Source organism: Chaetodon auriga, chromosome 11, assembly GCF_051107435.1.
Source record: "Chaetodon auriga isolate fChaAug3 chromosome 11, fChaAug3.hap1, whole genome shotgun sequence".
In the NCBI taxonomy this organism is placed as follows: domain Eukaryota; kingdom Metazoa; phylum Chordata; class Actinopteri; order Chaetodontiformes; family Chaetodontidae; genus Chaetodon; species Chaetodon auriga.
Window position 1 is genome coordinate 22,087,125 of NC_135084.1, and position 144,179 is coordinate 22,231,303.

Below are 144,179 nucleotides of genomic sequence, written 5' to 3' on the forward strand. Positions count from 1 at the left end.
TGCTGAGTAACGCTGATGCAGACTGAAGAGCACAGGAAGACCAGAAACACAGGGGATAAACTGGAGGCACGGCCGTAACCGTGACAAGGATTAAGTGTGTGTTAGCTTTGCCTTCACAAGTGGTGCTGAGGACAAAACAGCTTGAGTCCCCACGACTCACAAAGACACTAGTGTTTAAGCCTGGACAAGGAGGACATGGCTAATCTTTTCACCTAATCTGTGCCTACACACACGCACACAGTGTTCTTGGACATTCACATGAACTAATGCCTCAGCTGCTAAGCTATAGTGGTAGCTGCTCATCTTATCCACCCTCTGCTCAGCACAATATTTGATTTGCCGTTAAATGTCAGCATATTAACCACAGCAGTGTTATAAGTCAGCATAACAGCGTAGACACAAATTATCCAGAGGATCCTCTCGCCTCTTAACAACAACCCCCCCACAACCAAACACACCTGCACGTGTGAATTTACTCTTTATACGTTGGACTCCAAATTAAATAAAACCCTGAGTTTGAGGTACTGCCCCATTACAAGTGTTTTGACCACTGAGAGATGAGTTTTCTTCTAGTTTCACTTGGTTGACGTCTTGTTTTATCGCAGATATGAAATAAGAGTACAAACTAATTAGAAGCTTACACTCGAGGATCATGAAAGGGTATTTTAATGTGAGCACTTGAGGGAAACTCTCTTCCTTTCTCTATGGCAGCCCGGCTGTAAGGTCCAGACTTTGTGGACTCTGCAGAGTTTGCATGATATCAACAGCAGGCGCCTGAGCTGAACACATTAAGTGTATCTATAAAGCACTGTTAGCAAAATAAATCTGTCACAAAATGCTTTACAGGCTTGATTTGCAAATACTTCACACCCTCATCTCCTTTATTTTTCTTTTATTTCTAGCTTTAAGTTCTGTCCAAATTGTCGAACTCAAACATCAAACCAGTTTTCTGTTCAACCTTTCGTCTCCGGCTGATGCTTCATCTTTCTCAGATGCTCAGCGGACCGTAAACCCCTCGTCCCGGGCCGCGCTCCTCCAGCCCGTGTGTTTTAGAGAGCCTCCTTGTCCATAATGCCATATAACATAAACACATTGCGTTTGATTGGTAGACATAAACATTGACTGTGGCTGGAGCACAGTTTAACGCCAGGCCACAACTCACAGCCGCTGTTAACGGGCTCGCTGCCATAACGGAGGGAAGCCAAGGCGGCCGCTGCCCTACGCACTCAGGGTCACAGAGGAAGACGAAAGAGGACAAGAATGCTTAGATAGTTAGACACTGTAGATAGACAGACAGACAGATGGAAAGATTCCCACGAGTACTTCTGATTCTGCACCCTGCGCATGATAACGCTCATGATGGAGGTCACTGTGTTATAGTTAATGTGGTGCACTTTACTTCACGTCCTGACACACTGATCCAGCTGCTTGATTCTATCTTATAGACTCTGATTTTCTGATCGAACGCAAGAACACTTGGAGAAGCCATCATGTGCACATAAATGAGCAGTTAAGAATACAAATATCAGTGTCGTACAATGCAAAACACATCAACATTTGTGATAAAATTGCTGCTTTTCTCCCAGTTGGCATGCTTTATAATACTGTCTGTATTCAGACCGGCGCAGAAAACAATGTGTGCTGGTGTGTTGACGTGTCATGTGCTACAGGCATGTGTTTCCTTTAATTTAACACATGCTGGTGGCCTTCAGTTAATGGGCAGTTGCATGAATAATGCATCACGTTCAAATATGAACGAATCATTTCGTCACTGACACGCTGGATCAGTTTTTACTGGATCATTGAGGATGATTTGGTGGTATTTGGTGAGTTACTCATGTCCTGTAAATACAAGCTAACGGGCACAGGATAATATGAAGCTTGAGTTAGTGGTGGCTGGTCATTGCGCGTTAATACGTCTTTGGCGTAGTCTGATTTGAAGCCTGTGTTTTGTATCAGTTACTTATACTAAAGCCATTACTGTACAGATGTAATGCCAGTCTCCACGCTTACTCTGAACGGCTTCAAGGCTCCACCCTGACGGTTGTAGACTATATTTAGCCGCCTGCACCTCCACAATGGCGCCCACTGACTTGCTAAGTGATCTACGACACACGTACGAGCTAATTACTGAATCATGACAGTACGAAGCATTTTGTGATTGAACTCCTCACTTGCTTTGGATCGAGCAGCCTGTGATGTTAAGTGTCTGTTCAGCACCAGATGTGATGATACGTTGGAATATACAGTGAAGGGCTTGTTTACGAAGTCTTGCCTGTTGAGATTTCTTCAGCCTGATGAAAGTGTCACGCTGGCACTGATGCCATCAGACCATGCGATCTCTTTGGTGAGAACAGATGATGCTGTTAGCTTTGGTTTTTTTGTCCAGAAAAAGAACCAACTCGTGCTTTCTGAATATGGCGATTGATTGGACGTCAACAATGCTTCTTGCCATTTGTGTTAGTTTCTTTTGGTTTGATTGCATAGAAACACTTTTACGCACAAAAATGGAGAAATATATGCCTTCTTTTATTCATAAAACAAATGATTTTATGTTACACATAACCACATCATCACACGTATCTAATAAAGGAAACCACAACATTTTAGCCTCCTATTCTTTCATTTAGTGTTTGTTTGATGTTTCACTGTAACATACAGTATATTCCATCGTCTTTGACTTCTTCAGTTATTGCCAGAGCTTCTTCAGTGCTGCTATAAACAGGAGATGTGTTGTGTTTATCACCGGTTTTATTAAAAATCCTCCAGCATCCATCATCTTCAATGATTCTGTCCTCAAAGAATTTATTATTTTACAGGCATGTAAGATGACCCGACACTTCCCAGTCACACTAAACCGTAATGTACTTCATGTTCATGCCAGCGATCAATATGTGAGAGTGGTCGTTTTTTAATAGTACACATCGTATTTGGAAACTTTAAAATGAGCCTAACTTCATGTGCGCGCTCACACGTGGACACGCTTTCAGGTTGTACTGCTTCTTATTTACCTTGAAATTGCATTTGGCTCATTGGCGTTCCATCTGGAGGTGATGACCCTGCTTATCTGGAGCCGAAGAAATTCAGCTGCGTTTTAGTCGGCTAACACTAACATACCTCGACTTCATCCATCATGGAGCTTAACAATAGCCATGTCTTCAGCTGCTTCTGCGCTGCTAAAAGCTTTTCATGTGAAACCTAGAGATCTGCTGAGGTTAGTGGGTGTGTGTGTGTGTGTGTGTGTGTGTGTGTGTGTGTGTGTGTGTGTGTGTGTGTGACCTGGGGCCTGCAGCTCTCTCTCAAGCCTCTTATCAGATGGATGTGTTTGATATCTCCGCTGCCAAGGATTTCCCACATATACATAAACAGCCCCCGAACCACTGGCAGGTTGCGCTGACGGAGGCTCATCGCTGAAACTCTTACATGTTTAGGAGTTCTGTTTCAGTGCTCTTGTGTCACCCACTTTCCAGCTCAATCTTTCGCCTAAGCTACATTAAACAACGTAAACCCAGCTGATGAAAAATGGCCGCACATTCGATTTTTCTCCCTCCCTGACACCGGAGCTGGTTTATTTAAAACGCCACATGACGGTTAAAGGAAGGAGTGTGCGAGCAGCGACGCGCCGCCCAGCTAGAGGACTGACGTCTTCATTGATGTCAGGCTAGCTAGCACTTTGGCCTGTCAGCGTCTCACGGGGCCGCATCGTCCATTTGCATAACAAGCCGTCCTCGTGAGACCGCTGCCTCGACAGATGTCAGCCTTGTGAGGGAGGTCGCTCCTTCCATCATTTCTGGGCTTCTTTCACGTTTTGTTCTGGCTCTTTCTCCGCTTTCGCAGTAAACGTTAATTTGAGGTGAGTCACGTCTCGTCAAGGCCTTGCTGGAGTCGTCACAGTGTTTGAGGAGTCGCCTGACAGTCATAAACATCATGTGAGGACATAATAAAAGTGGATCATTTTTCAGGGGGAACATATAAAGTTTCACACTAGATTTTATTGGAATGAAAGGACTTTTATTTTGGTTTCAGCTAACAAGTCATTGGGGGTATTATAAATTATATATTATGAACTGTAATAACTATTTTCCTTTTATCATCTGTAAAGTTCACTGTAAACTTGTTCTTGGACTATTATTAGTTGTACAATGCTGACAATCTCCATCTTAAGTCATTTCTGACAAAAATCTACAAAATTCTAACCTGTTTCGAGAAAAAAAAAAATCAACTTTCTTTAAGAATTTTAGAAAAATTGGTCTTTATCAGGAAACACAGGTAGCTCCACTAGAAAAGCAGAAGAATTCAACTTAATTTTAGAAAATCCAAGTTTGCATTGGAAACTGGACTCAACTACAGACGAGCAGGGCTCACTTTGGACGTTCTTTTGCAGTACTAATAAATGCACTTGTGCTATATTATTATAAATGCTGCAGTTAAACCTGTAGCAGTGTTGTCTAATAGTGGCAGGCAGCAGTACTAGTAGATTTTTTTTCCTTGTGGGGCTAAATTGGCAGCAGACAGTCCATAAACAGTGACTACCCCATGATAACTACACTGTCTGTGCCCAGCTCTTTTCAATAGTTCTCCTTTACAGCATGCAGTGCTCAAATGCCACCAGAAATTGTTCCTGGAAGCTGAACTGAGGGATAAAGCAGCCACAGTCTCACCATCTCAACATTTCACAGAAGGCTCACATGAGAAAAAACGCACGGCGGCTCAACGACTCTCCTTCATATTTGGTTGGAATAGCAAGTGGCCGTTGGTGCTCCCTGCTGTTTTACGTCACAGGGGAAACATCTTTATCATGGCGTATATTATTCCAAAACACAGCTTCCTGCATGGAAACGATCCCCCCCGTCCTCAACTCGCCTGCCTCTCTGATAGACTACATTGCCTCTTATAAACTGTCCATGGTCCATAAATTGTGCAGCGGCGAGCATAACACAGCACAGTGTCGGCCTGCAGGGACACAAACGCTCAGAGCCCCCACCTCTTCTCTCTCAGCCCTGGCTGAGATTTGCTTAGTAAATTGTGCGATGAGATCCCCGGGTTTAGAGAAGAGACAGGGAAAAACTGGTGTGGAGAAACGTTTTAATGCCGCTTCTCTGTGAGCGAGCGAGTGTGCTTATCATTCAACTCTGCAGATGTGACGTTTATTTACTTTCTATATGAAAAACACGGAGGCGCCTCAGACCCTGTAGACAGTGTAAGCCTCATGCCTTCTCACTACTGTGCAGTAGTACTTTCAAGCCTTAAATCCAACTATCAGGTGTGCGGATCCTTATTTTCAGTTCCAGATGTTTTGAATAAACAACACTCATAATTATAAATGAGTTACATCCTCTCTGCATACTCAGTTTACTGTGTTAATATTAAATAAAACATTTTCCACCGCTTTAATGTGACAAGTCGCTCGTGACTTAAATTGAAATGCAACATGGCCGCCGTCTCCCCAGTCTGGGAATTTGCTCGTTCACAGTCTGTCAGACTATGGAATAAAATACATAAAATAAAAATATATATAGGATTTAAATATTTTATCTTGAAAAAAATCCTTCCTACTTGAATCCAACCCCTCAGACACAGAATGACGTTAAAAGCAGCACACAAAGGTCACCAGGATTGTTGCATTTTTCGACAAAACAACATTAAAGATGCCATAAATGCATAAAGATTCTGCACAGGGGCTTTAAAAAACATGGATTTTTAGTATGACATAATGTGCACTTTGCAAATCAATATCTATCCGTACAAACTGTGCTACATGATTATTTTTTGGAAGCAAGGAAAGAAATATCTAGAAGAGGAATTCTAGCCCTTTAAGACTGTAATTCCAAGAATGACCACTAGGTTTTATGTTCAAACGTCCCTTTAAAGGAGAAAAACAGAACGCACACACAGCAATAAACAACAAACGTGATACCAAAAATAACATCTGTGTTTAAGTAGATGGCAGAGCTGCAGCAAAGAGGCAAAGTCCTGCGATGCACAAAGTTCAACGTACAGACAGAACTGTCAAAGCTGGGTTTAAACACGTGGTAGAGAAGAGAGCTGAGTGAACAGAGATTAATCACAATCAATCAAATCAACACTCACATTAACATCTAAAACTAAACAGAAGTTTGAGAGACACTGAATAAAAAACAGCCAGGCTGTAGGAGGAAGAGAGCAACATATGTCTGTAAACTGCAGCGCAAGAGTCTGAACTTTCTGAGACACCCGCAGTAATCAAACTTTTACTTAATTAGAGAAAAGTGTAAAGAAAGTTGAATCACAAGGGATGGACAGAAAATAGCCTGCTGGAGAACACGGCATGTGTTTTTATTACCGAGTACATCGCTCAGTATTACGGCAGTATTACTCTGTCCAGCTCCACGAATTAAATCTGAACTGAGGCTACATTTAGATGACTGGAGGTCAAAGCTGCTTTCATTGTTACAGTTGCCCCTGCTGCACACACACACACACACACACACACACACACACACACACACGCACACACACATCCGAGGCTGCATCTCTAGCAGGCGTAGAGAACCAGAGACAAAACAGCAGCAGAGATGAAGACGCACATTGTCACAGTTGGAGGGTGGAAACCCACTGACAGGGCGAGAGCGCGTGGAGCTGACATTTTTCTTTACCCATCACTGATGTGAGGCTGATGAATATGCGAGAGGGTGTAGCACATTCACAGCCTCGGTCCTATCAATTACTGCAGTGAGAGTGTGGAAGAGAGATTTTACACAAGCTGCTACTCTCTCCAGCTTTGTTTAGACTAAATCCCACATATAAATGTACGTCTGTCTATAAAAATATGACTCCAGTATAAAGATAAGAGCTCTTTTTTTTGAATGAAAAGCACCTCTTGTACCTCTTTTGGAATTGTGACAAATATGCATGTTATGAGAGGTCGCTGCCAGCTTTGACTGAGGTAGAAACATTTCAACAATGTCAGATATTTCTGTCTCTTATTCATCCCTTTACCTTCTTATTTTATGATGTTTGTGTTACACTTTCAAGCTGCTGCTACAATAACTTCAACCCTCAACTGTCCCTTTTTGTAATTAATAAGGCTTACTATTCTACTGCACAGCCCAACAAGTCTCTAAAAAACAGTCCCAATCACCACCATCCCCCAAAACACATTTCTGAGATTAGAGCATAGATTGGATCCTATGATGAATGGTGAAGTAGCCTCAGCGCATAAATAAACTAATGAGCGACGTGGCTGGGGGCCAGTACTTTATCAGCATTGTGTTGTGGCTGGAATTCAGCCCCTCTGTCCTGTCTCGACTTGCCTGCTCACTGTTTACTCTCGGAGGCCAAGCAGTCAGTCCCCGCAGCCGCTCAAAGGCGCGACTGTGCGGAGGGAGAAGGCGGCAGAATTAAAACTCACCCATATGCAGCAGCTAATGAGGGCGGCTGCTCATCAAGACGCACGTCGCTTTGACGCACAGGCTGACATCAAGCGTGGTTCATTTAAATCATGTCGCATGCTTAAAACATGCCTGATAATATTATTGATAATAATAACGAAATGTTTATTTCTTTATTTCTTTTCTTTTCTTTTTTTTTTAACTTCCAATCGCTTGGCAGAACAATTGTTTAAACGTATTAATATCAGGGGAAATATATTAATCTCAATGTTTGTTAGATTTTTAAATTAAATGCTGGGTTTTGCTTTTTCACACGCGAACAATAGCACCATTCTGCTGTCATCCCATCTCACATCCTGGCAGCCAGGCTGAAGGTTATTACTGCGTCCAGAGCTCTTCTACGGGGACTCGAACCGCCGACTCCGAACAGCTGAGTCACTGTTTCAGGCTTCAGAGCATCAAAGCTCTGGGAGAGATTGTGAATTGCGCGATTCAGATATTTGGAGAAGGAAGAGAGGAAGGAGGGAATGGCGGTTGTGCCTGAGTGTTGACTCTAAAGTAGAAATATAACACTTCATAAGCAAAGTGTGGAGAGGCTGCGAGATTATTCTCCTCTGTGCCAAAACTGTCGTTGTTGTTATATCTACTAGCAGGTGGGGGCGGGAGGGGAAGGGGGCTGTGGCGCGTGTGTTTGGGAGGAGGGGGAGGTCGCTATTATTGGATCCGGCCTCACCAGGTGAGCTGAGAAGCCGACATCCCCCCCTGCTCCTCTGGCTCTCCTGTCCTGCCCGGCGCTGCCAAGGTGACCTTCCAGGGAGAGAGAGAGGAAGGTGCTGACAGAAACATCTCTGCTTATGAACCGCGGTTTGCTTCTCTCCTCTGGAAAGGTGCGCTGCCAGGGGAGTCTCCCTCCCGCAGCAGCTACCAGGGAAAACACCGAGGCCAGAAACATGTTATCCCAAGCACCGGATGCCTCTGGTTAAAGCATGACGAGTAGAGAAACAGAATAAGCTGTGCGTAATTTCTCCACAAAGCAGTTGCCAAGGTGTTTACCTGTTACCCGCTTGTGTGTCTCTCTCACTGGCACGCACTAGTACGCATGTCTCCAGTCCCTGCCCACCATGCCCACCCTCCTACCTGCTGACAGGCCCCCCCCCCCCTTGTGCGCCACGACGCGCAGCATGTTCATGGCACGATTGCAGAACGTCACCCAGCAGCCGCAGCCGTCGCCAGAAACTAAATAAGAAGGTTTACATCGCGCCAGAAAAATGTTTTTTTTATTTTATTTTATTTATTTATCACCGCAGCGTTTGATGCTGTAAATGAGTTGTTGAAATATTCCAAAGCAAAAAACCTTTAAATCTACGCTTGAGTCATTTTTAATTTTCTCCAGATAACTTTTTATTTGATTAATTTTGTTGTCCAAGCAACTAAAATTATGGAAAAACTTGAAGAACCGCTGAAGAGTCACGCTTAACTCCAGTGGAGAAAAAATGTTACTTTGATGCTCCTTTTTTTGGCAAGTCCTTCATGTACCATTTTTTCTGAGAAAATGATTCATTTTCAGGCTGAAACCTCTAAATGTGGCCTGTGCGTCAAATAAAAAAAAGCTGTTTATTTCACATAAATGCCTTTTTTTTAATATTAAAATGAAGTATGGCAGAGCAATAGTTGTAATACAGGATTTGTTTGGTGTGTGTGTGTGTGTGTGTGTGGAGGTGTGTGTGTGTGTGTGTGGAGGTGTGTGTTTGTGTGTGTGTGTGTTTGCGGGGGGGGGGGGGGGGCACTTGAAGTAACTCACGTCACAGTAATTACGTCGGTGATCCTTATGGTCGCTCGGAAAGGGAGAGTATCGCATTATGTTTGACGCAGGGGCCTCAGTCGGGCTCTGAAACCGGATCTCAAGACTTCATCTCCCCCAACACGAGCCTCCACAAGCAGCATCATCTGGCCCCGATGCTCCATATCTCAGAACTCAAAACTTTAAAATCCCCAACTCGCTGCTTTTGTCCACGGAGCAAAGAAAAACAGACCTGAATCACAGTTTGAGATAGTTTCTGTTATTTCTTTCTCTTCATGCGCGTGAGGTCAATTTGAACGCTTTAAGCACGAGGGCATATTGTTATAGATATGTTTAATCATCACAAGTTATACGACCACTACAAGACGGATGCCCAAGAGCCTGAAGCTGTGCGCTTTAATTCAGAATCTCGTTTTTCAGACTTAATGGAACTAATAACATAACACTTAATCACGTTACTTTCACTCTCCTCTCTCTCCTTTGCATTTCAAATTTTTTTATCTGCTGTGTCTTGGGGTTAAACAAATGAAACGAGCCGTTCCCCTCCTCCTCCTCCTCCTCTTCTTCCTCTCCTCTCTGTGAAACCTCAGAGGAGAGCAGACCAAACGTTACTTAGCCTGAACGCAGAGAGGCTGCAGATAATGAGAGCCTGGTTGCATTAAATGGACAAACAGCAATCCGACATCTTTTGACCCCTCGATGCTCCTCTCGGCTCCATTGATCATCCCCCCTTATGAGATAATGCAATTACAAACATCAATAAGGAGCTGCGAGGGGAATCATTATGTGGTGACAGTGATAAATGATGCTGCAGAAAATAGCGGGCTCCTCTCAAACAATCCGTGCGCCCAAGGGGCTTTTGAGGGCCGGGGCCCCGTCGCCAAGGAGACAGATGACATCCAAAATGGCCCCCGCTCAACAGTCCTCCTCTCTTCTCTTTCTCTCTCTCTCTCTTTCTCCCCACCAACAGATTTTTGTTTTTTTTCTGCCTCTTTCCCCCCCTTCCTTCTTTTGTTTCGCAACCAGCTGCCGTGCGACCTTTGAAGGTGGAGTTTTGGGGGGTTTGGAAAGTTGGTCCTTTTTAGGGCTACTGTTTAATTCCTATTTGTGTGGATATTGACTTCATACTGTAGCTCAAATGCAGACATGTCATCTCGGCCATATGTGTATTTCCTTTGTAATGATTTTCTCCTCGGAAACTATGGAAATTGATTGGTTGAATATTGTTTTGTTGCGCGCTCATGTCAAATATTTAGAATTTCTTCCACCTTTTTCTCCTCAGGTTGCATCTTGTAGTTATGAAGCCTGAAGGTGCAGGCCGAGTGGAGGCCGGTTTAGTTCATCTACATAATCTGCACATTTTATGGCCTACATTTAACTCCTAGCTCTCTGGAGAAGAATAAAAGAAAATAAAAAAATATATATAGCGCTTCGATTTGTGTTCAGTCAGTTTTACGCATGGCCTACCCTGCCACCTTAATTTGATTAGATTTTTTTTAAAAGCTAATCAACTCTGAACTGAAACCTGCAGTGCGCCAAGTGTTAGAAATAAAATATCAGCATTAATACAAGACAAAAAAAAATAATGGAGTATATGTATATATGTCAATATTTAAAGTGCCGAAATCCTGAAATAAAGACGATCAGTTTCACCTCAAATTTCCACTCAGCACACATTCAGAGGAACACTTTCACTCCAACTAAACGGCCCCGGCGTTCTGCAACCACTGACAAACCGGTGATTTTAATTAATAAGCCTACACACGTTATTGCCGCAAAAATCTGTCACGGCTTGTAGTGTCACAGAGAACATGAGGCGCACGGTTGCTCGTCCAAGTTCCTGCTTCAGCCATAAAGGCGCATAAATATCTGCGTTGTTGTGGGAGGAAGACAGGCCTGTCCGGGCACCTCCACTGCTCTGGAACACATTTCTGCTCCATTCATTACTCTGACAGTTCACTCCGCGGTCAGTGTGTGTGTGTGTGTGTGTGTGTGTGTGTGTGTGTGTGTGTGTCAGACAGAGAGGGGTGGGTAGGCCGACCAACATCATGAACTTCAAATTACGTTTTGACTTTTAGCTTTTGAAATTAGCACAAGTCAAACCTCAAACTTTCTCGTGTAAAAAAGAAACTTTTAAGCTGCAGAAGACACAAACAGTCAACAGTCACATTCACACCTCAGCAGAAGTAGATCAGCTGTGACAAAAAAAAAAGGTCCATAAACACGCAACATCACGTCAAATTTTATACATCTGATAAAACAGATAAGTTGCACCAGCTGCTCTTAAATATCAATAAATGCTTAATCAATTATTATTATTTAACCACGAACTTATTTGTCTTTTAAAAGACTTTTAAAATGTGACTGAGGTGACTCAAGTTCGATCAAGTTATTTCAAGAATCTACCTGAATCAAATCTCTTCCTTGATCTGACAAAAACTTGTTTTCTTTTAACACAATGGCATTTTTTTAAAGAAATAAAGTGAAAACAAGAATTGTGTCACCTGACGGGCACATTTGTTGAAAATTATTTAAAGACAAATGAGGGTTTTTGTATTAAATATAGGAGAAAAGACGACAGAAAAATCCCTTTCTTTTGAATTTATTTCTGCAGAGCGCTGTTTTGTTGCAGCTACACTCTCTTTGTATCTCCTCAAAGCTTTCTCACTTTTCTCAAACTTCCAAACGCGCTGTTGTGTAGTTTATGTCCGTGCGTAAAAGGAGAGGTGGTGCTGTGCGCCATCTCCAAACGTCCCTGGCCCGGACAGTTACCAGGCCTCCCTAAAGAGGGCAGTCAAGCATGGGCTTTCTCCTCTGTCTCCACAGATCCCAGCGGCCACAGGCTCAGGAATTCACATTTCACAGCCTCGGATTTTCCAGCCATGGTGGAGAGGCGAAGCAATTAAAACGTCGCCTGGGTTTTTTAAGAGCGCGTCTTTTTTTCCTTCTTCTTCTTTAGTGTAAATAGCATTCACCTCGGCAAAGGCAGTAAAAACACAATAGTTGCGCGCAGGAGCGATAGAGAGGGAGAAGGGGAGAGTATTGATTTACACGCGCATATTGTTATGGATAAAACAGACCTTCTCTTGTTCGCTGGTTGGAAAAAGCAAGACACTGACTTTGGGATTCAGGGCTGCTCTCCGAAATGTATCAATTAGACAAAACTCGCTCGGCTCCTCTCCTCTCGCCTCCTCAGTCGGCTCAGTCTCTGCCTCCTGAAGTGCAGTGTATCCCGGAGACAACATCGGCTGCAGCGCGCCGGGCTTCAAGCGGAGCCCTTTGACTGCGGGCAACAAGGCGTGAGGGAGAACTAATCTTCCCATTTACATGTTTGTAGCAATTTTACCTAAATGAATTTTAATGCTAAATGACGGATAATTCGCTTTCTTGCGGAGCCCCTCTTCCCTCGCTTCCCCTCTCATGTGTGAGAAAATTACAGCATAACGCATGCATTAGCTGCACATTATCCACAGCAACGGGAGGACGGTTGACTTAAGTGCATGTTTCTTTAAGAATAAATGGGCCTCTGCTGTCTTCAATGGGCATTTGTCGACATGAAAACATGTTTGTGCCCAATTTATCTTCACAAAATCACTTGTAGGGTTATTCGCTTTTTGTTCCAATTGTTATGAATATGTGTGTTTACATGTATCACATCTGCATGTAGGAAGATAATGTGAGACTAGTTATGAGTTCTGTTATTTGAACAAAAAGTATTTATTTACAACACAGATGTACATATATACCCTTCAAAGTAAAAGCATAAGAAACATGACTCGTCTTCAAAGGAATCTTAAAGATGTGCGTAATACATGTTCGAAGCAATGGATAATGGATGCATTGATAACCCACACAAGCACGTATGCACACACACTCGCACACACACGTTCCCCTTCACAGGCATACTGCCACACACACAGTGACGTTTACATTCTCTCCTGTCTGTTGATCAGCATTACATCATCTGGTTAAATCAAAATGAATGGACTGTGGCATAAATGGTGTTTTCCCACAGCCTCTGCCTCTCCCTGTTATCAGGCCACATCAAACGCTGAGGGGAAGAGAACCCATTGACCATACCAGCGCTCGGCCTTGTGACATAAAACACATCAATAGGACACTGGAATAGACTTTCGGAGGCCCTCAGTCACAGACACACATGGAGAAAAACAGAAAACAACATGTTTGTGGGACACACACACTTGTAGTTTCCCATCCACAGTGAATTTTTTTTTAGATTGTTTGTGAGCATTAACTGACGCTCTGCACCATGTTTGTTAGCCTGTCAGGATGTTAGCCATGTTGACACCTACATTATGTGTCTGTCGTCGTGTGAACAGAGTATAAAGTGAAAAATTGGACAATCGGATTAAAAACTTGTACATCCAAAATGTTAGCTTCTCAGAAACGGCGTTTAGCTCGATGTCATCGTGTTTGGAGTTAATCCAATGAGTTATAAGAGAGTTTCATGACCCCAGATAGCCCGAGAATTTTTTAAACCAACAAAAACTTTGCACCAGTAAAGGAAAATATAATCAACTGATATGAAAATGTAAATAAAAACCACCAAAATTGGAGTTACAAGGTGTAGACACAGCAACACTAAAACAAATTAGTTGCACCCTGCATGTTCGTGGATGGGATGTGTGTACTGCATGTCAAAAAAACAGGACATCTGAATCGCCATCAAACTCTTACCATCCAAAAAAAGGCCTGCGAGAAATGACAGACTGATCGAATTATCCGTGTATTCCCTTTTTCTTTTTCTTTCAAAAATTCATTTTGATCCAATGGAGGGAGGGGGCAGGAGGTCAAATTTGATGGAGAGACGGCACACACATAGTGTGGAAAGAAATCAGAAAAAAAGAGAAAAAAGTTCACATCCTTTTTTTAAAAAAATCTATTAGAAACAACATAATATGCAGAACAATACAATAGCATTTACAATACTTAAATTCCCAGTTCATGTGAGAGTCCAGCATAATTTTACAACAGTATACAGTATATTTTCTTTCTCCACTCGCTTCCCAAACTAGGGGTTGATATAGTTATACTTTTAATTTCTTTTCTCTTGCTTTCCCTCCTTCCATGTTTCAATCCACTATATTTTTTTAAAGGGCACCTCTTTTGCTTTGTTAGTGTCCTGTCAGATACAGACATTGGCTTCTCCTCGGTCCAATTCCATCGTCCCAAAGAGTGGAGTGCTCTTCACAGGAAGTCTCTTTTGTTTGCCAAAGAGTCTAATATATATCACCAGGTGCTGCATTCGCCAAAGGTACAGGCAAAGGACACAGTGTGTCTCTCGTGTGTCATCTACGCTCGCAATCGCAATCACTTTTAATGGAGGAATCCATATGAACCTAGTGGGCAGTGGCAAGAGGGCAAAGTCTAGTGCCCACCGGAGAAGAATCAGGGGTCTGCCAGGAGAGAGGGTCATCTGGGTCGGACGAGGTTTGATCTTCTGTGCGTCACCGTCGCTGGATACGTAGACGAGGATTGTAGGCAGTCACGGAAGGTTTCCATGTCGCGGATGTCAGTCGAATAAAATGTAGCTGGGTCTTGGTGGAGGACAGAGGGGTTTGCTGTTGGTTGGTGTCATCTGGAAGTCGAGGAGTCCCGTTCCCAAGCTCCGTAGCCCTCTGTGAGACAGGTGATCCCCTGGTTTGCCCTGCAGTTCTGAGGAAAGAGGACATGAAAATGGTTAATCACTGATCGGATCTGCGCAGATAAATGAGACAGTTTGTTTGGAAAGCTGGTTGGAGTCTGCTGTGAGGATTTAAAGTGTCTACTCAGAAGCTATCACTGCTGTTACGTGGAAGCCCTTAACTTCAATCCAGGAATTACACAGTCCCCTGAAACCCACTCAGAGTCAACTGATGTAGAGACAACAAGGTTCCACCTGGCAGCAGTGATATGTCAGTTTGGTCACTGCATAAAGTGGAGCAATTAAAAAACTTGTGTCTGTGCAGAGTCATGACAAATATTATTAAGCTCTGAGCAAGTTGCATATTGTCTCCACCACCGGGGCAGAAAGCATTTAACAAAAAAAAAAAAAAACTGTTGAATGAGTTAGATGTCATTAATCATTCATTAAATACGACAATAGATCACACTAGACTTCAGAAAGCAGACTCTCGTGTTACATTTTCTGGCCGATAGCACATGAACATGGCTGATAAGACCCTGCAGGAGCAGTATAGTATGTTGCAACTGCTGCAAACCCAACACAGAGCTAATCTGGGTCAAAATACAGACCCAAGCCTGCCCCTCACTAAGACTGTGTGGATGTATGAGAGAGAGAGAGCATTGGAGGGTTTAGTGAGTTAATCCTACACCCTCAGTAATGCTACTTTAACAGTAGGAGAAGACTTAGAGACCAAACACACACGATCGACTTGAAGTGATACCGAGGTCCAGGACTTAACATTTCCAGGATAATCTGTTTAACTGGACTACAAGGAAACTTAAAATTAGCCTTTGATTTATCTTTTGATCATTTACAGTCAGCATTTTAAACTATTTCAGGTCAGTATTAAAGTGACGTACAATTCATTCTCGTCGTGCAATTGCCTCCTTTCAGCTAAAACCCCTTAAACTGATGCCGCCTGCTGCATCAAACCTCCTCATACAATGAAAAGTGATGCAAAGAAATCCATCTTCGCCCTCCTCTCTCCCTTACGTTCCCCTCTTTAAAGCCAACAATAGCCGCCATCCATCTCCGCAGGTGGAAAGTCACCGCCGAGGAACCACGGCCATTGTTGTCAGTAGCAAAGAGGAGAGGTGAGGCTCGCGGCCGCCCGTCACCTGAGAGCGCCCGGTGCCCGTCCACGCGTTCGCCACACACACAAGAGGGCCACTACAGGCGACACAAAGGCAGGCAGGGAAAAGGACAAAGAGGTGCAGCGGGAGGACAGCAGGAGGAGTGACTCATTTGTCATTCGCCTCATCCATCAGTTTTCAGCAGACCACTGAGGAGAATAGGTGCGACTTGCACAAGAGAAGGGTGAAGTATTATGTGAGCTACGCAAGCTTCAATTACCTTCCTTTCAATGAGTGAGGTGGTGGGGTTACATATCGTTCTGGACCTAATGGCATCAAACCTGTGACCTTTCTATTGTGGGACGTAACCTGTGGCACTATAACAAGCCGAGTCATTAGCGATGCTAGCTTCAATGCAGTGCAGACCGTGTTCTTGCTTATAGCAAAGACCCAGTGAATTTCCATAGAAGAAGCTAAGTTTTCTGCAGCTGAAGTTACAGAAACAAAACTTCAGCAGACAGCCCGAGAAGCAGAAGTCACTATTTGACTGACAAGTGACGTAACAGCAGATAGAAAAGCCGTTTACGACTGAAAATGACCCAAAATGAAGACAAAACAATCAGGAATCTGTTGGATTGTTACTTTAAGTTGTTTGCTTTTGCGTTTGTAAGCGTGTTTAACGAGAGCATCCTGACCGCTGAACTAAATCCACGTCGAGCTCCTCATAAACGCTGTGCGTGCTTGAAAGAGCGCACATCGCTAATAAGGTTTTTCACTTAATAAGCCAATCAATACATTGAGCCGTGGGCCTCCTTTCTTAGACTCCAAGGGGGATTCCAGAGGGGCCAAATCAACAGGGACACACATTCACATGGACAATACGAGGGGGCACGAAATCCCCATCGGGACCCGTTTTTTTTCCAATGTTCGTTAATAGTAAAAGTTCATCCACCAGAAAGAGAAGTTGAGGGTGGGGGTGACGGTGGGAGGGTGCGTGGTAGTGGGGGGGCGAGGGGAGGGATCTTGACCCCTCAGCAGAAGGTTAACAAATTTGTGCTTAATGATTGGAGCGGTGAATCCCGGGACAAAGGGTCTCCAGCCGAGACTGGCAGCAAAGGGGTTACAGGCAGCGCTCACTCAAGCGTTCCACCCGACATTTTGGGAAAAGCTGAGAGCGGCGGCGGCGGCGGCCAGAAAAAATTCCATACGCTCTGCGCCATAATTAATTCCTCCACCCTGTGATAACTATTGTCCTGAAGCTGAAAATTACAGTTTTCAGGGGCCACCCCCGGCTAATTTCGTGGAAGAGGGAGAGCAGGAGAGAGGAAGAAGGGAAAGGGGGTAAGGGTCATCCGAGAGTCATTCTCGCCGCTATCAAAGGCTCGGCTCGCTTCTGCTTCACTTGCTGGGCTTCATCTCTGCTGACAGGTGTATTGTTTCACAAGGGGATATAAGCTCTGTAATCATCATTGGGTGGAAAGCATAACGCTTTTCACTAAGCAGGACTAATTGGCTTTAGTTTTAACTAATGTTGCAGTGTGACTGCTAGGCACACCTTCTGTATGGAGCCTCAGCAGTCCTCAGCACAATAACCGCTCAATTTAGCCCCGCGGTAACAAAACCTCAACTCTGCTAATGAAAATTGCTTATAAAATATAATGAACTTGTGCTCTCTTAATCAAATAAGATAACCGTTTCCCCCCCTCCCGTAATAACCTATTAATTTAATTGGTCATGAAAGAATATAACACATCACTTACATTTAATTGACCTAGAAAGGAAAGTAGCAGTATATGACAGAGACAAGCTAGCAGCTAGCCGTGGCTAGCTAATGAAGCTGTAAAGAAACGACTAGTCTTGAGGAAGAGGAGACATATTTCTGTCACCATCTCTCTCCCGGCTTCTTCCCTCCCTCCTCCCCCTTTCCCCCCTTTACCCCTCCCTCTTGTCGTTTACGCTCTCTCGTTCGCCATCTCTTCATCCGCCCCTCCCTCTTTCTGTCTACCCCTCTCTCTCTCTCTCTCTCTCTCTGTCTTTTTTCTTCCGCTGTCTACTCGTCTTCTCTGTGCTTTGCCCGTCTCGCAGAGGATTCCTCTGGTGGCCCAATTACGAGATTCAGCAGGCAAATTGAGGCTGTTTAAAGCAAGGTCTGCTGGGAAGGCTAGCAGCTGCTGGAAAGAGGCAGCTTGGACACAGAGAACCAGCCCTCATGTTTACACACTCGCACACATAAACACCCACACCCACACACACACACACACACACACACACACACACACACACACACACACCTCATTCTGAAGGCACGGGCTTTCTATTACCATGTCTCCCTGCATTTCAGACCTGAAAGATGCCATTCCGTGTGAGACTTTCTGTCTTTGCTTTGGTCGTGGACATTTGTGACTGAAATAAGGGCGGCATATTTTCATCGCGGCACGCACACACACGCACGCACATTCTGTGGAGGGTTAATGGTCTCTATTTTTGTAAACTGAATAAGTCAAATCCATTGGTCACACCTCTGGTGATGGCATATTTAATTTGGATCTAGTCAATTAGGCCCAGCTAAGCTCCATACCCTGCTGGCTACCTCCTCCATTTTGCACTAGTTTGTGTCCCCTCCCTGTGCCAGGAGTAATCCTATTACCATACACACACATGCACATACATACACACACACACATTTGTATGCACCCACACATGGGCAAATGCATGTATTTCACATATGAATGTACATGGTACACACACAGCCTCAAAGGTATACACACACACACACACACACACACACACGTGTACATGTACAAACACAAACAGACATTAATTCTCACACACATACTAAACAATGATGGTTCACCACGGTTGGACCCATAGCCACTTTATACACACTGTGCACTGTGACAACACCAAGCCTGTATACATCCAGAATTATGTGGGAGTCTATTTGGCCCTGGGGCGAGGGGGAGGGAGGGGGGAGAGGAGGTGAGAGAAAGAGAGAGAGGCAGAGAATTAAAGAAAAACAGAAAAAAAAGGTGTTTGTGTGAAAGAGATAGAGGAGGAGAATTGACAGTGAGAAAAACCACAAAGAGGGGGTGAGACAGAGCGAGCATTAGTATGACAGAGAGAGAGAGAGAGTGTTGGGGGGGGGGGGCTCTAGCTGGTTAGAGTGTGTATTAATGTATTAATGTGTGTATTAATGTGGCTCATGCATCAACAGCAACCCGGCAGATTTATGACACTTAAGGGGCGCTCACTTCTCTCTCTCTCTCTCTCCCTCTCCTTGCACCAGCGACGACTGCTTACATTTTTGCCAATCAGTCTGTTGCCATGGTAACGTCCTACCTGCCCCCCCCACCCCCCCAGTCCCCCACCCCGCACACCCGCCCCCCTGTCCCGACCCATCTCCGCCTTCTTTCCCTCTCATCACCCGACTCCTTCTTTCTCCCCTCTTTGCCCCGTTCGCCTTCCTTCTCCTATATATCTGTCTGACACACACACACACACACACACACACACACACACACAATAGAAATACGTGCACCAAACCCGCACACACAATGCTTGATTTTCAATAATTTAATTTCTTGACGATTCTCAAGTCATCCCCACTCAAACATTCATAACTTGTTCCTTTCATTGATTATCATCAATAACTGCTATTTGTATATTTTCAGAACGTGTGAGCATGAATATGTTCAAACTGTCCGTTCCTATCATCCCTGTTTGACTTTCTTTCTTCCTGAAAACCTTCTCATCTTTCCTCTCCTCCCTCGTATGAAGGATGTTTAGTCCTGTAGCTGTTAGATACGCAAGCGAGCGCAACAGCTACACACACACACACACACGCGCGCGCGCACACACACACACATTACATACACAAAGAGTTACAAGGTTGTGATCAAAGGCTCTTATCACCAGGCCGAGGGTGGGACAGTGAGAGAGAGTAACAGAGAAAAATGAGCCTGAGAAAAGAGAAACTAATGAATCCCCAAAAATCGGAGTTTGGAGAGGAGCCATTTGCAACATCTAAAACTTCCAAAAGTGAAAATTTCCCAATTAATTTGTCGTACAAACTGCCACAGATCTCATTATATGAACGCTTTAGAGTGCAACCCAGGTGCAGATCCACACCTCCTGGTCTGCAGCAAACGTAAGCATGAATAATTCACATCCGAGACCTTCCTTCAGAATATTGTTGACACGCCTCTGCTGATCGGGAAGTGAATGAAATCTGTCAGGCCGTGCGTGTCCGCGTGTACTTACATCCCCCTTTGTGTTGCGATTGGTCGAACTGAGGCTGGGCTACATGTAGTGCCACTGACCTTCCATGCCCATGTTCATGCCCATTCCACCCATTGGTCCTGAGAAACACAGAGGGAGTGAATTTAAATGTAAAGCCACGATAAAGAAAGACTGAAGTTATTTCAATGAGAGTTTATTCAAATGATTTTATTGTTATTACGAACTACAAAATGTTTGCAAACTGAGGTAAACACCAGAGATGGCTTTCCTGCTGAACTGACTTGACAGACAGCATAGCAGAGGAGAGTCGTGGCTTAAATCTGGAAGGGTGAGGTGTGGTGAAGGGGGGGGGGGTTAAGTAGCCTGGCAGTTTATCCAAACCTGCTGACTTTGAGTGGAGGGTGAGATAGGGTTAGAGACTTGAGAGAATCCCAGAAAACAGGGGATAGAGGAGGAGGAGAGGAGCTTAAGGACAAACTCTGGGATTAGACCTGATGGCGTGAGAGAGAGGGACTGAGAGCGAGGGAGTGGGAGTGAGGAAGGAGGAGGTTGTGTAATGTGATTGACCACACCTGTTCTGGTTTGTGTGTGGAGGGAGGGGGGGGGGAGGGGGTAGCAGTGTATCTGTGCAGTGTGTGTCTTTATGTCAGTGTTTGAGGGCGCACGTACTGCCCAGCTTACACCCCAACCACCACGCCGCGACCATATAGCTTCTACTAAGTGCTTGTGTGCGAGAAATGACAGGAGGCGCGCCGGTAGAATAAACCACCAACATGGCGGATACTGTATGAAACGCGGCGACACCTCGAGATGCTGTCGGAAGATGAGAGGGGAGAGCAAAAGGGGTGAAGAGGAGGGAAAAATGGAGGGCAAAGGCAGGAAATGGGCTAACAAGGAGCAAGGAAGGAAAGGAGAAAGAGCGAGGGAGGAAAGAAAGGAACAGACACGCAGAGAAAGCCTTACCAGGTGGTCTGATTCCCATGTGCTGCTGGCCGTCCATGACGAAGCCCCCCATCGGCTGGCCATCTGGATTGTAGGGAGCTCCTTGACTTACTGTGGATGGAGGAGGAGACAGAGGGAGGGAGGGATGGAGGGATCGGAGGGAGGGGACGGAGTGGTCAATTAGTGCTTTTAATTAAGGCTCAGTGGCCGAAGCGGGATCATCTGCTGGCCGGTGCACGCACAGGGAGCCGCCGTTGTCTTTCAACGTCACTCTGCTCCGTGTCTGTCCAGCCGGCTCTGCACTGTAAGCCCCTGGTAGACTTTAATGCGTCTAAATGCTCTAATAGGGATCGGACTGAGAGAGTTCAACACACACTGCAGTACACTTTAGACACACGAGGACTTTTGTTTTAAAATGAGATCGGAGCCATCTGGAAGAGGTGGCAACTGCCTTTACAGAAGGACTGATAGGAAACCAATAAAACACACGACTGGGGTCCTCACGCGGATAAAATCCTTTTTATTTCACTCCTCAGACTGCGGCCTTTTCTCTTTTTAAGTAGCTTTAAAGTTGTTAAAATCATCTTGTATAGCAACACTGCTGCTATGTAATGCAAAAGTGGGAAAGAACTTGCTACTTAAATAAAACATCATGACTTGTTCTGAAGGAAAAACGGCACTTTGGCACTTAACGCCGCCATGTTTATGACTTTTAACATAATTACTGCTCCTATAAATGTGTGATTATACATAATCCAGAGAATGAAATGAGCTGCAGGCTGACGCTCTGATCCTTTTTCCTCTGTGTCAACATTAAGTCATTGTTGCTGAGAGGCCTCAGAATCTGCTCCTACCTAAATGCTTTATCTAATAAATACTGCCTATGACCGAGCAGCGATGATAAGTGAAACCTGATAGGGTTCCTGTGCTTTGCTCGCCTCCATTGTTCTGCTCTCATAGAAATCCACTTACCTTCGATTCAGGCTGTTTGGGGGTCAGTCAAGCAAAAGCAAGAACTCAGCCCCACTGAATGCCTTTGAACTTTACTGCGCCCCTAATGCCACCCTGACCTCTGACCCCTATTACAGGTAATAAAGTTTACGGCAGTCCAAACCAAGCCATGCACCAGGGGGACCGCTCACTTGCTCCCCTCGCTCCCCTCGCTCCCTAAAACAGCCGCAAATAGGATTGAGGGGGGAGTTTAAAAGGAGTAGGGGGGGTAAAAACAGGTCTGGAGCCAAAAAGCCAAACAACGGTCACCCAAAAAAAGAAACGGGTGTAGCTCTCTTTATGTTTTGGTTTGAGCCGGGGAGGAAGGGTCGAGTGTTTTTTCTCCTTTGCCTGGTTGGCAAAGGGGGGGAGGAAGGGGTTAAGAGCAGACTTTACTGGGAACACAGCTAGTGTTGTTTACGGGCTAAGAAAAATAAATCCACTCATCGTTAACTCATTTTCAGCCAAATCATATCTATCGGATAATTAATAAATAGTTTCTCACCCCAAATAGCACGTCAAAGTTGATTAATGGTTGCTGTTAATGTTGTAACATTTTGGATCTTGATTTTAGTGGTCAGTCACTGAGGGGGAAGCCCCTGGAGGTTTGGGGCATTCCTGTATTTACCAGCTGAGGGGCCTCCGGGTGCATGTGTGGACAGCTTTCGCCTGCGCGACTTGAATACAGTAACTATAGGAGACTTGCCTGCACGGTTTGACTGGTCGATCATGGGCTGGACTATTCTCCTCCTGGCGTTAATGAACCTGGAGAAAGAGGAAGAGGATGGATGGAAAGAGGGAGGAGGTGGAGGAAGGAGACACAGAAACAACGTCAGTGTGTTTCTCAAAACAAGATCAGGCAAAAATTGCTGACTAAGACCATGAAAATCTTGGCACACAGCACGAAAACAAACACATTGCCAAACCCGCCTCTTTTTAGCTAACCATAACAGTGATATGGAGAAATTATTCTCCTCTAAGCAACCCTGAGCCCCCGTAAAGCCACAGCAAAAGTCACATCTTAACAGCCTTAACAACCGAGGCGGTTGTCTCTCAAAACGCAGAAGTCCACGACTTGTACAAACTTGCACCGCCGCAGCTTATACACAGTCCCATCGGCCCGAACACTGGGGTCTTTGTGGGGCGAGGCTTAACCGGGATTTTCTCTCTGCCTGTTTGAAACATGTCGACCCATCTCGCTTTGTTGGAGGCATTCCACCTCGCGACGAGCTGAGAGTGCTGACTGTTTAACACACTTGGCTCGGAGCGCGGCAGTGTGGGAAGTGTTGCTGACAGAAACATGTCACGTTGCCACTGGTGAGAGGCATTGTTTTGGGTGATACTCCGCGAAGACAGGTGACCACGTGTTACCGCGAGCTTTTTTTAGTGCGTGTGTTTTCACAGGAGCTGGATTTGGTACATGCAGCCGTGGACAAACCCCTTTACCCTGTGACCTCCTATAAAAGCACACGGTCAGACCATGTATTGTGCGCACACACACACACACACACACACACACACACACACCGTTACTCATATTCAAATCTGCTACTCATTTTCAGCTACACACACACTTAATCTCTCTCCTTCTCCTACGTCCATTCACACACATCGGCGCCCTCGCACACCCACCCAGGCGGCGCTCTGGCCTTGCTCAGCCTAACCCCTTGCGAAATGACCCTTTGACCTGTAATGACCCCAAAGAGAGAGGGCTCTTGGGATTTCTGACTTGATTTATGTGTTCCTGCTGTTGCCCCACCGGACACTTCTATTTCATCTCTAAAAGGAGGCGCATTAGCCGAACTTTAAGGAAACAATAGTCGTGCAGCGCCTCTGAAGCTGGAAAAAGGAGCGTTTAGGAGATCTAAGAAAGGAGAGGAGGAGGAGCAGAAACAAAGGGACACTAGCTGGTGCATCTGTTTGACCCATGATTAGTGAATGGAACCCTCTTGCTTTATATCTCTTTAATATTCCCTCCCAAACTGCTTTATGGTGCGCCTCCTTTTTTTTCTGCCCGCTATCTCTCCTGTATCACCTTCTAAAGACAGAGCTGCAGGGAAGTGAGGAGACAAAGAGTGGCAGAGATAGATAGCAGGAGAAGGGAGAATGATTAGCAGCCTGACTGTTTCCCTGCATTGTTTTTGTATAATTGCCCTGTTATATCTTGTAAGCCGCTTTAGGAAAATTGTTAATTTTTGACAGGGGTGCCGGCGGTGCTCTCTGTGAGGTGAAACGATCTGAGAAACAAAAAAAAAAACAACAAAAAAAAGAGAGCCGGGGATCTTGTCAGCCTTTGAGATTGATGCTTTGGCGTCTTTATTCTCAATTTGTTAAAGACATAAAGTAACATAAAGTATGTTGAAGTGGAATTTGGGGCGCGAGAGAGAAACAGGGAGAGCTGGGGAGGAATGCAAGAATGCACTGACATGGCAGAGCACCATCAAATGAGGGAACGTCTGGAGTTTTATCACCAACACCCCCTCCCTCCCTTCCTCCCTTGCTACCCTGTTTTGCTGGGGGAGATATGAGAGGAGGACTGAGGGAGCGAGGAGGGTTGAGGAGGCCGGAGCATTCCTCTAACTCTCCTCTCCTATCTTCTCCTCTCCTCTCCTCTTCAGGCTCTTTATAGAAGGACGAGGTCAACTCGAGGCCAGCGCCGGCTAACTGTTGACCTCTCCTTCTCTTCACCTCCTTCCCTCCTTGCCTTTCGTTGCAGTCTCCTCGCCTTCCTCTCTCTCACTTCACTCCTCTGGTGCAAAACGTGGCTCCTTCTGTCTCCCTCAGAAAAACACTGATGCAACAAAGGAGATTGTTTTGGCAATAGGTGTGTGCTACTAAGAAAGCCAGGCATTTGTTCCTGGTATAATGCGGATCAGGGAGGAATGTAATGGACTTGTAACTCGACGTGACCTCCCAGAAATATGGCACCAGTGCTTATTTACTCTAAGGATTAAATAGACTATGTATCAGTCAAGTAATAATCCTACTATCACTGCTGCTGCTGCTACCAGACCTACAAGTGCTGCTAATGTTGCTACAAGAACAGCTACAGTGACTCTGCCTCTCTGTATCTGTTTCCTTCTCCTGCTCGCTCCCTCCTTATCATTCCTTCCCTGTATGGTGGAAACTGACGGTCCACCTCCCAGCAACAAACCCACCAAGCCCCCTCCTCCTCGCAAAAACTCTCGCCGGTTTCCTGTCCCCGTCGTCCCCATATCTGAGGCCAGATGCACCATGGGGGCTGGAACAAAGGATAAAATGCCTCTCATAATAGCGGCCAGGGGAACGGAGCGATGGAGAGCGGGAGAATGGGAGTGAAGGAGGAGTGAGAGAGCGGGGGGGGGGGGGGAGAAAAAGGCAAGGGGCTCTGGTCTGCAAACCAGACACTCTTGCTGTGACCGTTAATAAGCTGACGGAGAGAACGGCTGTGCGAGAGGGAGAGGCAGGAGTGAGGGAGAGAAAACGGAGGGAATCCAGAGGGAGGAAATAAGGAAGGGAAAGACTCCGAAAGAGATAAAGAGCGATGGAGAGACGGGGAGGAAAGAGAGAAAGGGAGGGAAGAAAAAAAGCGGAGGTCCTCTATTAGGGGGAGTGAGGCTTCACCTTTGCACGACCCCTGGGTGCTATAGGGCCAGTGTTTATGGCCTGTTCATTCCCCTGCCTGCCATCACAACACAATGAGCTGCACTATTCAGCTCCGCTCAGTGCAACAATAGCTGAGCTATTTTGGCGTGACACACCACTGGTGGTACGCCTAAAGTTGGGCAAAAACACCAAAAGAAAAGCAGGAGGAAGGAAAGTGACTTGAAATAAAATTTGGCCTTGTGCAGCTCAGCGGATCCAGCATGGTGCAAACACTGCCAGGGGTTTGAGCCTGACTCCCACCGTGGGAACACATGCTTGACATATGCATGCACCCGTGGTACAGTGGATCAAAAATGTCCGCCACATGTTATGCCACAACTGAAGGCTCTTAAACGTCACATGAGGAAACTGGGTGAATTTTATTCTTTGTTGTTCTGCCTCCAATCTATTTCTCCTTCTGAGATTGCTAATGTCTGGATTAATCCTCCCGCCCCTCTCCCTCCTTCTCTGGAAAGAGTGGAACTGATTGCGACGGCGTCTGCCAAGCCCTTGCTAATGTCCTATTCTCATTACACCCGAGACGCGTACACACACACACACACACACACACATGCACACACACTCTGAGCTGAGGCAGCCGCACACAGGTGTACACGAAGCACACGTGAAATGCCCAATTAAAAGCAAGAAATTGTCTTTTTCATCAGCTGCCTTTGTTGCGTGACCAATTAGGGGATAATTTAATAACGAGCAGTGGAAAGATGCAGATTGGATATACAAAAGGTTACTCTGCAAGCTCGTTGATTTAAATTCATGTGGAGTTCTCAGTTTCTGTGGCACACATACTCACACGCACGCACATCTCCTGAGCCTCCTACCAATATTATATTAGTAACATGAGACACACTGAAACACACACATGTGCGCATATACACACGTCCTCTGCACTCACTACAAATATTACATTAGTAATCTGAGAGAATGTGCGCACACACGCACAGGCCTGCACGCACCTCACGTATAGACACGGCTGGATATTCCAGCATCACACACACACGTGTCAGGATCCAGCAGTGGGTTTCAGCGCGCGTCGACATGGGTTTGCATGCATATTCAAATCCGAGAGCCTCTTAAAATAACTGTATAACCACACAGTCCTCCTGACTGCCAATCAGTGTGATTTAAAAGCACTAAAAAGAAAGCGAGCCCTGACGGGTAGAATCATATAGCTTATCATCAGGTTGTCACTACGCGGCTGGCATCGATCGTCTGCTGCAACCACAATTAATGCCGTGCCCATACATCCTTCCTACTCGCACACACACACACACACACACACATATTCGTGCAAACTAAACCACTATTCTGTTATTTTAACTGAATTAATTCTGTTAATTCTCTCTCATGATTATTACTAACAAAAACTATACACAAGCAGCTGGTTCACACTTGTGCGCCCACACAAGATACAGTCACCAGTCATAAACCACAAGATCATACAGCATGTTGAAGCTAACGCTTAAACCAAACACCCCATTTCAATTCTTACATCTCATCTTGTATCCCTGCAGAACTTTATTATCCCATCCTCTGTCCCAGCACATCTCCATCTTCTTAAGTAAGTAGTTATTTTATTACAGGCTCACACATGATCTCATGAGCAGCAGGGGGTGGCAGTGCATTTGTGCACATGTAGCCGCATACTGTACGTGTGTATATGTATGTGAGCGTACTGCACGTGGGCGTGTGAGGGAATTACAGTTATGAGTTTCTCCCCTTGTTCTCCTCCGTTGACGAGTTAACTCATAAATCTCCTCCTTCTCTTATCCTCACATATCTCCCTCCCTCCCTCCCTTTCTCTCCTCCTCAGTGTCGTTCATAGGTCAGATGCTTGGATTAGATGCTCCAGATTAGTTTAAATAAACTAACTCAGCTGCTGGCAGAACTCTATTTGCAACACACACACACAAATCCAGCCAAGAGAGGGGAACATTGGGGGATGGATTGTGCACAAAAAAGGGGCTGACACTGTCTATAAGAAAGCCATACCTGACTGGATTGTGCAAAAAAAAAAAAGACTGTATAGTCCTTAATTTGCCTATGCAGCTTTCAACACGTACAAACACCTTCATGCACACACAGAGTTACAAACGTACTCAAGGCACTCATCCTGCTACATGTGCTCACTTGTCAACGAGTAGCATCCATCTGACTGTTTTCCCTCAAAGCTGCCCAGACCAAACGGCTGCAAAGAGCTACATGCCGTTGGTCCTTAACACTCACACAAACACACACCCTGCTCAGTCCCATGATCCTCTCTGTCTCTCAACCTCATTCTATAGGAAAAGCTCTGTGGAAAAGGTGTGGTGCCTTACCTATCACAGAGGGGTTCGCTGTGACACTGAGCGCACGTGCATGTTCACACACGCAGACAGAGGAAAACACACATGCACGCACACACATTGGATGGTAAGGTAAGGTTGGAGTGAGGTCATGCAGGAGTCACATGACCGAGTCTGAGTGCTGCAGCTAGGCTGTTATTAGACAGGAGGCCTGTGTTTTTGAGTCAGCAATGCATATGCGTCTTTATTGGCAGGCAAATAGTTTGTGAACCATCTCCAGTTGCATGCATAGCTATGCACAGACACACAGACACTCAGAGCACGCTGGTCCGCTCCAGCTCCTAATGACATGAGGTGGATTAGTCGGATTCAGTGCCTCATATGGAGGGAAACATAAGAAAAACAGTGTGAAATTTAAAAGGAGCTTTAGACTGAGAGCAGCCATGGGGTCACTTAATCCCCATTACTGCACACACATAAAATACAAGTATGTAAGCACACACATACGGAGGCACACACACACACTGTTGCTCCACTACCCAAGAGCCCAGTGTCCATTAAGAGAGCCATGAATCCACCACTAAAGCTGGTTTTACAGAGTGGAGCAACAGGCTGGGTAGCCACACACACACAAACTGGAGAAGAGCTCAGTGTGTGCGTGTGTTTAGTGTGTGTGTGTGTGTGTGTCCATGACAACCAGGTGCCTCCCAGAGTTATAGAGAGGAAACGTTGGCCACTTGAAAAACATACATGAACTCATTGGCTCTGACCGGGCTGGCTTTGCAACACTCACTGACTTCTAAACAAGACTCGTCTAAAGGCAAAAATATAAACAGAGGGTGGGAGAGAGAGAGGGGTGAGAGAGAGAGGGGGAGAGAGAGAGAGAGAGAGGGAGAAAAGGAAGCTCTCAGTGCAAGAAACAAGAAAACAAAACTACAGGCAGAGAATAAGACATCAGAGGGGAGGTGTCACATGCGACCTCCTTCACTCTCTTTATCTCTGTTCCTGCTTCCCTTCACACACATTCAGACAGCCTTGGACTCACTTAGCCACTCATCCATCAATGCCAGGCACAGGGTATGGCTTGAAGCCTGGCTTTACCCAGAAACAACATGGCTGCCCTGTGCTTCCCACTCCACAGACACAGCATTGGACAGAGTCTGTGTCCTTTAGCCTTCAGGCTCAGATCAAAACGTGTGTGTGTGTGTGTGCGTGCATGAGATACTGTGCGTTGCTCTGTGTGCGTGTGCTCGTGATGAAGCTCTGTGCTCTCCTTGTGGGGTTTCTGTGGGGTCTTGCAAATGTATGTGCATGTAAATACTTGCAGGATGTATGTTTCCATTTACCGTATACACAAACAAACACTGAAACTTCGCCACCAAGAACAAAATCTCAGTTTATATACACACACGCACAAGCAGAGTCATGTTTCCATCACTTTTGGGGATATTACATAGACTTCCATTCACTTCCTGGAGACTGACAATAACCTTAACCACTGACCCAAACATCAGCTGTTTTCCAACTGGGGACACGGCTGTTGTCCTTGAACAAGCAGTCCCCAGTCAACTGGTCTTTAGCCTGAAATTTGTCCCAGAAAGAAGCCCATGTCAGAAACGCACACACACACACACACACACACACACACACACACACACACACACACACACACACACACACACACACATACAAGATGACCAGTGTCACACAGAGCGAGTATTGCTGACAGGGCTTGCAGTGGCGACTGCTGCAAACACACAGTGGTTGACCTAAATCCCCCCATACTGCCCGTGTCATATCCTGCCTCTGCGCGTGTCACTTCTCCCCACTGGCTCACAGCAGCGTTCGCTACGGGGATCCCTCTGACTGCCCAGAAACGAGCGAAGGCAGCTTCAGGCGGCTGACATCCGCAGTCAGCAAACACCAAAGGAGTGGAAGTGAGGGAGAGAGGGTCATTCTGAAGGAAACCTGATGGGATAATATCTGTTCTCCTCTTCAGATAGTGACTATGTGCTCAGGACTTCAGAACAATCCCTGGTTTGGTTTGTTTCACCAGTGGAGGCTAACAGTCGCAACATGTGCCACCTGAAGCGGTTTGTTAGCCTCATTATTTTATGCTTTGTCTACAAATCCTTTGCACAGAACCATCACTTATCTTAATTGCATGAAATCAATCCAGTCGTCTGCCTGTTAATTGTGGGAGTAGGTGTCCTATTTTTCCTAGATATTTAATTTTGGCACAAAACGCTTGCGCCGCGTCCCCGCTGATTCACTTCCCCACAGCTTTTGATCAACACAAGAAAACATCAGCGTGAGAACAACAACTGAGTGATGGCGGGCGAGTACGACAGCGACCATGTGTGCTTCCACAGGCCCTGGCATTCACGTTCTGCCGCCTTTCATGTTTTGGACCCCCCCCCCCCCCCCCCCTCCACGACTACAAAAGAAGGTTGAAAAGCAAGGGAGAGGAGTGAGGAGAAAAGAGGAGGGAATAAAAAAGACTGAGAGAGGCGAATGAAGAGAAATGCAGGTTTGGCCTCGGGCGGCGTGCTGTGATGTAAGAGAAACAGAGAGAGAGAGGGGAAGAAAGAGGGAGGACGGGGGGAGGAGCGATGGTGTTGAGTTCACAGTGTGTCTTTGCACATGGACACCTATATGTGTATGAGCACACACGCACGTCGACACACACTTCTGTTGACATAATACGGCAAAGACAGGGTCGTGTCTGCACAGATTCCTGTAAAAGCCTATTGGTAGCAACAGACTTCAAACTGAGAGATGAAAATATTGCTTTTGAAATGGTTTTCACATTTTAACTCTAAAAGTGTTGAAATCTGAGGGTGAGGTCATATCGAGGGAAACGTGTGTGTTCATGTGTGTGTGCGGTATTTGCTGTAATGTCAGGCAGTTTCAGGCTGAAGCAACTTGACAGAACTGCAGTGTATGAAACAGGCTCTAGGGCATTGACTGAAACTGGGCCTGCTAATTCCAAAACACACACGCACACACACACGCACACACGCACGCACACACGCACACACACACACACACCTCAGAAGGCTTTCTGCGAACAAGTTCCAGCACCTCTCTCTCTGGCCTGTCAACATACTGAACCATGCAACTCATCTCACTCTACGTGTTTGTGTCTCTCGTGTCTTTTAAAGGGTAATTCTGATCTTTTACCATATTACAACAGTGAAAACACTGTATTCACTAAAATAATATCAAAGACCTGCAAGTATTTTCTTTCTTATGCTTTTTTTTTGTCTTAGTAGCTGTGCCAGATGCAATCAAAGGATCACATTGGTTGCTAAGCTAACAGTTTAGCCAGATTTTGTGATTTCTCCCTGTACAGGATAACTGTGCCAGCACAGCCATAACAAGTACAATAGGTCAAAGTTGAAGCAGGGTTTTGTTATGGAGACCAATTATTTCATAGTTAACCAAGGAGGCCCTTTAAAACCTGTGTTCCCAGAACAATATAATGCTATCATAACTGCCAAACAACAATGGCCAAACCTAAGAAAACTGATTAAAAAAAGGGAATTGTGCTTTCATTTTCTTCACAAAAACAGTGAGTTCTTCTTCTCCATCCATGTTTCCATGTTCTCTTTCTGTCACCCCACCCCACGTCTCATTCCTCCCCCTCCCCTCAACTCTTCCTCTCCTCGTTCTCCCTCTGCTCGTCCTTTCTGAAACCCGATAAGCGGCGTATATGTACACGCCACGCCGCTCCTTCCTAAGTAGCCTTCCTCAACGTCCGTCCATTCTGCCCTCTTAAATACTGCCTCACTCGCTCTCCTTCTCCCTCCCTTGCTCTCTCCCTGTCTATGCTTTTAAGACGTTCGTAAAAGGAGGTCTTATTGACAAAACAATCGCTCGGCGAGGCTTAAACACTGCCTTTAAAGGGGCATTATTAAATTGCAGGCAGGAAGGGGAGGGGCAGCCAACAAGGGAAACCTGATGACCTCGCCATCGATTTTTACATCACCGGAGCGTTAGGAGAACTTAGCAGAGAGATACTGACTGTAGCCAGAGAAAGAGAAAGTAGAGAGAGACATTTTATATGTTACGCTTTGAGCTTTTAGCTGATGCACGACTCAGAGTGGTTTACAATGTGTGAGCAGGTAAAGGGTTGTATTCAAGGACATCTAGATAATGTGGCTGTTGATAGACCTCAATCTGGAACAAACTGGTTACGTTTCTGATTCGATCACTGCTCGACTCCTTTCTTTACTGATCTACATATTTCCTAACATCACTTCATGCATATTTATTTCAGGACATGTCATAATGACAAGCGACAACGTCTAAGAATGAGCAGCAGCGAACACAGAGCCATCATCTGCTCATGTGGAAGGCAGAGAGGTGCACTTCTGGTCCGGGGGTATATTTACTTAAGATAACAAATGAATGTTTTAAAGGGCTTGTTTTTTGGGGGGGGGGGAGAAATGATTTGAAGTTTTAATTGGCATAATTGCACTACAAACATGCCTCAAAGATTTGTTTGATTTGAAGCAGAGATGATATATTTTGCTTCAGGCTGCGTAATTTTGTCGTCAGTCAGCGCTCCTACAGGGGCCTGTGAGGGACAGCAGGTCATGTGAGAAAGTTTCACCGCTCCGTGAAAGTTGATAAAACCAAAATGTTTCACTAGTTCTGTTGGAATAAATTATAAACTTCTGGCTTCGTGTATTTAACTTATTACTGAGGATTTTACAGAGTTATTTTGCTGATATATCAATATCCTTAATGAGCATGAATCGACCAAGATAGCGTTGGCACGTTTGTTGTATATGTAACTGAAAAACAGTTGAGCATTTAATTGTGTGAGCATAAGTGTTTGAGTACGTGTGTGTGTGTGTTTGTGTCATGCGCTGACTCGTTTTCTGAGTGTGTGTGGAAACAATACACTCATTCACTGTGTGCACGTCTCACCTGTCTAAGAAGTCTGAGGCCTTGTTTCCATGTGACTGTCAAGTGAATTTGAAGCGAGCTTTGAAATGTCATGAAGAAGAAGAAGAAGAAGAAGAAGAAGAAGAAGAAGAAGAAGAAGAAGAAGAAGAAGAAGAAGAAGGAGGAGGAGGAGGAGGAGGAGGAGCTGCTATGAAGGGATGTGTCCAAGTATTTGTATTTAGGTGTGTACAGTATGTGTGTACATTCCCAACATATAATTCTGCTGTGTAAATGTGCACATGCATTACCCCACACCCATATGCGCACACACCCACACCCACACACACACACACACACACACACACACACGTTCTCCATTCAAATTGAGATTCCCTGGTGCAGCGTATTTCTGCCAATAATTCATGAGTGATCTGCGCCCCTTGCCGGCCTTTAGCATTTTTATTTAATCTGCTGAGCCCAACCGCGTGCTCACTCATCAATAATACACACCGACATGTGTGTTAACACATCTATGGTGTGTGTAAGTGCATGAGAGAGAGAGAGAGAGAGAGAGAGAGAGAGAGAGAGAGAGAGAGTATGTGGGTGTATGAGACATAGTGTGTGAGCTGTGTGTATTAGCCAGAAGAAGGGAGAGTGTGTGTTCCATGCCGGATCATGTGACAGGGTTGCACCGTGCGTTTTATTTGTCAGCTGCACGTTTGTCATCGCGAGGTCCTTCCCTGTTGGGACAACAAGCACGGATGACCTGCAGTTCATCTGCGGCCATTCGACGTGAATCCAGTGGCGATGGTGTGAGCGCCGGGGTACGACCGTGAAACACACGCCCGCTAAGTGTTTTATGCTTCCTGAAGTCCTCTTTGGCTTGATGTCACAGTTGTAGACCTGATTTGGTTCAAGTGAATTGCATGAGAGGATGTGTGTGCGCGCATGTGTGTGTGCGCGCGCGTGCGGAAGAATTTACACAAGCGCGCATTTATGTGTGTGAGTTCACGAACAGCGCCGACAAACACGCTCACAGCTTGGGAAAATGACTTCACCAAATCAGTGGGTCAGGAGGTAACATCACCGGGGGTTGCTATGGAGACACCCAATGACGGGGCTTCCCAACCAGCACAACAACACGCCTGCGAAATGGCAGTTCCCCTAACGTAACCTCTCTCTCTGCCTGTCTGAGGTTGTCTCTCCATCTATCTGTCTGTCATCTTTTTTTCTCCACCTCTCTTCACTCTCCTTTCCCCCTCGTTTCGTTGTCTTTATATCTCCGTCAGTCCGTCCTTTCACTTTATTGTTTTCCTTCTCAATCACGCTACAATGTAATGCTCGCTCTCTCAAACAGCCGTGCATGGAAATATGCCTCTGGACAAGCACGCACACACACACACAAACACACACACACACTTGTATACAATGAAATGTGAGGGGGCAGCGAGATCCCAGCATGGAGGGTTTAACAGCTAATACCCCTTAGATTAACCACCCCCGGTTCCCCTCTCTTACACGCACACACACACACACAACATCTTCCACAAACCAAGATTAACCTCCCACGATTTACACAGTGTGTGTTGGTCATGCACAAATACACACACACACACACACACACACACACACACACACACACACACACACACACACACACACACCTTAAGGGTGTGTTGCTATCCCCCTACCAATAAAAACAACAAACAGAATGAGAGCACACAGTCAGCCTTAAGTGACCAAGCTACTGTTCATGTGACTCCCTCTCTCTCTCTCTTTCCCTCACTCACACACACACACACACACACACACACGCACACACACACAGAGCTTGGCTTTATCTCAGCTGTAAGAATTGATCCCCCATGGATTTCAGAGGGGTCACGTGATTTGATAACCTCTACAGGATTCCCCCTGGTCAGGAGGCCTTTTTCTGCCTGTGTGTGTGTGTGTGTTTTTTGTGTTTGTGTGTGTGTTTGTAGGGGTGTGTGCGTGCATTATTTTTGGCCCGGTATAAAATGAATTCTCCATAGACTGATACACCATACCCTAATCTAACGTCTGTCTGTCTCTGAGGTCTGAGATTGAACAATGGCTGGGAATAATGTTAACATCATTAGACTGCTGGTAATGGGGATTTATCATGTCTCATCTCTTTCTCTCCCTCTCTCCTTATCTTTCTCTCTTTCTCTTCATCTATTTTTCACTCCCGTCTGGCTCTTTAACTCTCTCTCTCCTTCTGCAGCTTCAGCCTTCCTGCAGTCTCCACTTTCATGCCCGTACCTAGCAACTGACTGATACTTTCAAGGATTATTTTAAGGGCTGCTCAGATCAAACACCCTCTGCCTGGACCCTGCCTCAATTACCCAGACTCCAGCCCCTTTAATTAGACATGGCTAATAACACTAAGCATGTGCTGATAGCCATCTCTCTGATAAGACTAGCCGCGCAAGGACACAGGGCCCCTTTCTACCTTTTACAGAGCAACCTAAGGTTAAAACGGCTAGTTAGCAACTTATTTTATGGCGTGGGCCAGTCACGCTTGTGCCCAATTAACAGGCCAGTTGGCACTTACAGAGCATTAATTTGCAAAGGCCAGATAGCAATGGGGCTGCACACTTCTAAGCTAGGCTCCTTGCTAACAAGGACAACTTAAAATGCTAAATGCATTATGAAGAAGTACTAAATAATAATGTAAAAAGGGATAAATGGTCAGTGGACAGCCAACAAAATGATTTCTAACTGGATAATCAGCAGCTGCTGCTATCAATCAATCAATCAATTATTTCGTTTCTTAGTTAAGTTTACAGCGTTGCTCGTACACTCTGACACTGTCCACATGGCTAACTGTCTCTGGCTAGTTTCAAGGATAATTCAGTGCATGAAGTGGGAATAAATGTTTAAATTGTTAGCAAGAGAGAATAAATGTTAAATGAGATGTTCACTGCCTAATTAAAACAAATGTTAATCACAGTAAAAGGTGCTACAAAAAGCCACAAACCCCAAAATAAGTTAGCCAAAGTAAAACCCTATAATTAGTCTCAGAGCTACCACTTTTTCAGCAATCATTCTTGTATAACTGGGAAAACATCCAATAAAATCATCCAACTTGCATGTTGGATGATTTTATTGGATGTTTTCAGATGGTAGTTTGACTCTTAATTAACATGGATGCTCATGTTTGAGCTGAGTTGGGCTGTTGGTTTGGAAAATCACTCCAGGCCATATCTCTTTAGATGGATTGATCTAGGTGAGGATGACTCGGTAAGTGGTGTGTGTGTTTCTGTGTGTGTGTGTAGGATGAAAATAGGGGTGGAGTGGAGGCATTAATTCCGATCATTAAGAACTTGGATTGCCTGGAGGCACAAACCCCTCAAATCGACTGCATGTAAACTCTGAGATGACTTACCAGTTGTTCACTTGTAGGATGGTGAGGCCTGTGTCTTGCGCCAGCTGTTTCTTCTGTTCTTCTGACGGGTAGGGATGCTGCGGGAGGGAGAAGAAGGAAAACATCTATGAGAAAAGGCTGACCGTAAATTGTTTAATGAAGCTTCTTGTTGTTGGAAAAAAAAGCGTTTGATTTGCCTTTTAGTCAAGAAAGAGTTGTTGCAGGGCGCAGGTTACACACACAGAACCATACGGCGTAATGAGAGGTAGAAAATGAGATGTGTGCTCATGCCCATTGGCGCGTAGGTGTCAGTATGTGCCTGCGTGTATCTGGATGTATACTGTGAGTATGTGTGAGCATGTGCACGACAACGTGCCGATCTCCCCCCGATCATTAATGGAATATGAAATCTTGTAATTAATGGCAGCCAAAAAGGCAAGCCAATTAGAAAGTTAAGTGAAGTGGAGAACCAGCGCTGGTAATTAGGCAGCCTCTTACACAAATATATTCGCGTCGACGGCCCCCCTTTCACCCCGCTGCATATGTAATCAGCGAGCGGGGAATATGTAACGTTAACCCGACGGAATAGAGACAAGAGAATGTAAAACCTTATGTCTTCACTGCTGCTGTTTGCTTTTATATGTTTTGCCGGTGGTACAATAACGTGGCTCTTTTAAGTTTGCTGTAATCATTTTTGCAGTTTAACCGCGCTGATTGTAAGAAACAGGAAGTACAGAAAGACTTACGGGCTTCATCCTGTTGAGTACCAGCGCAACACAGGAACAGGAACTTCTTCCAAACACTACGTATTTAATCGAATTTTCAATCTTTTAAATCTTAGATATCAAAATATCTGCCAGTAAGAGAAGAAGAAATATTCCACTTTGGTTTATATCTTGTCTTCACTCACATCTTCTTCGGCCTCATCACCTTGACAGAGCAGACTGACACTTTTTGAGGGAATCGCACTGATACATGATAAATGACCTTACTGCCTCACTTATTTTATATTTTTCTGAAGACTCAAGATCGATGCACGACAAGCAACGGTTGGACTGTTGGAAACAACCCAAACTGACTTCAAGCCTGGTGATTAAATCTGAACTACTGACTGCAGCCTGTCCCCGAGAAGCCAGCTGAGAACAGTTAAAGTCGAGCCACCTGTTTAAATATATAGAATGAATAAATTGGATAAATGTGAACTCGGGGAGTGTGTTGATTTATATTAGAGTGTGTGTGGGGGGATCACAGTTGCATGGAGGCTTGTTCGTGGAGGACAATGTGCCGTTCATGACGGAGACAAGACATGGACTGTGCTGAACACCATAGGCAGGCCATAAAAGAGGAGCAGAGGAGGGAGGCGCAGGGAAGCGGAGGAGAGAATAGATTGTTGAAGCATGAAGTGGAAACTACATAATTTCCAAAATGCTATGTTTACATTTAGGTAAGAAATAACTCATGAAAGAGGACTGGATGGTCCAACCAGGTGTGTGAACGAGCACCCACTGATTTTCTATCACATTACAGCGAAACTGAAAGACGTACTTTGTTAGCCGATGTGCTGTTTGTCCGTTTAGGCCTCAGCAAAGAGCTCTGCTTACAGCGCAGCAGTTGCCTCACACAAAAATTTAACCAGTAATGAAATCAATACCAAAAATTCCCCTACATGGTTTTTTTCTTGGCAAATTCACAACAAACTGAGAGAGCGGCGGCATGTGTGTCCTCACTGTTCAGCACCAGCACGTCGTTCCAGCGGCACGACCAGGTCGCCCTGACAGAAAGACCCCCGACATTTATTCAGTTACTCTCCCGTCTTATGGCGAGCAACAGTAGGCGCCACAGACATGGCTACTGTATGATATAAAGAGTATGTCTAACAAGAACACACGCACAGACACACACACACACACACAGACAAACACACAAACACACACAGAGACACTTAATAGTCAATCAGACGTGCAAAATCAGTGCGGCGCCAGCGTTTTCATTTTTTCATTACAGTTTTTTCAGTGCATAATGAACAGGATTGTGTTTAATGCTGGGACGACCCAGCAGAGAGAGAGAGGAGACTGATTTTTTCCCAGCCTTCCCTCGTCCATGTGATTGGTTGTGGGGAATGGGAACACAAGGAGGCTAATTTCATGCGCCAAGTTATAATTGCATTGTCGCCTCTGGCCAAATTTGTGTCCACTTCTTTTCTGCAACCATTTTTGAGCGCCTTTATGCGTGTGTGCGTGTGTGCACGCGTGTGCACCAATGCATGTGAACTGTCTGTCCATTCATATACTGTGAGTGTGTGTATGTGTGTGTGTGTGTGTGTGTGAGTATCCACCCCCATACTCTAGACTGATCAGATAGTATCAGAATTAAAATAGCTTGTAAATCTGGGGCGCCGCTCGCCTGCCCACGTGTGTGGAAAGTGAGAAAACATTATTCTTTAGGGCTTGTGTCATCTGATGTCTTGACGCATTGAGCGCTTCACATATAGACGCCTCTCACACACACACACACACACACACACACACACACACACACACACACACACACACACACTCACCGCCGACATATTAAAGCTAATCATGTGAACAATATGTCTTTTAAGGCTTTCTTCTCCACAAACAAAGCTGATAGAAGTTGAAAAGATCAGTGTGTCCATTCTATGTGCTGAAGATCTGTGGAAGCAGGAGTGTTTGCCTCGTGATTTTGAGGTGGGGGGGTGGAGTGGAGGGGGGGCCATGCCAGGGGCCACAATATAGCACAAATACACCCTGTTTCAGTGCTTCCCTCCCTTTAGCTTCCCAGCGCACACACGCACGCGCACGCACACACACACACACACACACACACACACACACACACACACACACACACACAGAGACACGCACACAATCTCAATCACAGAAGGCAGCACTGGGAGAAAAATGTGGTTGGTGGCCTGAGTGTGCTCTGTTCAACACACACTCTGCCAGCACTGGAATGTCAGTACATTCACTCAAGTATGGAAAAAAGGATAATTCTGAGGCTCTTGTACTTATAATATGATTAAAGGTTACAGAACAAACTGCCCAACAGTAGAATGAGCTCCATCAGCTACGATATGAGAATGCTGTTTACACATTAATGCATCAGTGATAATAATATGATTACACAACACTGGCAGGGATGATTTCGTGGCATCGTGAGTACTTCAACTTTTCATACTTTAAGCACATTTTTGCTGATCGTACAACTTTTACTGAGGAAACTTGTGAATGCAGGACTTCTGCTACTTCTACCTTAAGTAAAGGATCTGAAACCGTCTTCCACCGCCGCTTCCTGCTTCTAATACTACCTCCAAAGTGCCAGAGATTTCAAGTACAGAATAAGACACTCTTAATGGAAGCGTTACCAGGCAAAGATGGCCCGAAAGCCAAAACATCAAAACAGTTTTTGTCCTCCTTTTTTCTAAACCGCCAAATTAGCTCCTATCTGTCAAAACACTGTGATTTAGTTTCTCGCTGAGCAACAAGTCGCCCAGTTTTAATATTGTCTGTGAGTGATTCTGGTGTCTTAACGGCCTTTGGCTGTGGTTCAGCGGGTTGAGAGAGAGAGAGAGAGAGAAAGGCCTTTAGTGAGAAAAGCAATAACATGTTCTTTAAAAGAGCAGATGGAAAGTTTCTGCGCATCCTTCCCTCCCTTCCCTCTTCCCTCCGCCTATCTTAATGATATGTCTTCTCCAAATATACAACTCCTTTCATGAGAATTTCCACCCTGCTCGCCGCTCTCTGCTGGGCTCTGAGCATGTGGGTGCCAGGAGGGGTGTGTGTTTTCGCTTCTCTCCTCTGTGTGTCTTATCAATCCTTGTGTGTGTGTGTGTGTGTGTGTGTGTGTGTGTGTTTGTGTGTGTGTGTGTGTGTGTGCAAGCGTGGGTGTGTGCGTGTGTGTGTGTGTGTGTGTGTGTCCATTTGAGTCAAAGCTTTTTGCTCCAGTGTGTTCATATTAGTAATCTCTGACATTAGAGTGTGTGTGTTTATGTGTGTGTGTTTGAGCCACTGAGCTTGCTGGGCCTACCAGTAAGTTCAGCTGTGCGTGGTCGTGTGGTCGTGTGTGTGTGTGTGTGTGTGTGTGTGTGTGTGTGTGTGTGTGTGTGTGTTTGCATGCAGATGTCTGTGTGGGTGAGTAACAGAGCATCAGTAACATCCCCTCCCTGTCTGACCGTCTTCCTCTCTGACCCCCTCAGACAAGAACAAGAGGGGGATAGACAGACAGAGAGAAGAAAGAAAGAAAGGACGAGGGAAGAAGGAGGCAGGGGAGGAGACATGGAAATTGATATCTGGAGCCCCAGGGGTTTAACGAAGAGATAAGAGCATAAATATTCCTCAAGACCCTGCTTTACTCCCTTTGTCCCACGCCTAACCCTGGAGAAAACTATTCTAGGCAGAGCAGCCGAAAAAATGTCAGTTACCAGAGCCACAAAAACCGTCATCGGTAATCAGATTACAGCTGCATATAAAAATTGTATACTCAATAAAATTTGAATTTTGGAAGTTATACCGCACACTCGCTGCACTGTTATGATTCCGATTTCCTGTTCTGCTTTTCCATTTACGTTTGAGAAACCCGACGCTCCAAGTTCGCTCGGCGCCGCCCTCAAGGTCACTTTGACAAGACACACGGCGATTGTGCAGACAGATCCATTAACCTTTAGAGGACAAAGTGCGCAAACAAAATCTGAATCTCATCAGCGGGACCAATAAGGCACCAAAACTTTGACAGAAGTGAAAAAGTACCAACTTCTTAAAGGTCGTGCCTGCCTTCCGACTTGTAAGCCGTGCAAAGCCTCACCTTAGTCTACGGGCAGCAATGAGCGAAGGGAGGAAAAAGAGAAGAACAAGAGTCTGAGTCACTCTTTTGTCGGGGATGCTCCAATTCACCACGAGGGGAGGGCTATTTCAGAAACGTCTTTTATCTTGCTGCAGTTCTCCCTTCTCTTCATCTCGCCTTCTCAGCAAAGCCAGTTGTCTCTGCCGCTCTGCCTCTCGCCGCCTTCCCCTCACTGCTCCAGACACGTTGGGTTTTTACTTTTAATTTGGTGTTGACTCAAAAATAAGCTCTCCACCCTTTAAAACCAATACAAACATTGACAAAACTGACTGACTGAATATGATAGCAAAATTCAACCTTTACATGTTTCTGTTTCGGCTTAGTTTACTTTGTTATCTAAGAGATACAAAAACAAAAATCAGCATATTAAAGCACACGTACTGCATTCTACTATTACATCTATTAATCTTAATGTGGGTGATTCCACCCTTGTTAACCAATTCAGCGCAGCCACAGTCCTCCCAGTCCTTCTTTAGGCATTAGCACGATGGCGTTATCGCTGCATATATTTCTATTTAAAGCTGTGCTTCCAAAGCCTCTGTGCATCCCATTAAAAAGGCTCGACACGCCACATTAGCTTTATAAAAGTGCTACGATGAAACAGGATGGAGGGAGGCATAAGAGAGAGGAGAATCATATGTTGTCGCAGTCATGTGATGTCTCTCAAAAAGAGGCCGTGACACTGCACAATCTGTGGATAACAGACATGGGTCAGTGGTGTTTTGAGATAGCTTACTTTACCACCAGATGGTTGGGGTTTGCCACAGGGCATAAGGATGCCAGTAAACGCAATGAATCACAGTAAACAACTTCTTAATACGCAACAATTTATTTTTGTGTAGCTTTCTGTTCAAAATCATTTCCGTTGAGTCACTTATAGAGGACGTTTAACGGTCCGGACACAGTAAACCCCCACGACCCGAAACAGCGGGCAGGTCACGGCAGCATTGTGCGTGGTTACTGACTTGCGTGTACCAGCTGAGGTACAAGTGAAAAGCCTTGACTCGGCCAGGTCCGTTCCCCTCACTGTTCCCAGGTCAAATCTCTGTGGAAACCGAGCTGCCCATCAGGAATGCCTGACGGCTAATCCGGGGGCCTTTTTGGCTAGAAGGGCATCAGAGTATCATACCAAACTGTCTCACACACACACACGAACACACGAACACACGAACACACAGTTTACTGGAAGTGTAGCCTTGCTGCTGCCAGACATATGAGATTACCTTAAATATTTGGGGAGGCAAGCACATTGTTATGCTAACAACAAATGCCCAGAACCGTGAGCACAAGCAGACTTTAAAACAAGCGTTCCAAACTATAAGTCTGTTGCATCTCATACAACAAGCTTCCAATTTCAAAAATTTCTTGCTCATTCAGTGGAAGTTTCATCCTCTGTGTGTGCGCTCACGCTGCGCTGTGAACGCCACGCCATTTCAAATTCCTTTCTGTGTAGGTGGCATCGACTGACATCCCTTTGACTTCATTAGGGAGCAGGGACCCAGCAACAAAGCTGGCTCTGGGAGAAAGGGGGGATTAAAGAAAAAAAGAAAAGAGAGTGAGAGCGAACAAAACAACAACAGAAAAAAAACAAAGCACCCCTAACCTAATTTCCTCTGATTCGGGCTGCTCCGATGCAAAATAACAAAACAGAGCAAAAACAGATCTTTTGAGAGACTCAAAATGAACCAACTACAGGATGAGAGTTTCAGAGAGCCCCCTCTAATGTCAACACCCCCCCGTCTCAGTGCTGTAGCCTAATACGCAAAAAAAAGCAGAAACAGCCTCGTTTATGGCGTCGGACTACGGTAAACCGACTCAAAGCTTGTAGCATGAATAATTCACCACCGTTTTTTTTTTTTTTTGGTTTGAAACCTCGATATATGCACCAGAAATGAAGAACCCCCCCCCCTGCAAACTGTTTTTGTCATCAAATCTCTCCATCTCTTCTGGAGATAAAGAAAAAAACAGATGTTCTTGGGCTTTTCGTTCATTAATGAGCATTTTCTCTCCCAAAAAAACAGCTTTTGTTGATTTAGGGAAATCTCGCAGCGCTCTTGCCTATGGGAATGAGATAAATCTAGTTGGCTGGTGAAGCAAAGGGTGAAAAGTATGTCATTAAAGCTCTTGAACAAAGTGGATTAGACAATGTACAGCATTACCAGCTTCTCCACTAAGATAATTGATGATTAGCATCATTCATCCCTTTTCTAAGGGCACACAACATAATGCAGTCAGTGCTGTAGCTGTTCCTGCCACGCTGAAGGGTGTGAATAATGATCCGTGTGCTTTACAGTTGGGTGGGTCTCTAGCCTTATGTGTATACTGGAGCTTATGGCGTGTATGCACATGACCGAGTCTCAGGTCTTAACAAAGTGCTGTATTGTGCTTAACACAGAACGTAAAGGGTGAGGTCTGTTGATACTGAAGGAGAGCATCTTATATTGTGTGCTGTCTGTACTCTCCTTTCACTAAGAGTGAGGGCGTGCTTCATTAGTCCTCCCTATTCCAGCTCAGGGGAGGCTAAATTTATTAAGGGGGCCGGATGTTGCACAACACCTGCTGCTGTGCTTCCCTCTGTGCAATAAAGGGAAGGGGGTGCAGCATGCTAGCTAGTGCTAGTGGTAAGCGCTGCTCGTTGGACTGAGGCTGATGAGCTGGGGCTAATTCAGGGGGTGATTATGTAGTTTGCTGGACCACTAAACCTCTTTAAGCCCGTAATTACTGCCTATTTGAGCGAGGGGAGGCACTCCAAAGCAATCGGTACTTGCACCAAGCGGCGCAGTGAACGGCAGCCACAGCTGGAGGTGGGCTGCCTCAGGGCTGCCTGGGATGGAGGGGTGTGTAAATGGGGAGTAGGAGGGATCCACAAAGCCTCAACCCAGTCAGGTACCACTGAAAGCTGAGAGAAAACAGCGGGATGCCCCTAAGAGCACCAGCATGCTAGCTCCGAGCCACAGTGCTCGGAGCTAGCATTCTAGCAGTGATCTCTAAGCTGAAAAACAAATGTTCTCTTGTTACGCACAGCTACAATACACATTACAGAGGGCTGCAGAGAAACAAAGCGCCGGAGAGTCGAAAGCAACAAACGCAGAGCTATTAAATAAACGCGTACACTCGCTAACCACACAGACCGGTCTGATTAAATTGAGCCTGGAAGTGAGGGGGGTGGTTGGATATATGTCACTGTGGTTAGAAACTAAAGAGCTTTTTTTAGACTCAGTGTCTGTGACATACAAGAGGGAATCAGATTCTCAGATTGCACCTCCACCATGGGGGAATCAATTTCATTTCACCTGACTTTCAAGGAAATTTGACTTTACGTAATGCCGCTGAAATCTGATCTCTCCGAGGAAGCAATTTGGGGACCACAGAACATTCTAATAACCCTGGCGATATTATTATGTTATTATCATAATTACCCTTTTGCCCCCGACGTTTTAATTAGAAACTCACCGTTGGCCCCTGGGGGGGGTGAAAAGAACCTGGGTTGGGGGAATGCTGAAACTAGGTAAGGGTAATTCACAATTGCTCCCTTATGCTCGTTGGAGCTGCAGGTATACGAGGAGAAGGAGGACGCAGCCATTGCTATTGAAAGATGAAGCTCCCTCACTCTTCCTCCTCTGACTTTCTCTGACATCTCTGTCATTCAAAGTACAGCTACATCCCTCCTCCTTCCTCTCATTCTTCTATCTCCATATCTCTCTCACCCGTCTCCACCCCCTCCATCCCTCTGTTCTATATTTAGCATTTCGCTTAACTATCTCATGCTGCCTCCTTTCCCACCTCCCCTTTTCTTCCACCTCCACTTAACTGCTTTCTTTACCTCTCATCTTCGATTTTAATATCCTCACTTCTTTTCTCGCATCCCTCCATCTCCCCCCTCTGCATTCTCTCCCCCTCCTCGTCTTCAGCAGCGGAGGGCCTTCTCCATCAGTGCACCGCTTTTACAAATCAATGACTTAATCTGTCGTAACAAACAAGTGAGCAGCACCCTCGGTCCTGTTCACTTCCCCCCTGCCATCGCTGGAATAGCGCGCCTCAGAGAGTGAGGGGAGAGGAAAAGGAAGAAAGTTGACAAATATGCAACGTGAAATTTACAGTTACAGTGTTGGAAGACAGAGGAATGAAGAGAAGGACAGAGGCGAGGATGGGAGGAAGACGCACATGTCTGAAAGAGGGGGGGGAGAAGCAAAGGAAGATGAGATGGTGAAAAGTGAGAAAAATGAGAAGTGTGTGTGCGTTGGCGTGGGTTTTCCCACCACATCTCCTCTCCAAGCCCTCAGCTCTGTCCAGCTCCTCTACCATGAGTTATTGCCTGTCTGCATTCACCACCTGGTTCACTAGCTATGATTTCTCTCACTCCACTGGACACACACACACACATCCCGACACAGGCATGTACACAGCACAGACAAACACACACACCACCACATGCATGCGTATGTGTGTGTGTCACAGATGAACTGACATCGCCATGCACACAAACACCTGACTGCCCCACTCCACAGGGGCACCTTGGGTCAGCTGGACAAGTGTAAGCACGCTGCCGGCCTATGGCCATACCCTCCACGCCACCTGCCTCGAGCGCATCATGAGCCTCGCAGCGTTTAATGCAGAAAACTTCAATCATAACATGAGACGAGTCGGTGTAAAATGATGAGTTATGGATAGACATCACAAGACATCTCATCTATAAATCATAGCTCTCTCCCGAATGCCTTTCAAACAGCGCAAGAGCACCAATATTGCTATGATATCATAGTTCAAGGCTATTAACATATAAGGCAACACAGCTGTACATTACAGTGAGAGGGAGTCATGGAAGAAAAGAGAGAGGAGTCAGAGAGGCAGAAGGCATGCATAAAAGATAGGAAACCCTTATGGTTTGTCAGAAAGAAGTGTTTTGTCTGAGAGGGAGACAGAGGCAGAGTGTAGGGGAAAGAGAGCGGGTTCACGCATGGAAGAGAATACAAGTGGGAGGAACTGAATTGATAAATTAGTTCAGCCAACGCGCAAACTGATTACCACGACGGCAAAGCCACAGGATCCATGGAGCGCACGCATGGAATGAGGCACAAAGACGAGCACACACTCATGCACGGCGCTCACAAAAGAGACATGAAGCTGACACATACAAATAATGGCACGAGTGCATATGCAATCACACAGACGCACACGCACGCAGACACACACACACACACACACACACACACACACACACACACACACACACACACACACACACACACACACACACACACACCAAATGTATCTAGGCCAGGCTGCTGCAGTTGCTGTAAGTAAAAGGTATTGAGCTGCTGACTCCAGCCAGAAAAGATCCCACAATCCTCTGGATCACCAAACACAGCCTAATGGATAATGGCTAACAGCTAGCGCTAATGTGATTTCACACTTAGCAGATTTAATATATCACTGGCTGAACAAAATCACGCTACACAAAGAATGTATGCTAAACTCTGTTTCTTGAAAGGTGGTCGACACTTGACTGCCAAAGAGTTTTACACAGAGACAGGGAGTGTAGTCAAGGTGAGGTAGTTGCTTACAGTGAGAATGAGAGGCTAAACCGCTAACATTGCTAATCTTTAAGCGTTGGATAGAATCATTCCATCAAGCTAACCACAGACGTATGACAATATTTTTCCCTGACTCTTCCATATGACAACTTGCCACTCACTCTCCAATAAATACCACAGTGATGGTGGGGAACTCCACACCCCACCCAGGCACTGACGTCACCGCTGTGGGCCTGTGCAGGAATGTGTGTGTATGTATGTTTACATCTGAGTGTGTGTGTGTGTGTGTGTGTGTGTGTGTCTGAGGGTTGAGACTAGGCCTCTTCTTCGGATTTACACATCATCGTAAACTGATTAGTGGGTACCAAACCAAAAATGATTTCACACATCCGAGTTATTGGGCCTTTGGCCACGTTAAAGACACACATACACACACGCACGCACGCACACACACACACACATCACATACAGCTGATAATGAAAAATAGAACTAGTGTGAAACACAGCTTCAGCATGAAGCCATCAATCACTCAGACGTACAACAATGAAACCACACGCTGAACTGTTTCATAGTTTCCCAACTATGAAATTGTATGAGGGGTGGGGGGAGGGGAGAGGGAAGGATGGCAAAGCACAAAAAAAAAAAGAGGGAGATGGTAATAATGGTGACAAGATAATTGAGAAATTAAGAGAGATTAAATATCCTCTCACTTTGATGTTTAATCATTTAAGAATGGCCCATTTTAAAACTTAAAAAACAACCACTGAGGAAAAGAAGCGTTTCTCACTGGACCAACGTCTGACAAAGATTTGTACATATAGAAACTGTAAAAAGAGAAATTAAAAAGAAGCTTGTTTGCCTGGGTGTGTGTGTGTGTGTGTGTGTGTGTGTGTGTGTGTGAGTGTGTGTGTGTGTGTGTGTGTGTGTGTGTGTGTGTGTGTGTGTGTGTATTCTTGGGAGCCATGTCAGATCTTTTGTGCCTGGTGATCCCCTCCAGTGCTACTGACCGACCTTGAGGGTCTGTAAAGTTCTCACGTTCTCAAGGAAACACACCGACCGCCCCTTGACTAAGGCCAGATCAACACACACACGCACGCACACACACACATACACGCTTGCTTTTGGTCTAGATCTATGGCAGACATTTTGGAAAAGTTCAAAGGTGACATGAATTAAAAGTTAACTGCCCTTGAGGGCTTTTAAAAAGAGGAGTAAAACGATACGAGAAGCAGAGAGGAGAGAAAAGCAGAAAAGGCTGAAATGAAGCTTTCACAGACATCTTAAGAGACTTTTATATATACACATACATACAGTGTGTGATTAATGGGAATATCCTCACGCACTAACCAAGCACACAGGCCTTAAAGTGTCTGCAGACTGTTTCTTTGGTATAAAATGTTCACTGAAATGTCAAACAACTTACAAGAATCATTTTCATGCTGCATGTGACCAAAATTCAACCAATAGGATCTCCATGTTCCAATACCTAATTTGATATTTACACAAAAGCCACTTTAAAAAATGTAAAGTATGTAGTGTTTCTCCCAGAATCAGCTTCTTGGCAAGATGGAAGCGCGGTCGCTGAACCCCTAAACTCTTAGAAACCCAAACTTATGAAACGCATTACGGTGCATTAAATGCATCTGCCAGGTCTCAGGTGGGGTACGTAAACTACATCTGAACCAAAGCAGGGGAACCGCAGAGGAAGAAAAGAAATCACAAAGCCAGTGAAGGGCTTTGTTCTTCTAAACAACAGCAGTGACTCTTCAACCAACGTCACGAAACAACAGAACATCAGTGTTCAGCCCCAATATTTCTGCAAACCAATAGATATCTTCCAAACTGCCAACATCTGCCATGTGTCAGTCTTTCTCCCATCTACTGTATCCCTCTATCCATCTACTCATCCATCCATCATTCCATCCATCCATCAACCATGAAACAGATGGCCTTTCAGGAGTCCTTGTCAGGACTGATGGCTTCCCTCTGCCCCCCCAGAGGCACACATACAGACACCTCCACCACATGGACCTGTCCTACTATCTGCTATCAGCTCCCATAGACCGCTATTCAAAAAGACGAGTCATGTGCCTATCAGCTTTTAATAGTAAAAAAAAAAAAAAAAAAAAAAAAAACGCTCGCACCCCCTCATGAAATTGTTGCAGAGAGTAAGTCTGTTTATCTGTGAGGGTCAGTCTACAAAGAGAAGCCCCCAAAGAGAGCTGTCTGCCTTTAGTCCCTGGGGCCTGTCAAGAGGGATAATTGATGATGTTTTCATTACAAGGTGTGGGGTAATGTGGGGGTTGGTGCACAGTATGAGTGTGCGCGCGCATGTGTGTGTGTGTGTGTGTGTGTGTGTGTGTGTGTGTGTGTATTGTGGGGGTGGGCAGGTTGACTCAGCTGCCTCCTCTTTGACACCAACCACTCCTGCGATTGGTACAGACAAGTCTTTGCCTCCAAATGCCCTCGTGCAAACATCCACACATGCGCCAAAGGAATCAAACACACACACATTTACACAAACAAAAGTCCTCAAAGACAGATGCGTGCGCACACACACACACACACACACAAACACACAAACACACAGCCCAAAGCCAAATCTATTCCCAGAGATAAACTCTCCGAAACGAAATGAAAGTCTTAAGAATAAGACTAACTTGTTCCCTTGTTTTGCGCTCTGTCATGCCAGGCCTTTGGCAAATATGTCCGTCTGTCTGTCACTTAGGACCTCTTTGAAATCCTAATGCAGTGGCGCCTAAGATTCTGCCTGCCCCTCAGATTTAATTAAGACCTAATCGGACACACCAGGCCACACAGGCCACTGTATTACTTTACAGTATCAGGATGGACATGGCGCCTTCGTTGTCATTTATGAATAAATGAATGACAACACATAAAAAGTCTGCAGATGTTTTCCTATCACGCTCGCTTCCTGACGTCTCCTCAGAGTTATTACCGAGGCGTCTGAGCAGCTCGGACGGTCGACTGAAATTACTTGAGAAACCTTCATTTGTGCATCGTATAACTAAGACAAACAAGTCTAACAGCAATCACAGGACCACCAGAAATAATACACACAACATCTCCGCCTTCTGGACTCAATTCAGCCATTGTATCTTCGCCACACTGTATGTCATCTCCCTTTTCCCTCCACACTTTCCTCTTATCACCGTAACTGTGGAATGGAGGCGAAAATGGCAACAAGTACGCCTCAGACAAATGGCTGTTGTTCGAATGAAGAGCAGGGACAATTTTGCATGTAAAAAATTGGTCGGGCCAGTCGGAAAACACCCTCCTAGATGTGGTTTTGCCGTGACGGGTCGGGGTTGTTGCGGGTGACCAGGGCGCTGACACGTCGAGGCTCTGGCAATAAACAGCCGAAGACTAATGGCATCTGAGGCAATGGTGAACTCTGACCTCGAAAGCTTTTTTTCCTTCCTCCCTTCTGTTGTTTACATGAGGCCTAACATATCTGGCCTGCGTCCTCTTAGCTGAGAAGAGGTGATAAGTCTTCAGTTTACATCACGCTGTTAAATACTGATTATATTCACTCCATCAGGAACAGATTACACACAATACTGAGTCACTCCAAAAAAAAGCTTCACATGACTATTTAATTCCTGGTGCGCACTTCCTTGGAGGTTCCTTGTATTTGCACAGCAACAACAATGTGCTACTAAAATCACAAAAAAATGAATATTGTCCATCGCAGACACCGTCATGGTGGAGAGCAACTTTGTGTCTGCTGCCCTTCTCTGTTCTGCTCAATCCAACCTCAGACATGAAGATACAAGGTGAAAGTATCTATCATCCATGCATGCATGCATCCATCCATCACCTCCTCTCACCCTCCTCCCACCCCGCTCACCCAGCCTGGATTCCTCCACCACTCAGGGCCCACGACAGCGAGGCTCCCGGCCTCCTCTGCCAGCGCAGAAATGAATTATATTGCTTTTCACACCTGTTTCTGCTCAAAACCCTGCTGCACGCTGCTGTGTTGGGGAAAAAAAAAAAGAAAAAGAAAAAGAAAAAACATTTCCAAGGGGGGTAAAAGCGCTCCCCCAGCTCGGCTACATCTGCGTACACGAGCGGTTAAATTAGACTCTAATTGTATTAACGGTGGATTATGCCTTCCAGTTGGATTTTTTATACTCTCTCTCTGTGCGTTTTACACGTTTTAAGGGGAGAAAGGGGAAGGGGGTGGGGGGTGGGGGGAGCAGCTCATTGAAGGTTTGCGGGTTGGCTTCTTTTATGAGCTGCGATCGCGGCTGCCCCTCGTTACACTGAGTCTGTGTACAAATAGGAGGGGAGGAGAGCCAGAATGAGAGAGTGTTAGTGATAATGTGTATGAGAGTGTGTGTCCCAGTCTGCCAGGCTAATATACCGATGCTAACACTCCGAATGCCAAACCCCCCCTCTCCCCCTGCCCGTCCTTTCTGCGCGCACACACACACACACACACACACACACACACACACACGCACACCTACTTCAGTTTAGCAAGGCAACAATCTAAACGGGGATACGGGTGGTGTGTGTAGTGGAGAGGCGGGGGTGAATTCCATCTAATTACTCTATCACATAATTTCACAAATTGCCTTTTCATAGGGGAGTGGAGAGCAGAGCACAGGGCGCGTTGGGGATTTGAGGCCTGAGCTTTCATTTACTACTCATTTCTTGTTAAATTAAACAAGAAAATACCATTTGTGAGGAGGGAGGGGCACGGGGTGGGGGGTGGGTGGATTCCAACTGCACAATAGGAGGGAAGGAGGAAACAGAGGTTGGGTATTACTTCTTACTCTCAAGGCTTGTCTCTTTGGTTGCTGCACAATGCAGAGACTCAGACTGTTATGCAATCAGATTAGAATTGTTTCTATGGCTTAAATCATTTTGTTCAACATAATTTTTTTTTAGTTATTTCAAAAAAATCAAGTATCCACACGATTAAACACATCCTCACTGCTGTTATAAAAGCTGTTTCCAAGGCGTTTTTACAGATTTCTCCGATCAAATGTCCCATCGAGTCAGTCAATAAAACCAAACGACTGCTGGTTGTCACAACATATGTTTAATTAAGAATGTCAATGGAAAACAAACATCAAAATGAGATGAGGACACAAGTGGAAAAGCCCCCCCCCCCCCATTATTTTGGTTCCCCATCAAGTTTACAGCTGCATGTCAAGCTGGCAGCGAGCTGTGTGGTTCGCCCATCAGTGACAGGCGGTAAACGCTAATGTTTTGTAGTCAGTCCAAGTCGGGGCAGCCAAATTCTTCCGATGAACTTGTCCCACAAGCGCTGTCGACAACACATGAGCTCATTGGGCGTGTTGGAGAGAACTCAGCGAGCTGCGACTGTCGTCATCGTCGCAAATTCAATACCGCTGCTCTATCAGTCACTCTACCCACCACACGAGAGCTCGGACACCAATAATACCAGCAATCAAGGGAAATACTGTCAAACAAACATGGCGCTCTGCTTCACAATCTTTCCCTTCTCCTGTTAGAACTAGACAATGGAAATTAGCATTCTTGATGGATATGCAATCAGAGATGCAGTAATGTCTTCAAAACAAGCTTTAAAAACACAGCCATGTGAATGCCACCTACCACCCACCCTGCTGCTGCACTCGCAGCCTCAGTTTGCCACCCACCTTCCCCTTCCGCTTCGGTACAATGGAGCTCCCCTGAGGGTCCAAGTGTGAGGGCGAATAACAGAAAATACACTAAGGTGGGTATCCAAACTTCTACCCTATTCTCTTCCACTGTATTCTCCTCTTTTATGTCCCGCTGTCTCTCCACTGCATGTTTATTATGACTGACAGATCCTGACTCTCTTATTCAGGTCTGTGTAGGGCCACAGCACTGTGCCATGATGCTGTGTGTACACATGTATGCATGCATGCATCTGTGTGTGCCTAATTGGCATTGTGTCTATCTCTAAGAGGCCAGACTCGCATCCTCCATCCCCTGTGAAACAAAGGCAGGCCAGCTGATGATGCTGTGGATGAGCCTGGATCAGCTGTCCATGTTTACGAGAGACATACTGCCAGTGTAAGAGATACTGTAAATGTTTTTCCATTAGAGGTGCTACGCGTAGCATTTAAAAACACGGACATATGCTGATTAAATTAATGGTGACACTGAAGAATGATTAGTGTAAACAAATGGGACCACGGCGAGCATTTATCTGACACCAGTGGTATTGTTAATGCCAGTGTTTCTCAAAATTAAGACCACATTTCCCGTAAACAAAGATGGTGCTCCTCCGTGCCTGGGTTTCATTTCTATTTGGCTTTACTGAGCAGTGCAAACGTATTGGATGTGATTTTTCCATCAACCTTTCAGTTTACTTCACAGTTCTGAAAGCGTTAGGTCTGTTTGCGCTCTGAAAGCTGCAGCTTCTTTCTGTTTTCTGCCATAAAGCTACATGGCCTATGTGCCATTGTGTGCCTGTATGTGTGCATGTCTCAGTTCCTCCTTCTCCGGTGCCTGGGAGATGGAAAAAAGGTTGATGGATCCTCCTTATCCCCCTCTTCACCTCCTCGCCTTCTCCTCTTCTTCTCTTCTCCCTCGCTCCCTTGACACTCACTTATATCCTTCCCACTGTTTGAGATCTAACAGAGCAGAAGCCTCCCATAAGCCCAACTCATGGTGTAATATGACACAGTAGGTGTGTGTTGCTGTGTGTGTGTGTGTGTGTGTGTGTGTGTGTGTGTGTGTGTGTTTCACAAGGCGGTTGTGTGCTGAGCTGTATTTCCACAGACAGGATGTGTGTATGTTTCAAACACCTTTCCCCTGTAGCCCCGAAGGTTTCAGGGGGTGTATGGGTTGAGGTCAGGGAGTTGGAGGAGAGGTTAGTGTGTATGTGTGATGATGATGATGTGTGTGTGTGTGTGTGTGTGTGCGTGCAGGGTGATGGAGAGCCGGTGGTTTCTGAAAGAGGTGGTGAGGGTCAGATGGAAAGAGGAGAGCAAGAAGAGAAACAAAAAGTATAAGAAGCCTTGTGAGATGTGTGTGTGTGTGTGTGTGTGTGCATGTTCTGTGTACACTACACATCTGTGCCTACACGCCTCACTGCAGTGCACGCAATGAAAGACGTCCCTCTTGTTCGCCATTAACAGCGCTGGAAACAGAAGGAGACACTGCACAATGCATCAACATCAACGACAAGCTGCAAATAAAAAAAAAAAAAAAAAAAAAAAAATGGAGCCTGTGCAATATCCATAATCCAACAGCAAAATTACTTTCCCCAGCATCCTCCCTGTTGGCTTGTGCAATTCAAACCAACACCCACTCAGTCAAACTGTATCATGTTCTCCACAAACTCCTGACACAGGCAGAAATGTGTGTGACGCAAGGCGGGCTGAAGTTAGGTTTGAAACATATTTCCTCAACACAGCTCCGGATTCAAAGTGCAATCAGGAATCTGACTCAACGGTGAGGATGAAGTCGGTGAAGATGTCGCTGCTTCCAGCCTTCCGACACGTGAGCTCCATCGACGCTGCAGCTCTACTTCTACGAGTTTAAGTCTTCATTTTAGATTTGTTTTAAATCATTTTAAACTTTCTGACATCAGACCCGGCTCAGCCTGCACTGCCATTTGATGTTTCAATTGGTTCAATGAGAAAAATCAGATGTGAGCGGAGACTCAGATGTCTGAAACCTGCTCGAAACATGTCAGGCACTTCTCCAGTCTCTGGAATATGTTTGTCACACTAATCAAAGCCAAGGAGACACAGTTTAAGTTTTCAGTTTGGTTATTTCTCAATCTCAGCGGTTAAAGATTTTATCCGCCTTTACAGCTTTAATTTTAATAACCATCCTCGACAATGACTGTGAGCCAGAGGATTTGTATTATATGCTGCACAGGTTAGCGCTACCAACGAGCACACACAGGATAGTGCGAACGGATCACTTTCTCAGATGATTTCTCAGTGATGAACTGTGCACACTCTTCACCAGCGTTAAGCTGAAACTGGGCACGAGTGACACCTTAATGGAGCCACTGGTGCAAATTCTGCATTCAGTGACTATAAGAGGCCCTAAAAATTTCAGCAGAGTTGCTATTTATCTAAACAAAGGAACAAGTTTCTAGTTATTCTCCTCCTTTGGTGAGTATTAAAAGATGTCGGCTGTGGCTGATGAACTCGTGTTTGAAACGATAGAAACTTGTGTTGAATAAGACAGCGTTTAATTTACTGTTGGCTCGTTTATCTTCCAGTGTCAAAATACATTTTTTCCCACACTATTTCCACCCCAACAATTTGTGACGCTGTCAGCTGGTGCTAACAGCATTGGTATTCCCTGCTATAATTGAGGAAAAATAAAGCCAAACCACAGGCGTTCGCAGCATCCCAGGCATCTGCTAAATAATGACAGATTTGTTCTTAATAAGGTTCATCTATGTATCTGCAGTCATGGCCAGGGGCGTCTCTCCTTGGCTTCAACCTTATTCAGTTTCAGCAGATGAGGAGCGAGAGCGCAGGCTGCCGAGATCGCCGGCAGATTACACGGGCCCGTGTCTTTGAAGTGTTCACCGTACGAAGCGGGATACACTGTGGAGGAGAGGGGGGCTCTGGTGGTGTGTGCGTCTGCGAGTGTCAATGAGCGTTTCAGTGTCTGAGGGGGTGTGCGTATGTATGTGTTCCTTTGTGCGCGAGTGTATGTGTGTCAACTAAGACAGAAGCAGGGCTCAAAAGAGAGAAAATGTGCGTGTCTGTGTGTGTGTGTGCATAAGAGTAAGAAAGCCCGTGGCTGTGAAGCGAAGTTCAGTGTGCACACGTGATGTGAAACTGAGAGCGACTGAGAACGAGTGCTGCTTCATTCAACTCACTGTTAGGTGCTGGAAGAGCCATGCTCTCATGATGTTGGTGGCCACCTTCGGGAAGATCCCTCTCTTCTTGTTGCGTTTCTTTTCTTTATCCGGGTCATCGTCGTCCCCCGTGCTCGGTGAAGCGACGCTGTTGTCCAGGCCGTCACCTGTCACATGACAAGAAACAGGAAGAGACAGCGGAGATCAGACACACAGTTTGTTTACTTCCTGCATTCGCTGCGCCTCCGCGTTCAAAGGGAATAAATACGATTTCGAAGGAATTCTGGAGGGCTTTGTATGCACAGACGGAGGGTTATGGAGACACAACAATGGCAAGCAGAGAATGGCTGGAAAACAGCACCTCATAAATGCATTCATTTTTAATACATTTATAAATAACCCTGCCTTTCATTTTTCTCCCCCCCGTCACTTGAAAACACAGCAAGCGCTCGCATCTTCCTGCGAGAAAGAGAGGAAGAACGGGAGCACAAAGGACTTGTAAGGTCGCATTTCCCCACTCTCCCATCCAAGCTTGCGCAGAATTGAAAATGACAGAGAGATTTAGTCTTTATTATCCTGAGGGGAAAATAGTTATTGAAGCGTCGCCCCGGCGCATTCTGCCATTTTACCTGAGGTGGAAAGAGTAACACGGCACTACAAAAGGGGAGGTTGCGAGGGGGGGGGGAGGCAGAAAATAAAAGGAAAATAGGTGGAAAAAAGGAAGTCAGAGGCACAAACAGCACTAACAAAGCTAGCTGCTTTTCATAACAATGGCGTCATGGCTGCTTACAGCAACCTGTAGGGCTTCGATAAGGCTCTATTAAGGCCAGTTAACCTCACCTAAGGGGAACACTGAGACAGCTTAGAGTATTTGAGCACTGAGAGGAAAAGTGAAAGGATGGTGCTCCACGGGCCTTTTCTCTGCATTCAGACTCAACAACATGAACCCACACACACACACGCACACAAACACACACGCGCACACACACACACACACACAGCACATATTCAAAACTACCCAATTACTGTACGTATTCTATACAGCTCCAGTGGAGAGAAAGAGGCTCTTCCCATCTGTGGCTGTGAAAAGCCTAATTGTTATTATCATTATTCAAAAATGCGAGCCACCCTCAATGAAGACGATAATCATAAAAGAAACATGAGGCGAGGTAAACAAGCGGCACCCTCACCGCTTGAAATTTCAGCGGCTGATAACTGACTTTTGTCCTGCGCCGCCTCTCTCGACTGGAAGTGAGGGGAAGGAAAAAATGTAAAAAAAAAAAAAAGAAAACGCTGAGGCAGTGCTCAGAATTGGATCCAGTTATTTATTGATTACACACAAAGCACTTCTAAAGCTTCTAGGTCTGTTCACAGTGGCGGGAGTAGATAACTGCGTTCGAGCGGGCCCGTACTCCACTAACTTGCAGAGGGCGACACCCAGCACCTAGCTAAACCCTAAGCCCTCGATTCATCGATAATTAATGGGGATGTTGGCGCTAATCCGGTTGGAGATGACTTTTTTCCAGCCTGCCACATCAATGGAATAATCAAGGGCATAAAACCCAGGCCTTTGCTCCCCATTACCTCAGGCAAAAGAATTCCTGAAAGCATGCCTGGAGGGCACCTGAATTATATACACCATTAGGAGAGAGAGGCTCTCAATGATCCATACGAAACAACACTCTTGGCTAGCTCTCACTCTCGCTCTCGCTCTCTCTCCAACTGTTCTGGCAGAAGGAGATACATATGCACACATATTGAAGGCTTTCTAATGAAGCTCGTGTGGAAGTGGAGGTGACGCGGCTGGAGGGTGGGGGAGGGATAAGACAAGAGCTTGCTTTTCATAGATGCTGATGCAGACGCCACCTTTTGCGCATTAATAATGCACTTATGCGGTTGAAGCCGGTGGTGGGGTTGGGCCACTGGAGCACCACCAGAAAGGTCAGAAGTTGGATTCAGACAAAGGCCGCCTGGCAGGTTGAAGTGCCTTTGAGCAAGCCGCCAGTTAGCTGTAAGTAAATGTATATGCACACCACATGCAGACACACCTTCACTTCTTTATTGATTATCGTTCTGATTAGTGAATGGCAGAATGTTCCATTTACCAGACGGAAAACAAAGAAAAGCACACATCTCAGAGTGGGAACTAGTTGGATGTCTGATACTTTTTCTTGATAAACGATTAACTAATTGTTGTCGCCGATCCATTAATTGATTAATCGACTAACCGTTTCAGCCTGACGCTCATAAAACCCCCCACCCACACTCAGACAATATACGCCCGGCTCTTCGACCGCCCTCTGTCTAAAAACGCACTCATGTTGCAAGCTTCAGTTACATCATTAGCCCCGGACAAATGCAGCCTGAGCTTAACAAGTGACTTTTTCTGCCTACTGTTTCAGGGCTAAAATACACCCACCCCTCTGTTCCTCTCTTTCTCTTTTCCTCCCTACGACTCCCTGCCTACTGGAAAAGACGGGGTGAGCCGAGCCGAGGCCCTGTAATCTAAGACCAGATTTTCATTGGAAGCAAATGCTTTCAATCCGTTGTAAAGACCGGCTCATGTTCAGCAAAGCCTACAATAACAAACCTAGGGGCTTGTCCCATGCGAGTTGGGAAAACAGAAGCAAACGGCCAGAGTACCAGCTCGGATTGTGAGCGAATGAGAGAGCGAGTGAGTGAGTGAGTCAGTGAGTGAGTGAGTGAGTGAGTGAGTGAGTGAGTGAGTGAGTATGCATGCAAGAGGAGGCGAGTGGGCGAGCAGGCACGCTCAGGAAGAGGTGAGAAATCGTGAGAAGCATGGGGAGAAAGGGAAGGAGAGAAGGGGAAACAGGAAAAAACAGGAAGGGGACAGAGAAAGAACAGAATGAGTAATGAAGGTGTGGATGCTCAGAAACGCCTGATTCCTCTACACCCTTTGATCATAAGGCTTCGTATCATGCAGTACTTCATCGTATACTACTGTATACGTTTTTTCTTTAACCTTTACTTAACAGGGATCACTGAGTACAATGCTCTCTTTTTCAGGTGCTCTTTCCAGTCTGGTAATCGAACCGGTCACGAGCCGTCTCCCTAACCTTTATGCTGCCACTGCCCCATATAGTACAAAATCATACTGCACTAGATCAGCCATATTTAACCGAACTGCTTTGTATCTATGGATATATGGTGAATAAGACGGTTTGCAGGCAACAGCTACAACCTTTAAGACTCTCAATTGTTGCCCTGCAGAATATCCAAAGACCTCCAGCTAATCATTAATTAATCACACACCCCAGAATGGTGCATAATGTGGGAGATACACCCTCTACCCATCTCATATCATTGAACTGAGTCAAAAGAGCACAGAAACACTGCTGATCTCCTCAAAGCATTTACACAAAACGAACGATGAGGAAACAGAAATTGAACTGACCCGTATTTTACAGATTTCAGGCAAAGTTTGACCACTTTTGTCACTCATAACTCAAGCCCCAAACCAGAGGGAAACCCGAACCCCTCCCAAAAGTCCTTTCTTTCCTCTCCTTTCTCAATACTTCTAAGTCTGACCTATAGACACTTATTTTACCAAGAGGGGGGGGAAGGAAGGAGGAGGGCTGGAGAAAGGCCGTCAATTTTATTGGCATTTCCATTTTCACTGCAATTTGATACCAATCACCTCTGCAAGGTCTGGGGCTAATTTCTGCTTTGCTTTAGCCCCAGCAAGCAAGGGAAGAGCGGGAGGTGGGAGGAGAGAAAAGAGAGAGGCTGTGGGAGCAAGGAAGGGTGAAGCAGGAAAGGTGTTGAAGCTGTGTCTGGCAGCCATGTTGGGGAAATGTCAATAGTGTCACCTCAGCTTGAGAGGTAGAGAGAGAGAAGTAGGTTAAAACAGGGAAAGAACGGGGATGAGAGATGGTGAAGGAGAGTAAGGAGAGAGGGAGAGGATGTGGAATATTCAGTGAGAGCGGCAAAGAGAGAACGGAAAGACTCGAGCCGCTGACGGGAGCGATGAAGGAGGAGAAAATAATGGATAGGAGAGCGAAGAGATGGAGTTAATCAGTTGAAAAAATCAGACACAGGACAGTCAGGCCATGTCCGCTGTAATGCAGATAATTCCTTCCTCTATTTTGGCCTTTGAAGCTGACATTTTCTAGACCGGAAAACAGAACTTTTACGCAAAGGTCTTCCAAAATGCATACATCTGAAAACATGCTAACATGTGTAGCATTGATTATACGCTTATCAACTGATGCCTCTGGCACACGATGGATGCGCCATACAGACAGAGGAAGTAGTGAAGTAGCTGAGATGAAACAATCAGGGGAGGAAATAGTATGTTAGTGTTGATTCTTGGGTGTATTGCCCTTAAAGCTGATGACTAAGGCATCCAGATTTATACTTTTTTTTTTTTTACTTTTGTCTATTAATCTGCATAAGCAGCCAATAAGCCCTTTAGCCGGTCAGTGAAGGGAAGTTGTCCCTTAAGCCAGTAAGCTAGCCAGTCTATAAAGCCACCAAGTCCGTCAACCAGTCAAGAAGCAACCGTGTCAGTCAGCCGGTTAGCCAGTCAGTAATCAGCCACTCAGTCAGTCAGTCAGAAAGCTAGCCGGGCAGCTAGTTAGCCAGTCAGCCAGAGAACCAGTCGGTCACTCTCCATACAGAGGCTCATTAAGAGCATCAGCAGGCTGTAACCCTTGGCTGCATGCATACAGCATGGGGCAGCTAGGCTAGTAAGCTCCAGTCCCCCCACGAAGAAAAGCCACGGGCACAACTCTGGGCCTGGCTCACTGATCGGCCATGACAACATCTTTGCAACTAGTTAGAGGAGGGGGCTGGGGGGGGGGGTGAATCAATGCAGGACGGTGGGGGTGCATGTTCGTGTGTGGAGAATGCATGCATGCATGCATGGATGTGCATTCGTCTGTACGTGTGTGTCTATCTCTGCTTTCTTTATGTATGTGTGTTTCCATCCAGAAGCTCAGAATGCTGTGTGTGTGTGTGTGTGTGTGTGTGTGTGTGTGTGTGTGTGTGTGTGTGTGTGTGTGTGTGGCAATTAGGGAGCAGGCCAGTGACTGGAAGGAGCCAGGGGCAGTTGAAATGCCCCGGGGCCAACCAAGGGAAGGAATATTTTATCAGTCCCCTCACACGCTGTATACACAAATACACACTCGCACACAAACACACACACATACACAGTGTGCAAACAGATAATGACGTAAAAACTAGGTTAGCTTTCTTCATGCATTTTCACTAGCTTCGTTAGCATTAGCTAAACAGACAGTTTCTTCGATGCTCATTCAGCTTCGATGGCTTTTATTTAAGCCTTTCCGCCACTTCATGTTTCATTCCTGCCTTCCCCTCCTTCCTACTTCATTACTTTCCTCTCCTCTTTCTCTCTGTGTGCTGGAGTGTGTGGTTGGAATGGGGGATATTTGCACAGTGCTGCACATGAGGCATTGTTATCATTCTTCGCTGTAGGTTTGAAGTTTTCTTTCTTTGTAAATCAAACAGTGGCACATTATATTTCACTAATTACATATGGTTAAAAACTGGGGTAACATTGTTCAATATCCTTGATGTCTTCAACTAGCGAGTGCTAACGATGCTTCCTCCCTTCTGTCTCTTCGTCTCCCTCTCCTGCGTCTTCATCACTTCTCTGCATCTCTCTGTCTCAAGGCGTACCCTGACATTATCAAGCAATATCTAGGCTAATCTGTTATGATCTGATTATGAACCATCTCTCAGCATAAGACAGAGATTGGTACTACCTGCCCCCTCCGAGCGGGCGCACGTGCCATTCCGAGGTGTCAGCCATTTTTCTGCTGCCTGGCAAATTAACAGCCGCGGCTTCACCAGTCAGTCATCTGCGAACAGCGATCTTGTCAGACATGTCGCTTCTAGCGCAACGCAAGAGAATAATGACATTTAGCTTTCTAATAATTTCTTCACAGAAGCACTGCTGCGTTGAGGAATAAGGGTTATGAATATTAGCTTTGCGCCAGATGTCACGAGTGGGATCCTGTGGCAGGAATCATTCACAGATGGCTAAACGTTTTTGGAGGATACTGTGAGATGTTTTTGCAAGGTTTTATACGCCACGGACGGACTCAGAGGGAGAGGGAATGGAGACAGGTCTTCAGAGTTTATGACAGTGCATTTATTCTATGAGCTATTTGTTGCAAGAAGGAGAAAGAGAGTGTCTTTCAGCGTGAGTGCGAGTGACCTGGAGCTGATCTCTCATGGGCCACTCCTTGAGTTTCACACCCCAGAAAGCTCACATGACCCTGGGTTGGCTGCCCAGGCAAGGCCCAGGCCTGAGGGACCGGCTATCCTGTTCCACATGGGATACACACATCTCATATTGGCAGGCGAGAAATCCATACATGGACACGCACACACCAAAAACATGATACACACACGCTGATGTACATTCACTAAAGTGCCCTCCTCCTCACTCGTTTTCTCTCTGACGCTGACACACAAACACACACTCCCCACACACATACACATACATCACATTCCCAGAAATCCTCAGAGAGGTAAAGAAGGGCTCGCAAGAGGGAGGGAGGAGAGAAAAAAGTGGCGTTTATTGTATTCAGGCCATTCATAAGCTCTAGACTCGGGGAGGGGGAGCACGGGGGGGTGGGTTGCAGGCAGTGGGGGGTTCCCTTTGCATGGCCCTGGAGGCCCCTCCCACCTGCAAATATTCTGAACATGCAGGAATTCTTTGCAACACAATTCCCAACTCGGGCCACATTTTCAAAAGCGTCTCTCCTTGCGCCAGAAGGAGCCACACACACTTCAGCACACTCACATGCACCCGTTCGTCCGGATTCTTCCACGAGGCAACTTTCCAATAATGACGAGCAAAGTATTCTAAACCAACACACACACACACGCACTCACTTCAACACAAAACGCTCTCTGTGACCAATGCTGCTTCGCCTCCCTTTCATTCCCGAGTAGGAGGAGAGACAGAGAGAAATCCCCTCGACTATTCTGCGGATAATGACATGCGCTGTCGACAAAACAATATGGCTAGTCTAGACTTCCCTTCCTGCCTTTGCCAGAGAGACACTCCACTATTTTCAGATCTTTGTTCAAAACTTCAGCCAACGCTTTTGGATCGTATCGCTGCGAAGCATAGATTAATCTTTGCAGAACAGACGCTGGAAACAATATAATGAAGAAATAGATGAGGTGGATGGAGAAAGTTGTCATTATTACAAAAGAGAAAAAGTGGGGCTTGCCAGGTAAACAATCAGGGGAGAGCTAAGTAATTGCTTCCTGTAATCAAAGACAATTCCATTCAAGTAATTACAGTAAATAACGAGTGCTTTGCAATAACAAAGCCGGTTACTTTGAATGATAACAGTTTTGTGGATCAGCGCTGACAGATTCAATAATGACAGTAACTGGTGAGTCATTTACAAGGGTTATTTGTGATTAAAGCACACTGGAGACTTCTTGTTGTGAGAATCCGAGCAAAGTTTGGAGTAATTATTTCATTTGCGGTGATCTGGTGAGGAGGAGATCAGGAAGCCAGAGACAGAGAACGTGTTTAGCTAACAACAGAAGAAGAAAAAAAAAAGCGCAGGCAAGTTATCGCATTTAGGAGTTAATTAAAAGCGTTTGTCAAAGCCTCGGGTCTGTCAGATTATGTGGCTTTTGCTGAGGCGGTTTGAGTGTGTTGCTGTTGGATGTATCTGTGCACACTTTTCCATGTGTTTCCTATGAGCAGATACGTATAGAGGAGTTATGCAAATCTACAGAAAACAAACTGACACCCTTCAGTCTAAAGCTACTCCAACGTGCTGCTTCGCCTCAGTTTTATCAACCGTATGATTTATCTTTAATAGAATACTGAATATTAGACTTGTGTTAATGGTCACTGTCTCTGCGAGAGTGTCCCTGTGTGCTCTGGCTGAGACCGTCCACTGTTGTCTGTGGGAGAGGCGGAGGGGGTGAGGGGGTGAGGGGGGAGATCAGGCCTGTTGACATAGCCATAGGTGATGGCAAAAATGTCAGTGTAAATGTGACTGCTCTCTCTGTGCCATTTTCCCGTAAAGGGTCATCACCACAGGCTGCCTGACACGCTGGAAACTGCCTCAAGCGTGGGGCACCGACACGACATTAAACTGCAGTACGCCTCCACGCACAGAAACACACACACACACACACACACACACACACACACACACACACAGCGACTGCCTTTTATTCCCACTTCCAGATCAGTCGACAGAGAAAGAGCGAGGGAGAAAGAGACAGACGGTACAAGCTAAAATGAAAGTGTAGGGCGATGAATTCACCCTTTCATGTTGAGCACTTTTGCTGTGTAACTATTGATTTTTCCCCTCTTGCCTTTGTGTTGCCGTTTTCTTTTTTTCTAACCTGAAGATAGAAGGCCAGACTCGGTTCAAATGGGAGCACTTGTGAGAGGGGGGCCCGCAGACTCTTCGCCTCAGTGAAGGGAAGCCCTCTCACACACAAACACACACACACACACACACACACACACACACACACACACACACACACACACACACAAAAAGGAAAGATTCCTGAAATCGTGCCTCTTTCGCTGCTTTCTCACTCTTAACTCTCACTCTCTCAATTGTTTCGCTGCCTCTCTGATGGCTTTTGACACCTTCGACTCACCGAGCTCGGTCAAACTCACACAACGAGCGAACAGAGAGAGAGAGAGAGAGAGAGAGAGAGGGAGGGAGGGAGAGAGAGGGTCAAATGGACTATGGAAGACGAGGGGAAGGGGGGAAGGGAGGGTAGAGAGGACAAGGACTATAACAAAAGCTAAGAGCACTTAACAGCACAATGGCACGGCGGTCCTTTCCAAAAGTCAGCTGATGTGCTGAAGGGCGTTCAAAAGTCCTTCAGCACAGACGTGGGACAAAGAGAGGGAGCCTTCAGCTAAACCAAAGGAAAAACACCCTATTGAAACTTTGTTATGGGCTCACAACACATTCGAACAACTAACATTCAGCTAAATAAATACGTGCGGAAGAAGAAAGCTAAATGCACTCAGGGCAGCCCTTTAATAAGCTGTCAAAATGTTCCTTTTCTGAGCACAAAGACACTTCTTTAACTTCCAGGAGCCCTCTACTGAGCTGTGGTGTCATTTTTAACCAACGTGAATTTACCGAAAACACATCCTTTCAAATGATCTCATCTTTCCAGATGAGCCAAATGTTGTGAAATTATATCCTGCAGCACAACCTTGTTTAACTACATCCAACCTATCAAAGACACCAGTTTAATGAACTAAAATTAAGTGGAAATATATCATCCCAGCACCAACATTTAGTCTGTTCTGTCTGTAATCATGCCTCCATGTTTGGAGCGTATAGTTCCATTAGCCAAACTGAAGTTTCCAGGTTTATTTTTCAGAGCTAGCGTGTGCAGCTCTCGCCTGCGTGTGCATTTTTCCGCATGTTGTCTGACTGAATGACAAAACCCCTGATAAACACTTTTAATACACGAGGATTTTCCCACTCATGCTAACCTATCAGCGCCAGCCAAACTGCAGTATGTAGTTAGATAATACAGGCACGCTAACCCTGCGGTGGCAGTGGCTAATAATAGCGCATTAGCTTCCAGTGAGTTTTTTTGGAATAACAGACGGTTTTAGGACTGTGAAGGAGTGAAATACGGTCTGCACCCACAAGCTCAGGTTACTGAAGGGGTGGTTAGGAAAACAGGATAAGTCATTATCGGACCAACAACCTACTACCTTTAAATGCTTTTGCTTGTTGCATTTACATTTCAGGGTTTAGCTGTTTTTTAATGAGTAAACAGGCACCTGGCTGTTGTGGAGATCAAGTGTGTGACATGTTTATTGTAGGATGCTTCTTGCAGACTCTATCCACGCCTCTGATATCACTAAAACTCCTCTGTTTCACAGGCTCAAGTATTAAATTTACCTCATAGATTCTCCCTCCAAACTAATGCTGCGTCTTTACTTCCTTGTCCGTGTCAATGTGTCCTTGATAGACACAGGATGTGCTGTTGTGGGGATGCGGGGGATATGTAGTCCTATCAGCCTCCACATACAGCTCTGATAAGGCTTTCGGGACATAGGCAGAGGAAGAGGAAGTGAGTGGGTTTACAGCAGGTCTACTTCCTGTGGCGCATGAGCCCATGTGGACGGGGGTGATATGCCCCCTGTGGACACCGGCGCTCTCGCCACAGGGTCCCACCGAGTCACTTCCTGAAGGAGGCAGACCTCTCTGGGGGGTGACTTCCTGTAAAAGTATGACCTCTCTGCCACTAAAGAGGATCTCAGTGGAACAAAGACCTGGGACGGCCTATAGGAGCCAATGTGTACGATATCTATATGCAGTGTGTGTGTATGTATGTGTGTGTGTGTGTGTGTGTGTGTATGTGTGTGTGTGTATTTAACATCTCCATTCAGGCCTTCACTCCAAAGGTTATCACCAGTGAGAATCTCAGCCCCCAGTCGCTGCTCATCTCTTTGAGTTTCACTGGCTCGGAGCGAGAACAGCCGATCAGGTTACATCCAAATGAGTGTGTTCATGAGTGTGTGTGTGTGCGCGGCAAGTGGCATGCCTCTTGTTGCTCTGCAAACACACAAAGTAAACGGCAGTGCCGCCCTCCAGCCCACCCTGCTGCTCTTGTGTTTACCTGCAGGTATTTGTTATCTGGCCCTCTCTTTCCTCTTTCTCTCCCTCTAAACTCTTAGCTGAGGTCTTTATCTCTCAGTAAAATCCCTATAGCAGGTATCCATGTCAAAAGGACCGGGGGGGGGGCCTCAGGGGGCAGCGTGTTTGGTCTGGGTCAGCCTGGGGTCAAGCTTTGGCCCAGTTGACACACATTAAATCCACCTTTTGCCTTCAGCCTCCTGCGTCACAGGTTACTGAGGGCTCCGAACACGCCCAGTCACCTCAAATGTGATATTTCACATCTTTACTCTTTTAACTCATTATCACCTCAACTGAGACAGAGTATTGAACAAGGGATCAAACCTGTCACCAAACCATACGGGAAACGGCTGCGGGTGCAAAAGGTCTGATGCCATTCACACTTTCACTTTCAAATGAGCGAACACCTGTGCAGACGTCAGAGGCAAAGGGAGTTGCACGAGTCACATGAGGGCTTTAAATAACCCCCAACAAAAATGAAAGCAGCATCGACCCATATTCAAAGATAAAAAAAAAATCCACAGGGATGCTGGTTTTGACCAAAAATGGCGCTTCTGCCGGTGTTTTCCTGGCATGAAATTGGCTTTGTGTGGGTGTCGTTTGGAGAGCCGGCTGGTAAATTCTCCCGTTCTTTTGTTAGAGGAGGGGGGGGCTCCATGCATAATGGTCTTAGCCAGGGAGGTCTGGAACTGTGTCCATAAATTGAATTATTTCAATTTGAGGGAGAGAGAGTGAGAGAGTGAGAGAATAATGGAGAGTGGCTGTGTGAGTGTGTGTTACATTTACATGTGAAACATATGCATGTGTGTTGATGGAGAGAGAGAAAGAGAGACTCATTTTTATTCTTCTACAGGGCTCGCATTTACAAGTGGGAATATAAACCAAGTTGCCGGAGATTACAGAGGGGGCCAAGTGTTACCTTGCAGCTGGAAGCTATAGTGGATAAAGAGGCCGCCATTGCCACAACAGCAACTTCCTGTCTGAAAATGACTGTTTCAGTGTGACACATCTTCCTATTCTTACAAATAGATTAACAGCACAGAATAAAACAAATCCTGTGACTGTTTAGGGGTCAGTGAAACACCTTCACAGGCCCGATCATACCGCCTTTTACAAATGAACCCCTCGATCAGACCCACGTGTTGAGATAAATCCACCTCCTGCTTAAAAAAAATAAAGAAATAAGCGCTGAAACAACAGATATGTGAGTGTGTTTGGGTGTATATGTGCATCTGTTTGTGTGCTGGGGTTGGGGGGGGGGGGTGAAAATATTCCTGACACAATATAATCGGCAGGGGACCATATGGCAAACTGGCAGCAAGCTATTTATCCTTATCCTCTTTGGAGGCTAAAATTAGCGCTTCGCTGTTTGTAGCTTTAAGCTGGACTCCAACCACTGTGATAGGGCTAATAATAAAGAAAAAACAGCCCAGCTGGCACAGCTACTCCGCCTCCTTGTTCTGTTTCAGTCTCTTCCTCTCTCTGACTAACTTTCTGTCCACCTCCCTCTGCCTCTCCCCCCTTTACCTCCTTCAAACCCTCCACTGAAATACCAGACTGGCCTCAATTCTGAGAGCAAATCACGCTAATCTGACCATTAGGAATTGTATTAATATCATATAAGTGTTGCTTGAGCCAGGTCTCCCTATAAGCCCATGTGTCAGGAAAGCCAGGATTTCCTGAACACGGACCCCCTCGGCTAGCTTAAGAGCGTAGGATGATGGGGCTAATCTCTTTATCAAAAGCTTAAATAAACGTTGGTGCTCGGTGCATGTGTGTGTGTGTGTGTGTGTGTGTGTGTGAGTGAGTGAGTGTGTGAGTTGCTTGTTTGTGTGTGTGTTCTTGTGTGTGCCAAGGGGCCAAACAATGCTTCTCCACTGAACAAAGTGCTAATACCCTGTCTCTTTGCTCTCCCCCTCCCTCCTCCATTCCTCCTCTTCCCTCTCATTCTCCCTCCATGCAAGCGAATGCCCAAACTACAGTCTTTCATATCCATCTGAAATAAATACTCTGATTAAAGTATTAATTGCAGCTTTTTCCCGTACAGCAGGAAAGCTCATCTGGTCACTCCTGTTATCCGCTGTCAGAGGTCTGAATTCTGCAGCCTGCTATCAGGAAGTTAACATCTATCTGATCAGAGGCCTCCTGGGCCCTGAGCTCAGCTCCTCTTCAAGGGAGGAGAAGGGAGGAGGAGGGAGGGAGGCACAGTCAGCAGTGAGAGACATGGAAAGACAGAATGAGGAGAGAGAGTTTAAGGTTGTTTTATCGGCCAGATGTAATGCGTTGTGACACATCAGTGATGAGTCGCTGTGATTCCCTATGAACCTGTTCAGGCCATGATGAAGAAGCGGGGCACTGAGCTTGTGTGTGTGTGCGTGCATGTGTGTGTGTGTGTGTGTGTGTGCGTGTGTGTGTGTGTGTGCGTGTGTGTGCGTGTGTGTGATTCCAGGCAATTTGGAGCTGAACTGAAAACAAACAAAATAAGGAGCGCAAACTGGTGACATCTTCCAAATTCGCCGCCCCTCCGCGCTTTCCCGTGCCAAGAAGAAGAACACAAACAGGCGCAGAAACGATTCCACGAGTGAACTTCTTACGCTTTTCGTCTGGATGACGAGTGCAGCGCCACTTCTCTGCTTGTTTACATTTGCAAATCAAAGCTGGAGAATTTTCCTCCAAAAGGAGATATCCAGTAATTTGACAAAAGTGGCATCTTCTTTCAGGACATGATTACACGACAATGGTGCAAATTATGGTGCTTCATACAGAAATAAACCTGAATGGAGTCCTCAGTTGACACTTCTCAAACAAGATCTTGGATTTAGAGGCACTCATGAGAGTCTTCATGTTTAAATGTACAAATCACGTGCAGAAAGGAACTCTTCTCCTAATTTTCACTTCCCGCACGCAGACAGAAACAAATTTTGCAGATAGAATTGAAAAAAAGACAAAACAAACTAGTCTTTACCACGTTTACACATTTAACTTTTCTTGTCATAATCTCCCCACCCTGACACACAAGAGACCTCTACAAGGCAAAAAGTGTGTGTAAATAGTATCTTTTAGCAAACACCAGTAATTAGATATAGGCATCTGGCATTCACGCCAGTCGCAAATTAAAGAAGAGCGCTTCCTGTAAACAGACAGTGAGAATGTGTCTACATCATTAGCGTGCCACAATTATAACATGGGAGCTAAAGATACATTTCCCTCCCGCTTGCTCTCCCTCGCCGAAGCAAATGAAGTAGAACCTCTTCTTTTTTTCAAATGAAAGGCTGCTGCACTCTTTCTTGGAGCGGCAGCAAACTACATGCTGTAATCCAAGTGCATTTATGAGCAAAATAAGGCAGACAAAGGACAATACAGGCAATTATGTAAGAAATAAGAGACATTAATGACACCAGTGTTTCCATTTGAAAGACTTCCTGAGCGAGCACGTTGACTGAGTGAAGGCATGAGGGGGACAGGGGAGGAAGGAGAGAGAAGCTATTTCGTGTGCTTGCATGTCATGAATGAATATGTATTTCATGTAAATTGTGCACGAGGCATATTGTAATGGCCTGGGCTACACTTTGCATTTCTTCGGTCATGCAAACATGCCCACATGTAACCAACGGACGGGGAGAGACTGAGTGAATGAATGCAGGGGGATTTGAAGGAACAGAGAGGCAGGGGGAAACATTTATTCACCTTCAAAATGTGCGCAGCGTTCCTCTGAAAGTCATTACAGAAAGTAAAAAACAGGGACGCGGCGAGAGCAGAAGAGGCCGAGGCTACGAGAGGAAATAAAGACGTGACAATGTGCAGAAATATGAGGCTCTCATGATGATGTGTACACACACTGAGCAACAAACAGCACATAAATCCCACAGTCAAACAGTCAAATAACCTCTGACACCTTATCAAAAAGGTTTATGACTATTACATTCTCACAGACGAGACGTTCGCTCCAGCCAATAAAACACAAGTTACGGAAGTGAACCTGAACACCTCGTGTGAGAGGAGAGGAGGGGAGAGGAGAGGAGAGGAGAGGAGAGGAGAGGAGAGGAGAGGAGAGGAGAGGAGAGGAGGTGGTCGCAGAGGGTGGAGGAAGTCACTTTGTTTACTCGTATTTCTGACTCTTTCTTCCACACGACCCCAGCGGCCTGGTGACACCGGCCTTAATCCTAAAAGCAAACTGGCCCCTCGCTGTGGGAACCTGATACAATTTCCTCTTTTTCAAGAGGGGCAAACTCAGGCCACTCCGAGTTTGCTCATTGCCTGCGAGGCCATAAAAAGTCATTGAGGGCTATCATTTTCTGCGAGGCGAGCCACTACACGCTGGTTGACGCGTCTGCCGCCGCGATAGAGCGAGGTCGTAAAGCTCTCAGTGAATCTGAGAGAGGGAGGTCGTGATTGGACGCTGAGAGGCCAAACATCTCTTTTCCCAGGTAACCGCAGATAATAATGTTTGAGATGCTTTAAACCCAGCTGAGGCTGAATAAACATTCCTACCGGCAGCACTGAGTTGTCGTGGGATGTTTTCTCAAGGTGTTTTGAGACGCAATTACCCTTTATGCCTTCAAATATTGATTTTTATAAACAGCATGTGAACTAGAAGTCATGCTTATGCTCCTGTGACCCAGCTGATGTTAAACAGTTCCAACACGGACGCATGCTCACGCGCACGTTAGTTTAACCCGCTGAGGGACTCGTAGTGAGCTTCAGGTGGCCCGGCCACAGCTCCTTCACCTCCGAACCGGCGGAGACGATACTGCTGTTTGCTAGCAGCGGTGCATACGCCTCAATAGGCTCCAAAACAACACTCAGCAGCACTTAACACACTCATCGGGGATAACTGCTCGCTCTCGCTCAGTCACTACAGGATTTTCACACACACAGACACACTGCTCCAGTCAGCATCACAGTGTTTTCACAGCATTCGCTCCCAGATTCCCTTCCTTCCTCCTTATCTCCCCCTGCTCTCGTTTTGCCGTCTCTTTATGTCTTTTTCTTTCACTTTCGTCTTCGTCCTCTCTCTTCCTCCCCGTGTTCAGGCTCTGAGGAAATCAAAGAGAGCTTCATGTTTGTGTCTGCCAGCTACTGTACTTACACACACACCTCCAGTAATATAGACTGCAGACTATTCAAGGGAACCACATACCTTTTATCTACCCACAAAGCCTCACATTTAAACAGATTACCAGGAAAGCTGGACACCAGTAAGACAATTACTGGGCCGAGGATCTTCCTTGGTAAAGTCTAGACGACGTCTAGACAACCTGTACACAAAACCAAGTTTCTCTTTCCATATTTCCACTTGCAGATTTAAATAATTAACACTTCAAGTTTTGATATGTGCACAAATTAGTGCTTTTCACAAATTCAACATTACGGCACAGCTGTGTTTAAGCAGGAATTTTGAAAGCTGTCAAATTTCACTTAAAATTGTCACTGAATGTGTGCCAATGCAAACAAAACGCATTTCACTGTGTCTACAGAACGTACCCATTAACGTGCATCTAAGTCTCTTAATAATAAGTCTTTAACTCATTGTTCAAGAGCAGCTAAAGGCTACAGGGAGAAAAACCATTCAGAGGGGGAATACACACACACACACACACACACACACACACACACACACACACACACACACACACACACACACACACACACTCACAGTTCTCTCTTCCAGTCTGCTGGACAATCGGACCAATTAATCGGTGACTTTGAGGGGGCCACGTGAAGCCGAGTGATTGGTTGGGCCGAATCTGGCTGCTGATCGCCTGGCACCCCTGTCCATGTCCCCGTTTGCTCGCCCCGGCCCTGGAGCCTGGCCAATGAGGAGACAGAAAGCAACAGCTCCTCTGTGGCCTGACCTTGTTGGAGGGCTCAGAGGTCGGAGGGTGAATGGATGGATGACGACATCAGGAATATTCCGGCCTGATCGATGGGGATTCACAGCCAGTAGAGGTTATGCACAGCGATTCAGAGCGAATGGAGCAGAGCGGACTCTCCAAATGTTTTTAGAGCCACATCCTGAAGGGGGGGGGGGGGCAAGTGCCACATCCTCCACCCAAATGACCCCAGCTGGAATTCAAACCACCAACTGATCAGGCAGGGTCTTCAGCCATTAGAGCACCATGGGTCCTTTCATTTAAATGATACTTTACAGTACATTCCTGAGCTTATTTGATTCCTTTCATATGTTACAGGCCTCTATTCATTCCGTCATTCACTCCTACATCAAAGATGAATTCGCTCTAATCATCAAGTACAATAAATATGCAGGAATTTCATTGTACAGACTGGAGCAATTAGCTCGAGTCCAGCAGGACCTTATGTGCAGCAGACACGAAACTATATTCGACTATGATCTACACACATTGGACTTAGACATGTGTTCACACACAGTTTAGGTCAGTCAAACAGCAAATATCAGCATAAATTTCATGTTGAGCATTCCTCCAACTACACCACACAAAGGAAAAAACCAGAGCTAGATATCAGACCAACAAGCAGAACTCTCAGGCCACTACTCAGACACTAGAAATGTATGCAGACACTAACACACAGCCTTACAGGGAGCTATTTGCCTTGGCGCGCCACACTGTACTCTTTACAAACGGTCTGGGTAATTGGTGATACATATCTAATATCGCCAGTCATCGCCTCACTCCCTGGATGTTTCTGACAAGCGGAGAGGGAAACCCTGTAGCTTTCAAAAACAGAGCAAACACTCTGCTCCGCTCCTCTGCTCGACTCGCATCCACATCTCTGCAGCTGCCCGATTCAGTGCCTGAATGTTATTCTGTTTCCCTCGCACGCCAGGCCCTTGGAGAAGCCAAGGGGTGTCCTTACAAATTCACACAGGCAAAGAGGAGTACTTTATACTGGGAGAAAAAGAGAGGGCCCGCTCATGTCCGTGAGGGACCCCCCCCCCCCATCGCAAGCATATATGATCTGTTGGCTTTTCCTCTCCCCTTCGAGCATTACCCTTCACAGAAAAGCATGATCCAAGGCAACAACAGCTACAATGAGGTTTCTCCAGAGGGCTTCTGGGTATTAAACAAAGGGGCCTGTTGGTAGGAACTAGCTAGCAAACAGCTGGGCTAATAGAGTGGGACTAATTAACTGCAGGGCCGCTCTCCGACTCTCCCTGTCGAAGCTTGTGGATGTTTACAAAGACGTCCCAGAGAAAGGGAGGAGAAAAATAAGAGGCTTTCTTCTTTGTCTGCTCTTTTAGTGAGAGAGGAGACACCCAGGACTGATTATAATGACATGTGTGAAGCAAATGTGATCCTCCCTCCATTTTTTTTGGCTGCCAATGGAATTCGGTGCTAAAAAATACCACCAGCATTGTGGTCAGAGCATAAACACCCATAACTAAGAACTCAGCATGTGAGCATTGTCACCACATGCAAAAAATAAAACAAGTACGTTTTTTTTTTTTTTTTTTTTAATTGCTCACATCCAGATCACAGTCAAACCACTGCCAAACACCTGCCGATGAATAAAAGGACCAAGAGTTATCGTCAAATATCTCATTTAGAAAGAATCACATTATTGACTGCTCTGCATCACCAGAGCATCTTCTCCTGATATCTCATCCAGCAACATGCGCGTGGAGACCTCTGATCTTACATAATGCAAAGTCCTCCTCACCATTCCTGCAGCTCTTGGATTTGAGAGAGTGAACGCTGCGTTTCCGGGTAGAGATGGAGATTTTTATACCAGTGGGCAGTGAACCGTTCAGAGGAGAGGGCAGAGCGGAGCATGTGTTTGTCTCAGGAATAGCCTCAGAAAAAAAGGCTGAGAGAGGAGACTGGAGTTCACTAGTTAAAGGCCCTCGACCATCCAGCATCCTTCCTCTGAGCTGTTTCGCTCTGCTGGAGGGGGAGGATGGAGGGGAGAAGGGGGCAAAAGATAGAGAGACAAACAGGGAGGAATTAGAGAGATACTGAGTGCAAGATGAAGGGTAGAAAGAGGGTAAGAGGGTCGCTTGATAGACTGAGGAGGAGTAAAGGGGGTGTGTAGAAGGATGGATTTGATAAAGAAGGAGAGAATGAGTAAAGGAGAGAAAGATGGCCATTAGCTGTGCAGCTCTACAGGCAGAGAGGAGGAAAATGAAGAAAGTGGAAGAGAGAGACAGAGAGGGAAAGGTCAGTGAGAAAGCAATCTGTAAAAGGTAGAAGAGAGAAAGAGGTGGGGGGGGAAATACAAGAATGAAACATGAAGGAATGGGAGGAGGAAATAAGGAAAGAGGAAAGAGAAAGAAAGGGTGCAGGAAGAGGAGGAGGGAAGGAAGGAAGTGAGCCTGAGAAATAAAGATGAGGTGGAAGAGAAAAAAATTAAATGAATGAGGAAGATAAACAAGACAGAGAAGGAGAGTGAAAGATGGATGAAGAGAGAGGAAGAGCAAAAAAGCACGAGAAGGAAAGATGAGGGAAAAAGATGACAAAACGAAAACAAAGGAAGAAACAGATGTCAAAAAACGCAAGACAGAAAGATGGGGGAGAAAGAGAGCGCAAAAGGAACAAAGAGAGGTGAGAGAAAGGGAAAAGAAGAAGGATAAACAAAGGTGTTTTAGAGTGAGTGGGAGGCATGGAAGAAAAAAGGGGGAGGAGAGAGAGAAAAGCACGGGGGTTCACAAGGAGAGAGAAACCGACTGAGAGCAAAATGAAAGAGGGAGACGCGAGAGTAGGTGGGAGACAAGGGAAAACCGGAGAAGAGAGGGAGGATGCAAAGATGAAAGAGAGAGAAAGAGGGAGGAGAGACAGCGGGGTGAAACTGTCGGGGAGAGAGCGAGCAAAGTGCCAAACAGATAAATAACCAGCTTACCGGGATTACCGAGTGACTGACACACAATTTGCCAGAGCCAATATGACGTGGCAGTGATAGCTCTTAACCCATATAAACCTGAAACCCGTCCAAGATGTCCTCCGGTATTTACTGCTGTCACTGCGTCCTCATGCTCTGCACTCTGTGTGTGTGTGTGTGTGTGTGTGTGTGTGTGTGTGTGTGTGTGTCCCACATCAAAACCACACAAACAAAGCTATCACACACACACATATGCAGAAGTCGGGCAGATCTGAAAGATGCTGAAAGAGCTGTTTAATGCTACCTCAGTTTAAAAGCCTAAATTAAGAAAAATGCAGCACAGGGACAAAAGTATGTGGACATTTGAACTTTATACCCATGTGATTTTTTTAAAGGCTCATTTCAAAACTCTGGATGTCAACATGCTGCTATAAAAACCTTCATTTTACCACATTTTGGAACCTAAACCTTGAAAGTTGTGCAATTGTAAAGAGAAATGATGACAAGAGGAAATTAATAAAGTGGTGATAAATACATCTGTGCTTACGGATAAAAGAGTGTTTTACATTTTAACAAGAAGATATGTATAAATTGGACTCTTCTGGTAATGAAACTGAAATAAAACATGGCTGAAATAAACTAATTTTAGGGGTTTTTTTACGACTCTCAGTTTATCCAATTTAGCAAACATGTTTCAGGACCCGCAGATACCCTGATACCTACATAGATGCATGTTTAGCTCCCAACTCTCCTGTATCACTTCAAAGCACCTCATTCATCGAGCTGACACACACACACACACACACACACACACACACACACACACACACTACATATGCAGAACATGCACATGTATACACACACTACCCCACATTTTACCCTCTAATGAACTTCAACAACAAACAAAAACCTACAATAGCCGGGGAGAGTGGAGGGGGAGGAGATGTGAGGAGTGAGAGAGATGATGATGATGATGATGATGAGGGAGAGAGACAGAGAGTGAGAGGAGGCGGGCCGGCATAAGGAGTGGACCTATAATTGGAAAGATGTGAAAAATGAAGTGTCAGTTTGGTCAATAAAGGGCAAAGGTCGCAGAAGCAGGAGCCCAAACTCGACACAGAGCACGCTCATTAGAGCGACCAATCAGATGTTGTCTGGCTGCCCCAGACCATTAGTCATCAGAGGTAGAGGCTTGCACACGCACACACAGACACACACACACAGACAACATTGCTTTGTCTTCCCCTGTTTCATTGTAATTTCACTCTTTTTTTTTATCAGTCTGTTCCTCTCCCACATCATCTGTCCATCTTTTATTTTTATCCCCACTCGTGTCTCACCTCTCTGTCCCTCGGCTCCTCTGCAGAGCATTAATGACAAGTGAGAAGGAAAGACAAACAGTCTGTGTGTGTGTGTGTGTGAGAGAGAGAGAGAGAGAGAGAGAGAGAGACAGAGAAAGAGAGAGGATGAGACAGAGTGTGAGACAGACAGAGAGACAAAGAGAGACAGAGAGTGTGTGTGTTGACTATATAAATGGCTGCTCACTGGAGTGGAAGGCATGGCGGCGCTCTCTGCTCCCACCCAGGCTCTGCCTCCTGGCACTGGCAACCCTGCAAACTGCTCGCCTTGACATCGCCTTCAATAATATATGAAGTTGCTTTTTTGCCTACAGTTTGTTTGCAACGCCGCCCCACCACCACCCCCCCATTCTCCCACTGCTGCCTCTCCCTCTCTCTCTCTCTCTCTCTCTCTCTCTCTCTCTCTCTCTCTCTCACACACACACACACACACACACACACACACACACACACACACACATTCTTAGAAGGCACACACATCCAGCCCCAGCAGAGTTACAGTGGATATACTGTGTCGGACCCTTTAAATCTGAGACTAACCATAATATGAATGGAAATAAATCAAGTGAATCGTAATTAAATCCGATGCACATTTTATATTTTGCACATGTTTGTTAACAATTCCTACCCAGAGAGGTTCAAGTGCATAGACTTTAAAGATGTAAGCAACCCGTATTAACGACTGCAAGCTTCAAAGCCTTTACTTCTTGACAGGAGATATGACTAATCATTAATGTGAGAAAAACCCCTCAAACATGTCCCTTGTTCTTAGCTCTGTCTTTAAATGATATCCACTGGGGAATGTGTAATGGTTTTATCTGAATTTCCTCAAACAGCTGCATGCAATCCTTCAAACAATACTAAAGAGGTTCGTGTGACAGCAGAAAAAAAAATGAATCCGCAGAGTAATCAGAGATGATAGAAAACTGAGGAGAGCCACCTCAGACAGAGCGCTCAACATGAACTGTGCAGTCTGGGATGTGAGAAAAGCAGCAGCACGCAAACACAACCAAACATGCTCGGCTGTAAAGAACGCTGCATGCTGAAGGATCGACGCACGAGACGAACAATTCCCTGGAAGCAGAGGACGGAAACCACTCTCTAGACTCGGGTACGAGCCATCTGGCGCGCCATGTCTGCTCCGCCAAAGCGCCTCTGAGCAAGGCAGCGAACGCCAACCAGGACCAGAGGTGCTCGCATACAGCTGGCCGCGACCTCTGACCTCTCTGTAAGCTGTTGCAGTAACTGAACCACCTCTTCAAACAGCCTGAATAAGCCTGTCAAACCCAGCCTGGACACATCCTAAAGCTCCTATCATGAGCTTGATGTCGCAGACCGTCAGTCTGCATGTAAGCCGCGTCCTCCCTCTTCTCCTCCACCTGATTGATCAGAAAAACACGCAGACAGAGAAACTCTTACCCTGTTCGCTGCTGTTGTCGCCGCTGTGTGATGTGTGTCCCCCGCTGGATGGCCCCGGCGTTCCTCCAGAGCGTGTGGACGCCGTGTCATCGTGATCTCTGTTCCAGGACGTCTGTCGTAGAGACGGAGACAGAGAGCGATCGGCCGGTTAATCGATGTCAGCTTTTATTTACCCCCATCATCAGTCCTGTTGATTTTATGTGTAACTGGGATTTTTTTAAGCGTGCACATTCTATTATCGTCTTAATGGATACACAAAAACACAAACTCTCAGCCCAGTCACGCAGTGTGTGTGTGTGTGTGTGTGTGTGTGTGAGTGTGTGTGTGAAGCCCTGCAACAACCTCATGGAATGAGAATTATTGGGGCTCGATGAAGAGAAAGGCCCAGACGAATAGCGAGCAAACATGTTGTATTAGTTCCCAGCTTTCTGAGGCATGCAATCCACGGCTGCCTCCATTTGGCTCAAACCACTAGCAGATGAAAATACAAAACAGCTACAACTTAAGATAGGCCGCAGCGAGCGCCAGGGAGTGATGTCATCCAAGCAGAGCAGAGCAGAGAGCGAGCGGGAGAGAGAGGTAAATAACTCAAAGTATTGCTACATAAGTATAAATACTAGTTTTGTCCAAATAAGAACCAAAAAAAAAAAATGACCAATCCCACTAATGTAGATTTAAATTTCATTCTGGGAAGCAGAGCCAGAACAGAGCCATAACCAAATAAGCTGAAGTTCTCCCACAGTCTTTTCTCAAACACAAAATGGAACAAAAATGCTGCATGACCGACCGAAATGAAGCCGACTTCAAACTTTATATAGACAAACGAAAAAGTTGAGGTATTACCGCACAGTGGAAGTCCATTCCTTCCTCTACGCCTTCAAGAAAAATAACACATGAACACAAGCAGCTGACTAGATAAAAGAGGGACTCCGGAGACCTGGGTTTATATATAGTAAGCTGTGTGTGTGTGTGTGTGTGTGTGTGTGTGTGTGTGTGTGTGTGTGTGTGTAAAGGACAGTCTTAGGCCAGATGAGTGTCAGCTGCAAACCGGATGGTAGAGAGCAAATGGTCCAGACAGGAGGACAAAGGGAAGACACACACACACACAACAAGTGGTGTCAGGCACACACACACACACACACACACACACACACACACACAGGTAAGTGAATACAAACACACACAGAGAGACATAATAAGTTCCCTCACAGACATAGACACACACACACACACACACACACACACGCACACACACACACACACACACACACACACAGACACAGACACACACACACACACACACACACACTCAGCTCACACACACACACACACACACACACACACACACACACTCAGCTCACACCCTGCCCCATACGAAGCTGCTACATATTATTGAAACTCAACCAGATGTAACCTCTTATCTCTCAATGCCTCTGAAAGGCAACATTAGCGCCGAGGACAGGAGAGAAAAGAGAGTTGAAAATAGAAGGAAATGGAATCTAATGTCTCATCACACACAGCTAGCCATCACAAACAAACACGCAACACAACCAAACACACGCGCGCGCGCACATAAACACTCACTGGAGCCCACTCTGCCGCCCATGCGAGCCTATCTCTGCTCCGTCAAATCAAATGAAGCAGATGTCAAGGGGCAATGTGGTGTTTGCATCACGCTTTTAGGGCTACGTGACGAAATGAGTGATAGAAACCCACGCGGGGGAGGAGAGGGGGGAGAGGAGAGGAACACAGTGGGGAACAACTGGTTTCAATTGGGATACGACAGGCAGCGCAGAGGAGGATCTGGAGCTCAGCTCAGAATTATGAAAAAAAAAAGTAGACATTAATTCATGACACAGGGTTTGTTTTAAACAAAATGTAAATGGAATAAAATAACTGAAAAGAATATACAAGTCAGCAAATTCAACACATTTGGGGTCCATTAGAGCCCGTTTGATGTTCTTGGGCTATGAAATTATAATCCAGTGCTTACATGGACGATAAAATCGTTGTTTTCTAAATTAGGCTTTGAGGCATTGCAATAAAGAGGAAAGTCACTGCACAAAGGCATGACTGGGATGGTGATTGGGGAGATAAACATTGATTTTAACAGGGATAAGATACCAAAAAGTTCTTTTTTTTCTCCACCTCTTACAAATTCTTTTTTGCTGACCGTAGAAGTCTGAAAAATGAAACACCCGTGCATGACCGAGTAACTCCAGAGAACATCAGACGTGAGGTAATCCAGACCACATGCTCAGCACGCAAACAGTTAACACGGGCTTTTGCCAGCTCCTCCAAAAGTGCAGCTTTTAAAAATGAGCAGAACTTGTTTATTCAGAGCTCCGTGAAAAAGAATAGCGCAGTACCCCGGGGACGTCGAACTGCAAGTATTAAAAAAACCCAAGAGCCTCAGCTCGCAGAAGGATGTGTTTTTCTTTTTTCATTTTCTTTTTGTTTTAATTCTGTAACAAATTCCACTTGAAAATATAATTAGAAAGTGGAGGGGGAGATGGCAAACTACCGCATTAGCTGTAATTGAACAAAAGAGCGCTTTGCCTGCTGGGAGCTGGCCGCTGAGGCCCCATGGGAAAGGGGGCGGGGCTGAGACAGGACCTGGTGGCATCTCCGCGGGGACGGGGAGTTTATTTATAATCACAGGCCGCCCTTGGACGGAACAGGCCCGGCACTGATCTAACACGCAATTAATACACACACGGCTGAGATCACACAACCCCCACACACACATACCAGTACACACAGGTCGCGCAGCATGCGTGCACACACCCATACACAAATAAAACATTTTTTATGGTCACTTAGCTCGTACACACACACACACACACGAATACTTTTCATCTACCTTTTGCAAACACATCACAGAAGCGCCATGCTCGCAGTCCCTCTTTAACAAAAGCACACACCTTGACCACAAGACACACAGCGAGAAAACACACACACACACACACACACACACACACACACTCACACACCCTGTGCTAACAAGACTATGGCACACAATGTAGAGGTCCACCTTCACAATATGGGATATGTAAATTCACAGGATGAATAGACGCATAAACAGAAAGCTGGAGGAAACAGGGAGCTGGAGAGAGCCGTCCCTCTGCACACACAGCTACACACTTGATTTATTCTATGTCCCCTTAATGAGCCACCATGGTCTCTCTCTCTCTCTCTCTCTCTCTCTCTCTCTCTCTCTATGCCCCTCTCTTTAACTCTTTCCCTCTCTCGCTCGCTCGCTCTCCCCTGTGCAGGATGTAGATTAATTCAATGCCTAATTGTTTAGTAAATTCAATTTTCCACATTCTATTCTGCCTAGCTTTAGCTAAAGTTCTTAAATCTGCCGCGCCAAGCCGAGGGAACCCCGTTTGTGAGCCGTGCATACCTTTTTTTTTTCTTCTTTTTTCTTTTTTTTCATTACCATTTTTCTTCCCTCCACCACCCTAATTCGCCATGAAAAGATTTTCCTTGCTGGAAATTCTGATTCCGCTATGATCGGTGAGGCATTCCAATCCAATGCATTCTCATTGTGCCGCGTCTAAGATGCGAGGGGGGCTTCCCTTTCTCGCTGTGCCAGGCCCCATATCATACAAGCGCTCATGCAAGAAATGTTGCCTTGCCAATTCATTTGCAATAATAAAGAAAATGGTTAAGGTTGTTGTGCTTTGCCCCCCAACCTCCCCTCTTTCCTCACTCTGAAATATCTTTTGTGATGATATGGATATTTACTTTTCACTCTGTGCCAGCGAGCGTGCGGGAATAATCATATGTGCATACTTAACGGCGCAGACATAAATATCCAAATAACCCCCCACGTATACACTCCTCAGCGGTGGTACATCTGAATCAGAGATGACAGTCGGGCTACTCCATCCCCCAGAATGCTTTGGTGCATCTGTTCTCTGCGGTTGTTTTCTTTAACACCATTTTTGACCTTTGCAACAGCGCTGCTTCCTCCAGTTGAAATCCACGAGAATGCCATGTGTTGCAGCAGCGAGATGGCCTGCAATAACTCCGGACACATTCTCCCACTCAGCCCGGCGCTGGTGGGGAGGCTGTTAGTGAAAGGGGCTGAAAGGCCAGCTATTGTAAACTCTTGTTTACTTTGCTTTCCACTGTGACTAGATAAAGCAGGATCTGCCTCTCTGATAACCGGCCAGGCAAGTGCTCTGCTCTCTCCACCCCTCTCCTCCCCTCGCTGCAATATTAGTGCTTCCAAAATGAAAAGAGGGGCTGATAATGGTATGCGTGGTGCAAAGGAAAAAAAAAAAAGGAGTGAGAGAGCAAAAGACACCCCCCTCCCTCCCATTCTGTTCTGCACTCCCCTTCCTCCCTAACTCTTCACAATAGACAAAGAGAAAAGAAATAACCTTATAATTGCTGAAGGGGGTGAGGGAGAAAACTGGATTTGGTCTCTTGAGTAAGTAAAGTATGCTACACTGAATAGCCGTCAGGTACTCTTCAATCGGCTTTTTAAAACCGGTGGGTTAACCTCATAGAGACAACCAAAGATAATTACATGTTTGAGATAATTACCAGAGCTTTCAAAGTCCATTTAGATGACACTCGCGGAAACTGACAAACTGATTTTCTTTCTCTGTGGCCTCTTCCACTTCAGCTCTCGCTACAGGCTCCTTGTTTACTCTCTGTGAGCTGAAATCCAAACAAAAACATTAACTCGAGTGCTCTCCCCTCCACGCTATCTAACCCCAAACAAAGCATATTTCTTTTTTTTTTTGCAGCTGTGAATGAAAAAGCAGGCGTAATTTCTTAATGACATGTTCTGCTGTGGTTTCTTCGTTAGCCTAGCCTAGCTTCACTCGCAGCCGCCGCGCTGGGATGTTCTTGGTGGATCCCTTGGAGACGGGCTGTTTGTGACGGCGGCCATTGTCGGAGGCTCGCGGGGGGTTAAGGGGGAGAGGAACTTTCCATTAGCTAAGTACACATGTGTTAAGCCAGGTTATTGTTTACTTAGCCAAAGAAACCGCAGCAGGCCTTGGGGACAGACATGGCCGCCCATCATAAGTAACACGAGACACAAGCCAAGAACTTTATTTGCAATTGGGATTTTGTGGCAATCACAACAGAGTATCTGTGACACAGTGCGGCTTCACCGAGCACTAGTTTCCAGCAATACTGCACGATTTAAAAACAACTAATAAATCAACGGAGAAAACACACTGACGTCTGAAACTATATGAAGGTACACATGAAGCCGTGGACGTCCCCGTTCTTTGAAGTCACACTGGCCTTGATTTGCTAAATCAGAATCACCCCTACTTGCTATTCCGCCACAATAATGAAGAGGCTAAGAAACACACAAGTCACGTGGTCGCCTCTTTGTATCACTTGTTGAATCCTTAACAGCCGCCCCGCATTCACTCCCTGATGGAAAAAAAAGGGGAGTTCAGGGGAGGGAAGGAAGGAGGAGGAGTAGAGGAGGGAGGGGGGGGTGCGAGTGGGGGTCAAACCTCTCCTCTATTCAACTACAAAAGCTGCTATTACCAACAATCGCCGCCATGATTCAAAAGTTTGTATTAAGATCAGCAGCGTGCCACTGTAGGAGAGAGAGGGGAGGGAAAAGAGAGTGTGTGCGCCTGTTAAGTCGGGTGTAACTCGATCCATACTTCAACGAGAAGCGGATAGATTAGCGATAGCGGTGTACTGATTAGGAAAATAGTGGCTGACCCCAGCGGTCAGGGTTTCCATTGAGTTTGAGGGGGGTGGGGGGGTGACCGCCAGAGTTACCTAAACCAACACTGCTGGGTCTCACTGACCTGGAAACCAGCACTTGTATGGCATAACAGTGCCAATTGTTGGAAAAAGATACGGCGATAGCGCTATCAAGAGTAAATTCTTACACAGTGACCACAACACCGCGCTCACAGGGGCAGTTTGTTTAGGAAAGATTGTGTGGGACATAAGGAAAACAGCAACAGTTCCCAAACGTATAGATGTTATTTCAGATTGTTGGCGATTTCACATTCTTTTCATGTGATTTCACCAGCAAAAAAAAAAGAAATAAAGCACACTCTGAAAACATCAGTGCCACAAAACCTCCGTAATGTGAAAACACCTCTCCACTAAATTAAGTCAACAAATTAACTGCTGAGCATTCATAATCATTTACGACTCTCCCACAAAAAGGCAGGCAGAGAACATTTTTAAGGGAAATTTCAATTATTTCCAGCCCCACTTCAGCCTGCATGGCTCAATCAAGTAGAGGAGCTCTTGAGACTTGGAGTGAGTCCTCAGCACTATTAGTAGTGTTCTGCTCTACAGCGGAGAGCCCCGGCCCTCCGAGTTCATTAGCAAATTGCTGTGCCCCTCCCCGCGCTCTCTGCGCAATTAAAGGCAACTGTGCAAATGACGTACGGCGGCGTGGAAATACCTCCCCGCTTCTTCAGGCCGAGGTGAACATGTGTGGCAGGCAAATAGGGACGCAATCAGCAGAGCGACTGCTGCCACATTTCAACAACAACAAGACAACTGAGACGAACGCAGACACATTCAGCGTGGACATTAAAGGCCTCTGGAAAACCCGCTCGATAATTTTATCTCGTCTTTTATGTTTGTGTACAGCTGAGCTCAAAGCAGGACGCGTGTGTGTAATGGGGCAACTGCCAATGTGCTGCTCAAGTGGAGAAATTAGGCAAACGTGGTGGGAAGCTCTCCAGGGAGCGGCACGGAAAGGGTTAAGAAAGTCCAACTGGTGCTAACCAGTCACTCCACTCACATAGCACCTGAGGGGGGTGCTGCATTTATCAGGCCAGTCTGAGCACACAGCAGCGCACACACAAACACACATATATGCATACACATGTAGACAGATGCATGCACACAGCCTGTGCACGCACGCACGCACACACACACACACACACACACACACACACACACACACACACACACACCTCCAGAAAAAGACACACAAACACAGGAGGGTGAGCCCAAACTGGCTGGGCTGCATTCACAAGCCAGCACAGAGCCTCTCTGACTTTTTCACCTCTCAGCTATGCTCTGCTTTCTTTTGAAAGGGGCGCTCGGCGTCCCTCCATACGCGCCTGCATAGGCACACTAACAAAACAATGTAAAGACATGTAAAGAATATTCAGAAAATTACTCTTATGACGCAAGGGCGCATAATGCAGCAAGAAGTCAGCGTCGTTGGATTGTTGAGTTTAATAAATTCAAAGTATTTTTTTTTTTCCTCTGACATTTTTTTTCTCCTCTGCTACAGTCGCCTCACTGGAATAAATTGGTTTATGAATAAATGAGCCTGCTTTCTCCGTCTTGTTAACATTGTTCTTTTGTGCAAATTCTCAGCATTTTTTTCCAGTCCACTTCAACTTTATGCCCGAGGGCATATATTAAAAATACATATGGAAAGAGATAATGCACACACAACGCAAATTCGTTAAGGATGTCACTGCCTAACAACTGCAGATAAGATGTCACACAAAAATAGCCCTCAAAACTCAAAAAAATATATATTCAGCCACAAGTAAGTTATGAAGTGCTCTGTCCTTAGATTGACAATGTAAGTATTCAGCAGTGAGAGGCATGCACCCTCTGCCTGTTTGGATATGCCCATTTACACACAGCCTGCTGCTGTGGACAGTCTCCATGTTATCCTACTGGAACATCAGCCCATCCCTCAATATTACACATCTGTCAGAAAGTTTTCCCTCCGTTGTAATGCAAGCTGTGTCTGTGGGTCATTTATATAGTTCTGTCACATCAGCGTAAACACAAGCTTATGTGGTTTTGCCCTAAATTGACTATATGTAGGGACCGTCATTATAATAAAATAGGCCATGTCTTCATCTTATAGTCAATTAAAGATCTGCATCAGTGCCCCGAGCACAACATAATTTTCTTCATATACCTAGAAACCCAGGGGTTTTAACAGACTCTATTTCCATATACCATAAAGCTTCATTCCATGTTCTGACCTATCTAAAAAAAAAAAAAAAACTTTTGACAACTGAATCCCCGAGAGAACACAACAAGCCCTTCAAAGACCACACTTAAATGCACAAGTGGCGTCTGTGTTATTTAATTCTGCTTCTGGATTAAATGAAGTATTATCTTCCGGGTGATCTTTCTCATTTCCATAATCAGCCATAAGGGCCACGGGATGGAGGAGTGCATGCGCGGCGGGGTGGGGGTCTTCCCTGTCGGGCCCCAGTCCGCTCCCAGTCCTGCCATTCAGCGCAGAACATAAAAGCCGGTGGCTGTCTCTCTCTCTGCTCAGACCAGCCACTCAACCATATGGAAGTCCGCGGATTTAAATTATTTAGCCTAATCGCTTCATTACTTTTTATGTCGGACTATCCAACTAATCCCTTTAATTTGGACACTTGATTTCTTTTCCCTCATCGGCGTCCATAGGATCCAGCCGCTGCTCGGCTAAAACTCTGGGACAGTTTAACTTATTGAGACATGGTCTCATAGCCTGCAACGCTGTCTCCTGCACACATGACTCGAGCTATTAATGGCCGAAAATCCAGATTTGCATAATTCTAATCATCGGTCGCTGTTATCATTATTTAACGGCAGTGTATGGACCATTAGGGTCATGCCTGCGCGCACACTACAATGTCCCCGGAGTGCCAACAGTCAGTGGAGCACATAATGAAGGCTGTGGTTATCTCTGATATCGGCACAAAAGGAAACACTCCCTAATCTACCTTTAATACCCGCTGCTTCTATAGCTCTCAAAAAAAATCAGCCTTATTGGTGCTGAATCTGTGCGCCCTGAGCGAAATAAAGGCGGAGGAGAGGAGGGGTCTCGATAAGCAATGTGCACTCATGTCTAAGGAAAAATACTGACAAGACGCGTAATGAACCGTGAACTCCACAGTGGAGAAACCAAGGCACCTAAGCCACAGTGTGCAGCCCATGGTGCTGCTGCTCTCTCCTGGGCTGCACAGCACAGACGAGCTGATAACGTTTGCTTTTGCTTCAAAAAGACACAGAGGGGAGAGAAAAACGGAGGGAGGCTCTAAATTAAAATCGACATGAAGCAGGTCAAGTTTATGGCGATGCTTTTTCGAGCTAATCTTCCCAGGTCGGTTCCGGGTTCAAGTCTTAATGGGCCAATAATAGCAACATTATTCAGAAATTTTTTCATTCCGATGGATGGAATGTAAAACGGCCTTAATCATATGCAAATAACAGCGCAGCGGAGTAGTGACCCAGAATAGCTGAATAGCCAGCAGGGAGAGAACGTGCACGCACGCACGCACGCGCACACACACACGCACACACACACAGAGGGAGATGGGGGGCTACCTGATCAAGGGCCACCGATGATCTTGTGATTTCCTCGCTGTCTGATTTGGACCCGCCCTCTCTGTCGTCTATGACCAAGTCGATGGGCATCTTGCCTTTCAAGCAGCTGATGTACCGGTGACAGAAATTATCACACAGCTCGTGTACCTTCAGAGAGAGAGAGAGAGAGAGAGAGAGAGAGAGAGAGAGAGAGAGAGAGAGAGAGAGAAGGCAGAGGCGTCACACACACTCACCCGAAAGAGACAATCATCACAACAGTGGCACAACATCGGCCCAACACACACACACACACACACACACACACACACACACACACACACACACACACACACACACACAGCACGGAGATCACAGCACAGTTCCAGCATCTAAAGTATTCATAGTTTAAAAGTTAACATGATCTCTGGCACCGCATGGTTCTTCTGGCACCGTGATAACTCAGCAAGCAAAATGTGCTTAAAACTCTGTTTCTCTTTAATTCTTTTGCATTCAAAAAGTTTTTAATATTGCTTCATATTTGCCTTAAATTATAAAAACTTTAAATAAGATCACTTTGGGCTGCTTCTGCCTAATTTCTGTCCAGTCCCCGTGCCGCGCCGCGGTGGCGGTGCGCTCCATGCGCGCTGTGATAGTAACTTTATTTTTTTTCCTCCCCTCAAAATAGAGATATCGTCGAAAATTGACAGTGACAAGAGGGCTCAGGGGCTACAACGCACTCAACACCCGTGTTAAATTCATCATCGGTGCCCCGGGTAGTGGCCATTAGAGGAGGGTGACCCGCTTGACTGACATTTAAGGTAAACTGTTTAATTTCGGCTACTTATTACATTATCGCTGCCAATGCGGCGCATCCCATCGCCCCAGAAACAAAAACGTCAGATGGGTGGAGAAATACCGAGCTGCAAGCCACCTTTAACTTCAATTTTCTTTATAGCTGCACAGAATATCCCACAGTTCACAACCTCATATTTACAGCATGCGTTACAGGCTGCATGATCTGAGAGAAGGCAGTGCGCAAGAGCAAGTTTTGAAAACTAAAACTTTTAACAGCTCTGAGGATGTTTCATAGCGTTAAAGTTGAGGTTAAAGTTGGCAGCACAGGCTACTGCAGTCCATCTGATACGGAGACAAATCAGAGTTTTACACCCACTCCTGCCTCTATCCACAGATGGCTGCCTGGGGCCTTTTGCCCTCCACAAAGAATCACTTCTAAAACCCGCAAAGTTCGCCTGTATGTTTCACCTTGCACGCAGCTCCTGCCAGCATTAAACTTCATTAAAACATGCGGGGAGATTTGGGCACAGAGATATCCGTTCCAGTCGTAACAGCTTGCGTCGTGATTAAACGCGGAAGAGAAATGGCCCCATGATTGATTTTGACGCTAATTATAACCGACTAGCAAAAATACTTTTTTTTTTTCTTTTTTTGCAAATACAGCCCAAAGGTCTGAAGTGGCACACTGGACGAAAATGGTGAAAGAATATTACCTTCTCCAGCTCCAGAAGATGAAATCGTAAAACTTGAATGGCTTGAATCATCTGAAAAATTAAAATAACAATAAAAAATGAGCTGCTCACATCTCTTGATATTAAACAGGCACGTTTTTCTCAATACAAGTAACTGCAGACGAGGAAAATATTCATATGAATGGATTTTATGTGGAACTGATATTAAACTTGGACGTTATTGCAATATGGAGAGCAGGCATACAGTACAGCCTGGCGCTGCAATAAGCCTCAGAGTCAGAGATCTATTAGCCACCAACTAGTCGTGAGGAAATCGTTACTCTCACATCACATTCAAACTGTGCAAAGTGAAAAGCGTGAATAGAATAACTTTCCAGGCGGAGTTCAAAGGTTGGTGACAGCTGTCTAACAGCGGCCCTTCATCTGCAGATACAACCGGGGGCCATCGTGATATCAAACGGCCCAAAAAGAGGAACATCACCTCCAATCCGGCTTTAACTTCTCAGCTCCACTGTCTGACACGCATGTACAGCCCGTCAGTAAACATGCAGTAAACACCCAAAAAATGCTCAGAGAAAATATAATGTCTTACCAGATTATCCAACTCTGGATTCGATGAAAATAAAGGCTTTTCTGCCCGAATCTAAAAGCAAAAACATTTTCATAAAATATGTGAATGTGAAATATAATCAAGCTCTACACGTTGTATAAAGTTGGATTAAATGTAACATGCTGGTGCTGACATACGGGCGGATTAACTGCTACTTTACGCACAGCAAACACACTGTGGGAAATAAGCACATTCTGAAATCTTTCTTATTAGTGAGAGCCGTCTGATTTTCTGTCACTGCAGAATTAACTTGACGCACAAAAGTCAGACTTCACACTTAATGCGTGCAGGAGAAGAGCTCAACCAGCCCGAGCATGCAGTTTTTAAAAAAAAGAAGTCAAACTTTCCTGACCTGTTTTGCAAACACTGCTATGTCTTCATTGAAAGATTCCGATGAACAGACGTCTCCTCCTGCCACCCCGGGCTCTCTGGGGGTGCAAGTCGCTAATTCACATTTCTCAAAAATCAGTGCAAGCAAGGGGAACAGGGGGTGCCTGGGAACACACACAATAGCAAATGTCACCAGAGAGAACAGCGCCGGGGTCAAGACTACTCCAGGCTAGATTTAGCCAGCCATGCTACTCTTCAACAACTCGCCCATGGGGACTGCTGCTGCAGCCCATGCTATTATATTATGCAGAGGCTCGGAGAAAGGCTGCAAACAGCGGGCAGACTCTGTGATTAAATCTAGGTGCGCCTAATAGCATAAAAGCTTTAGAGTCAGTCAAACATTTTTTTTTTTTTTTTTTTTTTTTTTTGCACAGGTCTCCGTTTGGATCCCAGACGCGCGCGCGTGTGTGTGTTTGGCCAAAACCTCTGAAGCTTCAGGCGACTAAATGTGCGCACATTTGATGAGTATTTATTGTTGAAGTCATCAGAGTAAATATGTGCAGACTGGCAATGTGCTGAAAGTTGTCAGTGTGGCGTAGGATGGTGAAACTGGCATGTTTGGCCACCGTGGAAGTATCATGCTTCGATTTTTTTAATTAACTGCTGTAAATTAATAAATGGCATGCATATGTGGGATTTCCTTTAAACATGATATATTTTTAATTTGCTGAAGCCTGGCACGTTACCCACAATTAATTAAAACGGTTAAAAAGAGAGAAGGTAATTATTTTTCTCTTAATAAACGATTAAACTTAAATAGAAATCAACTCAAATTTAAAAAGTAGAAATACTAATTAAAGTGGACTTCGTCTCATTATTATCGTAAAGAGTCTAATTAAAATTTTCAGTGAAATACTAAACAGCAGGACATTCGTGAGGCAGCCTCACTGAGTAAACTGTGCATTTGTTTTTGCTCCTCTGTTTGTTCAATTGTTCACCAGCAGGAACACGTGATAAATATGACTGACTTTAGAAGCACAAAAATCCAAAGTGTGGAAAAAATAAATAAAGGAAGGACAAAAAGGCTGCGGCCGCTCTCCTTCCCTGCGCCTCTGCAGCAGTTTGGGCTCCAGTGTTTTGCTGAGAGGCTTCACCGAGAAGCACGGCCGTCCCGGGCACTGAGCTGCTGTTTTCCTGCTACGACACCGAGTTTGCACCCACTAGCCCACCCGGCTGCCCCCTCCAGGCCTGGATGCACGCCTGCCCCGCCAGAGAGCGAGTTTCCCCGCGGACCGGAGGCTTGCACCTACCCGTAGATAGCGTCTTTATCTCTCTTGAGAGCGTCGTTAACAGAGGAGCCCATACTGGGAGGCATGGTGTTGGTGTGGGCGGTGTGCGGGTACTGGTGGGAGTGCAGCTGGGGCCCGTGGTTGAGGTGCACCGCCTGCATGGACCGGGCGCCGTGCGGGTCTCCGTACATGGTGGTCGGGATGCCCACCCCGTCCATCCCGTAGTGGGGCAAGTCTTCGTACTGCACACAACAAACGCGGGGCCACAGTGAACACACAGGCACAGGAATATGTCAACTGAAACTTCGCTGTGAAACCATAAGTGACGAATATATTAGAAAAGTTCTTTTCAGCCGGACAGGTCAGACCTGAAGTCTGATTTTTGCTCTAAAAAAAGTCAAGTAAAAATCTGACATATTTTCTTTAATTTCCAAAATAAGTCCACACGTCTGAACCTTTGATTCAATTGTCTTTTTCTGCTTTCTTTCTTAACAGCGACGCTCGAAACACATGCAAAATCAGGGAAATTAAATAATAGTTGTTTAATTTTTCACTTGTTTTCAAGAAGACGAGCTTTAAAAACTGAACTCTGAGCGACTTGTTCAGCAGGATAATGTTTACAGCAGGAAAACTACAACATTTATTCTGAAGGGAAAACTAGTTTTGTTCTCAGCGTATTCCCACTGACCTTTGTAGCTCAGATATGAGCAAAATAAATGTGAATTATTGAATATGTTCAAAAATACTGGGAGAGCAAACAAGTAAAGCAACAGCAGCGTGGCTCTGCTTTGATTAAACAAGCAGTAATTAGGTTTTAACACCATCAGTCTGCAGTTTTCACTGTGCACAACAGCAAATGTCTCAGACTTGTTACTTGCAGTGTTTCCTAATTTTAAAGGCTCTTAATTGTGCAGATTGTTATTACCCATCCAGCATCAGAGTGATCAGTGCATTCAACAAACGCAAGCAAGCGCCTGTTGTGTTTTTCAGACACTGTTAAACTGGAGCTGGATTTCCAAACTTTTCCACGTGTCAGTTTGGACTTAAATAATGTAGCCTCGTCTTGACACGGTTCTCCGGCAGTTATTAAGGACTCTGCTGGTGTGTTCAAACGCAGAAATGTGGATCCAAGTATGCAAAAGCCTGAAATAAAATCTTCATTCGAGGTTTGCCTCTTTTAACAGATTAAAAGGAGGCTTGAATTATTGATTATGCTCTCTGGAAGTGAGAAACAAGTGCCGGGGAAAGAGTAAAAAGCATTATCACTTAAAGCTGAGCATTTCGACCCTGAAGGCAAAGAGGTGCAAACCCCAGCGTGGTGCAGCTCCAGTGCCAAACTAAGCAGCTAAATGTGCCCCGAACATCGCTGCTTTTACACTGTTTACTATCCGCGTGAAGATCCCAGCCGCTGTTCTGAGCAGTCCTGGGGTGTATGAATCAAAGCGTTTGTCATCACCTCATTATGAAAAACTGCCTCACTGGCTTTATGCTAATATTGCATGTTTTAGCACATTTTGCGGTGCAAAAGGCGCGTGATGAGGCAGAGGTGGCGGTGAAACGAGGATTTTTTATTTTGTTTACAAACGCTCCGCTCAACGTGAAATCTTGACCGAACAGTCGGAGGAGAAATGTGGAGATTTGTTTTGCCTCCATGCCCTCCCCCGCTTCGCTTCCAGTAACTGGCCTGTCATAACTAATCTAAAAAACATAGCCGATGTGAGATATGATCGCGCTTCCAATGTCCCTCGGCGGGCCGGTTTGTAGAGCAAACGAGTGCGGCCGTGCGTAATACCGTGCCAAAAGACGCCAAAAATGAGATCGTGTCTCCATGTGTCAGGAAGACGACAGAAACTTTCGCCGCGAGTGTGTGTCCGTGCGGGTATGTGTGTCATTAAGCCACGTTACAGTGCAGGATTGCATTCAAGCACAGCACACTTAGAGAAACTTTTTAGGGGGGATTGCCCTACGTACCCGTTGCGCCATAACCCTCCTGACTCCCTGGTCGTCCTTTCAGTTTAGATAAATCCCCTCTGAGGCCAGGGTGGAGACGAAATGAAGAAAGAAAATCCAAATAAATGGGAAGATGTTTCAGCCAAAATCCCGTATGCCTTTTTTCCACGGAACGGTGAAGCCAGCCCCCGCTTTCTGCGCAAGTTTAGCCCAGGCGCGGCGAATAGGTCCTCGGCTATCCTCGGGGCAGCGGCGCCAGGCTCCTTTTCCAAAACCAGGATGAAAATAAAATAGCCCCTCAAACAAAACTGGCGACTCTCATGGCTTTTTGCCACTCCGCCTGTCAGTCAAAACGCGAGGGCTTGTCAAAAGTACCGGATGAATGATGGTCCGACGCGCGTCTCCACGGGATCGGCACCACCTAAATGTTAATGGTCACAATCACAGTTAAAAAATGAAGCAGCTCTCCTCTCGTTTTCTTTGATCACTCTCGGCTCCCGGCTTGATTTTCTTATGCAAAAGCGTCTAGAGGAGATCAAGAGGAGGTGGGGTGATAATTCTGGCTTAGGCTTTCTTAAAGGAGCCACGATCGATGCTGAGCGTGTGTGCGTATATGTGTGTGTGTGTATGTGTCTGTATGTGTGTGAGTGCGTGTGTATGCATGAGCCGCCTGCCCGTTTGTGTACAATGGATGTGTGTGTTGAGCTGAGGAGGAGCGGAGGATCTGGACCAGACTGCTGAAACCCGGAAGTAGTGGTGGCCATAACAGGTCGCGTCTTACACAACGCACCGGGCTGCAGCAAGTCGTGCGGAGAGGAGGGGGGGTGGGAGGACCCTGCGAGCCCGGCGAGCCGCACCGCGAGCTGCAACAACACGGGGATAAACGCAGAATATCCACCTATGACTCCAGCTCCGTGTCTCGTTCGAATAAACTGAGTTTACTGTTCATTCTGGAGCGGTTTTAAACACTGAGCCGTTCGTGTTTCGGGACTGACGCGTCCAGTTTCCACTTCTCTGCTTGTAAACACTTTATTAACGGCTTATTGAACCATCTTTCAACTCCCATGTGAGGTATTGTCACGTATGTTATCAGGAGCCTGTATGGGCTGAATTGTAGGTTAAGTCCGGAGTGGATATAATGACTCATTCCCTTCTTTAAAAGAAGAGCTAAATCTAAAACTACGGTCAGGTTAAGTCTGACTGACTTACGTCTGCATGACAGTCACAGAGTAGCTTGCAGCCAAACTTCTAGTCTTGCAGGTTTTGCGCCTGTGGTGGCTCACTATCAACTTCTATTGAGGCTATTTGCTTCCCACGTTTGTATTAATGCACATAAGAATTAATAATGGAAGTGGACAACCATGAAAAGTGTCAGCTCCACATAAGAACAATAACAACTTTCCCTAAGTTTATGGGGAACACTGCTTATATGTCATTTTTGGAAGTGTTTGCAATGCGCAGGAAGTCTGATCAGCGTCCACACTTTGACACTGGCTTGCGGTGTGCCTGCTTAATCCTGAAATAGATAGTTAAAACGTTACAGTGGCTTTTCACAGCATCTTTTTCTGTCTAAAGAACAGTTCTCATGTCGTCCGTCCCTCTCCCCCACAGCCGCGCTGAATGGGTCGCTCCAGTCTGCCCGGGCTGTCCAATGGCAGAGAGGCTCTGGGATGGGAGCCCCCTATTGGCTCCGCACATGATCGATCCGGGGCTGATTGATGGCTTTTAGGCCACATTTGCGAGGAGGCGCAAAACAAAACATGGTCCGCGAGTAGAAAACACACACTGTGCGTTGTGTGTCAGCTTCTGCAGGCTGTAAATTCACCAAAACACAGAGTATTTGACCGAGAAATCTGTGTGTGTCTCTGTGTGTGTGTGAGTGACAGTGAGTGTGTGTCCCTCTCTGTCTCTCTCTCTCTCACACACACACACACACACACACACACACACACACACACACACACACACACACACACACTTCCATCCTCACATGTCTGACTTAATTACTTACCTCTAAATGCACTCACACTTTGACTAAACTTGAGCAAAGCAAACAGAGCGACACTCACATGAAGATATTGTCAACTTTCTTCTCTCAGACAAGTTATTAAATTCAACTTTCGTCTCTTCATAATGAACCTTTCACTTGAGTTTGACGGTTTGCAGTGCAGAGATTGTAAAAGTTTGGTCAAATATTGATGAGCTTTGATTTATGGAGGGGGAAACTTAGATTCTCGAGTCATTTCGAGAAAAGTAATGACTTGAGTAATGTGTGGATGTAAATTATCAAAATAGTTTGAATTTACTGCGTTATCTCGTTATATTTGATACCTCGCCGGGACATAAACGGGTGCAAATCTTATTTAATTTAATGTATCACGTTTTTTTAATTAAGAAGTTTAACTATCTCAAAATCTGCATAAAATATTTATGATATATTTCCCGGTATATGAAGTAATATAAAAACGGGAGAAGTTAGATGCATGAGGATTAGTTTTAAGGGAAGAGGCAAACGTGAAGGATTTGCAGAAATTAGAGGAGATTTTTGATTATTTCTCTGGTTGTTTTCCACGTGATGATCAGCGGCGGGAGGTTGACCAAACTTTTTATTTGTCTCTCATCTGTTAACACACATGAGCAGAGTGTAAAGCAGCACATTATCTTATGATTATGCTCACAGGGGTTGCTGCTCGGTGACAGCCTGCTTGAAGTTTTTTTTTTTTTTTTTTTTTTTTTCCCTCCCCGTGCAGCGCGTCCACTCATCGATCATCTGCCCCCGGTGCCAGAAATGGTGTCATAACATGATAATGCGGCTTCACACATTCGGCGGTGATTCCTGTGGTAAAAACCCGACCGGTGGGATCCGATGGGACAAATTCAAAGGCATGAAATGACGATCAAAGCTTCCTGCAGTTCGGCCGGCGAGGCTCCGGGGCGCGGACAGCAGAAACGACGGAGCCGCTCAGGACGCACGGACTTTTACGCACAGAGAAACCGGACCAAGAAGTCTACCTGGCTGTCTTGTGCTCGTCTAGTTTGTTAATTCGGTTATTTATTGGTGAGTAGAAGTTCTCCTTCTCTCATTCTTCCTTTTATTTTCACGGCGTATTAAATTATTTAAAAGGTTGTTATTGTCACAGGGATGTTTGGTTGAAGGGAAGTTATTTTTAATCAAAGGAGAAGCTGATGTTTAAATCCACTTTCAGCTAAATTTGTGGGTTTAGTGAAACGCAAACAGGATTATATAGCTCACTACACCACAAGGCACACTAAATTTTAGAGGGTCATTGAGAAAAAGCAAAGCTAAATTAACATGAAAGGAGAGCACATCAGCGCCCGACCACTGTAAAATAACTACAATGGCATTATAAAGCAATTAAGCTACTTCAATTAGCGTCTATAAAAGCAAACTGGAGCTCCACTTTCTCTCCTGGAGTTGCTCTTTCGTGAGGGTCAGCGCATTTTGGCATCCTGAAAGAGAGCAGGGGGGGCAAATACCGTCATTTCTGTTTAATCCGCTTTGCGATGACGGTAATGCTGCGAGTCGTTTCAATAAAATCAGCAGGTATTACTTTCAAGCGGCAGAATGGAAATTGACAGCATGTTTGACTGCCGAAACAAATGAAAGTGTTACTCGGTGGCCTGTGCGCCCTGACTTGCGCTGCTTGGAGACAAAGAGAAGTTGCAGCTTTTGTGTTAGTTTATAAAACACGCGCATCCTGCAGAAATTCAATGTCTAAGATGTGCGTTCATCACTGTGTCACATGACTGTTTTACCAGTTATTTTTAGCTCAGGGAACGGTGCAATAAATAATGCAAATTTGAATGTTCATTTTAATACGTGCAATTTTGAGTTAAAAAAAAAAAAAAAAAAAAAAACAGCACCTCCCGGTCAGAGGATCACTTTGAGATCGGCTCCATCTCTGCTCGTCCGTCGCTGTTTGGAGGAGCAGGGAGGAACAGGCAGCCTGAGGAGTCAAACTGAGGTCAAACTTTTTGCAGCTCCGCGCCTAAACGTGTTGGGATCTGCAAAGGCCACCGAGTCGCTCTGCTTTGTGTCACCGCTGCGGCGCGCAGACAGACGCACAGACCTGCTGCAAAGTTTTCACAGCTTATAATTGTGTGCGTTTCATCGTCTGTCAGAATAACCCAGCCGGATTCATCAGGGTGCGTTCAGGCGCTCCGGTCTGAAATTATTCGGTCAGAAAAAAAAAGGAGCTCGGCTTTGTACAAGCAAATGATTTCTCTCGCCTCGGAGATTTATTTTAAAAGTTAGAGTAATGAGCTATAGCGCGAGGCGGCATCATATGAGACAGGCACGTGCTCCATCCTGATCCTCCATCATCGTCTGCAAATGACTGGCTGATGGAAGTTTAGTGAAGGTTGGAATTGTTTTAATACGCAGTTTGGCTCAAATTATTGTAACAGGATGATGGGATGAAATGAGGTTTTGAAACAATGGGACTAATATTTCAGGAGGATAATTACACGGCACCAAAAAACATCGTGGTAAATACTGTGACTTTCGGTCAGTGGTGTCAAATCTTTGGTACAACTGTAATAATATAATGTATTTAAATGTTAATTCCAAACAATGACATCGGTCACGGTTTTGTTTTCTTGTTTGTTTGTGTGTTTGATCAAGTGTCACTCTTTCCTCTGGGAGTCTGCTGCGTCCTGCAGTCTGTGGCCCAAATGTTCATGTGAGCCGCTCTCGCCTCTCACACACATTAATGCTTAATCATTTGCGCCTTCTACCGGAGCTGTTGGAAACTACACGGCATGCAGAAAGGCTGAGGAGGAGAACTGCTCAGATTATTAAGATTAAAAGTGAAACCCATGCAGTATAAATCCACTTTAACTATTTTGTGTGCTTCTGTTGCACCGTCAGCATTCGTTCCTCCTTCAGCATGAAGCGCTACATGCAGAATAAACTGCCTGAACCTATAAAGAAACTGATTGTTATATTCCTCCTTATTCTTGTAAATAATTTAACTTGCTAATAAAATATACAATAGTTGTCTTTGGGTGTGTCGCCTTTTATTGCAAATGTCCAGTATTTATCTGTTTGTTTTATCTGAAGCTGCGTCTGAAACTGTTGATGCGATGAAGCCGAAGGAGAGCTGCTCATTTTCATTGCTGTATTTAAGTAACATATTATCTACGAATGACCATTGAGCTTTTCTTAAGATGAAGTCAAAGTTATAAACTCAAAGTATGGAAGCATCGACTCAAAGTTTGTGCAGAAACTTTAAAGAAAATCCCTTTCTAGATGTCTGTGTGTGTAAAACTATTACTGCTGTCTATAAGCAGAAAATTAAGGGAACTAGCTGCACTTTTTCTTAATGTGTCCAATACTTTTTTCCTGTGTCATCCCAATTCACTGCACATAAGATTTCTATATATGTGTAGTGTTATTGAGTCAATACCAACACCTGGTCTACATTTCATGTGAATAGCTGCATTGGAAATATGTTTAATGAAAAGAAACGTTGAACACTCACTGTTCGACTGCAGCTCTGCTGCAGACTAAGAGCTGCTGTCTGAACGGTTCGTACGTAGGTGTCGCACCGATGTGAACATGTGGACTCACCATAAAGAAGCGCAGCCGGCTGAACCTGAACAGATCCGAGAGCTGCTTGGACGTGACGGTCGCACCGGCATCACTGCATCACACCTATAGATACATATGTGGCGAGCAGCTGCTTTCCTATATGGTGAGAAGTGTGTGAAATTAGATGCACACATATATAGAATTATAAACGTGTACACACACACATACACACACACACACACACTCTGCAGAGGTCTGTGATTATAGCTGTGCCGAATGCTGCCAGTCAATTTTCACATTGTGCCACCGGCCACCAGGTCAGCAGCTCCACTTTTCCTCTGAAAGGCTGCTGAGTCTGAATTAACTCCACAGATAGATAGAAAGCTCATCACTCCATCACACACACCTCCCTTTCTCTCTCTCTCTCTCTCTCTGTGTCTCCCAATGTCTCTCGCCCTCCCCTCCCAGCAGCATTTGTCACCGCCACTATTATTTCAGGTGTGCTAATGGTGTCGCAGACACTTTTGCTGAAGGAGGCACAGAGAGGACGGAGTGAAAAGGGGAGGACGGGAGGAGAAAAAGAACAGAAGGAAAAGGAGTCGTCATCATCATCACATGAACTCCTCTCTCCCCCAAAAATCCACGGGTGAGGGGTTTGGGTGAGGGAAGGGTAAGAGGTATCATGTGACAGTCAGTTACACCGTTCAGGGTGGAGGGGTAAGGGTGGCAGTGGGTGGATGGGCGAGGATGGGGGGGTTCTCACACCTCCCAGGGAGACTGTGAATTGATCAGCACCTTAGAAAGAGAGGGAGGGCAAGTGAGAAAAAAGGAGAGCGGCAAAGCAGAGATGAAGGATGACGATGAGGAGAGAACAAGCGGAAAAAGCTGGGTGTTGGAGCTGAGCTATAAAACCAGGAGGGGGAAAAAAACAGAGCGATAGGAAGGGAGGAGTGAGGAGGGCTGCAGAGGAGGTGTGAAGACTCATCTTTTCCTGGATGGGTGTGAGTTTAGGCTGGAGTGGAGAGTGGCCTGGGAGCACAGCATAGCCTAGTGGTAATAAACCAGCAAACCCCGGCAGAGGAACAGCTGCTCCGAGGGAGCCGTGTGAAGGGCTCTGATTCAAGATGGACCGTTGAGAGTGAGCAGGGCATGTTCACTGAGCGTCATACATCAATCAATCGATCAATGATCTGAGATCACACGCAGCACGCCACTCTGCTGTACTGAGGGTTTTTATTCTAATGAGATGATTTTGATTATTTTCTCCAGTTATATTTCAAATGACAGAAGTCTAATTTTACTTGAAAAATACAAAAACTTCACGTATTAAACTACTGAAATAATATTCTGCAAAAAAAAAAAAAAGTTGTAGCTCAAAATCAAAAAATCACGGAAACAACAAATTAAAGAGTCATATTTTAACACACTCTGTCCACAATATAAATATGAAGCAAGTGTTTCTTACAGCTGCAGAGGCACTGACTCGTGGTCAGTAGGAGGACTTTTACTGTGACAACGAAAGATTTAAAGAGCCTCCAACATGTCTTTTGGATGTTTCTTAAATTAAAATTATAGATATCAAAATTCATAATAAAACACAAATAAAAGCGAATGTGTTCGTATTTTCCTTTACAGCCAAACTGTGCCACACTCACTCTTTGACTCTTTTTTGATTTTCAGAGTAAAAGCATTCCTTCAGGCGATGGCCGGTTTCTTGCCCAAGCGGCTGGTCGAGTATAAAAACCTTAACCGCGACCAGCGTTTGTCTTGTGGCTGATCTGTATCTCCCAACCTAAACACAAGGTCACAGTAAAAGTACAGTTGTACTTTACACACTCACACAGCACAAAACCGCCGAGCAGTCCTCAAACAGTCAGTGAAGGTGACAAAAACTGGAGCCTTTTAGTCACACTATGAAAAATTCCTAGATAATGAAATAATTTCTCACACAGAATAAATATTTCAGATTAAACTCTTTGTTTATTTGTCCACTCCTACTATCAAAGCACGTTCTGTAAAAGACTGTCCAATAAGAGCTTCACATAGAAATGCTAAAAACATCAAATGAACGCAGTAGATACAAGACAAAAATAAAATAATAGTAATCAAATTAACTGATTTTATATATATATATATATATATATATATATATATATATATATATATATATACATATATAATTACGTAGTTTGAGAACACAGAGAAACTGAACTAAACAACAGAGACACTAATGCAGCAGTGCAGGAGATTAGAAAGGAAAAATCTCAGTTTACAAAAAGCTCTGTGATCTGTGTGACTGCAAGGCTGGAAAGATGTCAGCTGACTGGAAAATATCATCAGACTCAGGTGTCTTTGGCTGCTCCGGTGGACCGCTGCAGAAGTGAGAACCAGGAGGAAACGCTTCCTCCTCACGATCTCACTCCCAGACTGAACGTCCGCTGCCAGAGGACGAAGCTCACTCCGCCTGACACATATTCAGGCACGAGGCTGCTGCAGACTCTAATTGCAGACTCTTAAAATCTGCTCTAAAACAGCCACACGTGCAGTGAAAGGCCTCGTTCTTCAGGTGCCGGTCAGCACGGTTTGTCTTTCAGTGTTTGTCTCTGAGAGAAATAAGACACCTTGACGATGTGCCGGAGATAAAAGGTTTGGTGATAATTACAACGTGGCCTTCAACATAAATTACATTCATATACACATCAGGTCAGATACTCGAAGACCAGTTCAGCGAAGGGCCGCCCGCCCGTCCTGGCAGCAGTGAATCAGATTACCAAACATACTGATAGACTGCAGCGGTTGCTGGTGAACCCACAGCCATCTCTCCCAAACAAAGTTATCTCTAGAAGAAGTTCATGAAGAGGTCAGCGGTCACATCATCTCATCTAAGATCCCCCGTGTGCTGCGCGACCCCGCAGGATCCTAATAAAGAAGCTTTCCAAGCATAAATTCCTGTCATAACAACAAATGTCAGGTACGTTGAAGTGCAGAGGACTGGTGCTGCTGTGCGCTAACTGTGGCTGCGCTGCAATAAATGGAAGCAATTATCCTGCTCCTGAGTACCAAAACAAAACCAAAAAAAAAAAAAACCACAGTGAGGCTCTTCAAACAATGAGACGTAAAGTTGTTTTCTGAGAAAAGTTCTTCCAAACCCACACGCAAACTGTCAAAGAATCAAGGTAGCATGATTTGTTGTAAATTTATTCTACTTAGCTTTTGTTAATTATCACAAGTGTCATAACCATCAAAAGACAACAACAGACGACTTGGCGCACGCTGCTGTTTGACACTTCTATCTTTATACCCTTTGTTCTGTCGCTCTTTCTTTCCTCCTTTGTTTATCACACATTATACCACACCTGCCTCAGATAATTATTCTTCCCTCTCACTTTTTTGCCTCGTCCTTGATTTTCTGAATGCAGACAGAACCTGTAAATTTGCAGATTTCTATTCTAAAGAGCTGTGTGCTGCACCGAGTCTGGGGGGAAATGAAACGTCGTTACACTGTCATCAAGATACTCTGAATTAAAGACGATCTGCACCTGCAATCTTTTCTATAAATCCTTTTGCAGGCATGGGTGGATTTTCTTTACATGCTGTTTGTCTAATTCAGGAATTAAATGTCTCATCTGACCGATGCATGAGCGACATGTTTCCACTACACCTCAATGTCACCTGCACTGACACTCTCATTACAGGCAGTCATTTTTATAGCTTCTACACACACACACACACACACACACACACACACACACACACACACACACACACACAGCATGGTGTGAAGTAAACACCTGCAGAAATACTCCTAGTTTCTAAAAATCTAAAGATCCAAAGCTTTGAAAAGGCTTTGGTTGTTGTTTTTTGGGTTTTTTGCACGCTGTCACTGAAAACCTTCTCTGCCTTTGGAGACTTTCATGATTTGACATCAAGGTTAAACAAATTCTGCATCTCCTGGATTTTAAAATCTTTTGAAAAATTATACTGTAAACTCATCAAATAAGAAAAAAAAAAAAAAAAACAGGTGGTTTTTCTCCGTCCCTGAAAACTCTTGGTGATATGAGGTAACCGCTCAGCCCCAGTTATATAACATCAATTTAGTTTAGATTAGTAATTTTTGAATAAACACAACTGAACTGAAAAACAGACTCTCAATATTGCCGTAATCCAACGAAGAGAGAAACGGAGCAGCTGCGGCTGACCGCCGCGCTTTCCGAATGGGAAAACACACAATTTCCTTCCAGAAACAGTGACAGAGTTAATCAGGCCGGATTGACATGTTAGCAGTGATTACATCGAGCCTGGATTTGTTCCTCACCACCAAACCACCAGAGCTTCCACTGCAGCAGGGGTTTAACTTCCCAATTCCTCTTATTTTCACCCAGTGCTGTAATAAAACCTAAACTCTAATTTACTCTCCATATAATAACCTCAGAGCACAGAGGCCAAACACCGAGCCTGCATCAACCTGAGGCGACGGTCAAGCGTTGGCAAACAATTCTTCTTTTCATCTGGTTTAAACTCGCCAAAGTATCGGATGAGAGTTTTACTGTTAATCACTCACATAGAAGTACTGCAATTAAAACAAGACAAAAATAAAAATAAATCAGACTCACTTCACAAAGTTAATGCCAAACATTAAGAGTAACTTTACTCAGGTTCAATTTTCAGATACTTGTACTTTAATGAAGTATATCTGTGTATACCCATATTGTACTTTTTACTCCACTACATTTACTTGTCAGCTTTAGTTACTTTGCAGGTTCATATTTTAGATATAAATATGTATAATACGATCAATAAATAAAACATGATGCATTAAATCATCCCGCAGGATAAAGTAGATAAATTAGCCACACCTCCATCAACTGTAGCATTAAAACGCTGTTTACACGCTGATGCATCAATAAAAACAATCCAACAATATGACATTTATCTTCTGCTTCTTGATGTCTATTTTGATGATAATAATTCTGCACTTTTACTGAAGATAACAGGAGGATTTTCCTAAAAAAAAAAAAAAAAAAAAAAGATGTACAGACAGAAACAATCCCTCTCAATCGTCACTTAGGACTCACTTAAAATGTGTGGTGGTGGTGTTCAGCCTGTTTCTGCCGCCAGCCTTCAGGCAGCGGGTGAGCAGCCCCCAGCCCAGCAAAGGGTGTGACGGCAGGACTCTATAAAAGCGACCAGGTGCCAGATCGTAAGCACGAGCCCACGAGGAAGCTGATAAAATAGAGAAGGGGCCAATGAATGTTGTGTTTAACTGCAGCGGACAAATCCTGCTCATTCTGCATGCAGGGCTTTCTTTGCACTGTGATATTACTGCCTTTAAATGAGGATCGCAGCACTTCTCTGCCGCTGCCCGTCTGTGATAAATCTAGTTAAAGTGAGAGAAGAATTACTGCAAACAGTTTTTGACCAGCGTCTGCAACGTTTTACAAAACGCACCAGTGGTCAAGGAGCAGCGTGGGTTAATCTGAGGGTCCGGAGGGAGGCAACATCACAGGCCTGCGCATAAACATTTTAGAGATCGACCCTTCACCTATCAGGCTCTGAAAAAAGGAGTCTGCTGGGGTGACCTGTCCAAAACCATTCCAGATCACATTCAATGTCCCTCACACATTCAGACAGGTAAATTGTGTGCATGCGTAACAGCAGTCGGTCACTCAAAAGTGAACCCAAGAGCTCCTCAAAGCAACACAGGTGAGCGTCTCCTCTGATTTTTCAACAGCCACAAACATCTATCATGAAACTGAAAATACACATACGCTACGCCTGCATGTAAACACACACACACACACACACACACACACACACACACACACACACACACACACACACACACACACACACACACACACACACACACACACACACCAACAAACACACTCGCGGCCTCTCTGAGAGCCAGTCTCCGGCTGACAACATCAGCGCAACCTGATCTGGCTTAATAAAGACCCTTACCTGCATTTACTGCTCCGTTAAAGCGCCCGCTTGTTGTTCTACCAATTCAGCACACTGTAATTGCGCTGGGCTGCATATGGTCCTCATCTACTGCCCAGTGCAAGATAAAAGCCAACAGGCTGCGAGTACAACGCAGGGGAGAAGTGTGTGCGCGCAGGTTCATATGCTTGACCGTAGTGTGTGTGTGTGTGTGTGTGCGCGTGTGGGTATGTATGTAAGCATTTTAGGGCAAATTGGACTCAACATAACTCAGAGGATAGTTAGGAAAACTGCATGATGTCACCGTTATTACACTGTAAACGCTGTTGATTTGGCTTTGAGGATTTGTGCTGCGGCGGCCTCAGACATGTGCGCTGAGGCCGATCCCACCTCCACATCCAGGCTTTGAACTCTTTACTGAGAACCAGAGTGAAGTATTAACACATCAGGCCAAATTAGTCCACTGATTAGTCACTTATTGTGTTTTTTTTATCACTTTTCCAGGAACATTTGGGACAGTTTTACTCCGAAATGAGATAAGAAAAGGCTGCTGCAGAGTAACTCAAATCAGAAATTAAACATCCTCTTGTGGTTTTTAAAGGACAGTGGCTCACTTACATTTGAAACAACTTTAACACTTACACATACGAGGCCTTTATATTTTCTACTCAAGGCCACGACTTTGGCAAGAAACTAAATAAACAGCTCAATAACTGCATTAAGACTGACAGGAGATTGGCTGGTGGACAACCTCTCAGTGCTTCTTCGTGCTAATGCCCGTGCTTTTGCCTGCTCTGCCCAGTCAGGTTTATGAAAGTCAGCCGGATTAGAGCCCAGCTGGGGCTCAGTAAACCAACACTCAACCCTCGGACTCACACCACCATACATGACTTCCCAAACAAATCTCGACGTCCACCCCGCCCTCCTTTATTTTGGGCTGCTCCTCCGTCCTCCTCTCGCTGTTTTTCCTCTTTGCGGGCGTCGCTAACACGGCCTCGCTCTGCAACTCACACAAGAGTCTGCGAACACAACACACGCTCTGCTCCAAATTAAAATACCAAGGCTTATTGAGCAATGCTCTTCTAATGGTTTCATCCACCAATGGTTTTATCTTTGCAGACATACTAAACACACATGCAGCCTCTCAGCTCCAACCAAAAGGAGCTGCTCTCCTCTCTTCTTACGTAAGCTGGCAGAAAATCTCTTAAATCCCTCTCTTTTGCCGTTGTTGTGTTGCGTCTCGGGTTGTGCTCGCTCTCGGAGAGCATCTGAGACCAGGGCAATTAGAACCTGAGCAAGGCCTTTGGGCATCCGACCATTTAGCATAGAGGCTAATAAGGCTGGCTATCGAAAACCCAGACCTACTGGCACTGCAGCACTGTTCGGTATTGAAGGTGATTTGACGGCACTGAATCGTATCGAAGAGCTTCAAGATGTTTGAGAGCTCAGATTTGGATAGTTTTTCTGGAGTGAATTCTATCTCCCAGGACTCACAACCCTCATCTGCTCCTGCTCAATTTTTTTCTTTAATATACTGAGAAAAAGCACAATGTTTTGAGCCCAAATTGGCTCTTCGCCAAACACAGAGGAATTTTTGGAAGAGGAAGCAATAGAACCAGCTGCAGAAATAAATGGACCAAAGGAACATAGCTCATTCTGTCATGTAATAAACTTGGACATTAATAAAAAAAATTATAGAGAAAAATGAATCTTGATGCAAATTCAAGCTCAGATTTGTAACACTAAATCTGGTGCACACCAGACTGACCCACACTGCTCGCAGGCACGGCGGCGAGGGACAGGGGCGGCTGCTTTCTGAAATCTGACGAGTGAATTTTAAACCTTAAATATGAAGACAAACTCTGTGCCTTTACAGCCAGAATCGCATCATGTACGCTAACGGTGAGCCCCACTGTCTTTCTAACACTCTGACAGGTGTGTAAGCGAGGGTGTAGGTTTTGTTTCCACACTGGGGGAACATATAACATGTCGGGGATCTGGGGGTCCTCCAAAATGATTTTTCAAGCATGAACACTTCATTTCAAGAAGTTTTCTGCATCATCTTAAGGTGGAAATGTTTTTAGTTATGTACTGAGAACACGTCTTAATATCTTCTTCCTCGTCTTCCCTTCTGGCTCCTTGTGGTTCTCAGCTGCACACAGTTTCTTCTTCTTCTTCTGTTTTATGGCAGATTGCGATCATCTCTTTTGGGGTCACATACTGCCACCACCTCCTTTAGCAGAGGCTTTGTTGCATCTGTGAGTCTTGTTCTAGCAGTTCGTCAAAATAAAAAGTCTTCTGCTGCTTCCACGGTTTTACTGGGGGGAGTGTCGGGGGGACAAATGCATGTGTGCTAAATATTGAGGGAGACGTGTCCCCTCTGTCCCCCCACTGAAAACTACGCCTCTGTGTGTAAGCCCACAATCTTGTCAGATGACCAGAGGGGAGCAGTTAGAAGAAAGCAGCAGAGTGTTACAAGAGATCCAGAGACAATGTGTATGCAAGAGACAATGAGAGGAAAGGTCATAAAGGAAGGAGGAGAGGGAGAGAATGGGGTGAACAAGACGGGAGAAAAGCAAGAAAGAGAAAAAGAAAGAGCAGTGGAAGGTTGCTGCTAATTCTTCCATATCTAAGCCTCTTTGCAGAAACTCCCTTTGTCTTCCAAGTCCCAGTCATTAGAGCCTAATCCTATCAACCAGGGGCTAATCTGAGGGCAGAGGGTTCAGCCCCCTCAGCTCCACAGGCCAACACACACACACACACACATGCACGGACACACATACACGAGCACACACACACACACACACACACACACACACAAACAGGTGTAAAATGTGAGAGACTCGTAAACACACAGAAACGCTCTGATTTACAGTCATGCACTTGCAAGGAAATGCACAGATGTTTGAACGTGCACGCGCACACACACACACACACACACACACACACACACACACACACACACACTCACTCACACACACACAGCAAAGTCAGTCCATTTTTACTAAACTAATTAAATCTGAACTATTACGGTATTACACAAAATCAATAATTTGCCTTGAAAAAAGTTCACTTCCAGCCCAAACTTTTTAGGCTCTGTGATGATCTACTTTATGCCCGGGTGGAGCAGAGACGTGTGTGTGTGTGTGTGTGTGTGTGTGTGTGTGTGTGTGTGTGCGTGCGTGCGTGCGTGCGTGCGTGCGTGCGTGCGTGCGTGCGTGCGTGCGTGCGTGTGTGTGTGCGTGTGTGTGCGCGATGGGAGGTGGGGGGCATCAGTTTCCCACACATTCCAGCAGAGCCTCTCCCCCTGCCATCATCATTCTCCTCTTTATTTCAGCGCTGACTATGCTCAAGATTAGTTATTGATCAGCGAGGATATAAATTATTCTAAAGTGAAAGCCCAACAACACAGTCATTATAGATCGACTATTGACCAGCTCCGATATATCATTCCATTTCCACTGCACTGCACCCCTGCCACCGGCCGGAGAAATGCTCAAATAATGAGATGGGGGATTTTTATGACTCCAGCACACTCTGCTTGACCTTTCGGGGAAGGTAGATGGATGATATCAGCATCGGGTTCTCAAATGCGTTGCCATTTGGAGAGTTTGGCCAGAATGACCTGGTAAATTAAGACAGAGGCAGCTTTGGATGGAGATGAATAGCCCGAGCATGAGAGGCTGTCTGAAGTGCTTCTCGGTTTCAAGCCAGAGATCAAATATGAAGAGTCTGTTGCAAAATTAGCGCCGTGGAAGCAGCTTGTCGACGGCTTTGTCGCACAAAATAAATGACGAGAGGAAATGGAAAAACGTATATAGAAAGGTATTAGATGATGAATTTCAGGCCATATATCTTAAAATGAGGAGGTGTGTTTTATTCCACTGAGTTCAATTATCACTGCATTTGATAAAAAAAAACAAACGATTATTTTAATCAGCAATTTTCATTGATCTTTTCAGTTAATTGATCAATCGTTTGTCCAACAAAATGTCATAAACCAGTTAAAAATGTCCATCACAATGTCGCAGAACCAAAAATGCCATTTTCAAGGATGTGAAACAGAGGAAAGCAGTGGATTCTCACATTGGAGACGCTGGAACCTGCAAATATTTGGCTTTAAGGACTCTGTTTACAGTGTGACATTCAGTTTCATTAAGCTGCTTTATCACTGCATCTGCACCGCTCTTCTGTTTACCATTACACAACAAGCCATCCCAGTGAGCCACCGCTGGTCCGTGCTCTCCAGGATGACACATCGTCATTCCAGAAATAAAAGCGTGTTCTGATGTGGCACTGCTATGGTTACGGCTTGGTTAGGTTTAGGCACAAAAACAACTTGGTTAGGTTTAGGAAAAGACTGTGGTTCGGGTTAAAATTACTACTTTGTTGAGGGGACTTTTGTCATCATGGTTAGAATAATGACCGCTCGGTTAAGGTTTGGGAACAAACGTGGTCATGGTTAGAAGAAACCAACGCTGACTGTGGGCAGAAAACGGGAAACGAACAGCGGTCTCCCTAATTACTCCCGCTGCTGGAGGTCTTTGTCGCATGAACATAAACATATATGGTTTTGGGGCACTTCCTGAAGCGACTTGCTCTCAGCCTCTCCTCGTGTTATGCTGTTTTGTCAAACGGCAGCTTTGTTGTTGAATATCTCGCGCTCTGATGGGGCAGACGCATCATCATTTCCTGTACATCGGACTCAAAAGCGGTGTAAGCAGCTCGTGAGCCGTCTCTTGCCTCCATGTTGCTTCAGGTTCAATTGTTTAGTTGCTGGTTTGCGTGGAGTCGTGAGCGGGCGGAGAAGAGGCTGGTACAAATGGGGGATTTTATCTATGGAGGTGTCAGAGAGTTTAGCAAAGTGTAAAATACTTAAAGCATCCGGGCAACACAATCCCTGCTGGTCACAGTATAAATCACCATATATTCTTATTGGCCTAAGCCCTTGTTATGAGTAAATACATCCACAGGCAAGGGAGGCTGGCAAGGTTCATGGGAGACTCATCCAGCAATAGCGGAGGGAAAGTCACTGTGTGTGCATGTGTGTGTGCGTGTGTGTGTGTGTGCGTGCACCACATACCGCTTAGGGAGGCTAAGGAGAGGATAAGGAGATCAGCAGAGGGGGAATATCACGCCTCTTAAGCATGTATACACTTTCTAACTTTTACTTTTTCACCCAAAACCTAAATAAATCCCCACTCATCTGAGCATGATAGACTCCCCTCACCCCTCTCTAGTTTTCCTCTAAATAATTAAACCTCCCCCATTTACTGACTTTGGCAAGGCCATAATACCCTCAGCCTGACAAATTTCAGAGAAAACCAAATATATTTAACGACTGCGTCTTATTTCCAATCAGTGATGCTTGTTTACAACATTTCCTACTCACTGTGTTGGAAAAGCTCGCCGTATATTAACCAAAACCACACAACATCAAGTCATTTTCCATCCCGGGCCCAAATTATTTATTGCTTTCAGTTCCTTGTCTATTTAATGGATGAATTGGGTTAACGGACAGAAGAGGGGGAGGAGGCGAGGGGAGGAAGGGAAGGAGAGAGAGAGAAAAACAGTTTCATATTTCTGTAAGCCTCAAACTTTTGGCAAACAGAAGAAAAGAGAACTTGGCCCTAATTCCATCTCACGCTGGCGTTTGTGCATTCTAAGTTCTCGGGGGCTGCTCTGGCGGAGGGCCTGAGCCCGTAAATTGGATATTAGGGGGCGATATAAAGGAGCCTGTGTGTGCTCCCGTCCCGGGGAATTATTGCCTCCAATATCCCTGCGTATGCGTCTAGGGCTTCCGAAGCCAGGCCAGATAGATCCTCATCTCATAAGGGGGCCAAGACTATATCCATCGCTCCTTAACTTTTATGAAGCTCCCAAGCTCTACAATGGGATTTGCCAGGGTGTCTTTTCCCCTTATCCAAGCAGGGGGGGATGTGACAATGCAGATATAGCTGCATTCTTCGGGCTCCAAAGCTCCGACCTCCTATTTGAATACAAGCATTCCAAATTGTAAAGTGGCATTCTTCTTTTTCTCCGTGAAGCCAGCTGCACGGCCAGATTTCTCCCCGCTTTAAAGATCCTTTTTTTCCCCCCTCTCACGTCACTCTTTTCTTCTGCCTACATATAAATAATTTTTTTTATTCTTTCTTGCATCTTCCTCCTGGTGTTTACTCTCACTCCCCACCTTTGCTTGCACAGCTCTTGATTGCCTCTCTGTCTTTCTTAAGTCTTGTTCCGACGAAGGGCTTCAGCAACTGGCCCCCTCCTCCCCCCGCCATGCCCCGGTGCCCCCACCCCTTCTTCCCTTGGGTAATCCTAAGAAGGGGCAACACCATCAGAGGGTGTGAAATTAAATACATTACAGCATTGCGGATTAAAGTGTTTCATAGGCAGTTGCTCATCCACATCAAACTTTAGCTTTTTTAAAGCCTAACATTTGATCTAGGTTAGAAAGCGAGGCCAGAGGAAGGGATTGGGACACTTGTGGGCCCCAGAGAGCAGAGAGAGCCATACTCACTGGAGGAGAGGACGGACAGAGGGAAAGACTGTAGCTGTGCAGGAAAGAAAACACTCACTTCTCAATGGAGGAAGTTGCTGTAAGAAGAGGAGTTGGACTCAAAATTTACAGCAGTTACTGCAAGTGCCAGCAAGCAGGGAAATAAAGCGGCCGTGTGTTCTGTTTCACAAGGCATATATATGAGGATAGCGTAATCTGGGAATTAAAGCGCCTGCACACAGGGCTGTGTTCAACCATTGCAAACGCAGGTAATCATGCCTCTTTCAAAAGTAATAAATGTTAATGTGCCATTTCCCAGTTAATGAGAATTACTCACATCATCCATCACATCATCACAATCTGGGCCACACATGGCTGCCATCCTACTCCGGACCACTGCTGCACGCTGACGACGGACGAGCTGCCACTTCAGATACATGTTTGTGTTCTCTGTCAGAAGTGTTGTTTTTATATTTTGAGTGTGTAGAAAGCTGCTGAAGTGCCCTCGAGCAAGGCGTCCGATAGCAGAGCTGCTCAGTGGAGTTTCGTGGGTGTACAGTACACAGCAGCTCACGTGTGAACGTGTGAGGACCGAGCATGTTCAGAACAACTGACTTTGTTCATGTAAAATTTTCTCATCTGCATACAGACGCTTGGCCAGGACCCCCTTGGGGCCACTTTTTAAGACACTGGGCGCCCCTTCAGTGTCATTTGTCAAAGTGCAGGGCTGCGCGGTCAAGTTAGAAACAATAAACATATGTTCTCTAAAAATAAATCCTGCTTAGGACAATAATAAACACGTGGTTAATGTGAAACGGTTGCACTTGCACATGCTTTGGCTTAAAATGAGTTACGTTAACTTCACTTTTGGTGTCTCACAGGACACAAACGTCGGTCTTCTGGGTGGAGGTCTTGTGCTCGGCCCCTCCTATCACCCCACTGTCCTCCAAACATGGACTTTCTTCCTCTTTAAACTCTGTCATTTGATATGTTGGAAGTGTGAACGGGCTGTCTATAGAAATCCTTCCGGCTACCCTGCACGTTGAAAAATGACACTAAGGCGTCAGAACGAGGCGTCTGTACATGGCGAGGCTGGTTGTGCTTCTGATTATTATTAAGACAAACTCTCATTGTAATCCTGATTGGGCTCCTCACATACTGCAAGTTTGCCACATAAAATGAATTTTTGATCAAACAAAAATGAATAAAGCAATTCATTGTTTAAGTTGTTGGTGAAGTAAACGTGTCTGGTTCCAGCTTCACTACTGTGAGGATTTGCTGCTTTTGTTTGTTTTATCTTATCTTAAATATCTTTTAGGTTTGACTTGTGGTTGGAGGAGTGTTTATCGACTCAGAGATGGTGCAAACTGAACTAGATCACGTGTTAAATGACCTCTGATGCAAACCTTTTGGTGTGCGCCTTCTTCTGCTGACTGGCTTGGTTACCTGACCACATGGACGCCGGTGAAGTATTCTCTGGCGATGAGGTCAGATGTGAAGGGAAGTCGGTCCAGCTGGGATCGGTCCTTTTTTTTCCTTCTCTGTCCTTATTCCTCTCCCATTCTAATGAGTCTCCAGGGACGCCGGCTCTCACTTAATCCACTCATCTATTTTGACTTCCTCCGCTTGAGAACAGTAACCTCAGAACTCCGGTAAAGGTCATGTTCTGTCAGCTTTGTTCAATGACATCTATTGATGCAGCTCCCACGTAGAAAACCCCGGGTTTGGGTTACACAGCATCAGTGAATCAGTGGAGAAAAGAGACACAAGACTTCACCATCAAAGACGTCAAAATAGTTAGAAATTTGTCATTATATAAGCATCAGAGGTAGTCTTTATTTACCCTGGTTAGTCCGACTGAGTGCAGACATGGCACAGAAACCAACGGCAGCTGTCTGTAGGACTTAACACAACAACTACTTAAAGATCCAACAGACACAACAGAAACAGTCAGAAACATCTGTTGATGTCTAGACATAGCAACTTGTTCAGAAAGCCTGAGAGTCGGACACAGTTGCAGCACTCTGAGCATGAAAGTAGCCAAATTCTTATGTGTTTTATTATAGAGGTGTTGGCAGTGACAGCATGCGGTATGAAAGGCTTCAATCCAGCTTTTCTTCCTTTTAAAGAGAATTTTGTGAAAACACTTCCCACCTAAGAAAGTGTTGTGTCTCATTTTACCAGCTGACACGTTCAAAAAAGTGACACTGACTCTCATCAGCACTGGTGTTTGTTGTTTACTTCCAAAAATGCCTGTTTGTTAGCTCCACAGCAATGCCAATGAACTGAGGTGAGTTGACTCTTCTTGAGCTAAAAGTCAAATTTTTACAAGGGTGAATGACTAATGGCCATATTCAGACCAACTTTAGCTCTGCATGGAGAAACACTCATTCATTCATTCATTCATTTAACACGGGGCAGTTCTTGGTCATAACAGTCAGTTTACTGTGTTACACTACAAACCCAGCAAACACCTACCATCTTTTTTCAGATTATGTTCCCATTGTCTACTCTTGCAGATGTAGCAATTATTACAGCAAGCTTTGGACCGGACGCCAGTGATGGCGCCAGACTTGACTGACAGATCTGATTAACTGCTAATCCTCTATCAGCGTTTGAGCCATCTTGAGATTGTTGCATCTTGTTGATTGCGCTATTGGAAAAAGAATGATCTAAGGTTTTGAATTATTGATTGAGGGATTTCAGGTCACAACATTTTCCCCGTATCAGGTTTATAGTAAATGGGAAAAATCCTTCATGTGATCCCCAATCTTTCATAGACCGAGAAAGGGAGTAAACACACACCAGAAATGGAAGCAATCCAACAATATTCCCTACTTATCTGAGCATGAATGACCAAAATGACACATGCCAAGTTCCCAATGAAGCACACCTGACAAATGTCTTTACATCTCCACCTTCTTGATGAAAGCTGGTTGGTCCTTTGTGCACAAGCTGACTGAAACATCGACGCTGATGCTCCTGTCATCCTACATCCACTGTTCGAACAAGCTTTCACCAGCGACGAGTCAATCATCCTCAACCTTCCTCCGGTAAACAAGCGGCGCTGAAAGAGCTGCCACGTGCTAACCAGCCGGCACGCCAGGACACTCGCTGACAATAACACCAAAGGAAAAACAGATTAATAAAGAGAGAAAGGGGAGTAAAATAAAGATAAACACAAACAGAAAGGGCGAGCAGTCGGAGGGGAGGGGAGGGGTGGGGGGGTTTAAGAACGCTGGCTGGCTGTGTCTCTTTGGTGAAATCTAAATGAGAGTGTATAATATGGGCCCTTCATAGGATTGATCCAGAACATTCCCCCCTTCACTGGGCTTTTCTTCCTGCTCAAATTGAGGGATTACCCCAGGAGGAAGTGCTTTGATTAGGCACAATAGGCATCTATCCTCTGTTGATTTGTGGGATTGAGGAGGCAAATCCCTGACAAAAAGCTGATACAGAGAGCGAGGGCCGCTGGATGATGCCTGGCTGAGGGGGGTTGGGGGATAAGGATATTCCATAGAGAAACCGCCAGGGATGGCCTCTTCCAAAAAATTTTTTGGCAAACGGTGAAAAAGGAAGAATCAAGGTTGGGTCGGAGGTCACGTGCGAGGGAGGGGGAAGGGATGTTTCTGGAAGTTCACGGTAAAGGAAGACGAGAGGGCGAAAAAAGTCAAATAGAGATGCAGATTCTTGACTCGACGACACAGACAGCTGCTCCTCTGGAACTCTATCCACAGAGGTTCTTCAGCGTTTCTGTGTGCGTCAAGCAACACTGAGAAGAGTTCTGAGCAAAGCGAAGGAAAAAGCCATCATGACAAACATCAAGGTATGACGGCGAAATCCAAAAATCACATTGACAGAGGAGATTTTTACATTTTTTTGCCGGAGAGAACTGCTCACTTGTGTCTTCTTTGATGACTTTTACAGCTGTCAAAACTATCGCTATGCACACTGAAAACTCCAAGGAAACCTGCTCATTGACAAAAACCCACAGATCAACATTTTTGACCTATTTCCTCAGATGCTCTTTCATACAAGCCACACTACAATAAAACACAAGCTCGAAAATTCTCATCGTTTCCCAAAGTACAGTTTAGGACACAGAACTTCCTGTTGACGATCATGAATTTCTACCATCCTTCCCCTTAATGATGCTGGATTGGAACTTTGGCCCCCATCAAACTCGCTCAGACGGCTGGTTTGTGCTTAAGGTCCTCCAGGCACGGTCTGAATTTGGAAAGTCAGCCGTTGCCTTTAGTGTCCCAAACTCTTGAAATCATCTTCAACACACGCCAAAAATCAGTGCTAAATATGGACAATTTAAAACCTTCCTGCTTCAGCGTTTAAGGGGTTTAAGTGAATTCTTCTTTCCTCTCTGTGCTTTGTGCGATTTATTTTGTCTGTAACTCGACATCATTGTAAACGAGGGCAGGCTCGATGCTTCTTTGAGTTTAAATGAAGGTTTGAAAGGAAATTAAATAGGTTTCTGTTACCCAGGGCTCATGAAATTCACTCTACACACTGCGCACAGCACTGTAGTTGTGTGGTTTTTGCTATTAGGACTAGTGGCATTGAGGTAAACAAGAGGATCAGCCTTTTTTTTTTTTAAAAAACAGTTACCTCAAGTCCTCCCACTGAAAGTCTCTAATCTGCTTTCTCTTTCACCTCTCTCTCTGGTTACTGTTGCAGGAGACCATGGACGGTCCCTCTGCCTGTCAGGCGAACCCTGTTATCCCGAATGAATCCTGAGCTCCTCTAAACATTGCTGTTATCCAGTTTCCGTTGGGACCTGGAGCTACAAGGCACACACAAACGTGGGCAGGGTGGGAGTGTTGGGCGGGGGATTTTTGTCGGATTTACACATATATACGATTTCAGGGTTTAAAACTAAGTTCCCCCTCCCCAAGGTCAGAGCCCAGGCAAAAGGGGCCGTCAGCGTCGGCTCGGGCTGCCGGTGGGACGCCCAAAGGTGCAGCAAGGGCCACACGCAGTACTGAATGAAGGGGCACGGAGCGCTGACCAAGTGGGCGTCATGTACCTGTTGGAGGGTAGAAGTGCAACTACGGCTACGGTGAGCTGAAAGGGGCAAAACTTCAAAGGAGGGAGGAGGAAGGGGGGGTTCTCATTTAAATTCTTCAGTCCAGTCCCTGGGATTTGGTTTAATGAGCTGAGAAGCAGGGGTAGACAGCTGACTCCTGACTGTGCGTGCATGCCTGTGTGTGTACGTGCACGTGTTCGAGGAGTTTTCCCACCACTGAGTCCCCGAGTGCACGCATGCACGTTTGGTTTGCCAGACTACTGTGGCCATGCACTGACACACACACACACACACACACACACACACACACACACGCGCACACACACACACACACACACACACACACACACACACACACACACACACACACACACACACACACACTCTTTCTCTTTTCTCTGAAGCCTCTCCAACACTGGAGCCTCTGTGCACACACACAAGCGCGCACACACACACACACACACACACACACACACTCACACTGTAAAGGTCCAGGGGTTTGCCAAACTGCAGCAGACTGGGTTTCTACTCAGAGACCACAGCTCTCCCGCTCTCTGTCACTGCTGCCACTGAAACTGGTCAAAGCGGGCTGTTTTAGTGGCTCCAGGACTGCTGGCAGCGACTGTTGGCAGCCTTGTATCTCCTTATTTTTTATTTCTCTTCATGCCTGCGTCTGCAAGTCAGCATGTGTGTGTTTTATTCAAACAAGTGGCATCTAAAATATGGGTCTGCAAGCCCTCACACAAGCCCTGGCTGACTGACACCCTGAGCGTCACGCTAATCCGTCCGGTGTGTTCAGCCTTGTGACGTGACACCGGGGAAAGTCACTGTTCCTCTCCGGGGTTTGACACAGCAGCGGCTGCCGTTAACCACCGCCTTCTCCTCTGCTGTTGTTCTGTTTTTCCACAGACGTCATCAGCCTAAAGGAAATTACGTTGCAGGGCCTTTGCTCTCTGGCAGAGAAGGCAGACCTGGAAAAATAACTGAGACACAGGAGGGAAGCTTTTGGTTATGACGGTTGCTGTTTTGGCTGCTCGTTTATACGAATACATAAAATGGAGTTAAAGCTCCAACCTTGCATATTTCAGTACACTAGTACAGGATACCCACATTGATATTGATGCCGCTCACTGCCAATTCAACTAGAAATAACTCATGAAAAGGGATATTTTGACTCTGTCCACTGTAGTTAAGTCATTGCATAAAGTAGTAAATATAAATTAAAAAAAGAAGCCCTGAAAATTATAATCCTGACTAAACGCTCCAGTAATCTACGTAGATATTTGGTCTCAAGCCTGTGAAATGTTCAGGCTTGTTAGGGAGTGTGACAGAGAGGTCCAGCTCTGGCAGACAGAGCCGAATATGACACTAGTGCTAATCTCTAACCCTGCAGGGGAAGCAGGCATACAGAGGGATCCTATTACATCTTTCATTGGGCCCCAGCGGGCCCCATCCCGAACAGAGGGATTACTGGGGGCTCTCGCAGTCACTTAGCCATACAAAAACCAAAAACCCCACAATCCACCGCTGACATCATCAAATGGGGACAGGGCGGAGGAATGCATGTGTGTGTCGGCGGGAAAGCAGCATCACACAGATCGACAAGAGCTGAACAATCAGATGTCGCTTCTTTTGCTTTGGCACAAATAAACAGGCTGCTGATGCTGATTTGTTAATGAACAGCAAATGAGTGAGAGCAAACTTATCACCGGCAGATGTGATGGCGGAGGCCGGGACAGCGGCACTCCGCCCAGATGTGGGCCGACACGGGCGGAGGGGTGGCAGCGCAGAAAGAAGGGAAGAAGAACGGAGCGGGGAGGAGGAGAAACAAGTGAAAGAGTAGAATGAGAACGAGGGTGGGGATGCATTCGTGTGGGGGAGAAGGAAAGCGAGGAGGAGGAGGAGGAGGAGAAAGAAAAGAGAGTGAGCTGTTGGCAGTAACAGCTGCTCCGGCCTCAGCGCCGGAGTTTCAGATTGAACTTGAGGCTTGCACTGCTACACGGCGCGTATGAGCGGCGTCGCATGCACGCCCGTGTTTTGTCGTGTGTGAGATAGATAGCGCAGATAAAAGGACAGCTCCATTGAGCCGCTCTGTTGTGCACCTGTCTAGCAGTATTTTTTTTTTTTCTGGCTTCATTCTCCTGGATTCCACTGTGATTACCCAGCAACATGCCGCTCCGCCGTGACATCAGCCTGCAATTTACATCCAAATTAGAATCAGATGAATAAGAAACGGCTCTTTTCTTGTCTTCTGGCCATCCCTCGGTCATTCTCCTCCTCCAGCCCTCCATTATTCCCCCTCTCTGACTGTATTGAGGCCAAGTTAGCACAAATGTGACATGACGTTCACTGAAATCGGGCTGGATGTCTCTATCGAAACAGCTCTCTGAAGTGGGCGAGTGGCGTCAGTTTGGAAGGAGTTCTGGGGAAAGGAAAACTTTTATCTGACTCACATCAGAGTTCCTATGAGTCCAATAAACTCAAGTACAAAAACGACACTGATTACACCGAAAAATACAGTGCACACAAAACTGAGTCATACTGAAAAGAAAAATAGGGTATAGGATTGTTTTTTGAGCTTGTTTCAGGAAGTCATGGACCATCACAACTATCGTAGCCCCCTCTTGTGGTAAAATGCTCACAACATTGCTGCTAGCATATAGCAGCCAAACCTTACACTCTGCTGACCCACACTATATTCACTCTCCTTTTAGCTCTGGTTTGGCCTTCACCAGCTCTTGAGGGAAATGTCTGGCTCTTTAGCAGCTAAATGCTCCATTACATTCACTAGCTAGTCGCTAACTGTGCCGGCCTGCCGTTTGGTGCTGGTGAAGAGGAATACAATGGGTTTATCAGGCTGAAAACGGCTGTGCCCTGCATCTAGACATGATGCCAAAAGATGCTAAAAAGCTGCACGAAACCAGAGAGATAATCAGACAGTGCTAATAAAAACATACTGCTGGGAGGACTCTTCATTGACAAAGGTTAATAGAGCACATCTGTCTCGTTCATAGAAAAATCTCCACTGAAACTCGTGCTGTTCTGTGGGTGGACTGACTAAAGGCACTCGGAGGCTAAAAAAGTGCAGACAAACTTTGGAAAAGTTTCGAAAGTTTCACTATTTTTGATGGGTTGAATTGCTGTTTTTTCATACCTACGCCTGTTTGACTGTCAGTCGAAAAGAGAAAGAAACGTCAAACGTCTTCATCGTGGTAGCTGTTTCATGCACACAGCAGCAGTGTAGACCCCACAAAATCAAATGTGGATCACACGCGCTTAAACCTCAAGCATCCATCCACTAAGCTGCTGCTGCTGCTGCTGCTGCAGCTCCTCTCTGGTCTTCGCTCAGACTCCACATCGTGTTTGCTCTCCTGGCAGTGGCACAGTCTGAGGGGACACACACTGAGAGTCTGTATGGCTGGTGGGCCAAGAGATCACAGAGACAAACATATGTTCACTGGCAGCCTGGAACCCTGGAGGACGGTGACTGGCAACCTTTTCACCTCAACACACTCTCTCACTCACACACACACACACACACACACACACACATATATATATACACATGTATACAGCATATACGTGTGCACAAAACAAACACACATGGGCATAAAGGATGGAGGGATAAATATGCATGCACAAACACACTCTCTGTGTCGTGTTCATGCTTAAGCACAGATGCACATGTACGCACACACACCACACAAACACTCAGCGCAGTCACACACACACACACAGAGCACCCCAGTCCGGCAAGCAATATGTTGTATTATTCATGAGGGAGAAAATATTCAAATAATTATGAGCTTCTGCTTCTGTGCCAAACACTTTCTGTGGTTCATACTCCTACATGAGAGAGAGAGAAGGGGGGGGGGATTCTCCTCTGTGTTACACATCACTTTGACTGGATAAAGTTTTGTTAAAATGACATAAAAGGGCACTGAAGTGACAGGAAAGGGAAAGTACGGAAATTCAAACATTTTGGTTTTGAATTCTCGGCTGAATGACTTTATATAAAGATGGAACGCGCAGCCTTTATGGAGATAATTGGCTTAGACGGACCATAGACACTCAGAAAAGATGATCTAAATGAGAGACATTTAGTAGAGTGCAGAACTCCTGTCAAGGACTGGTATGTATGTATGTATGTATGTAGTAGTTTGTATTTTGCAATCAGAATCCAATTTTTAGAAAAGAACAGAGTAGAATACACCAGGCTAGAAAGAGCAGAAAAGAAGAGAAACATGCATTTTACGACATCTTTGTTGGACAATAGCGGCACAGAAAAGAGTAAAACTGATAATTCATCGCTCTCTGGGAGTAAATATGTCTGGCAGCAGCTCCTGCACATGAACTCTGTGAGGCTGACTCTTTCTCCACACGATTTCACCACTAAATAAGCTGCAGAACATCACTTCAGCACAGCAATGTGTCTCCGAGCGTCGAGGTGTCACTCAACCTCCTTCACCACCAAACCGACTAAAACAAACGGACTCTGCGGACCCTCGTCTTTGTTCTCTCCGTGTTAGCTGTCCGTCAGTTTGATTGGCAGACAAGTGTCAGAGTGAGGGAATGTCGCGGGAAGCTGGGAAGAGAGCAAAAGCCACGGCGGCAATCTCAATATTTCATCTCGACCCCTGAAGAAGGGCTCGGCGGTCTCATAGTTTAAATTCTAATCGTGTTAGGCCACAGGGGCATGTCATTTAGAAAGCCAGCCTCCGACTCGCCATCCTTCTGCTTTCCTCCCCGGCCAAAACAAATTATTAGAAGATTCCATTATTTCTCCATTATGCATATGTGTTTGCGTGTGGCTGGCTGTTACGCGATGGGGAGAAAGAGCATGGGTAAATAGGCTTGGTTCAGCCCATCATGGGCCAATATGTCTGGCCCTGGACACAGCTGGGGTCCTCGGGGGTCCTCAAATTGGTCATCATTAAGGCCTTAATGCTGTTGTTTTGCTTCTGCTAATGTCTCAGTCCAGATAATCAGTGTGCTAAAAGGATGCCGCTATCTCTGTTTTTCTGTCTTTCATTGTCTTTAGCCTCATTCACAAGGGACAAGTCGTGTGCGAGGACCTCAGATAATTAAGGAATTACCCTCCAACGTCTGCACTCTGTAAAACTCATTTACAAAGCCTGATTAAAATCGCCGGTTATCACGGAAGCCTCGCACACAACAGCATAAGATCAAGACTTTTTTTGGGGAGGGGAGGGGGCTGTATTTTAAATTTTCTGATTTAGCAAAGCAAAACTTGATGTGCTCAGACCTTGAGATGAAATTGCTCGTCTACCTCAGTTTCCAAGGTGAAGACTGAACTTTCATCCTCATTTTTAAGATAACGTCGACGAGAAGTCCTTAAAAAGCAACGAGCTCGTCCTGAAAAGCTTGTTTTTACCCTTAAAATCACTGCTGGGTGTGGTCACAGGTGCAATAGTCCACATCCTGAGGTGCATCACTGCAGGGAGGTGAGGCAGAGGTGGAAGAAGACAGACACTTTCAACCCACTCATCAAAAGCTCCAGAAAAGCTGCAAAATGGACTTTCATATCTGTCTCTCACATGTTCCAGGAGAAAAAAATGTTTGGTTTTTTTTTTTAAAAGAAAGACACATTTTGCACAATGATTTTCAGTTCATGCTGCTGTTCAGTCCTGCAAGCCACAGTATGAACATGTCAAATGAGACAATACTGGTTCCATGCGATAATAACATTTGATCCCCACTGACAAATAATCTGAAAGGCAATAGGGAAAAAACACCAACACACACAGCAATAAAGCCACCCTCCACGGACATCATCAGGACAGCATAAAACACACTGTACATAAGGTTTTTCCATTCATAATAAATGAGAGCAGAGGGAGTTTTCCAGATCATGAAAGATATAAAGAGAATTGCATTGCATTAGGCGATAATCCATATTTCTGCCTTGGACAGTGTGTCAGGGTTATTTTTGGCAACGTCAGCTGGCTGTTTTTAATGGCCTGCATATTTATAATGTCATGGTTTTATATTTTACAGCCTCAAACGGATTTCCTGCAGTTGCAGGGCCATAATCATGGTCAGTTCATAACTCACCAGGGATTATTGATGCACTTTCACATCAGCATAACATATCCCATTTGGTGCAGCAGATGCCATTAGCCGATGCACCTTACAGTATCAGGGGTGAATATATTGTTGGTGTGGGGTGGCCGCAAAGGCAATCAAACCACTGAAACTGGCAGTGTTGGTGTGGCCGCTGCAACCACTGTCAAGGATAAATCAAGCCAAAGTTAGGTAATGCACAAAAAACACAAGCAGTGAGTCAAATTAGGCTCCATGCTGATGTTCTCGATGCCACATTAATTGATTTTTGCGCTCTTTATGGCTGATGCACCTGCAATCTGGGCACATACAACCAGGCCTGTTTCAAGCTCTGTCTTTTTCTTCCCTGCACATACTGCACATCACACAAGTAACAGACAAATGCTCCTTCTTGGATTTTAACCTAATGTAAACCATCTTTGTAGCAGATTTAGCATTAAGGATTTAAGACTATCGAAGTTTATGAGTTTGATTTCATTTCTTAGATTTAAAAAAAAAAGATCCACAAGCTTTTAAAATATATATTTGTTTCTTTTAGCAAGAAGAACATACAGCTGCTCTGATTAAGAAAGCTCAAGGGAAAAATATTTGGACCTGTGGTCATAACAGCACCCATATCACATAACCGAGACGAGAGTGACACACATGAAGGCAGAAACTGCAGAGCCTGAAGCAGATCTGGTCTCGGCAGCTGCAGCGCCTCCATTCTGCTCCCTCATCTTGCACACTGCTCTGTCCACGCCGCTTACAATGTGAAGTCTCCTGTCAGTAAATCAAGTCAGAGGGGATCATTTAGTCCTAATGGCTCTACTACAACTGGACCCCCTGTCTGTCCAACAACAGGCCCCTCAGCGCTGCAGCCCAATGTGGCAAAATGTCACCTCTGAAAATTAGCCATCAAGCGGGGGCAATTTTCCCCCTAGCTAAATTGCTAAATAAGTAGCGAGGCTGTAATAGGTAGCAATCTGAGGCTAATCTGATGAGATCATTTGGAAAACGTTGGACGGGGGGTTGAGAGGACGGGAGGGGAGCTCTGCTTGCATGTGTGTGTCTGTGTGTGTATGCATGCATGAGTGAACTGTGTAAAAAAACTTGTCTGCGGCTGCACAAACCAGTATTGTGAGAGTGTATGCATGAGTGTGTAGCTGCATGTTTGGAAGTACATGTACTGTGACCTGTTAATGTGTGAGTGTCCGTGCACGGCACACACTAAATCATATGCACCGTATGTGTGTGTATATGCATGAGCTAAGCGTCATGCAAGCTTACGCTGCGACTGAGGAATCATGTGGACACAGCTGGAGGGTCATGTGACCACAGACGTATAGCAGTGGTTACTCTGTGTGTGTGTGTGTGTGTGTGTGTGCAGCAGGGGGACATGATGGCAGGGACGGAGGGTGAATATTACTGTCGGCGGGCACCAGATGCCAGCTGGCAGGGGCACAAAGGGAATAGACGGGGAGTGGGTTGAACAATTACTGTTATTCATAGCCGAGCCAACAGAGAAGGTCTTTGCCATTAGAAGCACACAGGGCCGGATTCATGCAGATACGTGTGGATTTAGAGCCATACAAACAAGAGCAAATAGCTGTCGATGCTCCGCTGGTAGTAAACACACACACGCACTCGGACCTACACATGCTGCAGGCAAACACACATCCTCTGTCTCCATCGCTCACACACATGTAAGAATGTTGATGCGTTTGTGCAGCTACTCAAGCAATTACAGCGACAACAAAAATTGTCAGTCTTGCATAAACAATGTCATCGCATTGTTGGCCCCAGCAGGAGAAAATAACACATCAGGAGTGACACATTGTTATGATTTAGCTATAGATGTTAACTCTAAACTGGGAAAAAAATAAATAAGAAAGTGTGCTTCATTTGTCAAACTTGGACGATGTCTCTTCCTTTGTCTCAGCAGCGGAGTTGCTTGCCACTGTACAACCTAATTTTCTCATAACCCACTTTTGCAGAGAACTACAGTAATTGTTATTAAGTTCAATCAGAATGGGGTCAGTACTGGAAGCCACTCGGCCCCTGTGTTTAGTAATTAACATTTCACAGTGAATATCTCATTACGGGAGACAAAGGTTGATAATAGGAGGCTCGGCTAGTGAGAACATGTAGCTGCAGCGACAAAGCCCCTCCAGTTTTAGTCTGGATGCAATCAGTCATGGAATTCACCAGCAACTCAGACATTTCTGGAGTGGGTAGCACTGTGCTGTGCTTTGGGTCCTCAATAAAGCAGCAGTGTAACGTCCACACAAGAGAACACACAGAGCGCTGCTAAGATTTTAAATTGTTATTTAAAGAATTTGGTTTGGTGGCACAGAGCTTTGTCCCAGACACCGCAAGGGAATCTGCTCCTGCGAGCCTTCATCTTATGCTAGCCTGGTGTCCCTGTTAGCCATGCTAGCGGCTCAATGGACGCTAATATCAGCTGTTCCACCACTTTGATCTAGACTGAAATATCTCAACAGCTGTTAGATGGATTGCTGTAAAACTTTGTACAGATATTGATGGTTTCCAGGTGATGAATCCTCATGACTTTTGTGAACTCCTGATTTTTCATCTAGCGCCATCATGAGGTCAAAATTTCAATGTGTCCGACGGTGAGCGCTGCAGCCTCACGGAGCTGCTAGCATGGCTGTAACACTGGGTGAACGCTTCCTGTTGTTTAAAGCTAAATTCAGTTAACCTGGACCTAAAGAGGAGACTTGTTAAGCCTTGAATAAAAATATAAAGTCTTCCTATATAAAACACTTCACTGCCACTCTCTCATTTACTGACTGGAGATCTTGGTTGCATTATTGTTGTTTCTGGCATTTTGACATGTCATTTTGAGACATTTTGGTGACTATTTTTCTTGTGTGGATTTTCAGTGTGCATTCTTTTCAGTTTCTAACACGTCCTCTGACAGAAGGTGGATCAACCCATCTGCTCGCTGCACTTGCAGGATCGCATGCATCTTTGAAATTTGGAGGCGTACGTGCCAGCTCCTTTGAAAGCAACCTGTGGTTACCGTCCTCCTCCGTGTCAGTCCACAGAGAAGATTACTCCAGTCTTCACAGGGGTGTAATTCCACAAAAGCAAAATACATGAATCCTGGTCACCTTGGTTTAAGGTTAGATGTTATTTCAGGGTAGACAGCTCTTCAGGGTGTATGGTAAATGTTGTGGCAGGAACCTGATCATACGAGGGAGAAGAGGGCCGTAGACGGAGACACTTGACTCAAAAAATCAGAGCGCGTTGAACGTTGATCAGTGATTATCTTTCTTAAGAGGGCCTCTGAATGGGCTTCATCATTACAACTGAAGCTAGAAGTGATAATAATAGAGAGAAAATGAGAGGATTCGGTAATGTCTCCTTTAAATGAAGTTTGGGAATTCTTTGAACAGTGTAAAAAACCTGCATTCAGACGGAGACAGGAAAAAAAAATCAGGCCGATGCGAAGACACGGTGTGATCCAAACAGACGGCAGACAGAAACCATATGCTTCCAATATAGTAAAATACAATGTACTCACATTTTACCCCCTGCCCAGCACAGGAAAATGACTGTCAGTCTCACTTTTCTTTAGCCTTATCTCTCTTTCTCCTTCATATGAATGGAGAGAGGGAGAGATCGGGCGTTTGGATGACTGCCTCTATTGGAAAAGCGCCTCCTTTGATCTGCCTTTTCTGACCTATGCTAGACCTCAGAGGCCTCATCTCCCTTGATAACAAGACAAAGAGGGTAAATGTGTTGATAGTGGCAGACGGCGCTGGAATTCTGGGCAAATGTGTCAAATTAGTTCTCACGTCTGGGCCTCATTCCTCTCCACCTTGCTGTGATCTTTCGCTCCCTTCCCTCCGCTGCTCTTTACACCCCAGTCATTCCTTCCCACGTACAGCGCTCCATTCCTCCTGCGACCCTGTCCCTCGTTTCTCTCTCCTCCTCTGTATCCATGCACCGGCGCAGAGACATGAGGGTTAAATGGTGGAACTGAGCGAAAAGGTAGAGCTACTGGAGTGATGCAAGCTCACCGCTCGCTCATAGATCTTTATGGAAACCACAAGAGACATTCTTGGACTGCAGTCGGACTAAATCTGACCATACATCTTGCGTGTATGTTTCATGTTCAATTTTCCATTTTTGAGTGTCTCAAAGGCAGCCAAAGAGTGGTGATTGAAAACCTACAGTTTTGTGTTGCAGAGAGTAAAGCATTGGCAGCAGCTAAGCTAACCCCAGAAATAAGCAGCTGGCCGATGCATACGCTGTTTACAGGCAGCAGGTCAAACAAAGCAAGTGAACTGTGGGAAATGGATCCCTGTTAGTGGAGCACGAGGTTCATCTGTGGTTTCTGGTTAAACTGCTAAGACCCTTAAATTTTTATGAGACTTAATCTGACGTTCCATCTACACAGTCCTTTCTTCTTTTCTCTGGATTTAATGGATATGACAATGACAAATGTTCCAGCCTATACACAACAAAATAGGCCTACATTCAACAAATTTGCTTTCAAAATATGTCTCGGAGGAAAATCTTTACATGGCACATGTCCCTCGTCCCAAATCTGGTTAAGTTTGAGCTACTCAAACTTCGAGCACACAGCAACAAAGGCTGGGAAGAAGAAGACCGCTAACAAGCAAACAATGCAGCTTTCAAAGTCTGTATTACAAGTGTTTATAAGGAAGGAGAGTCACTCAACACATTCGCTGTCTACACACAATGTGTTTTAGTGAGTAACACTGAACGTAAACAGTACTAAGTTTGTTTACAACCCACCTTTAAGGTTAGTGAAAGGTTGAGGTTTTGGTAAATTGTTAAAAAAAAAAAAAAAAAAAAAAAAAAGGCCAACGCATTTTATCTGAACATCTCATGCCTCAGGTCAGTGTGGATTTTCTCAATATTTAGAAAGAATTCAAGCTTTGCCTGAACTTAACCAAGTGGTTCGAGTTTCCTAAACATGCTAATGCTGCTTTGGTTGCCATGAGCGAATATTGGAGGAAAACAATTGAAATATATTGTTTGTGAATGTTTTGTAGGTTCTTTCAGTTTGAGCACTTGCCTGAAAGCAGTTTGCAGAAAGGGCCAATATAAACATTTCCTCCTGTCTGTGTCTCAGTAAACAAAGTAATCCAGGTGGCTTCACAGCGTTATAAAATATACTTGCAAATTCAGTGTACGAGAACATGATTTTAAGGCGGAATAAGCAAATAGCCACTTGTTAAGTGATTGTGCCTCATTAAATAAAACACAGGCGTAATTTTTTAGAAAAGACTATTGCAGCAGTGCTGAAGCTGAGGGGGGAAAGTGCTAAAATCAAATGATACCAGATGCTCTCAGTGCTGTGTGTAGCCTACAGTGTGCATACATGTGTGCTATTGAAGGAAAAAAAAAAAAAAAAAAAAGCTAAGCATGAGCGAGAGTAAACACAAGTGGGAATATCCAGAAGTGTGTTGGTGTGTATGACCCAAGGACATTCTCCGGTGTGTCCTCCCAGGTCCCGAGTTCGCCTGCGATCCACTTCAGCCGCACACCACCAAAGGCCCTGTTATAAAGCATGGGCTTACAGCCTCTCTATGATACCGTATAAAACCTCTTGGTAATGCGCTCTGTGCTTAAAGCGAAACCCCTGAGCAAGGTTATAGTGCTAACATGTACTGTATGCTTTATTAATGCATGAGCCACCCTCCTCCTGTCCGGGGAATTCTGATTCTTTTCCTGCGATAAAAGTTGCATGGCCTTACCCACTCCGAAGGGAGTAAATGATTTAACACCACGGCTTACAGTATGGTAAGTAAGCAACTAATGTTAATTCAGCCTCTTTCTGATAGGGTATCAAGTAGGAGGCGTTCTTACATTTACCCTCTGTCCCCTTTTAATATGTAGAGAGGCTACGAGGGGGCAGAGACCCTGCGGTGTCACGCCACATGTCATCACACGCTGTAAATATTTACAGAGAGAGGTGTTGTGTCAGCTTGAGCAGCAAATAGGAAAAAGAACTTCTTCTTCTTGGGCAGCACGCTGATAACAATGTCTTCTATTTTATCTTAAGGCAACGTGAACACACAATGCAGGCTCAGTCAGAAAATGTTGAATTTTGATGCTAAAACCCCATTTTGAATCACATATTTTTGTATTTCTGCATGTGTAAAACTGTGTAAAGCATTTCCTCGCTCGTGCACGTATGTGTATATTTCAGAATTAATTTATTTACCACCTTCAGACTGTGCAAATGTGTTCATGAGCCAAGCCATCCTCCCCTGCCCCTGATCAGGACTGAGGCAAAGGAGGCCACATGTGCTACTTAAGCCCCCTCCCTCCCCGCATCAGAAAGCCTCAAAAATTCAAATCAACATTAAAATAGTTTTATGTGTAAGTAAGATTCGGTGAACTCCATTATTTTCCCCACTATTTGCTTGAATAATTCAGGGAAGATAGCTGAATTATGGATAAAGTGTACAGTTTGAAGAACGGGTTCATGTGCAGCCCGGGGCTATAGCCTGGCTTTAATGATGTCTGGAGATGGTGGACGGGCGGAGGGAGAAGTCGTTAGCTTCACAGTCATTTTCTCAAGGATTAAAAACACGCTCTTAAAGCAGCAGGGTGGACCGGTGAACTGAGGGGGACCTAAAGGACTGAAAATGTAAAATTCTGCAGAATTTGGAGGATTTCCTGACTCATGCTCCCATCAGGAGGAGTGTGGGATCATTCTATTCTGAAAAGCAGTTCCTGATTTGGGTCATGCCATCATGTGATTTTATCGTTCAGCCAAACATAAAGCACCAGGTCTCCCACAAGGCCACTATCTGATCAGTAAATTTGGAATAATATTTTTGGGTTTTACATAGTTTTTATTCATTCATTATGATAATCTTGCCTTGTGATTTCCCTCTTGCTGTTCTCTGTATATTCCCATGTTCTGGCCTTGCTGAACATCACAGCAAATAAGGAATTAAGGGAGGAGAGGGATGCCTTAAAAACCACACAAAACCCATTTTTGACATGAAGAAAATAAAATATATATCAAAATGTTCACTGCAGGAGCTTGTTTCAAAGCAAAAACACACACGTTTTGCCTTATAAATGAACTAACATTGCGCATCGACGCCTGCGTTAACGTGAGGATTTCCAGCCGTACGTTCACTCCCCAAAGGCTTCTGCATCACGCAGCATTAGCTCCACATCCAGCACGAGCCACAGGTTCTCGTTTTCTTCAGCTCACTCCCACCCTATTTAAAAGTCTGGAATCTTAAACTGGCACAGCGAGGATTTATACTATTAGCCGGTAGCAATGACATCCAAAAACACACACTTACCCGCTCACACACATAAACACCCTTCAACAGCCAGCAGGGAGCCTTCCTGTTCCTACTCACTCCAACAGGGAAGCCAAGCACAAACTACTCTCCTAATTACCCACCTTCCTCTAATTATCCAATCATAAAGCCATTAGCAGTCTCACACCATATTAACATGGTCCCGCCTACATGCCAATTTGCGCAGTGCCAAGATGCAACTGGAAGGGATTTTTCAGCATGTAACCTCACCGAGCGCAGCATCACGCAGGGTAAACTGTGCTTTTCTTGGCCCTTAACAAACAAATAATAGGTTTCCAAACAGGATTTAACAGAAGCCACAGTTTTTTTTTTAATTTCACAATAAAAGCTTAGCAGTTAATGCCTTTAAAGGGTAACTGCACCCTCAAATCCTGCTTCAACTCCGCCTCACAGCACATTTTACAAATGCAACAGAGGAATGGGGAGCAATGAGTGCAGGAGGCCTCGTGGCTACGCAGTGTGTGACACTAGGGAGAGTGACTGACCGCTGCCAGTGGAGCTGATCGCTACCCAGCCATGAGGAGCTGCTGTCAGATTTCTCTGCTGGAGCTTTGACAGTCAGTATAAGCACACTGATGACCCTTTCAGAGAGTACTGTGTGGGTGCCATTGTTGTTAGCAGCCACTGCGGCATGTGTGTCTATAGGGGAGTGTCAGTAAATAGCCATAGCCCTGCTATTTGTCACGGTTAAGGTTACTGTTCTCAGCTGAGCCTCTTGTTAAGCTCTGATTACAGCACAGTTATCTGCTGGCTCATATGTTGTGTTTACTGCCAATGAAGAAGAATAAATCTCACTCATGTGCGACATTGTTTTTATCAGGCTCGCTAACGCTTCCAGCAGCCGGTGGTCTGCTCTTTACACTTGGTGCGGCAGCTGACGCACGAAACAGAGCTCAGAGTCTTGAATATTTTGTCACAGTAAGGGAGGGGTGAGAGGACAAACAAGATACTTTTGAGCAGAAAAGGCGGCTTATAAATACAAGGAAGTACAGGTGCGCAGTGAGCGACACACTTCCAGTAAAGGTTGAAGGCAGCAGTCGGACTTTGAGGTTTTCACTGGAAGCAGGTTACGTCACTTGAGGCACTTATTCGACTCTATACTGTACATTTTTATATACACCTTTGTCCGCGCTGACAAAATAAGTCAAAGAAGAAAACTAAGGAGAAGGTGAATCCTGGTAAATGTATTATTGATAAGTGTTCAGTCCCAGCGGCGTGTTGTGCAACACAGTATCCAGATTGTTCCCTCCTTTATTCATACCCATCAGAGGGATGGCAGGTTATTGGAGGGAATGGGGCGGACGAAGAAGACACAGAGCACAGATGTTGGCGCAGCTGCAGCGCCGAGGAGATGCTCGGGTTAACGGCTAGCGCTAGACGTGCACAGACTGTGTGAGAGGGATACTGGGGCTGTAGCTGTAGCGCTAGCTCATCCACCTGACTGATTTGGAGGTCGAAGCGGAGGTCAAATCTGCCAGAGTGAAGGAAAGAACTGGACAGAAATTCAGAACTATGGCAAAAGTGAAAGATGTAAAGACACCGAGTGCAGACTCAAGTTTGATAGAAGCATTAATATGATTTTATGTGTAACTCCTCATCGTCACGCCTTCATCATTAGCCTAAATCCTACAGTGGGGCTGCAGCTGACTCATTTATACACATGCTCTTCGGTTTACTTGAACTTAAGATCATTTCTGTCATTTTATGTTTGATTTCTAATAAATGCTGAGTTTAAAAGAATTCCTAAAACATGTTTTAAGAATCAAATTTGTAAATTACACACCTGTGATCTATAAATCTCAAATGATCTTGAACTGACGGCACCTGCTTTGCGGTTTCCTCTAATATGATGCCAGATGAGGGTTTGGGCCCAAAGAGAAAAGCAAAAAACCACGACAAAATAAGGTTAAATAAGTACTTGTGCATGGTTTTCTGCTTCAGTCATTCTTAAATGTAGGTCTGTTTTATAAGTGAGGTCATTTTAGCATCTTGTGTACAAGCAGCAGAACTCATCTCCTACATATTCTGCTTCCATCTCATCGCTCTCGTTGTTATTCTTTGGCATTAGTGAGTGTTGTTGTGTGAAATCAGAGCTGCACATTACAGGAGTCTCACAAAAGATTCAAAAGCTTTTTTTTCCATGTGGATTAAAACATCTATTTTCCTGATATAACATACACTTCTTCCATCCTGCCAGAAATCCCACTTGGTGTTCAATATCCCATTAAGTCCAGAGATGTCTGGATCCGTACAGCTGATGGTTTCGGGCAATAGGTCCTGCAGTGCAACGCTTTAATAGACTCCAGCAGAAGCTTTGGCAGAAAGTCGAGCCAAGGCCGGGAATGAAACTGAGCCTGTCAACATTGGCAAACGCACAAACAACCCACAGAAAAACTGTATCACCACACAAAATGTGGAGACAAATCCATTCACTCTGCCTTCAAAACAGCAACCCCAAACACTGGCTCCACAATGACATTGTTTTATTTGATGACTCTCTCAGTCTGTTTCTCTGTTAGCCTGTGAAAACATCCTCATTATTTGACCACACGAGCAAGGTGACGGCGAATAATGGTGCTTTGTCAAAACTGATCCATGCCCAAGGTATGGACTGACAATGGAGGATCTCAGTGTCTCGTCTTTATAAAGCCACACAGCTGTTCCCCCTCCCCTCTGTACACAATCAAACCTCTGCCATTCAGTGCCACAAACCAATAAACGCTGCCTTTGTCTTAGCTTGACACCATTGTTTTGTCTTCATAAAGATTTCTCTTCTTTGGCACAGATGCTTTTTTGTTTGCTTTCCAACCAGGCTGCATAGTTTTCCTCTTTTTTTTTTTTTTTTTTTGGAACAATGATGCTCACTCATGTTTGAGTCCTCGTCTCCTTTTCCCCTGATCCACATGTATCTCCTCAGAATGGAAAGCAGCATGAGTGCACACGAGTGCCAATGCTGAGACTAAAACTCCATTTTCCAAGAACAGTTATTCTACCGCATCACTACTATTAAATCATCTCATTAAGGTACACACGTTCAAAGGAACACCCTCTGAGTCCAAAGCTCCTCTGCGGAGCAGCGACAGACGTTATGCCCGGTGTCTTCTCTTCTATGTGGCTGTGAGACAGAATCCTTTCAAACAGATGTTGGCAATATCTTTGTTGACACTGTGCACACCCTGCTGTCAGCAGCAATAACGGGGTAATCACATCTGAAAATGTAATCCACTTCATCTTTTGGTATAAAAGCCAAGGTTAAGCTCTGAAAGAGATGCAGACGATACCAGATACTTCAAACTGACCTCAAAATCATGTTTTGGTTCGGCAGGAAAGACGCACAGAAAGACGGAGAAAGGCAGAGACATGCCTGCGAAAGACGCCGCACACAACAGACACGAAGACAATCTGAAAATACATTGAACGTAAAACGCTTCCACATGTTAAATAACGAGTGGAATACTCGCTGTGTTGAAACGTTATCTAAAGCTGACGCAGCAATCCAGCGAGCAGCTGTGCAGCACCCCCTGTTGACGCAATACTGGCTTTATTCATGTTCTATCTTATCTTCAGTTGAACTGAATCAGAGACACGATGAAGAGTCGGTCTCACAATTACAAACTGAGCTGTTTGAAATAGCATTGTGAGCATAACGTTCCCACTGTAATGTGAAACATAACGCAGAGGTCACACACAGCAAATACATCAGTTACAGCGAAAGTATACCTGTGGAAAATAAACTGCCAAATAAAATACTAAGCATAAAGAACAGCAAAATAAATGGAAAATATAGAAAGCAAATACATAAAAAGGCCTGAGCTGAGGAGCTACACTCCTCCAGAATGTGTGCCAGTCTGCTAAAAATGCACATAGCAAACCAAACTGTGGATTAGGGCTTTAAATGACCTCAGCCAAGCAGCCGGCACTCCTCATCCCTCCCTGCTTGCATCTCCTCCTCCTCCTCTTCTCTCTCTCTCTCTCCTCTTTTTGGAGCAGTGTCGTCCCCCGTCATCTTCAGGTCATAATGTAACATGACACCAGCGGTTGCAACAAGGCCGGCCGGCCAACCCGAGCGTTTAAGACCAATGAATATCATTTGCTCCCGGTAGGTTCCCTGGCGCTTTCAGACACTACCACCGCCAGACTGAATCAGCGTTCGCGCCTGTCATGTCTCTGACGTGATAGCGCACACATGGACGGCACACACAGGCACACAACAGGCCAGAAACACACTCACCCACACACACATGCAGTATATATACAGCACGGGCGCACACACAGAGCTGCATCACGGCCTGCAACGAGCACAAACACTGAAAAAGAGGCTCGGTTCAGAAGACAGGCACACATGCATCAACACACACTGCTGAGCACACGCACAGGATATTGTCAGCCTCTGGAGACCACTTTGTTGTTTCTGATGCTTCTGTCAGCCTCAATATGCTTCACGCTGCTCTTACAAATCCAGAGATTTCTCACATCTCACACTTCTTATGCCCTTTTTCAGAAACCGATGGCTTTCAAGGGTTATCACCATGCAAACCACATTAGGACCCTTTACAGGTGAAAGCAGCCTTGGTGAGATCCCCTCCCTCATTAGGGGGATTAAAGACGGGGCTGTCTTTCTCCTGGGTTAGGAACAGCCACAATAACCCCCTCGCCTCTCACCTCAGCTCTGGTTTCCTGGCTTAGACCGCTGTTTAAATTGCCTCCTGCCTCTGAAAATGTCCTCCCTGGGGATCCCCGGGGCTTTGATCAGCCACCCTCGATGGATGCACCCGTCCACCTCCCCACACACCCCTAACCCCACCCACCCGACCACTGGGGGGAATAAGAGGGCTGAAGGGGGTCAGGGGTAACGCTGCCGGAGATAAGAGAGAGGAGGCAAAGAATGAAAGGGGAGGGAGGTCTTGTAAAGATCAACTGGGGTTGGGTGAAGGGGTGGATAAGTGGGAGGGTGGGCTAATGAACCCCACTAATACCCCCTCCACATACACACACATTTAAGTAGCCTAATTACCTGCCTGATCTGGTGCAATGACAGCACCTGCAATGCAGGGTCAAAGCACGCGTTGGGATGTGCTAACAACCTTGTTAAGGAATACCTCATGTTAATGAGAGCTAATCATGCTGCGTATTTAGTTTCATGCTAATAGGGCAGCATGTGATCTTAAAAGATCACTAGCATTGCACAGACCTGGCAATATCTTTTCATCTTGAAAGCAGCGCTGCACTCGACACGTCAGGTTGTGGGTATCAATCTCACATGACTGAATGTATATCACATGCATTCGTGCACCGCAGTTCTAATCAGTATTTGACATGCGAGATGCACTGCGTAAGGCTCATTTGCATTGGCAAAATGTGAGTACACGAAGGCAGACCTGATTTTTACGAACCCACAGGAAAAACTCTGAGCTCTAATAATTCACTAGTTTGAGCGACTCAAGTCTCATTTCCCTAAACAGGAAAAGTGATTTAGTGCAGGCCTGTTTGGATTTCCTCATTCCAGATCCTGGTCTGAGTTCTTTACCTGTACATCGAACTGTGTCATTTAACTGGAGATCAGAGAGCAGCTTTTCATACAGTAAATGTACTGCATGCAGGCAGGAAATCCATTCCAGGACATCTAGGATATCAAAGCAGATCATAGATAGAGGAGCTCCCAAACTGCTATCTCATCAAATTAACGTTTATTAAGATAAAATGATGCTCCGATAAAAGTGGGAGTGCATGACAAGAGCAAAGAAAATCCTCATCTCACTTCAAGAAAGAAAAGCAAAACTGCCTGAGGCCCAAAGCCGTGACCAAACACAAAGTTTTCAGAGGAAGCGATGAAGTAAATTGGGGGAAAATCTGGGGAAAAACACAAGGAGCCAGTGTCATTTGGTAAAAGTATCGCAGCCAAAATATTTCCCTTCCTCTATTTCCAAATGGCAGGTGAGCCAATTTGGACTGAATTATGTTGTGCATATAAGTCTGGAATTTGCACATAAAGCTGTGAAATGTGGAGAGAACTCAGGCACTTTCTGCTCTTCAGCCTAACCTTATCATACATTTATTCTCCATTACAATGCGCTCTCATGAATACTGATGCAGTGCAGTAATCTGTACTAACTACCTAAATTATGCTGACGAGGGAGATTATCTTCACTCTCAGAAACACTTCATCTGAAGAAATTTCTTGAACATGTTTCTCACATTGACGCTGGGCAGGCCATAAAGGAACAGCATATTTCATTTTTGGAAATGTGTCGGTTGGCTCAGTGCTGGCACAGAACCCCCCGTGAAACCACGGATTGTTGTTTTTACACTTCGGCTTTTGTGGGAATTAAACAAACAAGATATAAAATGTTAATTAGAGAGCTTCAGGTGCTGGTAGGAAGATTTTATAACTGTTGGGCAGAGCTGGGCTAGCTGCTTCCACTTGTTTCCATGGGTTATGCTAAGCTAAGCTAAGCAGCTGGTGACTGTAGCTTCATATGTGAGAGACAGATATGAGTGATAGTAATGATATTAAAAGAGCAGAATATTCTCTAACGTGCTGAAATCCTCCTTTCAGAGCAGTGAGGGTCAGGTGACTGTGACGGCTGATTGAACACAAACTATAACTGGCCTGAATGAAGTCGTCAGCAAGGCACCGCAAGCACGTTCGATCCAAAGAGGACTCGCTCGAGATGACGCTGCAGCGTCCAGAAACAACCACGATGTGCATCCTAACCATCGGGCTCGAGCTCGGACGCGGCTTAAGTCAGCCTCTTCTGTAAATGGCCACTTAGCGTGGCCAAGTATTAACGTTCTGCATTTGATGCTAAGTGCTCGTTAAGGTCCTTGAGGTCAATTCATTTTCAAATGCCAACCATCTGCATTCAAACACAGAAATTACACCCACACATCACAACATCGAGACGGATGATTCAACTTAACGTAGCTCATCCTTCCAGCTTCGACGACGATGCCTCACTAAACAGCTCTAAACAAACTCTCTCAAAGCCCTGATGAATAAGTGAAGGGATAAAAGCTACATCGATACCATTCTAACGCATTAACGTGCCAAATAAATAAATAAGTGGTGATGTGCGGGAGGGGCAGCGGTGGGGGGAGACGTTGCACATTCTTTTGTACATTGAATCTATCTTATCGGAGCGTGTAAAAATAGCTTGACAGAGGCTAATTGTGCTTGTTGCTGAATAATGGATCACAGCGGAGAGGGCCTTCCTGGAACTGGGGCGGGCACGACCGTTCCCTGCTGAACCTACGGGTTCCTCTCCCTGCTTTTGCCTTCAGGTAAAAAATCTGCCACATCCCCCCCCCCCCCGCCTCTCCTTTCCTCACCCACCCCAGCCCTCTTCTCTTCCTCCCCACTCCTGCTCATCTTCATCCTCCTCCTCCTTTCTCTTCCCTCCGCTTTGTCAGCGGGCGTCCAAGAGATTTGAAATGCGAGGCGCTGAAGCTAAACGGGAAATCAGGCCCAAAAACTTCTTACAGGTGAGGGCGATGATACATGTTTGAGTTGGTTTAATTGATTTATTAAATCTTTGATAAATATTGAGCAGACTGAACTTTGGATCTCACTTTTAAGGCCCAAATTGTGGAGCTGATGATCTTAAAAATTAACAAACTGCCTGTGAGTGAAAAAAGTGCAGTGAAAGTAAAAAATGCTGTCAGTAATGAGAACATGTCTTGCTTTCAGTGTCTCCTGCAGGCTCCAACATTCTTCTCTTGTCTGATAAAAATGGTCCAAAAACAACTGATTATATAGCAGAAACAGCAGAAAAAGTGAGCCATTATAACACACACTGACCAACGTAGGAGGTAAGTGAGTAAAAGCGTACAAACTGAGTGTTTATATACCAACAGCCAATCATATTAAGCCTAAATTCCTTTAAAGATAAAGGCGTGCTTTATTTGTTACTCTTCCCCGACATCGGTGGCATTCAGGCCATCGCATGAAGTCAGATTCTTGAGTTTAAGTCAACAGAACAACAATTAAAGTCAAAAGTTGTAGTTTCCCTAAACCCTGACAGCGAAAGAAAGAAAAATCTAATCCTCTTACTCTGCACAACTCACAAGTGAGAACAAGGCTTTGTTGGTAAATACCCGTATCAAGTTTGTTGCTTCCCGTCTAATATGGCATCAAAGTTGTCGTCCATGTGACTGGGAGGGTTGAAAGCGTGAGGTTGCATCTTTGCATAAACGTCTTAGCCGCCGTCGTCTCATCAGAGGAACGTGTGCAGCTGATGGAAGACTGCTTACACTCATTCCCCTCAACAACTAAAGGCTTGTTAAAAACTGCTTTTCCCCCGTCTGTCGTCTGAAACGTGTGCGCGGCTAATGAATCTTTGGGAAGTTAAAACAGTCTTTGCCGTTGATGTCAAAGAAGGAAAATGCAGTTTTTACTTGAACTTAAGCCTGACGTGACTCTTTCTAGGCTGAACGCGTCCTCAGGTTTTGGGAAGCTGTTCAAAACATTCTGCAACGGAGGCTCATCAGCCTGAAATGACGCCTGCTCTTCTTTCTAAATGTAGAGCTGTCATTTTCAGATGTGTGTCATTCACCCAAAACTGTTTTTTTTTTTTTTTTTGCTGGAGCTTCTGATAAACTGTAGATAACAGCTGTGATAATCGCTCTGACAGACTTAACATGGCTGAGACAGATAACTTTATCTTCCATGACTTCCATGATTTTACACTCTTCGCAGCATAAATCAAGATAAACATCTCTGATAAGACATCTTTGTTGAGTCCTGTATATCAGTGTCTCTTAACCGCACAAAAATATGAAAAGAAGGTTTGGCTGAAATACTAAAAGGGGCCATTAGAGCGAGGGTCCACCGCTTTCATGCAGACAATTTCACCTGCAGGTCGGCTCCTTTGATCAAAACCGAACCTTCGCGATTTCTCCCTGATAATTACAGACCTCCAGTGTTTCTCCTCTTCCTCATCCAGCTGCCTGAAACATGTTGTGTTCAGTGAATTCTGCTGCTGCTTCTTTTGATTTGCGTAGAAGAACAGTTGCTTGGCGGCAGTGACGTCATTTGAAAAGATTAACTTTAATCCGCCTCGATTTTTATTCATTTATTTAGTTATTTATTCAATTTATTTAAATCAGGTCCACAGGAGGAAAAGTCAGCTTGGTCTGGGAAGTAAGTGCATCAATTTATATCTGATTTACTCTAAAAAAAAAGACTTTTCTACTTTCTCTAATCTATATTAAAGAAGTAATTATATTTAATTTGAACAAACTTTGAATCTTATGTGATAGAACAAACAAGTGTATTCTGCTATAAGGAAGGAACCTTTCAGCCCATGTTGGCTCTCAGCTTTGTGTGCACACCAGCTAAATGCAATATCTTTAAAAAAATGTGGACAATAAAGGAAAATATATCTGCTCCAGACAAGCTTTCAGCCTTAAGACTCGGCTCTGTTTTCCACTTTGTTTAGCTCTTACGCTCCTCAGTTCATTACACAAGCTGCTTGAGTCCAGCCAGGGCCGGTCAGTTGTCCATTTATTTGTCCATAAGGCCTGATGGGAGAGGAGACCACTCTTATCAATATTTCATATAATCATATGATGTTGCGTTTGGTCAATCTGCCTTTTATGGTCTCATGCTATCTTAAGCTGAAGCCGTCAGTACTTAGGGCCACAGAGGAAATCAATGGGCAGGATAACATCAGTGGCCTGCTGGTTACTGTAAGTTCAGCATGACTATGTTAACGTTTCCTGTAATGTTGACATCACAATGTTGTTATGACCCACTGAGGGAGAATTTTAGATACAGCAGTATGTCTTTAATGGTACCATGAGACTACAGAGGCTCTTAATGTTTGACAACAGAAAAGTTCTGTCCGGCTCACGCTGTACGGTTACAGAAAGTTATTTGCAGCATTATTTTCCACTTTTAATGTCTTTATATTGCTGTAAAAAATACTGTTACAGTGTTTAAAGTGTTTGTGTCAGTGACTCGTGTCATAGTGAGGTTATTTCACAGAGGATGGACAGAAAAAATCCACCTCCGCCTTACTTTTCTCATGGAAGTCGCATGAGCCGTTTGGGTTGCCATCAGTGCATCCTAATGCTACCTGACATTTCCGAACTGTTTTAATATTCCAATATTATGATCAACGGCTCGTAATGCAGGCTGCATGAATAATTTCAGTGCATTTGGTGGAGGCCTGATTATTTGAAACAAGTCCTGTTCTGGGCTTGCGGGGAGCCGGCGGATCCAAAAACACCATTAGCCAGGTGGTATCCCATGAATTAAAAATAGCCGAACACAGTTTTCCAGTCAGGCTGCTTCGCTGCTCCACCTCCTCCCAACCCCAGCTTATCTCCACCCCCCCCCCACCTACACAGTACACACAGTGTTTCGTGACAGAAGGCCGCCTTCCCTCCAACCTGATGAAGAAATCTGCCGGAATGAAAAAGAAAGAGAGAAAGAGGAGAAAAAAATCTGCCAACTGATCTGGACACAGATACATGACCCACATACCCTCTCGCCCGCCCCACCCATCCCCCGCCATGCTACGACTGTCATCTAAGGATGTTTTCACAATGTTTTACCATCCAATTTTTTTGGAGTGTACTTCAGGGACGTGTGAATTAGATGGCAAACGGGGAGAAAATGTGGCAGAGACACCTCAGCGGAGCTGCGTTAGCGAGCTGTCACGAAGCCTGAGACGGCGCCCGTACCCCCCACCGCCAGAGCCGCTCCATAAAAGGTTGAATTAACATCGAGGTTAGCCTCAACTCAATTCACATCAACTGGTTCCCGCCGCCAAGGACTCCAGGACTTGTTCTAATAAAACATCTCCATTTAAACCCTGTGGCTGGATTCATCTCTGATTTATGTTGCATAGGTGGCCTTACATCCCAATGAGCAGCATGTCAAGAAAGAAAGAAGACAGGAAGCAACTGCACGGAAGAAGGCTAAAGGAAAGGAAATTATGGCAGGAATAGGAAAGTAAAAGAAATGAAAGAGAGAATGAAAGGAGTGAAAAACAAGAGAAAACAAAGTTAAAAAAAAAAAAGGAAAGAGAAGAGAAAGGATAAAAGCTAACACAGATAAACAGTGAGGGGGATGAAAGAAATTATGATGAAGAGCAAGATGAGAGGATGAGGAGTCTGTCGGAAAAACGAAGGAACAGAAAAGAGTGAAAAAAATGGCGACAGACACGACACTGCTCAGAAGCTGTGGTCCTGAAATAGAAGGAGAAATGAAGAGATGGAGCACTGATGCGCCACCATAATGCAGCCTCCCAACAACACCCTGCATGCTCTTCACTGCCTGCTGTATATTTAATAGCCACTCCATCATTCTGCCTCCTTTCCTCTCTCTCTGCCTCTCCATCCCTCCGTCATTCCCCCGCTCATCCACGGCTCGCCCGAGCAGATGGGGATTGTAAGGCTCGGTGGCGCATTCCAGCATCACAATCTGTCTCCGCGTGCTGCGCTCCGATCCCGGGGAAAAGGCCCGAGTGTTTCCCCACATCGAGCGCCACATATGCGGCGCTTTAGCTTGTGCCAGTGTTCGGGAAATAAAAATCAGCGGAACGGCTTGGAGTGGCAGCATGTCAACAGAGACAGACAGAGGGAGATAGGGGAATAATTGTTGGGGAATTAATCAGTTGGGAATGCTTCTTTTTTTCCTTGATGCCACCCAGCGTGGGTGAGAGTAACAGCGATGGAGGCCAAATGGAGAATTAAATTTACACCATTACAAACATGTTTATCTTTATCCCTGCGCTCCGCGGTGGGGGGGTAAAGTCTGTGTGACGCCAGTTCAAAGTATTGTCACATTTAACCGTGTCACAAACTTATCTCCCTCTGGGGTTTTGTTGTTGTTGTTTTCTTGTCTGCCAATGGCCAATAAAACGTAAGGAGCATGTGAGGTCTTTACTCTCGTTCTTTAAGCAGAATGACCTTAAAAAAGTGAATGACAGCACGTCAGAGGTCACCACAAGTCAAACAACTGCCGACACGACTAAAACATTTTCACGTTTGGTTTTTGTGAATGAAGTTTTCACTAGGCGAGCTGCAGCTGCAGCGTGACGTGTAAAATGTGTTTGGATCTGGCCTGCAAACACCGCTGAGGAGCCCATGAAAGATGCATGGAGCCACTGGAGAGGTATAAAGAATTTAGAGATATAAAGGATATATGACAAATAAATCAGGATGCAAATCTCACCGGGTGCCACTGGGAGTTCTCCAATGAAAACGGCCTAAATAATTGAAGAGGAAGAGGAAACATTTCATCAATGAGAAGAGCAGTGGAAAATGTGCTTCCCTTCATTTTTTAATCCTTTCTTCAGGGGCTCTTGGAGACTTTTAAAAATGACAAAGCAGAAGGGAACTCCACCGAACGCGGCAGTGAGCGAGTACATAAAACTGTCTTTGAAGAGCAAATTCTTAAACAAATGCTTACAAGTCATATTTAGCCAAAAAGGGGAAAACGGGAGGACTGAAAACAGTCAGTGCAGGATGAGACGGAGGAAAAGTTTTCCCAGAGAGCATCGTGAAGCTCAGACTGTGAAAGACATCTTCATCCCCGCCGTGTCCGTCTTCCTCACCTCCACCAGCGCCTCAGCTGATGGGATGATTACTCACCTTTCCTCTACAAAACGCTGCTCTCTCACTATGCTTCCTCCCACTCCTTGTCAGATTTTTACATGTACAGATGAAATCACCCTCCGCCCTCATCCTGACCTTCCTCCCTCTTTGTTTCTTTGTTACTTTCACGTCTCTCAATTTTTAGTTTTATTGTCAAAGCAGCGAACAAAATATGACGCTCCACATTCAAACTCAGACAGGGTGAACGAGGAGGAGAAAACTTTACATAATGACTCCGTCTTGCCAGTTCAGACAGACGCTCCACATCGGGGGGGGGGGGGGACTCTGATGGGAACTCATCACCATGGTGAACCTGGGTTGCCAAGCACGACTGTCTTGGCAACCGCGTCACCAGGGATACTGGCTCCCTGTAGATGGGCTTCATTGATTAGAGTTGGAGCTCACCCCAGAGTCCTTGGAATCATTAAACACTGTAGGTTTTTTTTTTTTTTTGGAGAGGGAGAATGAGAGCCCGGGGAATTGTGGGAAGGACTCAGAGGTCATATTCATTAAGAGGTTGGAGGCCCTGTTCTGAGTCCAAACTGTATTTCGCTCCCTTTCATCCACCTTCATGACATCAGTGGTGAGATGCTTATTGGATAACCTTCATCACAGAGACCCTGAAGTTTGTTCTTACGCTGCTTGTACTTCACTGCTGCTTCAGAGGACGACCACAGAATTCACTCCTGAACGTTTGGCCACAAAGTCTTAAAGTCTAACATGTTATCTGTGAATTAAAGCACACATCTGCAACATTTCTATTTATATATTCTTTATATATTCTTCTTTACGTATTTAAAAACTCTTAAAAGACTTTAGCTATCACACTTCATCAGGACGGTGTGGGTGTGGTTTGATCAGATTTGACAGACAGTTAACTGAGACCCGCCCACCTGAGACCAGTGATACGACCACAGAGAAAAAGAGAAATATCTTTTTTTTTGGTGTATTTTGTTTTACTGTCATAGAGCTTTTAAGTTACGGCATCACAATATTTTATTCGTGTTGCCAAAATAAGTGGATTAAAGAAAACTGTTGCGCTAAAATACTAAAATACTGGAAATAAAATAAAACTGTTTTGATCTGAGCGATGTGACAGAATCAAAACGGGTACAGTCCATGCTTAAATCGAAGAAGAATCAAAGAAATCAAAGCAGCCGCACATAGCTGCAGACCGAATATGTCGCAAAATTACTAAAAGGTCAATGAAAAACCAAGTAGAAACAGGCTCTACAGTGAGAGGAACGAGGAGGAAGCGGCTCCAAAAGAGAAAACCTCACTTGAGATTCACATTTCTTCGGTTTCGCTCTGCCTGAGCGGTCACAACAGACGTCGGCTCGACACAGAGTCCTGAGCGATCTGTCATTCTCAGTTATGTACAGGTATGCTTATGAGCTGACATGGCACTGTTGTGACAAACGCGTGAGCTCAGTGTCACATCTCATACCACAGAGTGACTGACGTACCAAAGAACATATACTCACCACTTGACACAGCCTGTCTACACGCTTTACATTTCAAACGCAGTGGACTTGACAGATCTAATGTGTCCCTGGATGTGGAACAGTTTTGCCACTTGTAAGTCCTACTGGAGGAGGAATCTGCACGTAACTTCAAATTAAAGAGAAACTCCATTTTTTATGTTGCACATCAACATCGGTTTGTTGGTCGTGATTGTTATGCAGCCTGTGAAAAACAACCCAGGTGATGTCATCGGGGTTATCTTGAGCAAAGAGGCTACAAGATCAATTATTAACAAAAAAGCCTGCATTACAAACTAACATGGACATTTACCAGGGATGGAGGGTCTTATAAAAATATGCTACTGAGCCACATTATGGAAATGAAGGATCTAGTGTTTTTGGAGCATATCTGGCCCTCTGTTGTTTCCTTTTTTGACCATTGAAGGACCAGTGTGTAGGATTTAGTGGCATCTAGCGGTGAGGCGGCAGTTTGAAACCAACTGAATGCCCCTCGACTCACTCTCCCCCTCCAAGCTTGTAGAAGAACTGACAGTGGCCCCGAAAAACAAGGAAGGTACTCTACAGCCTGTGTTTGGTTTGTCCATGCTGGGCTACTGTAGAAACACGGTGGTGCAACATGGTGAACTCAGTGGAAGAGGACCTGCACCCTCTGGGGATATAAGGAGCTCATTCTAAGGTAACAAAAGCTGATTTTCAGGTGATGAAAACTCTCTCATCTCTACCAACAGACCCCATAAATCCTCCACACTGGACCTTTAAGTATTCATGTTCCTTGTGATTCCCCAAACTTTATGGAGGTGCACTACTGAATTGCTTGGAGTTTTTATTAGGTTAAAGACAACGTATGTCAATTTGCACATTCCTGAGCGTGTTCCAATGAGATGAATCCTGAACAGGGACACACTTACTGTGAGGCAGATAAATCTA

The 144,179-nt window shown here is 45.2% G+C and overlaps 1 protein-coding gene across 1 annotated transcript; it reads right to left on the minus strand.

The window, feature by feature from the left end:
* Positions 1–12,864: 12,864 nt before the first annotated feature.
* On the minus strand, positions 12,865–93,455 carry meis1b (Meis homeobox 1 b). Its single transcript, XM_076742385.1, has 13 exons — positions 92,738–93,455; positions 90,788–91,008; positions 89,500–89,641; positions 89,130–89,180; positions 88,559–88,609; positions 87,072–87,218; positions 77,757–77,868; positions 55,550–55,695; positions 36,334–36,410; positions 22,808–22,866; positions 21,133–21,222; positions 20,191–20,288; positions 12,865–14,847 (listed from the first exon to the last, which is right to left on the minus strand). The coding sequence occupies exons 1-12, from the start codon at positions 92,747–92,749 to the stop codon at positions 20,230–20,232; spliced, it is 1,167 nt and encodes a 388-aa protein (XP_076598500.1). The 5' UTR covers positions 92,750–93,455; the 3' UTR covers positions 12,865–14,847; positions 20,191–20,229.
* Positions 93,456–144,179: the final 50,724 nt, after the last annotated feature.

Coding starts and splice junctions, on each gene's coding strand:
- meis1b (XM_076742385.1), bottom strand. Junction 89,642..90,787: donor GATAAAGACGCTATCTACGG/GTAGGTGCAAGC, acceptor GTGTGTTCCCAG/GCACCCCCTGTTCCCCTTGC. Junction 77,869..87,071: donor CATCGGTGGCCCTTGATCAG/GTAGCCCCCCAT, acceptor TCTCTACGACAG/ACGTCCTGGAACAGAGATCA.